At 50.6% G+C, this 135,787-nt stretch overlaps 4 protein-coding genes and 1 long non-coding RNA gene across 15 annotated transcripts in view; 2 read left to right on the plus strand and 3 right to left on the minus strand.

Moving 5' to 3' along the window:
- Positions 1–5,677, minus strand: part of ELOVL1 (ELOVL fatty acid elongase 1) — a 13,819-nt gene extending 8,142 nt beyond the window's left edge. Inside the window, exon 1 of one of the 2 annotated variants that reach the window (XM_027649300.1) lies at positions 5,621–5,677. The gene's annotated coding sequence lies outside the window, so the exon portion shown is untranslated. Of the gene's footprint in view, positions 1–4,703; positions 4,806–5,620 lie in introns of those variants that run through there. The other variant, XM_027649301.1, reaches the window with a different exon arrangement.
- Positions 4,811–6,829, plus strand: LOC113950037. Its single transcript, XR_003528639.1, has 2 exons — positions 4,811–5,025; positions 5,993–6,829. It is a non-coding gene; the product is annotated as an uncharacterized LOC113950037 (long non-coding RNA).
- A 10,801-nt stretch (positions 6,830–17,630) lies between these two features.
- On the minus strand, positions 17,631–27,903 carry MED8 (mediator complex subunit 8). Of its 2 annotated transcripts, none has more exons than XM_027649305.1 (7): positions 27,748–27,903; positions 24,484–24,602; positions 23,329–23,473; positions 22,820–22,960; positions 22,321–22,402; positions 21,077–21,325; positions 17,631–18,111 (listed from the first exon to the last, which is right to left on the minus strand). In XM_027649305.1, the coding sequence occupies exons 3-7, from the start codon at positions 23,329–23,331 to the stop codon at positions 18,047–18,049; spliced, it is 540 nt and encodes a 179-aa protein (XP_027505106.1). In that variant the 5' UTR covers positions 23,332–23,473; positions 24,484–24,602; positions 27,748–27,903; the 3' UTR covers positions 17,631–18,046. The 2 variants fall into 2 exon arrangements, with proteins under 2 accessions (XP_027505106.1, XP_027505105.1); XM_027649304.1 differs by lacking the exon at positions 27,748–27,903 and adding an exon at positions 27,421–27,499.
- On the plus strand, positions 27,439–79,065 carry SZT2 (SZT2, KICSTOR complex subunit). Of its 9 annotated transcripts, none has more exons than XM_027649291.1 (72): positions 27,439–27,542; positions 27,765–27,890; positions 28,043–28,216; positions 28,565–28,735; positions 30,204–30,335; positions 32,005–32,164; positions 32,624–32,730; positions 32,909–33,119; positions 34,158–34,328; positions 39,437–39,668; positions 40,303–40,432; positions 41,656–41,798; positions 42,423–42,575; positions 42,905–43,019; positions 45,548–45,753; positions 46,136–46,360; positions 46,763–46,841; positions 47,184–47,281; positions 47,467–47,635; positions 48,113–48,227; positions 48,561–48,674; positions 49,163–49,363; positions 49,485–49,597; positions 50,045–50,186; positions 50,712–50,870; positions 51,545–51,749; positions 51,966–52,078; positions 52,526–52,784; positions 54,130–54,295; positions 54,378–54,470; positions 54,649–54,730; positions 54,866–55,150; positions 55,496–55,634; positions 55,901–56,017; positions 56,123–56,186; positions 56,556–56,741; positions 56,812–57,153; positions 57,275–57,464; positions 57,867–57,941; positions 58,134–58,272; positions 58,493–58,613; positions 58,855–58,984; positions 59,100–59,252; positions 59,366–59,468; positions 59,842–59,959; positions 60,158–60,269; positions 60,700–60,818; positions 61,293–61,457; positions 62,069–62,153; positions 64,020–64,208; positions 64,331–64,528; positions 64,877–65,046; positions 65,232–65,398; positions 65,838–65,935; positions 66,532–66,664; positions 66,775–66,902; positions 67,195–67,325; positions 67,803–67,985; positions 68,424–68,694; positions 68,871–68,950; positions 69,295–69,420; positions 71,173–71,378; positions 71,500–71,593; positions 72,948–73,028; positions 73,424–73,498; positions 73,883–74,096; positions 74,359–74,542; positions 74,759–74,881; positions 75,142–75,643; positions 75,965–76,081; positions 76,180–76,248; positions 78,395–79,065. In XM_027649291.1, exons 1-72 carry the CDS (start codon positions 27,513–27,515, stop codon positions 78,536–78,538), a joined length of 10,920 nt encoding a protein of 3,639 aa, XP_027505092.1. In that variant the 5' UTR covers positions 27,439–27,512; the 3' UTR covers positions 78,539–79,065. The 9 variants fall into 9 exon arrangements, with proteins under 9 accessions (XP_027505092.1, XP_027505096.1, XP_027505100.1 ...); XM_027649295.1 differs by having other exon boundaries at positions 71,503–71,593; XM_027649299.1 differs by having other exon boundaries at positions 54,869–55,150; positions 71,503–71,593.
- Positions 79,066–79,645: 580 nt separating this feature from the next.
- On the minus strand, positions 79,646–82,416 carry HYI (hydroxypyruvate isomerase (putative)). Its single transcript, XM_027649303.1, has 8 exons — positions 82,218–82,416; positions 82,038–82,149; positions 80,982–81,096; positions 80,789–80,867; positions 80,560–80,609; positions 80,306–80,375; positions 79,977–80,111; positions 79,646–79,776 (listed from the first exon to the last, which is right to left on the minus strand). Exons 1-8 carry the CDS (start codon positions 82,411–82,413, stop codon positions 79,688–79,690), a joined length of 846 nt encoding a protein of 281 aa, XP_027505104.1. The 5' UTR covers positions 82,414–82,416; the 3' UTR covers positions 79,646–79,687.
- Between the last annotated feature and the right edge of the window lie 53,371 nt (positions 82,417–135,787).

The raw sequence follows: 135,787 nt of genomic DNA on the forward strand, positions 1-135,787 counted from the left end.
TGAAGTTTACAGGGAAGCACAAAAAACTTGTGAAGTTTACAGGGAAGCACAAAATTTGGATCTCTGTCTGCCTCTCTGTGCCCAGGTAAAAGGGAGGTGGCCTGTAACCAGGTAGTGCACACTTGCTTCACACACAGCATCTCAGGACACCAGCACAAGCACAAGCAGCAGAGAGCACTCAACAGGAGAGCTATATTCAAGTACACCTGCAGTACTCTAATGATTTCAGCCATTCCCTGAAGACTCAGTTAAGGTAGTGTTGTCCACACACACCTAAAGTCATGTTTTTCTCTCAAAAGAAGTCACAGCCTAAAGAGATGCCTGGCACCAACTCACAGGGCACAGAAGGCAAGTCTAGCAGGAGAGAAGAAGCTTCTGTGTTTCAAGTGCAGAAACCCATACCAACCAATTAGGCCAAAGCAGGAAAGCAGCTGTCCTCAGCTCTGAGGGCTTGGGACAGACTCTGATCAGAGTTTGAGAATAACCAGTTCCAGAACTCAGTCCACAACATAACTAGAAAGTCTGCACAGAAACTTCATGCTAGCACCACCAGATAAGTTTTCCTACTCAAATCACAGCCATTTGTCACTTCCTCTGGCCCACCTACTTCATGCTGAGTGCCGAAAGCCATGACTAACAGCCCAGTAGTGTGAGCTCTGAAGTCAATAGAGGAGGTCTGTGTTCAGAGAAGGGGATGAAAACTCTCAAACCCAGGATATGTAACAGCTCTTGCAAGAGCTGCCGTTGCAACTGCCACAGCAGTCACGCTGGCTGGGTGCTGCTCCTGGCACACTGGATCCAAGTGGCACAAAGTGACCTGCCTGAAGCTGAGCAGTTTCCCCATCTTCACCAAGTGTGTGTTAATACCCTATCACTATCTCACGCTGCAGTTGTAAACCCTGAGGCCTTTGGACAACATCCTACAAACAAATTAAGCTCTCCCCTTCCCATGCTTACTGGAAGCAGGGAAAGATTAACAGGCAAGCTCTGCAGAGCCTGAGCAGTCAGTGTGGCACCTCACAAGCTTTCAGGGAAAGGAAGACACCCATTGCATCAGGTACTGGTAATCTTGTACAAAAACCACAGCAGGTAATCAGACCTCAAGGTCCCATGAGAGCATGCATTACAGTAAAAGGTCTATATGCACAGTACAGTTTTTTCAGGGACAGCATCTCCTCAAGCTGTTAAGAATAGGCTTACTACTTATTACGTTCAATGCTGGTGGCTGCATATTCAGGGAGCTGATATCAGTAGAGATGACAGCAGGGAAAAAGCAGAGAAAAGGCAACATCAAGCAGAAAGTCTGACATAGCAAGGAGCAAAGGAGTAAAGAAACAAAGGGTGAGATACCTACACAAGTGGAAAATAAGGTATTTCCTTTCTGAGCTAACCATACTGATCTGTGTCCTCTCCCTCATGCAGCACCAGGTGAAGGGGGAAGAAGGTAGAGATGGCTGTGTTCCCTCTCTAAAATGGTGGCATCCAGCAGCCCCCCAGGGTGCAGAGAGAGCACACTCAGGAAGGACAGAACTAGGCAAGTGACAGAGCAGGGCAGGCAGGACTAGACTGAGCAAGGCCAACTTCTAACACCTGCATCTAAAAACAGGTCAAGCCTTCTAAAGCCCTCCAGCAAAGGAACAGAGTACCCCGATGTGAAGGTGGGACAGGCTGTACCACAGCACTCATCACTGGGTTTCATCATTATGCAAATGCCTCAATACAAGGCTTCACCTCTGTTCTCACAACAGTGGCTGTAATCATGACACAGAAATGATTACTGTGCTCTGCCCCTTTCAGGCTTGTGTGTTCATTAGACAGCCCCACCAAGACCAGATGGACATTAAAGTCTACAAAGCAAGATGCAGAAAGGAGAGACTCACAAAATCCCTCCAACAGCTTTATCTGGACTGCTTAAGAAGCCCAAGTGTGAACCCAGAGCCAGTTCTCAATGAGACAAGGGGTCACTGCCTGTCACTCACCATGACATGAGCTTTGGGCCCCTGTACCCTCCACACCAAGAAGGCAGTTCAGCCACACAATCACCTTCTAACAAGAGAACGGGATGTTTTCTGACAGTACAAGAGATGTTGGACTCCAGCACCTAGAGCCCAACAGCATAAGGCTTAGTAGAGACCACCTTTAAGAGGGTTCACAGCCATTTAAGCACAAGAAATGAAGCATGAGGTATGATGATCTCAATACAGGTATAGATGGACCTCTCAAAGTCAGGACTGTTGCTTCTACTGCTGGTCCTCTACAGACAGAAAAAGCCTCTTAGGATTAAGTAGAAACGGCATGAGTTGTAAATCTGTGTGTGTACAGAGCAAATCTATTAACAAACTATGAGAGCAAAGCTAGCTGATCTGACCCACAGGGTAAGAGCACTCCTTGCACAGCTGGAAAACTTGCTGCCAGTGACAGCTTACCACCCTGATCCATCCCACAGGGAAGAATCAACTAGAAATTAAAAACCCCATGAGAAACTAAGGGAAATCAAGAACCATCAGACCCAGTTACCACCTCCACCATCCTCAAGCCACTAAAGGCTCAGGTAGTGTGCAGACATAGGGCTGTGGCAGCCACAGTTTGTCATCTCTGAGCAACAGCAGCCCCACAACTCCTGCAGGGAAGAGTCCTGGCTCCTGGGGACCGTCTCCTCCCTGTAGGAACCCAAGCTGCCTCACCTGTTTGACTGGCAAGAACCAGACTTTCCAGCCCAAGTACTCCCACCATCTGTCCAACACAAAAGCACAGAAACACAGAGCATCTCTTGGGCCATCATAGGCACCACTCCCAGTGTCTCTCTCTCTCCTGGGAGCTTCTCCCTAAAGGAAGGATCTCAGGCTGAGTGTTGACTGTGCTGTAACCTCAGCAGAAAAGAGGAAAGCATTCACTCCTAAGCTTCAAGGACAGTGCCAAGCCAAGTATGCAGCAATGTACCTGCTTCTGACACCAGCTTCGGAAGTTCCTCAGGATGCAAAGCTTTTCTCCACCAGGAGCAAAAGGAGACACTATGCACCTTCAATAAGCTCACTTATTTTCACCTCTAACGTGTGGTGAGAGACAGCTCTAGGTCAGAGTGAGCTTTTACTCCCCCAGTTTTAACAGTACTTTCTCTCATATCACATTTCTGCCCCGAAGGACCACAGAATCCCCCCATCCAAAAGATTTTCAGGAAACAGAAATGAGAATAAAACACAGGGCAGGACTGCAAAGGCCCAGGCTGTGTGGGTGGCATGGCTTAATCCCCACAGCGAGATGCAGCAAGTAGATGCTGCAACAGCTGGCATCATTGCTGTTGCTCATAGGAACAGGCTGTTAGTAGCAGCTCACACCCATGAGCTAGAGGGGCTTCTTAGGAAAGAGATTAGACACAGCAGTGTCAGTCAAGCCTCAAGGGCTCAGCCAGCTGTTTGACTCTCTAAGCCATCCTCAAGAAGCTGCCTGGCAGGTCTAGTGGGAAGGTCAGCTCCATCCAGCTAGGAATCTGCCCTGGCTGCATTCTGGCAGAAGAGAAGGTGGTCAATTCGGGACAGCACAGCAGGAGAGATGCCCTGCTGCACAGGCAATCCTGGCCACCAAGAGGGGAATAGATGCTCAAAGGAAATGCACTAGCAGGTAAAGCACCCTGTGTTATCCCATGGTGCCCACTGAGCACAGGAGGGGGGATTCACCCCACTTCTTCCTGCCTTTAGGACTCCAGAACCGAGGTGGTCAGTCACAGGGAAAGCATCTAACAGCTCCCCACCAGGAAGCAGCCCAGGCACGGAGGCATAGATGTGACCCCCAAAGCTTCCCCTCCTGTTGCAATGCCTATTTATGCTGCCTCATTTAGTCTGTTATAAGATTAAAAAGAAGCAGCTTTTCCAACTGCCGCCTCGTTACAACAGAGGAACAGGCCCATGTAAGAGACCTATAGACTGTACTGCCAGCGGTTACTAAGCTTGAAGTTCTCCAGCAAGTGCAGCCCCTTGTGCATGGCCACACCAATGCGAGATGAGCCCGCGGCCAGGGGACTGCTGCCACCAGGAGGGTGACAGTGACCTCCTCCTCCTCTTGCCACCGCGTTCCAGAGCGAGGGCCAGCGGGAGGCCAAGCACCTACACGAGCCGGCACTCAAAGCTGACATTGTGTCGCAGCAGCGGGGGAGGCCTGGTACTGCCACCCTGCCCGGAGGAGGAGGGAAGAGCCATCTCAATGGTTACATTGATGCCGAGGGCCGTGCACAAGAAAGCTCCTCGGCCGCCGGGGGCTGCTCTCGCCCCGCTGCAGCGAAGCCCCAGCAGACCATAGCCCTCCTGGGCTGCCCGGTGCCCCCGCCGGGAGGGCCCCGCTGCCACCCCCGCGAGTGCCCCGGCACAGGCCCCGCCGGCCCCCCCGCCCGGGCGGCTCCCGGCCCGGCTCGGGTGTGGCGCGGCCGGGCCCGGAAGCGGGGCCGCGGCCCAGCGGGGCCTGCGCGGCCGGGAAGGGCCGCTACGGGCCCGGGGAGGCCCCGCGTGTGGGGAGGGGGCTCGGCCACCTTCCAGCGAGCCCCGCGGGCCGCTCCGCCGCCTGTGGGGCCGGCACAGCCCCGCCGAAGCGCCAACGCGGCGGTGCCGATCCCGTCCCTGAGAGGCCGCGCAGCCGCCGGTCCCTGAGCCGGGGAGCGGGAGAACCCCGGGCTCGGGCAACCGGCCGGACCCGGCACGGCCGCCGGCACAGACCTGCCGGAGCGGGGCCCGCTGTTTGTGCCCCGGCACAGAATAGCGCCGAGGGACGGTCGTTCTACCTGGCCGGCCGGGAAAGCATCCCAACCCCGCACAGAGCGGGCGGCCCTGCCCCAGGGAGAGCAGCCGACTGCGGTAAGGGAACTAACTGTACCCTTCCCTGGCACCACGGAGGGAGCGCTGGGGCAGCGGCATCAGGCTGTGAGCCAGGGAGCACTGCAGCTCCTCACAGCGTCAGGACCCAGCTACTTTAAAAAAAAAAAAAAAACACTTCAGCAACTCAGCTTGGACTCCACTTGACTCCCTCCTTCTGACACGGGTAGGTTCGCACACCTCTACACTGCCACAGGGATCCACATCGCCACTACGGGCACCCCCCTCGCCAGGAGGGTGACAGCCTCCGCTAGTGGCGGCCGCACCCAGCGTGGTCACCCCATGTCACAACAGCCACCCCACCCATCAGGCCACAGCCTCCCCCGCCGCGCTCCCCCACACCTGTGGTGAGGGGAAACCACCCACCTCCTCCCAGGACAGAGAGCATCCCAGCTGACAGGGACATGGACGCACACACAGCCTTCTCCAGCAGCCCGGTCAGCAGGTGCCAAGCCAGCACATAACCTCCCTGGGGCAGGGCCCACCTACCCTGGCAGCAGAGCTTCACCCCCAAAGCAGCTGAACCCCCCTAAGGCCTCCCCAGCACCCTTCCGCAAACAGCTCCAAAGTCCCCCCAGCACAGCACAACAGTCAGCCCAGACCCGCTAACCTGGGACACCTTCACCCAAACTGCCCCCTCTTAAACATCCCAAAGGACCGCTGGGGTAGCCCGGGCACCCCTGGCCCACCGCCACCGGACAAGGCTGGGCCCCGCGCCCTCCGTCCCACGTGCCCGCGGCCCGACACCCGCCCGCACTCACCGCCGGCCGCACCCCGCTCTGCCGCCGCCACGGCCGCCCCCACCATTAAACCGAGCGGCCCCGCCCCCCTCGCCGCTGCCCATTGGCCGAGGAGGGCAGAGCTCCGCCCCCGAAGCAGCCGCGACCAATCGGCGCGACCGCCGCGTCCCGCCCGGTCCGTGGCCACGCCCAGGCCGGCGGTGCCGGGGCCGCGCGGGCGCCGCCTGAGGGAGAGGGGGGGCGCCGCGGGAGAGTGAAGGGCGCAGGGAGGGGGAAAGGACGCGGTTTGGGCACGGGCAGGGTGGGGTGCGCAGGGCTGGCCTGGGGGCGGTGGTGACGGCGTGAGGGAGGCCAGTACGGGTCCATTAACAGGTGGCTCGTTTTCTGCCCCAGAGACACCTCAACAGCCATCCCGAGCGTTTGGAAACGCAGGACAGAAGTACACCTCGGAGACCCCGACTCCTACCCCGTGCTGTTTCTAGCACCGCTTCATCCTGCGATGTCTTCACAGCCACGCCAAGCTGCATCCTAAAAAGTGGCCGGGCCTTGGCTCGTGCTCGTCTGGTCTGAAGGCGTTTTTGGAACTCACTATTCTAATTGTTAGGAATCATCTTCTCATTTCCAGCTTAATTGGATGCACGGCTGGTTAATATCCATTTGCTCCTGTGCCAACGTTGTAATTTATCTCTCATAGCTCCTGCCGTGGTGTTTACACTACAGTGTATTTGGAGACGGCAATCATCTCCCTCTCGGCCATTACATGGAAGACTAAACAAGTTTTTCCAGCATTTTCCTGCTAGCCTGCCTGTCCCTGCACCTAATGCCATGGTAGCTCTTCTGCCTGGGCTGCTGCTCAAGGTTCCTCTCCTGAAAATGGGTGCCAAAGCCAGACTTTGTGCTCATCTAGTAAGAATTCCCCAACTGGATACAGCCAGGGTTGCTTTTGCCCTTCTCAGTCCCATTTTGCAGTGGCAGCTCAGTGTCACTCTGTGGCTGGTTACTCCTGTGATTTCTCATCTTCAGATGCTTGCAGCTCACAAAGTCCCCAAAATGCAGTAAAGAAGGTCTGGTGGCTTTCATGCCTTTTTTTTTTTTTTTTGGTGGTACCGCATTCCTTTACTTTCCCCTACACTGCTGATGCACTACAACATTCTGACTTCATCAGATTGCACCTAATATTTGTGCCAGTCAGTCCTTGAGGAAATCAATTTATAAAAACATCCACAAGTACCTCAGTAGTAACCTTCTGTGTGTCCTGATATGCTCCCTTCCCCAGGCTCTGCTTTCATCTTGACCTTAACCACTCCTTCCTACGTGAAATTCCTGTGCTTATTTCTGCCTCAGCATCTACCAAGGTTCCCAGTTGGTCCCAAGGTTCACAGCAGTTTCACTGGAGTCCATGCAGGACCTATAGCTTTATAGAGACATTAGGTTTTTTGTTTGATTGTTGGGGTTTTTTTTTCAACGGTTAGGTTAGTCAGACATAATAAACCTTATTTTATCCCCCATTTCCTGTCCAAGTGCCACGTTACTCTTTAACTGAATACTGTTAACATCAGACTGTCAGGGCTGAAGGTTTCTGGATCACTTTTTCTCCTTTGTTAAGTATAGGCATCAGTCTTGTTTGCTATTCTTCACTTCTTTTTCTTTTTTGTCTTCCTTTTATTTTGCACCATTACTCTATTTTTAGTTGATTTGTGGTCCAATTCAGTGGAAATCTTGCTATGTAGTTTGTCATGAAACTAGAGATCACCAGTGGATTCGTTCACACTCCCTAGCACTAGATTCTCTTCCACCTTGTATCTCAGATCTCATAGCTTTCTCCAAGCATTCCTTCTCTCCTCTGGATCCACCCTTGCTGGCAGGCTTGTCACACTCTAACAATGAGCCCCAAATTGCACAGCCCAGCCTCTTCCTGCTGTTGGAATAATTTTCCAGGTCACTCTCTTTCTTCTGCTCTGAATGCAATTTCTTTTTTCTCCTCTCTTGATCCTGGGCTCTACTTCCCTGTTGTGTCTGCTGTCTCCACCATTGTTCCTGTGTGGTATTTGCTCATTAGTCTTCCCTTGCTACTTCATCTTCTATTTCTCTCCTTAATTCTCCAACACATCAAATAGATTTTACCACTTTATTTCTCCTCTATCAGTTGGTTCTACTTTTCACACTCACTAGCTTCGATGGGTTACCTTTGTCTGCGTGTTGGCCTTTTTTTACTTCTCATGCTCAGCAGGTTTCTGCAGTTCCTCAGTGTTCCCCCTTCCCACCATATCCCTGGAGCTACAGCAGCCTGGGCAGGAGCTCCAGCTGGAGCCAGGACTCTGCTCTGCCAGAGCAGCCTGGCTGCAGGCAAGCGGATCCGGCACCTCCTGTTCGAGGGAGTGATGCAGGGTCCCCTCCTAACCCTTGGGGACAGGCCTCCAGCAAGGACCTGACTAATCTGCTGCATGTTGTAAATCCGGGTTTCTGCCTTCCAGCCTCTTTGGAAGCAGGGTAGCACAAGCACACATAGAAAGGAAAATCCCTCAAAAGTAAGGGAGGTGAGGGAGACAAGGCCAGAGTGACATGACCTGTTGTCCACAGCCAGATGTTCCCAAAGTGTCTGGAGAGAGATTTTTATAAATGGATAATCTTCTTCTTCCGTCTTGAATCCTGCCCGTGTGACCTGAAATCTGGGAGAGAAGCTGTTTGCAGCCAGCCAAGCATGTCACCCTGACTGGTGATCATCTCCAGAGCAGAGATGATCCTGTCACACACCCGCACAAGGGTGTCCTGCCTGCACCAGCCACTCCTGCAGCAGACAAAGCCCTACAGGTCATTGACTCTTCACCTGCAGTTCAGGAGACAACCTGGCTGTTGTGCTCCTGGTCCCAGCAGCCTGGGCTGCACCAGGCTTCAGTTTGGGAGAGCTAAAGTTCCTTCCTCCACTTCTTATCCTGGAGAACAACACACCATTTCCATTGTAGCTTTAGTGAGGGCCCTGCTGATCCTTCTTGGCATGGAGATCCGATCAGATGGAGCTGGCTGTGGGTCTTTGTGTTCCTCTCCATTGTTCCCTCCACCAGTCCCTGTCTTTTGTTTTCTCCTTGCTCCTTGCAGAGCCAGGTGCACCTCTCTTTCCCCTTGTCTCTCTGCCTTGGTGCAAAAAGCAGGCATGTGTTAATGTAACTTGCTGAAGGCACAATGACTGAAGCCATCATCAGTGCGGAGGATTATCAGACTATCAGATGGGAAGGGAACTTCTGTAGGAACTAAGCAATGGAAAAGGAGTGAAGTTCAATGAGAGGTTATGACCTTAGAGATTAGTAATGATGATTTCTTCTGCATGTAATGAGATGTAATGAGTTTCTCAGTACTGCAGCTTTTCTGGTGCCAGTCTTGAGGACTGGCTTAGGTTCACCATGCAGCTGAATAGGGAAAATAGGGAGTCTCAGCCCCCTCAGGGGTTTAAGTTTCTCAGTTTTCTTGCAGAGATAAAAATTCTTAAAATCCTGGCTTGCTGGGGAACTAAAATACCTTTTTGATCACATCTGGTTTATATTCTCTTATTCACTGAATTTATAACTATGAATTTATTACTTTTAAATACTGATAATCTGAATGGTGAGAGTTTTATGTGGCAATACATTAACATTATGCAACTTGAAAAATCTAAAATATAATGAAAAGACAAAATGAATTCAGTGAAATGAAAAACAGGTACACTTGGCCCTGTAATTTTTCAGTAATGTATTTGACATACATAGTTAGTAAATTTACCTAGCTTATTACACTTGGGGAGTGAAAAGATGATTCCCAGATCCTCCTGTCCTTTTCTTTTTAATAATGAAAACCCAGTGATTTTGCATATGATCAGATAAAACCACTGAATGTAAATTGGCTCTCTAATGTTGTTTAACCCTTCTCCCTTTCCCTGAGTTTGGACCCTAAAGCACTATCAACCACACCTCATTGCTGCACACCTCTGTGACTGCATGACAAAAATTGACAGGTTGATTACCCTGGGAATCGCAAATCATCCAAGAAATGCTCCTACACCACCTCTATCTATACTGAGAGGATGAAACAAGGCTTTCATGACCACTAGAAGTGGAGATCGATGACACCACTCGGAACCTGAAGGACCATTAAATGCCATAATGTCACTTTGTGATTTCAATAAATGGAGGTGGGCAGGTAGGTCATGCCCGAGCATGCATTGCTCAGGCTGATGTGCTGCCTCCTTCCATGGTTGATATCAAGTTTAAGTGACTCATCTTGGGCAAAATTTTATGTGTTATATATGCTGATTACATCATACCTGCAGCAAAGGCCAATTACCCCGTCATTGTTGCCCTCTTCCCCTTAAAGCCAAAAGAAATACCTTCATTCCTGGGATTCACGGTTCCTACAAGCCCCTCAAGCTACCAACAAACAACTCACAACATTTCTGTAGCCAGCAGGCATGACGTGACCCTGCTGAAGCCCGTGCTGTAACATGATGCTGTAGTTTCACACTAAAACAGCACCTGGAAAAAGGTATTCTGGTGGATGAAAGGGGATGTTGGAAGCATCACCCGGAAGCTTGCAGGCACTGTGGTGGTGCCCTGGGAGCTTTGATGGCAGACTTTCACCCCGGTGTGTTTAATTGCTGGACTTTGCCTGCCAGCTGGGGTGGGCAGCACACATGACTGCAGTTTCCTGCCGGGACCTTTGTCGGCTGCATAACAGCCTCTCCAGGGTGAGAGCCCTGGCACCCACCTCCGCAGCCTGGCAACATCACTCCAGCAGTACAGGACCCCCTGCCACCTCCACAGACATGCCAGGAGTCTTGGCCCATTCTGAACCTGTTAAAGCATCCTTATTTTTTCCCGTGGCCTGCAGGATAACCTTATGGAATAATGGTGCTTGTTTCAAATCCACCAAATTATGGGGAGGGTGGGGGGGAAAGAAGTAGAGCCACGGTTGGAGCAAGGTGCCCAAGGATACCAAAAGCCTGGAGAAGCCCATTCTTCAATGTCTCTGCAAGGCAGGAGGCACAGCAGGGCCAGCTCAAGGCCCAGAGCGGACTGGTAGGAGGCTGGAAAGGGTCAGGAGGTTTGGGGGCTTCAGCACATGCAGCACAACAGCAGTCCTTGGTTACTAGTGCAAGAACTGGCAACTGTTCACATGCAGTGTGTCGTGGCAGAAGACCTGGGAGTTCTAGTAGCTCTGTTTCTGGTAGGGACCTGAAAACTGCCCTTTCTCTGTGAGCTTTTAAGGCTGTCTCATGGACACATGCTCCTGAAGAGAGAAAATGCAGGTGAGGAGAAAGGCCCTGCTCTTGCTCATCCCCCGAATGCCCTTTCCATCTGAAGTGATCATCTCTGGGAACTCGTCCCAGACTGCATGGAGCCCAAGAGAGCATCTTGGCAAAGCCGGGTGACTTCTCCACCCTTGGCAGGCAGTTGGGATTACAGTCAGAGTTGGTGACATGACACCCACATATCACGCTCCACAATTGTGTCCCAGGGCTGCCTTCCTAACGTGGTACAGCAGTGCCATGCAGCTCCATGGAGCACACAAAGCCGGAAGAAAAACCCTTCCCAAATGCTCCAGGCTGAGCTGGACACTTTCCTGGGAAGACTTTGCCTTGACCTGAAGTGGCCAGGGAGTCCCAGGCAGAGGCTGCCCAGGTCCCAGGTGCTGCCCCCTCGGCCATGGGGCAGTGGGGCTAAGCCGGTGCTGGCATGAGCACGCTGCTGGTCACTCTGAGGGACTAAGCCACAGAAAGGACATTGTCAGAGTGGAGGATTGTTCTGGGGGAACAGGCTGCACAAAGAGGAATTGTTTTGCTGTGAAATGAGGCCGTGTTTAGCTCCAGCCGAGGCTGGGCTTTGCCTGCCTGTCTGGGCTGCAGGCTGGTGGGGGACACTGTCCTCCCTGGCCTGCCTGGCATCTTCTCTGCTTCTAAGGTTGTCCACTGGCACAGTCAGCAGCAGAGTACATGCCCTGAGACCCATTGTGGTTTGGGAGAAAAAAGAAGTTGAGGGATAAGAGAACTCATGGCATGTCTGCCATGGCTTTCTGCACCTGCCTGGCATGCCCAAGGGACACAGGGGAAGGGGAGAGCAGCAGGGGGGCAGCTCCCACAGTGGGGGGCTGCACTGTTTCTCCTAGGGACAGATAAACAGGAGGGAAACAGAGGTATGCAGTAAACTGATCCAAGATAATGGGCAGACAACATAGCAGCCTCTTTTCTGGAAATACCTCTCCAAAAAGTATCATTGATGGTGAACACCACAAGCCTTCTTGGATGCATGTGTGGGGACAAGCATCTTGCACTTGAGCTCCAGCAAGACACAGCAGGGAGCACAGGACAGGAAGAAGCAAAGCAGGGGGAGCTGCATGCTCAAAATGTGGGTTGGAGCTTTCCTATTAACTCCTAGTGGTTTTACTCCCTATGTGAGTGAACACAAAGAGTTAAGAGCAATGGTGGACGCACCCACAGAGGCTTTCTGTGAGTCATTCCTGGCTCGGCAGTTGCTGTGGGGTTTCCACAGTCCAGGGCTGCAGGTCCTGCTGGCCCGGCTCCTCCTGCCTACAGCCCTGTGCTGCCCAGCTCCCTGCCCTGCCCGTGCTCTGCCGTGGGGGGATGCACATGGTGTGTGCCCTCTGACAGCCCCATGCAATCAAATCTGGTGCATTCCGCTGACTGGAGCAAAACAGGCTGTGCTATGATGATGATGGCTGTGGCTGTTTCTACCACTGTGATGCCCATGGGAACCTAAATATACAAAAACGAGACAGCCAAAATGATGGCTCTTCGGCCCCACTTATGTAGAATGTGTTTCTCAGGGGGGATACAAGTCGGTGTGTTAGCTACTGCCATGAACTCTTTAGTCAGTGCTTTGAAGCCCTGCCATGGTGCTGCAGCAGAGCAGGAGACAAGAGGCATCTCTCCCGTGAACATCCACTGCACGTTTCAAAGCCAAGTTCCTGCAGGAGCAGCACACCTCCATGCTGCGTGCCAGGGTGGGCAGAGCCCAGGACTGGCACATGACAGTGGGAGACAGACATGACCCACCAAGGCCACCTGGCAATAGGTATAGAAGGGGGTGGTCTGGGTGCAAAAGAGGAACATCTGGGAAATCCTGCAACTTCAAAATAACACCCACAGACAGCAGTGATGCTCCTTTGGCCGAAAGCACGGCCAGCAAATGAAAAACATAATGCAAAAATACCCTGGGGCAGAGTCTTTTCTCAGAGGAAAGGAGCTGCCATGCCGAGGGGGACCTTAGCACCACTGCTAATTCAGTGCAGAAACTGCTTGGACATGACAGGAGCAAAGGGAGAAGCCTCACAGCAAGCAGGTAAATCAGTGACAGAATCTGAGCAGCAGTGACAAGATTGCTGCTGCAGGAACCACAGCTCTTGATCCCCTGACCTTGGAAAATATGTGTCTCAGTCAGAAAAATGCATGCAGTAATTTTCTTTCTTTACAAAATGCACACTAAAAAATAATAATAATAAAAAAAAGACACAGGCTTCTCCTTCAGAGGAGCCAGCCAGCACACTTTGCATTACTCTGATGTCAGGGTTACCCCGAGGAAATTGCAGAAGGTTTTCATTAATTTCTAAGTGCGGGTTTCCTGGATCCAGCCAGAGCGCTGCAGTATCATAAGGACAATAAATAAACTGTGGAGTCACATCAGCTTGAACTATTTTTATGGCGTGTATTACAAATACACCCAAACATCCCATTTCTCCAGCATGTATTTTTTACCACCACAGTGTCTGTGTGAGGTACAAAGTGGTAACATTTTCTTTTTAAGACAGATGAAGATTTATGGCACTCCGGTGGAAGGAGGAACTCCATGGGATTTTTCCAAAGCACCTGTGTATTCATTTGTAGGTGCCAGCTGTCACATAGATATGCTCTGCCTCTCCTGAGGCCACCAGGCTCATTTGGGGAGCCCGAGGGAAAGCAGAGAGCCTGACTGGGGGGCTGCTTCCACCACCAGGCCGTTTTCCTTCAGTTTGTGCCTTTGACTTTCAAGCAGTTTCTGAGTTTTTCAGTGGCCAGTTAAAACCCACCTTTTGCTGCTGTTTCCACATATTTGTCTCTCCTCTGTCAGCTGCAGGTGAAGCTGCTTTGGGAGCAATTCAGATGCAAAATTTGGCTTAACACCCTTTGGCAGCACACACCCCATTTATGTAGCTTCTTAGCATCAAAAAGTCCTCAGGCTCTCTCAACCAAACCACCACAAGCCTTCTCCTTTGGTCCCAGATGTTTCTGTCAGAGATCTCATCCTAGCAGGAAGATGGAAACCAGCCCTGCAGCCCAAGCTGCAACCTGCCTTAGCTGTGTTATGGAGAGTGGAGAACTGCAGAGGGTTCCCTAATTCTCCTGTCCCCCCCATCTCTTTGGTTGCTTCCCTCACACCTCCTGTACTTCCCCTCCACTGGAAAGGCTTAATGACACCCACTTAAAAGATCTGTAGGTTAAAAAAAAACAAACAAAAGTGTTGTGTTTTGCTTGTTCAAACAAAAGAAGACACCTGTGTGTACATCTCCACTTGGAGACGGGACAAGAGAACAAACAAGCAGCAGGTGTTTGTCGTGCTGATCAGTGGATGCAGAGAGATGCAGGGAAGTGGTGGCAACAGGCTGAGCTTCACAGCTTCCAGAGACAAACTGGCCCAGGGCAGCAGCAGGATAGGCTGTGGGCACCACCCAGCATGGCTGGATGTGTGATACAGGCTGGGAACGGTGGGCCTGTGGGTAGCTGGGCAGGAAGGAAAGGCAATAAATATCTCTCTCCTGCATTTGGGAGGAAGCCAGATGAAGCATTCCTGTCACGAGGGTGAAATGCCTTCCACTCTAACAGTAACTCAGGAGGATGTTAAACAACAGTTGCATAAGGTAAACATTGAAAACTCAGCAGTCTGGGTATCCCACATCTCAAAAATAAAATTTTAAAAAAAAAATCTGTTTTTAAAAATCCAAGCTATTAATGATGACATTCAGTAAGACAAGGGAGCCTGGAAAAGCTCCAGAGAACAAGCAAGCTGATATTATGCCAGCATTTAAAAAAAGTAAACAGGATGGCCTTGTAAACAGGTGTGTCTATGCGACAGACATCACATGCAAAATAATGACCAAGAAATATGTGATCATGTTGATAAAGATTTAAAGCAGAGAAATATAAATATCAATCATCAGGGATTACAGACAATAAGCCTTCAGACTAACATGATAATTTTTTTGGCACTGTATGTTCTTAAATATCGGAGAGCAACCTGGCTGGTACAGAGCCATGTGAGATCAAGGAACAAGCTCATGGGTGACCTGGCCAAGTGTGAGGCAGCAGAGGAGATGCTCCCCATGGAGCTGTACAGAAATGTGTTTGTAGCAGGGAGTGCTAAATAGTGTAAAGCTGATGACCTGGAGGGAAATGAAATCATGATGAGCACAGCCTGTTGTCCTGGGAGCACTTGGGATCCCTGGGGCAGTGGGCCCATGCAGTGAAAGATGCCCATTGTCTGCACTAGAGCCCAACTGGTACTGAGGAGGGCCTTGGGGGCCAGAACAAACCAGTGTCCATCTCCATCACACTCCTGCACCCAAGCTGGGGCCCAGACAGCCCAGCAACGCCTGCTGTGCTGGGACTGAGCCTCCTCCTTGCCAAAATTATCCTACTTGGAAGAGAGGATAATTTTATCTTATCTTATCCAAAAGGAATTGGCTAAGGCAAGGGAAAAGAAAGACCCTGAGGGCTCAGTGCAGCAGCACATCCCATGCTCACAGGATGAGAGTGCTTCCCCATGGCCTGCTTGGCCCCTGCCACAGGGGGACACAGCCCCAGCCTCTGCCCTGACCAGCAGGGCTGTGCTTTTATTCTGACACAGTGCACCGGGAATGCTGAACCCCTGTTGGACTTGCAGACCACAGTGACAAGCAATGGACCATGAATTCCACTGTGAGTTTACTGGTAAAAGGCTTGTTCCTTTTCCCTGTTCAAACATTCAAACACTGGCAGCAACCGGCTAAGAGGTTGAAGTCGCTCTACATTTGAGACTCCCATTCCCACAATCAGAATAGTGTGTCCTAGTCCAGCGTCCCTAAGGACACAGATGCATAAGGAGATTTGGATGTGAGTCAAGAAGTGGAAAATGGAAAATATGCCTTAAAGCAAAAGGGACTTTCATCAGTTCAGGATGAAAGTTTCCTGATCATTAAAAAGGATCAGGAAGGCTTGATCATAATATCCGACTCCTCTCTCTGGGACCAACAGCTCAGGGGCTCACTCCCTGGCTGAGAAGATCCACTCACTGGAAGGGAATTAAAGAAATGCAGCCTCAATCTAAGGTGCAACAAGAAAAATAGTTTTTAGAACGACCTACCAACCACTGTAGCTGAGACACATCAGTTCAAGATCAACTGTTTTCCTAACAACAGTGCTCTAATTTTCTCGAGAATGAATTCACGGCAGCCTGTGTCACGCAGGAAGTTACACTGGCGAGCCCAGCCAGCCTCCCCGGCTTTATAATCTACGGAAAAAAACCCTGCCTGTGTTTCCCTTCCTCCCGTCCAAGTGTGTGAAAGGTCTGGCCAGCCCCACTGGAGGCGTTTTCGGGAGAGCCAGGTTAGTGTGGGCAGCAGGCAGCTGTGCCGTGCCTGTGTCCCACACTGCCCGAATCACCCCGGCAGCCGCTGGCCCTGGTGCTCCTGCACTGGGGCATTTTAGCTTTATAAGGAAGCCAGTCTGGAGGGACGAAGGGAAGCAGCATCCTAGAGCTGAGGCTCCACAAATGACGAGTACCAGGGATCTGACACACAATATTCTGCCTTCCTTTCCAACCACAGCAGGGATGTGAGACAGAGCAGGGCACAGGCATTCACATGGTGCTCAGCCCATCATGGGGAACGGCCCTGCAGGCTCTCACTCCCTGGCCCTCAGGCTCCATTTTTTTGCACAAACCCATCACACTGGAACCAGTAATGCGCCTCCTCTGCCCTCACCCTGCAGTCCGTGTCTCCCGAGAGAGCCGGGACCTCCATGTTGTTTAGGAGCAAGAAAGCAATCCCATCAGTCTGGCTGGGATGGTGCCACTGCACACTCCACTGGGCTCATTCCTAGCGGAGCAGCTTTGCCATTTTATAAGCTGTTTGTGTTTCCAGCTCAACTTTCTACTTCCCAGCACTTTTCAAGGGCCAGCACATCCAAACGGGTAGATAACTGCCCTAGTCACAGCTTTGTGGAAGGTTTTGTTTTGGGAGAAGGGCTCACAGCCTCCACAAATAAGCTGGATCTGATTAGTTCAGAGGCAAGCGGTGCAGGACCAGCTGCAGGCTCTATCTGCTGAGTGGAGATTTCCTCATCTGAAGATTGCTGACAGATGCTATTGAGTAAAACACAGTGCTGGCTTTCACCACAAGTCAAAAAGGAAGTCCAGGCAAGTGAAGCAAGAGGCATGACAGTTTTCCTTTAGGATAGTGCTGCATGTACTGATGTGCTCCATGGGCATGCGCCCCCACCTTTAATCTCAGAGGAATCTCTCACTGGCCAGATTATATGTTACAGCTCAAGGGCACAAAGCAAAGATGGCTTCACAATGCCCAGTTCTAAAGAGAAATGACCAATCCAGAAGTACCAGAGTCCTGAGCAGATTGAAATACGCCTCTGAAGTGATAAATCGATCCCGAAGTAGCTAGGAAACTTTATAGGAAACATAGAAGCAGACAAGCATGGAAATGAAATCAGAGCTAGCTGGGATTTGCTGCAGTATTAGAATACAGAAGCTCTGTGCTTCTGTTCCTGAAGTACTGCTTTCTTGCTGTGGGCCTTGTAATAGTCTTTCCCAGTATTTTGCTTTCTGGGGAATAGTCAGAATTGGTTTTCAATGCACAAGATGTTTGCTGCTCATGTTTGTATCCTGCTGACTCACTCTACAACACCTCTTTACCCATAAACCTGCAGCTCCAACACTCAGCCTCCAACATTTTCAGTGTATTTTAGACCGGAGATGCTCTGTGCTTCCCTAAAGGGAAATGAGAGTTCCTGAGAGATGGATACCAGTGTCTCACAGTGTGCATAACGAGGTCTTTATTCAACAAGAGGGAGTAAAGAAAGAACATACTGAGTGACCAAGCAGAAACAAGGAGGAGAGTGCTCCATGCAGTCTTCAGGTTCTGTATCAGGAAAGGGTAGTTATCCTCCAGGCCAGACCTGGAGAAGATGGGATCAATACCATAACCAAAGTCCTCTGCTCTGGCTGAACAGAGAAGTAGTTGTGTCCAGGAGACGTGGCCACCAGCAGCTCCACACAAGCCACCCAGCAATAAACAAAACCCAGGGAAGGGCCTTTAACCCCTATCTCCCTGGATATGGTATGTGGCTATGTAAAGGCACTAGTCCTAGAAGGAATCCAAGTGGGGTGGCTGCAGCAGTAACAACGCTGCTGTTCCCTGGGTCTGGTTCATCTCAGCTCACCTCTGGTATGGATGCATTGAGGCAGATTTGATGTTTGTTTTTATGCCACTTGGCATTTTTCCTAAAGAGAGGAAAAAAAAAGAAAAAGCAGTGCAAAATCAGCATATGGGAGAACATTTGCTCAGGAGCATGCAAGAGTCACAACAACCCCATCTGGGCTCTTCTTGTTCCACCCCAGGCTTATCTGCTACAGCATCTTCCAGCTTCTGATCTAACACAATCAATCTCTTCTACAAACTGGCATCTTTCCCCATTGAGAAATCTTCTTGACAACTCCTGTGTCCCTCTGTTATCCCCTCACATTCTATCCTTGTTCCACCCTAAGGAAGTTTTTCTCTTTGTCAGGAGGCTCCTACATCACTGCTGGATTTAGTTTCACAGAAGTTGCTGGCAGCAGCACTCACAGAAGAACCCAGACTGATCTCCACTTCCATTTCAGAGAGGCAAACACAGAGCCTGTATCCCCTTACACGCAGCATTATTTACAGTCAGGGTGTATATTTAAATTACTAAGTCTCTCTGAGATCTCTTCATTTCTTGTAACCACATCCACCTCTTGGGCATTATTACTCTTCACTGATACCAATCACACATGGGAGCATGTTCAAAGCTTACTAGCAGCCTACAGTGAGTGTACAGTGCTAGACAAAACTGAAATGTCTGAAAAATAAACAGTGATTAAAGAGCAGCTCAGAGGGATATTCAAAGAACACTCCTTCACTGTCTTCAAATTAAAACAGGAAAAAAAAGGACAACTTCTGGAAGTTAAAACTGTAGTGCAGCAGGACAAGAAAAGATTTGATAAGTAAATGCCTAAAAGAATAAAGATTATTATACTTTCTCAAACATATCCAAAGTGCTAGCAATAAATGGGCAGGCAACTGATACATCACTTCAGTGCTAACAAGCAGTACACAAATAGACATTACTCCAAAAGCAAGTGAACAGGACTGCATGGTTCACCTGCATCTGGGACACTGTGAGCAATTCAGGTGTTCCCAGTCTTGGAAACAAAGAGAAAAAGTGCAGGTCAGAGTGACAAGGATGGTCCAAGTTATAATTTTCACAGCAAGTCATATTAAAGAGAATAGGACTCATAAGCTAGGGGGGGAAAAATTAAAAATGGACAAAGGGAGGAGACAAAACAGATTTCCAAAACATGAAAACTAGTACAGAGAAGGTAAGTGAGGAATCATTGTTTGCCATTCCTCACAACATGGGTAGAAAGGAAACATGCAAGAAAATTATCAAGAAAAAGATTTAAACATAAAAAGGATTATTTTAAAAGTAAAACATGCAATAGAGCTGTGGGACTTATTGCTATATGTGTTGTAGAAGTCAAAACTGTAATTCAAACAGGAACTGCAGAAATTAATGGCTGCTGTACCCACCGGTACCAAAAAAACTGGCTTAATATCCCTAAAAATGACTGTTGTCAAGATATACTGTTTTCTTGTATTCTTTCAGCTTCAGCTATGGGCATAATCAAAAGCAGAACAGTGAGACTGACCTTTGGTAAAATCCACTATAGCTGCTCTTATCAAAAGGGACCTTACCCCTAACACAGGCTGGACAGGAGCTCTTGTTACCAGGGCTCTGCTGCTACAGAAGGGACTGTCTTACCATCCTGGATACAGTGTTTATGGGGTCTTTGTTTTCAAATCACAATGGAAATTAATTTCTCTTACCTAAATACATATTTAACTCAGGATTAATATTGTTGCTCAAGTTCATTTCTGAACAACAGTCATTACACAGGCAAGAAAACACCAATTAGGATATCCGATATCCTGAATTGCAATTAACGCTATGACAGCACAGGGTTAGGCCTGTATGTCCCCCAGGCCAAACCCATTCCTGACAGCAGAGGACTTTTAAGGAGGAATAGCAGAACAGGGCAAGCCTGCAGTGACACCCCTGCAGAATACCCCAGTACCCCCTCTGCTGCTAACATACTGTGGCTCAGGGTCATGGAATCGGAGTTGATATCTTCAAGATTAGCTGCTGACTGATTCTTCATCCAGAAATTTACGTGCTTACTTATTTTTCCATCTCATATAAACACTACCTATCACACTAGGCAATGTGCTCTACAGTCTAATTATTTCATATTCAGAAAAGTATCTCACTTTTGTTCCAAGTCTTATGAGCCTGTATTTTCATTGGTGCACTTTCACCAATCCTTCTGTATCCTGGGAGACAGTGAACAATCATTCCTCATTCACCTGCTGTATACAATTTGGGATTTTATAGGCTTCCTTCTCCTTAGCCCGAAGCTATGGCCAATAGCAGAGAAGGTATCAGAACCACCCATAATATTGCAGGTGTGGGTGCCCAATGGATTTACAGAATGGCCTGAAGATACCATGTGTTCCTCTTCCAGTAATTGCAAACATTTGGTTTGCATTTCTGCCCCAACTGAACAACCAATTGATGTCTTTAGAGAACTCATATCATGGAGGTATTTCACAAATACAAGTAACTAGGTTAGAGTCCAGGTGCTGGATATGTACAGTCCAATTTGTACACCCATGTATTTCACTTTATGTTTCATACAAATGTAACCTACTGCTACAAAGCAAAGCCCCTTGGTATGGGAAATCCTTCTGACTTTCTACAGACAACTTTGGGGTTTTTTCTTACCTTAAATAACTCATTGCCACCAAACTTCACCACTTCATTGCCTACCCACAACGTAAATTTGACAGGAAATTCCCCAGCATAGATCCCTGCAAAACTACTCTGTGACCTCCCTCCATATTGATCCCTATGTTCACTAAGTCTCTTATTAAAATAGTATTGCAGTGGGAGTTAAGAAGCTGAAGCTGGTTGGCTGGGATCCATTTCAACCTCAGCTAATTTTAAGCAGGTATTGCTCCACTGTTGTAACCTGACTCATGTTAAGGCTAGAAAGGAAACTCATACTTAGTTACACCTCAGAGGTGACTGGGGAAGAATCTCTACATCTGCATTTGTCTCTCTTGCTCCATGGATTTCAACTGATCTCAGATAAGCAACTACTTTACCTGGCTGTCCTGCTGGTGTCATCTGTACTCCTGCCAGCATTGGCTGCTGCTGAGCTGGTGCCCCTGTCATTGGGACCTGCTGGATGCCAGAAGCCCCTGCAATGATGGCACCAGCTCCTGGTTGGCCTGACTGGACAGATGCCCCTGAGCCTGGGGGTCTCCGGTTTGACAGCCCTTTCCCAAAGGCCACAGCTGCTACCAGTGCATTGGTATCTGCAGGGTTGAAAGTCTGCTTGTTCTGTCGTAAACCTGCAGAAAAAAAAGTTGTTATTTTCAGAAGTTACTTTTAGACTTAGCAATCAAAGTCTAAGGAGTAGCATAGCTGGTCCTGAATTTACTTTTTAGCTACTTTGGTTCATGTAATAGAGATGAGTTTTCTTACAAGCTCTCCTACAGGAGTCTCAGCAGGGTCAAAGAAGCTGCAAAATCCAGGGACAAGGGTGATCCACTGACAGCAGAGCATAATCTGCTCAGGGAAGGAGGACAGAGGGAGCTAACTCCTCCATGCCCATGAGAAGTTCCCACTAAAGGCTCCATGCTCAATCCTATGGCAGTTAACAAGCACTGTGTTTTAGATAAACAATACCAACATCCCTTTTGAAGGCTCATGAGCAGCATGGTGTCTGCAAGTTTTTCTGCCACACATGTGCCCAGTTATACTGTTAATCTCAGCAACTGTACAGAACCTGTGCTTGGGTCCTTGCTTACACTATGTGTGTGTCAAAGATAACAATAAAAACAATGCCACTGCCTTTAAGAGTTGTGCACAGCACTCCTGGGAACAGTGAACACAACCAGAAAAGGCTGGCCATGACTCTGACGCACCCATCATCTAGAGGGCATCACACAAGAGCCTGCCAACAATGTAGTCTCCTTCAGAACACAGCTAGGGGGTTTCCCATTCACTGGCACTGCATTTTCACATCTCTTTTTATTAATTAAAGTTGATTGGGAGGTTTTCTTGGCAAATACTTACCACCTCCTCAAAGAGGGATATGGAAAAGGGTTGGGATGACCTTCCTGCCATGCACAGGTCAGGCAAGCAGGATACATGGCACCCACAGGATCCCTTCTCAAATTAGTGGGCTCCAGGACAGCCAATCTTGCATCTTCTGGAATGCTTTTGTTTATGCTGCTCAACCTCAATTCCCATACTTCAGCCTGTCTCTTATACCTATTTTGCCTCTACTCTCTGAAGCCTGCTGCTTGAACCCCTGCACTCCACTTCCACCTCAGTGACATACCTCCACTTTCAGATTCACGCTCCTCCTTACTGATTTTCTCCAGCAGATTTGAGCACATTTTGTTCAGACTTTGGATCTGTTTCTGCAAAATGAAAACCATCAGATACTGCCAGGATATCTCCAACTCAGCACAAATCAGCAAGGACAATGAACAAGCTTTCTCTTCCCAGGGTCTGTGTAACCAACTGTAAGAATTTTGGTAGCCGAGCCTAGGGAGCCCAGTGCTAAAGCACACAGGGCACTATGGGGGGGGATGGGATGGCCTCCACTTCTCTGACTGGTCTGATGGTACCTCCTGTGTACAGTCAGAGAGCTGGATACCCTGGTGAAACTGTGGGGGAAACCAAACCTCAGCTAGGGTCAGCTGGAGAAATCTTAGACAGGAAAGGACAGAGCAAAAGAAAAATACTTTCAGATGGAAGGGTGAAGGAAGCAGAGTTAAAGGGCATTGTGCGCCCTAGGGATAAGAGGCAGAAGTATCAAGCTGTTCTTTACCTACCTGTGCTGCATCAGGGCTAATTCGAGCTGCATCAGTGATCAGCTGCTTCTCCTGCTCCTCCACCTCAGGGTCGGGCTTAGTTCGGAGATGGTCAGGCACCACCTCATGGCTGAACACGGGCACACGCCCCTCCGTCTGCCGCTGCAATGTTGGACAAGCCTCACTCAGAGCCTCTGCCTCCAGCCCAGGGCACAGGCCATGGTGCTGGAACAAGGCCAGCATGCTGTGCAGAAACCTTGATCTGGGGAGCATTAGGAAGTTTTAACAACTTGTCTAGGAATTTGCATTGTGCCTGTTTAGTCAGAGCAACATATTCATGAATAGAACACTTCCTGTAAAGTGCATCCAGTGCACGTGAGGTGAAAATCCCTCAGCAAAGCAGCTCCCAGACAGAACTACTTGTTGCTTTTTCTTTCTCTACACCCAGGGCTGAGGAATGCCCAGCACAAGGAGTGGCAGGCTGGAGCAGACACACAAGCACTTTCTGATAATCAAGGGACACGTCTTACCATGATCTCCTCATCGCGGTCTGGAGACAGCACTAAGGGGATGATAACCTGGTTTCGCAGTAGTGGGGTCTTCTCATGCTTTAGCACTTTATTCAAGGTGTTCAGCTGCCCCGAGAGCAATGCAAAGCTGTCCAGAACTGATGGCCTGGGAAAGCAAATAAAGAAGATAAAACATGGAAAGGTATGCCACAGGTGGCTTTTCTCTCTTCTTCGTTCAAATGGCTGAGAAGTGAGGAAGTAACACTATTACTCCTCAAATCAGTCTACTCCAGACAGTGAGCAGTAAAACCCAGGGCTGAATATGCAAATGTGGACAAACCCCAACCCCTATTGCAAACATCTCAAATGCTGCAAATAGTTCAGGGATTACAAGCAGTACCATTGGAAGTGTCAGTTGTTTGGGATTTCAGTTACATACACAGGAGCAATTCTCTCCTTACCACTAACTCTCCCAGTGCAATTCTAGAGCAAGGTCTGAGAAATAATTTAACCCCTAGGCAGTACAGCCAGGATAGACAATATTTATGGCTTGGCTATCCACACTAAGCAATAATGAAGCAAAGTAACTGATAATCTTGTCCCTTTCAGCTTGTTCTCACAGGGGGATTCACCACCTCTCCTGCCTTCTGCAACATTAACTACAAATGTTAACGGCCTCTGAAGCTTTCTACACTGGCAGACACTGTCTAAGATACTGGATAGTTTATGAAGTTGCAGCTATAACATCTTTATGCTCCACCAGGAAGAGAGTGCCATCTTGCAAGTCTCTCAAACTGTGTGGTGAAGCAGAACTAGCAAAACACAAAAGCTCAGTTTATATCAGAGCCAGAAAAAGCCAGAGAAGGTCAAGAAATGCAGAAAGAACCATTGCTCATTTTACAGTGCATGTGGATCTCTAAGATATTTCATCTGAGAACTTCCAGTCACTGCAGATGACTTTATTACTCTACAGCATGAGACCAATGGATTTCAGCTGGTTTTCTGGTGGAAGATGGGTAGTGGTTCCTCCACTACCACGGGTAGTCGTCCTTTTCAAATATGAAAAGTAAATTTAAACCTACTGACAGTAGGTTTCTAACAGTTTCTGACTAATCCTTTGAGCCAAGTCTGAACAGCTTCAGTGACCAAGGGCCCCAGCTCCAAGAGACACCTTACCAGGTGAGTCGGTCATACTCGTTCTCCAGCTTGTAGATAAAACTGACCAAAGAGTTCTTCAGGTCGGCCACCTGACTGATGAGCGCCTCCAGGGTCAGCTCCAGCTGCTTCTCCTCTCTCTAAATTAAGGCAAGAAAGACAAAGGATGAGGACAAAGCTTAACATCCTCCCAAGGCATTGTGAATCCACACCCATGCGTCCATAATCCAGTTGGTCCTACAGCCAGCCTCCTTTTCAGAGGAAGCAAACAGAGATTCCAGAAATAAAAATCCTATGGTTTCACATTGACCCCTTGCCCTTGGGACACTTAGGCAATAGACTTGTGCCTCAGACAAAAGCTTGGCCAGCTGTGCTCTTTAAGATCTAGATGAGCGTAGTGAAGACATCATCACTTACATCTGCTTTTTACCACATCAGGCAAAGTCATCAAAGTTAGCTCACGCCACCTTTGTGAGCCATTTAAGCCAACTCAGCTCAAAGTAGATTAGCATTCTCTCAGCCTTTTCTGACAGCAGCTGTGGGCACAGCGATGTCTTCATCCAAAACAGCCTTTGCAAAATGAGTACCAGGTCCACGGCCTAAAGACTCCAGTTTGTGCTCTTTACCTCATTTACTTTCTTTCTGCCCAAGTGCCACCTCCAGCTGCCAAAGAAACTGTCAGCTGCTACTGTATTTGTGCCTTACTGGCTACGGGAGGCCCTGCTGTGACACGGAAGGTCTCATACCCACACACAAACCTCACCTCCTGCCTTTTGCTTGGATTACATTGTTTAAATAATCTTTTCCACTGATAACCCCATCCGGGTGAGGGAGGACGTTGACAGATAAAGTGTCAAGACGGGAGATCTGATGTCAAAGACACCAAGGTATGTCCTTGGCTCTTGCAAAAACTCCCTAAAATCCTATCTACTCTAACTTACTCATACTACAGTATTGCTCAAAATATAATTAAAGTCCCAGCCCTAATGAACTGCTCATGTAAGTTGAGAACTGTACAAAAATAATCCATGAGGAGGGTGGGACAAAGCAATCAAATAATAGAAAGGGAATACCGATTGGGAAAGCAGATAGAGTGACTCAGGCTGCTGGCACGCTTGCTATTGGGTCTGTTGTTGCACTGCTTAAATACACTGGACCAGTGTAAGCTTCACAGGAGAGGTTATCAGGCATCTTCCATGTTCATGAGAACACAATATCATTCTATTTTATTTATATTCTGACAAGTCACTAATCATTGACAGGACTTCATTTTAACCACCTTAGAATAACAGCTGAGTCGACCTTGTTAAAATTTGATCCCCCGTCCGTGGAGCAGGTTCATGGAAGGGATTGCTGCTGGCTGTCCCACCTGGAGACAAAGGTACCCTCCTCCATCTTGTGATGGGACTAGTCAGTTCCTGTCCAATTAAGAAATGAGCCTACAACTGTTTGTGTGCACTGTGTTTGTGCAAGAAGATTAACTACTGCCTGTATTACAAGCTGGGCAGGTAGCCAGTGTTTTACTACAGGGGTGCCAGGCATATGCAGCCACGACAATTCCTCTGGCCCGCTGCCTGTGCTTATCCAAGAAGCCCTCAAGATGAATGAAATCCCACTGCACATGGCCTGCTCCAAGCCTCCTTCTTTCCCAGGCTCTTCCCAAAGCCATAAGGAGCTGGAAGCAGATGTAAGCAGCACAAAGCATGCATACAATAAGACTGATCAGTGATTCTAAGGAATGCCATACCTCTCTGCTGTGCCTGCCTCTCGTGCCTCTCACTTTAAGGAGTTTGTTAGCAATGCTAAATTGCCCAGAGATAGTAAAGATAGGGCTTATTGGAGGGGTTGTTGCAGCACCTGCTGATAGGGAGTAACTGAAAGGTAAAGGTGAAATTCAGAGTAGGTAAATGTAAGCAATGCATTCGGCAAAACAAAGGGGGAAAAAATCATGACTGGCAAAACAAAGGGAACACCCCCGCCCCACCCGGACTTTCTGTACACAAAGACATTCTCTGAGCTGATAATGTTGTTACTCATCAACAAGATCTCGGGATTATCTGAGGATAACTCGTGAAAACATCTGCCCAAGGCTCAGACGGCAGTCAAGGAAGTGACCATAGGTTTTATTAGGAAAGCAACAGAAAGCTAAGCATCCTTATGTGACCGCATAAATGCATGCCTCATTTGCATCTCGAATATTACGAGGCACTCTTGTCCCTCCAGCTGAAAAGGGATAGTGTAGGAATATGTACTAATAAAGGCAACAAGCATGATCAAGGTTATTCATAGTTCTATAAATACACCAATTAAAAACAGTAGAGACTGGTACACTCAAGGAGAGAAAATGTAAAAAACCCCTATAGATAAGGAATTGCGGGACAATCCATTTTAACTTTCTTTTCCGGCAGGACAATCAGGAGACTTGCACGAAGCCAGCAGGCAGAGGTTTCAAACTAAAGGAGATAGATCTTTACAACCTGTTAACCTGTCATTAACCTCCGCAACTCTTGCACATTACGGATGCTACAAATTCACAGCATTTCAAAAAAAAAAAAAAGTAACCAGGTCCTCCTCCCGTTGATGAAATCTCATTCGAGGCTATTCAACACAAGGGATGCGCCAGCCACAGTCTACACGGAATGACACCCAGCAGCGTGTTTTGCTCCCATGACTTCATTTGGGCACCGGTGGCAAAGCCAGGCTGCTGGCAAAGCCAGCCTGCTGGGGCAGGGGGGCCTTCGGTCTGAGGGCTCTCACCCAGGGCTGCCGCAGGGGCTGAGAAGGGCCGGTGCGCTCAGACAGCCGCACTCACCGCCACCCACCCCACAGCCGCGCAGCAACAAGGGAGAGGCCGCTGCACGGGGGAGCACCGTGAGCTCGGCCTCCCGCCCGGGCTGCCCCGGCCGCGGCTGTGCCCGGTCCCTGCAGAGCCCCCCGGGCCCGCTCCCCAGCCCTCACCTGCATGGCGGCGCTGGCGGCGGCGATGGCGGCGCTGGCACCGCCCCGGTGTCCCGGGAGAGCGGCGCTTCCGGGGGCGGGGCCGCGCCGACATGGCGGGGGCCGAGCGGCCCGACGGGGAGGTGGGAGCGGGCCGGGCTGGGCTCGGCGGGGAACGGGGCGGCGGGGCTGGGCTCGGCCGGGAGCAGGCCGGGGAGCAGGGGCTCGGCGAGGGCCGGGGGCGGCGCGGGGCCCGGGGCCGCGGTGGGGAGCAGCGGGGCTGCCCCGGTGCGGGGCCGCAGCAGCCCGGGGTGAACGGCGCTGGCCGGGGGCTCCTGCGGGGCTGACCTGTGATCCCGCCGCAGGTGGAAGAGGCAGGACACGTGTTCCTCCTGATGAAGAAGGACTACCGCATCTCCCGCAACGTGCGCCTCGCCTGGGTGCTCAGCCGCCTGCACCAGGTCATCCGGGCCGTGCCCGAGCCCGAGCTGGTGAGTCGGTGTCCGGGGCTGGAGGGGTCGCTGCGGCTGGTGCTGCGCCACCCGGCAGCGCCTGGACCCTGCAGAGCATCCGAACCCGGCTCCTTTCTCTGATTCTTCCTGTGACGAGGATTGTTCCTTCTCTCATTTGCTTGTTCTGGCAGGTGAAGTCGGAGAATGAGCTTGATGTTCTCAGCATCCTGCCTAACGGGTGGCAGCCGGACGAGCCCGTCCAGCCCAGGCCCTATCTCCTCGTGCCCTCCACACGGGTCACCTTCCTCGCCCGCCAGTACCGATTTGTGATCGAGCTTGATCTGAGCCCTTCCACGGGGATTGTGGTAAGTGCAGGAACTGCCTCTCTGGGATGTTCTGCATTAAAAGGCTGGACCCGTTTCTATTTGCTGAGAAGACTTTTTGCTCTCAGTGTCAGTCTCAACTTTTGCAAAAGTCTTGCTTTTCCCAGGAGGCAGCTGGGAAAGCTGTGCTCCTGACTAAGCAGCTTAATGGCAGGTCCTGTTTCTCCACTGGATGCTCATCGTGTGATTTTTGTTTATGGCAGCTGTTGCTTTAATCCAGCTACCGTTGCAAAAGGATGTTTGCTGTTGGCTCTGTGGGGTGGGACAACCAGCAATGAGATTGAAGGTCCTAGAAGATGAAAAAGCTGTTCCCTTTCTCTGTTTTTGCAGGATGACTCAACGGGGGAGATAATTTTTGATGAAGTGTTTCATGCCCTTTCCCGATGCTTGGTGGGATTGTTAAGACCCTTTCGTATCCCTGGTTCAGACATTATCTACCAGCCAGAGATCTTTGTCACTATCCAGGCATATTCCTCCATCATTGGCCTGCAGTCCCACCAGGTGAGGTTCAGCCTGTCCCTGGGCTTGGCTCAGCTCTCTGTGCCAGGGTCCTGTGAGGGCAGAGGAAAACAGGGCAGCTGGGTTCTGTGATCTGTGATGCTGCAGCCTTGTCTCACTAGAACATGGCCTGGGTGGTGCAGAAGTGTGTGTGAGCAACTTCTCCTTTCTGGACAGAAGGCAGAGGTTTCTCTGGAGAATGCTGCCCACAGGCGTGACCTTAGAATTAGGCCTCAGGGGATATTTGCCTCATGCTGAAAGTGTGCTTGTTGATGTTGTTTTGTTGTTGTTTTTAGTTTCTGTTGATTAATTCTTTTTCCAGTTACAATTAGCTTGAAGCATCCAGGCAGAGCCCATGTGCCCAAAAGCTTGACTGCCTGCTCCAGCTGTATAGCAGTGGTTAATTCAAAAATAATTGCCCCTTCCTACAAACCTTGTTCTCTTTGTGTTGCTATGAATATGCTGGTGCTTGCTGGAGGGAGCAGCCAGCCCCAGTGTTGAGGTTATCAGTGAGATTTTACTTGTGTTGGGGCGGGTCTGTTTAACAAATTCAAGTCTGGTTTATGGTGCCAGTGTGATTTTTGAAGTTCATCCTTGATCTCTTTCACCTTACTGTATTTTCACATTACTTACACATTTCTGATGGTGTGTTTCATTCTTTTGCTAATACCAGAGAAAGTGGGGGATAACAGGAGGAACCTCTTAGTCTCTGTGTGTTCCCTCCCTCTCCCTGCCCTGCCCAAGCCTTCTGCCAGGGTCTCTGTAGGGCCTGAGGAGCGTGGCCCTCACTTTGGTCCATTCTTAGGTTCTACCAGATTAAGCGTAGCAGGAACTTCTCCATTTGCCAGTGGTATTTTGCGTGTCATCTTCTCCAGCAATCTTGCAGACACCATCCTGCTGTGCCTCAGTATCTCCCCTATTAACACTATATTGGGCTACATCTGTAAACACAGGTGTCATGCCTGTCAACTTGGGGAGTTTCTGTGGTGGCAGGCTCACTCTGTCACATCACTCAGCCTCTTCTGTAATGTCCAGTCTAATTTTTTCTTTTCTTTACTTCCTTTTGGAAGATAATTGGATCAGTCCATAGGTGAGCTAGATTAGAACAAACAGGCCTTCCTTAGAAACATCAGACCAACGTTAATGGCTTCTAGCAAGGATCCCACATCACTTTCTCCTGACAGCTGCTTATCTTGGAAGAATGCAAATGAAGTAAAAATTTCTTACCCCAGAAGATTTCCCAAAGTGCAGTGTGAGCATCTGCTGCAGAGTGAACTGCAGATACCACGAGACACCACTGCTCAGGGGCAGTTGGCTCTGAGCAGGAGCAGAGAGAAGTGGCCTGTGTTGTACCTGTTCTTTGTCAGGGATGTGTCTGAATTTCACCATAGGGAGCTGTGTTCCTGAGTACCATTTTGTGGGGTGCTATAAAACCTTAACCTGATGATTGATGTGTGTGTCCTTGGGCCAGGTGCTGTTCCAGGGCTGTCAGCTGGATGAGACGAAGCGTGAGGCCTTTCTGCACCAAGTTTACACACAGCTTTGTGCCTTTGAGAACAAAGTGGCAGAGATGCTCCAGCAACAGTATGAACCCAAACCTCAGGTAAGGAGGGCAGAGGTAGTTGGGGTCTCTTGGCTCCCTTGAGATCTGTGCTCTGAGGCCCCTCTGAGGTGAGGTGGCAAGAGGAACAGCAGGGTAGGTCTGCAGAAGGAACAGCTGAGGAGGTGGTAAGATAATGTTGTGGGATGCACTAACGAGACCTTAACTCTGAGGAAAGCAGAACCAGTAAGTGTTTAGAAGGACTGATGAGAATGATTACTTTCCCTAAGATTTTTGTACAGTAAAACAGCTTGACTTGTCTGACATCATGGGACAAATGGTAGGATGTGCTTTCTCTCTGAAGAAGATTGTGAGAGAGGTGATTATGCCCATATTATTAATCTGTAAATAGCTGTGAATATGCCCTTAACCCTTGTTACATTTCATGAATGAAAATACTTCCTTGTTATGATGAGGAGTGACCATTACAGTTCCATATCTGGAGTGCTCCGAATCTCATATTCCAGCTGAAATTTATGTGTTTGATTACTAAGACTGTCAGTCCTGGAACAGAAGGAAGATTGGAGGAAGTAAATACCTGGTCTAGTGAGTCCAGATGGTGTTTTTGCAGTGCTTTGTATGCATTCCTGCTTGAATGCAGTATTTCTCTCATGGTGAACTACCCTATAACTTCTTCCATGCAAATGGGGGAAAGAGACGCTCTTGCAGGCCAGAGGGACTGGTGAGTCCTGCCACAGGCTGTGGGGTGTAGGTGGGAGGCCCCAGGGGAAGGGCAGGGACTGAAACTTTTTTAACTTTTGAAGTTGTATTAGCTGTATCATTGTTAAGGAGTGTCTGAATTTAAGGCATCTGGCAAATTAAAGCGATGGATAGATTTTTTTTGTTCACAGCCACAGATTGCTCCCATTTGTGCATAACAAAAGTTTCCTTAGTCCCAGTTTTCTTTTCCCAGCTCCAGTCATCTGCAGCTTTGCAGGGGAGGGTCTTGCCCATTCTCTGTCTTAGCAGTAAAAATGAAGCAATATTTTATTACAGGTTTGAAGTGCCAGGGCCTTCTGGGGATGAGGGGACTATGAACACAGGTTTCTCACTGGTGTAATTATACAAATTTCAGGCTTTGCCTGGGGGATATTTTTCATAGAAGGTGGAGAAGTCTACTTATATTTGTTTGTATCAGGACTGTATAATAAGTGCTGTTTGAGCAGAGGTAAATGCATAGGCACTAGACTTGTCCTTATGAGGCTCCTTGCTCCCTCTGCTGCAGTGAGATACAGCTGTCTCTGCTTCTCCAGTCTTTCTGGGCTGAAAAGAGTAGATTAAGTAGGTGCTGAATAGCTACAGCTTCTACTAAATGACAAGGGGAATAAATTGGTATTCACCATCTCTTTTATTGGGAACTGCTTTGCTCTAATTGACCCCAAAGTGTCTCATATTTCCTCTCCTGTGAGAAATCAGCTTAGAATAAAGCTCTGAGCATGCTGTCCCCTTCCTCTCCCCTCAAGCAGCCTTGTCCAGCTGTTCTAACAGGCCCAAGTGACCAGGATTTTGAGAGCACCTGGAAGTTAAAGCTACTAGTGGAATCTGTTGAGATGCTCCAGGGTTGTGGTGCCATGGGACTGCCAGACTGAAGGGTGTTTGGAAGAGTGAGAACCAGAGCTAGGCTGAAATCAGCCCCATGGGGCCTTGTGGTTTTTTTTTTTAACTTTTCCAGATGGATTTGTCACCCCTGAGCCAAGAGGGCCCTAGTGAGGGGCAGGAGTCATCCGGGAGGAAGCCCAGCGTGTCTGTTGTCACTGCTGATGTTGGCCTGGTCAGCATGGTCCGGCAAGGAATCCTGGCACTGCAGCTGCTGCCCTCCAACTCCAGTGCAGGTTGGCTGCATCCTCAGGGTTAAGGTTTGCCTGGTTGTTTGCAAAGGGTTGTGTTCCTCCTGCCTTAGGCTGAGGTTAATTTTATAAGGGCTGGTACCTGGACCCTTCTGTTGGGGATGAAATTTCAACATTAGCTTTTACTCTCCACGCTGTGGGCAAACTGTGGTGGTGGGAATGGGGAGGACAACACTGTGCCACGTGCTGTGTGTCAGCATTGGGGAGTTTGTGAGGAAGTACAGCTGTGACTGTTGCTCAGGACAACCCGGGATGTGCAGAGCTGAGTGCTTTGCTGTACCTAGTCAAGGTGTTTGCCAGCTCTATAATGCCTTGGAAGCTTTAAACCATGCTCAGGATTTTCCTTCTACTTTTGCCCTGCCTAAAACTCTCTCTGGTGGATATAATGGGAGATTGATAGCTGCTTGAGATGGAAGATGCTCTAAGATGCTGCCTTATTTACAGGTATAATAATAATTACGGATGGTGTGACCAGTGTCCCTGATGTGGCTGTGTGCGAGACTTTACTCAACCAGCTGCGCAGTGGCACAGTGGCCTGTTCCTTTGTGCAGGTATGTCTGGTACCTGGCAGTGTGGGGCAGAGGGGGAGGCAGATAGATTGGTGGTGGTGGCATTCACTTCCAGAGGGGAAGAGGGGCCTTCTCTGCCTGTTTGAGTCCCTTACCAGCCCTCTGCCTTGTCCTCAGCACTGCTGCACTCTCTCAGGTGTCTTCTTTTTCCATCCTGCAGGTGGGCGGTGTCTACTCGTATGATTGCAGCTTTGGCCACGTTCCCAATGTGGAACTGATGAAATTCATTGCCATGGCCACTTTTGGTGCTTACCTCTCCACGTGCCCTGAGCTGGATCCCCTGAGCCTGGATCTGAATGTGTATCACAAGGCATTCCTGCTATACTCCTTCCTGCGTACTGGGGAGTCTCTGAATCCTGAATATTACTGTGGTGAGGAACGTGCATGTCCTCCTTCCAGCAGCTGGATGTCTTACAGCACCTCTTTGGGGTGACTCCCCCAGGCTTGCTTATGCTGATACTCTCCCTTGTCCCCTCTGGGCAGTGCCTTCTGAAGGCTCTGGGCACAGTTGGTCACACAGCCTCATCTGTGACTCCCCTCCTGGTTCCAGGGATTGGGAGGACCACCGTTCCCCTTTCTGTGGTCTTGGCTCAGCAATCTGCAGTTAGGCTCACTGTGTTGGAACTTGGAGGGGGGTCAGAAGCTCTTGCCTGCCCTTCCTTGAACACTGGTTAGCTCTCAGGTGGGAACATTCTGGAGAGCTTGTCCTAGATGGGCTTGCAGACATCAGTTGGGATTGAAAAACCAGGCCCCTGAGAACCATCCCAAATGCCTCTCTTGGTTTTTCTTATTTTGTGACTGTTACTGACTGGGAGTGTGCCAGGACAGATTAGTTTAATTACCAGTAAAACATGGAAACACCCTTTCATGCCCTGGTGCTATGCTGGTGCCATCTGCACCTTCTGTAACTTGGCAGCAGAAGCCGCACACAGTGGCAAGTTTGAAGAGAGCTGGCCTGGGACTTGGAAATGCTGAATTTTAAGAAGATCAGCTGTTAAGGGTTTAAGCTCAAGACTTCCACATCCTGATACCTTTTAGAAAGCACCTGGGAATTCAGGTTTTCCAGGGAAACTGGTAAAGCCCAAAAGCTGTGCAACTGTTGCAGCAGCTGCGCGGTTTCTGCCTGTCTAGGTGAGACATGTAACTCCAGTGTGTGCCTTGTCCAAAAGCTGTCCCAGAGGAACCAGGGCCTGACACCCCACCTTGCCCCTCTCCCAGGCCTCTTGGCCACACTCGTGAACCTGTTTGCTGCGTTGCAGGGTCAGGAGTGGGTGTGAGTGGTGCATGAAGGATGTACTGCTCTTCAGGCCAGCAAGGCGAGTGTTCCTGGCAGCTTTTATAAAACACTTCAGGAGGCACGTTGCCGTGGGGAGCTGCTCCCTCACAAGCCCCATCTCTGCCATTTGCAGTGTCCCAGCACAGGCTGTTCAACGAGCATCTGGTGTCTGCAAGCAGCAACCCCGCGCTGGCGATGCGGAGGAAGAAGCACACGGAGAAGGAGGTGCACGCCGACCTCGTGAGCGTGGTGTCGGTCCGGCTGCGCGAGGGCTACAGCATCCGGGAGGTCAACATCACAAAAGGTGACTCTGCTGCCTTGGGAGCTGGAGGCTTGGATAGGACTCTCTTCTCAGCTGCTTTAGAGGGTAGCACAGGGTCTGCCACTTCAGCAGAGTGGCTGATATTGTGGAGGAAGGAGCTGTTTTCTCCAGACTCTGTTTTCGTGATGCGAGGCTGCCCGGTATTGCTGTGCAGTTATGCACCTGCCAGGCTCATCCTCTGTGGCTGTAAGTGCCAGGGGAGGGACAGACAGTGATGCTCTCTGTCTTGGAAATGATTCCCCACAATTGCAGAGAAACTAATGACAGAACTTGGGTTTGCAGGGTTTTCTGGGAGTTCATCTGTATTTCTCCTTTTTTTCATCCCTTTCTAGTCCTTTGCTAGATGCACTCCAAAATGCTGACATGAAGTTGAGCACTTTGGTGCAACAGACTTAATGTCTCCAAACTACAGCCTTCCAAAGGAAGAAATTCCAAAGGATGTTGTTAGGTGAAAATGTCAGGCCAGTCAGGACCATGACCAACTCAAGAAGACCATAAAACCTTCCAGTGATCCTGTTCTCTTATCTGACTCGCTAGAGATTATGGCACCTGGAGTGTGAGAACTAGCAGCTGACTAGGAACCTTGAGGGGTTTTTGAGTATCCTAAGCAGTGCCAGTAAATCCTACCTAATTTTCCATCACCACCTGTGACTAGTGGTAGTACTTTGACTGAAGGGGAGATGAAAAAATCCAAATGTAAGCTTATTAGTACAGAGAATGTTTTGTATCAGGGAGTCCATGTCTGTGATATAACTCCAAAGTCATTCCAAACTGTTTTCTATGAATTTAAGGCTGTGGTCAGCCTTAAAACCAAGTAAATACCTTATGCCACTGCTCTGCTTGGAAGATTGTCCCAGGGCTTTATTGCTCTTTCTCTAGCTTCCTTTCTAAACTCCCTGAGACCAAATTAGACCTGTGTGAGTTTATTGTCTTTAATTAAGTTTATCCTCCTTCTCTGGCTTACACAAACATATTTAAGAATGATGTCTTCGTCCATGTAACCTCCCTTTTGGCAGGTTAAGCAAGTCCATGTTTCACCTTTCTTTCGTAAGGGCAGGCTTTCTGTTTGTTTATTGAGGTTAATAGCACTCATTTTTTTTCCCTTCAGTTGTTCTCTTTTCAGTTTGGTCTCATACTTCTCAAAACAGTTGATAAGAGTGTTGTAAATGTGGTTTTATCGGTGCCTTGTTCAGCAATGCTAAATAATTCCCTGCTTCTGAAGTAAAATACCCGATGTGATGGACTGGGAGTCACGTGAGCTTTCTCCATGATTGCATTGTGGTGTTATCACAGAAATCCTTGAATCTCTCGTGCACCTTTTCTTCCAGCTGATGAGTCCTTGGGATTCTTTTATTGCGTATTGTTTGTTTAATTGTCCTTAAATGTGCCATCCTTCACGTGATAGTACTCTGAAGTTCATCTCACTCAGTTCCCCTCGCTGTTCCTCTGTGATGACTGGGAATTGCAGTTCTTTTGCCTTGATGTGTCTTACAAACTGAGTAGATTTAAATCAGCTCTTTTTTGGCGGGGGGGGGGGGGGGGGGGTTGTAAAAAACAGATTAGATGGGATTATTTCTAAAGTTGGTCTTCCAGGAATGTCCCTAATTTCTTGTTTCTGGAGTTTTCTGTTAAAAGTAAATATCTGCTAAATTCTCTCGAATGAGACAGTTGTTCTAGTAATGTCTGCAGATTTCACTAGCATAGGTGTGGCATGAGATACTTCCCTTAAATCCAGGCAGATTAGATCCATTGCACTCTCCTTGTCCAGGAATGTCTATGAAACAGTGTGACAAGTCAGTTCCTGTCCACACTCAATGTCTTTTATCCTTCTTTGCACCAGTTCACTTACAGCTGGAACATCACTGGATAAAGAGCCTTTCTCTTTAATCTGGCAGCAGTGGTGAAGTGCTCTTGGTGACTGTGTAGTCCTACGTGGAAATGCTGGAAGAGCATTCACCAGGTGTGAACTATTCGAAATGCAGTCAGACAAGTTCATGGATCCTTTTGCACAAAGGTGTAGCTACAACCTCTGGCTCAGGATATGGTAAAGCAGCAAATTCCTGTATTCTACAGGTATCAGAAATATCAGCACATGTTCACTATGCCTCCTGCACTTTCTTCTGGGTATCTTCCTGCTATCTTTTATCCTCTGGAAGGCTAAATGGATTGACCTTCTGTTTTTACAAGAGCAGAAGAGCAGCTGCGCTGGATCAGTTACTTTCTGTGGTGAATTGCTTCGGGCAGGTGCACAGGGAGGAGTAAGAATAGGATAAACATACGTGATAATCTCTATTCTCCCTTCCTTTTTTCCTTCCCTTTGAGCGCTCTCTAGCTCTTTGTAGCTCAGGGGCTCCTTGAGCCAGAAATACTTTCTGTGTATTTTTTAGGAGGAATTTAAAAATGAAATGTCAGAGGTATCAAAAATACAGTGCCTTTTTCTATGCAGCCTTCAGAATAGTAGCAGATAATGTTACTTGCGCTTTGGAAAGGCTAAATGCTCTGGGGAGTTTCTGGCTGTGATCAGAAAAATTGTTGAACAGTAGAACGATCAAGCACTGCCTTTGCTAAGGAAAAGCACGTTTTTAATCATGGCTTTCTGGGTCATTCTACAGAGAAGTGTGTAACAAAGAACAGTTAATTAACCTGGATTGCCAAAACTTGCAAACTAAAGGTTAAGGAGCCAGCTGGCTGTGAAGCAAGAGGAAAGAGTGCAGTTGTCGACTTTGACACTGTTGCTTTTCTCCTTCACTTTACCAAAAGCAAAATAGAATAAATAGCTAGCTTTGTGCTCAGAGTTGCCTAGGGAGGTTTTTTGTGATATTTATAAGTGCTCTGGTTACCCTCACTGTTTAATTTTTAGATATTTAGGTATTTAGGAGGCAACTATGGTTAGTTAGGAATGCAGAAATGCTTGTGAAAGGGGGAGGATTGGAAAATATGGAAGGGAGAGAATCTGTGGGGTTATGGTGTGTAATGGAGCCCAGATCTCTTCCTTTTTCTTTCTGGGACAGTGTCAGGGAATTTCCCTCTTAAACAAAAACAAGAAAAAAATTCTCACTGACTCTTTTGTGTTGCTGTATGTTGAGCAGAGCCTGGAGGACAGTTTTCAAAACATCATCTTCCTCTGTGAATCAGTCCAGCCCCAAAAGTGGCTGGGCACTAGCTGGCCCGGAAGAGTGGCTGTTCTCAGTGTCAGGAATAGGGAAAACAAAGTGAGCTTTCTGAAAAAAAACAGAGCTGGACTTTATGAAGGAAGTTAAAGTAGCAAAAAGTTTTTATTAACAATAAAGTCAAGAACCAATAGATTGCTCTGCAGTAAAAAAAAGCTAAATATTCATCTGGGTATTACTTCAAACTAAGTAAATATTTTGCCTGTGTTTTTAGTTTTGCTTGTGTGGTATTGTAGGAGAGAAGCCAGGATGACTAATGGAAACAGAGGTGAAAGTTGGAAATATTTTCATTAATGATCTAAGCAAAAAATGTAGGAATTTGCTTATCATGTTTGCTGTTGATGAAGCGGAAAGGATTTGTTATGAGAACCAAAATATTGTGCGGAAAGCAGTGGATGAGCCCTAAAGCAATAAAAGCAAGGTGACAGTATGAAATGGAAAGAGATGAATTTATAAATTCTTGTTTAGCCTGTCTGATGAACTAAACACTCTTCATAGGAAACAAGAGGTGGTACAACCCCAGAAAATGCATTTATAGTAATGCAAAGCACCCATTGTGGAAAATATTGGTGACCTTAAATAAAAACCTAGTAGTCTCTCAGATGAAGTACAGGTGAAATATAGTATTCACTTCTGATCATCTTTGTTCAGGAAAAATGAGTTCTTGAGGTGCAGGAAGGTCTGGGACTGTTAAGGGGAATGGATGTTCTATCATACCCAGCTGACACTGGATAAGGATTTCTTAGTGCATGCTTCCTGTCAGTGTTATGGAAAGGAAGCTTCTCAAAATAAAGATAATTTAATCTAAAGAACAACTGAGCATGAATTTGGCATGTACTCTGGATGATTTCTTCTACACATTGAGAGGGGAAGAGTATTCTGAGGGAGCCTCCCAGCAGGGGCCATGGGAACAAAAAGCTGGCTTTAAGGTGGAGTGCAGTCAGCCTGTGAAGGGGATGGCATGATGTGCCTTCGACAGCAGCAAATGCAACTCTGCAGGAAACAGAGCATCCAGGCTGATGATCTGTTCGGATGGTTTCCAGCACATCCAATCACTTACCACACAAATGCTGCAAGTCTGGCAAACTACAGAGCAGGCTGGACATCAGAATGGATGATTGAGCAGTCGAAATCGCAGCGTGGTCATGTGTTTCCCTGGGATATTTCAGTACAAATACACCTGCACAGTCAGCAGGAGTGTGACAGTTCTCTGCTCTTTTGGCTCAGCAAGGCTTGGTGTGTCAGGTGTTTGTGTTAATCTTGATAGAGATGCAATGGCCCGCTTAAAGGAAAAGGTAAAATGTACAGTTTGAAGAATGGGTGAATATTCGTTCTCAATATCTTAACTTTGGGAGGAGAAGGTAAACATGGTGAGAAGCTGTGATGCTTGAAGTTCTAGATTGCATGAAATATGATCTATGCAGGATGAACAGAGGTTATTTCAAGAATTGAGCCTCACCTTCCAGGTTGTTCATGATTTGTGCCCATTATGTCCAAATATCCATGTTTCTGCAGTGGGATAGATTAACTTTGCACAGTGCAGATGAGAAAATTGATAGCTTAACAGATTGCTCATCAGTGCAAAGCAACAGTTTTCTTGGAAACAAAGATGAAGCTGTGAAGAAGAGCCCATTGCAAATGTCAGCACCTCCTGTGAGTTTGTTTCCTTCTCTAGTGTAGATATAGTACATGTACATTTAAAGAACTGAGAGCTCTTCACCAAATACTACTGTGCAAGCAAAGCCTCTCTTCATTGCAGAGGAAAGAGAGTGACTTAGTGAAAGCAAACAGTTGTTAGATTACTTTGTTCCCCTCGTAGTGATCAAATGATCCCATAGTACTCAGGAATCCCTGGTCAGAGGTAAAAGCTCAGATGTGTATTCAACAAGCAGCTGAACTTACTCTTCTGCTCCCATGCAGGTGGGTCTCAGCTGGAGGTCAAGCTAGTGCTGCTTTGGAAGCATAACATGAGGATTGAGTACTTGGCTGTAACTCCCTGGCCCCTGGACCCTTCGAAGCGCAGCACGTGGGTGGAGGTGACGATGGAGGGGAGCTATGACATTCTGCATGACATCAGCTGCACCATGAGGAAGCCCATCACCAGCCTGTACCGCACTACAGTCATCCGGCGCTTCTGGAACACCTTGCAGAGGTGAGCTGCACTGTCCCCAGCAGTTTCCAGTGTAACTAATTCCTTCCTTGGCATGCTAAGACATGGTTTATGCGGGTGGCCATCCCAACCCAAGGTCCAAAAGGAATGTGCTCTGAGGAAGAGGCATGACTGGCAACAAGCCGGAAAAGACTGGGACTGGTCTGTGACCTGGTTTGTAAGAATGGTTCGTGGTGATGGTATTGCTGCTCCTGAATCTGGATCCTGTGTTGCAAACCTTACCTCTGACTGCCATCCCATGGAGGTCATGTGTTCTTACAGCACAGCCTTGCAGCTGTGCTTCATGGTCACACTGGGAGCAAACGTGTCTAGGGCTGAAGGGCCATTGGGTTATAACCGTTTCCTGGCCAGGGTGACCATTACTCCCTACTGTTCGGCAGATTCCTTTTCTAGCACTTCATTTCCAACTCTGATCATCCTCCTTATATATTAGGCTGTTACACTGGAACCCCTTTAACACATTCATGGCATTGAATCCCAACATTGCCTGAGAAAGCTCCGTTGGTGTGGATGGGCTCCCGGTCACAGGGGGTGCTGTGTGTGCAGGCCCTGGGCTGGCTGGGGCAGCAAGGGGGAGAGCGTGGGCTTTTGGGGCTAACTGCCTCTTCTTTTTCAGCATCAACCAGACAGATCAGATGTTGGTTCATCTGCAGTCTTTTGACACAGTCCCAGAACACTTCACCATTCCCGAGAGCACCAAGAATGGCGTGCCCCTCTTCTACATCCCCCCAGGCTCCACCACTCCGGTATGTTCCCTCTCTCTCCCGTTTAATGTGGGATAGGTTGTCCCACATGCCTGTTCTTGCATTTAGGCTTCATTTCTTGCTCGTCTTGTCTTCATCTTGTCCTGCTCCGTAAGTGAGTTCAGGTGTAGTGCAGAGAACATCCCATGCCATACATTTTCCCCTCTGAGACATCACCCTACATCTTCATTGCTGCAGCTACACCTCTAAGCCCAACAGCAAGTCTCCCAAGTGTGCTCTGAAGGCTTCTCCTGCAGTGATGTGATGTGTGAGACTGATGGGGAGGCTGACACACTTACTTTTGCTGTGTTTTTTCAGTGGATTCCTCATAGGTTTGGAGTTGCTGCTGGCAGTCTTGTGTGCTGGTTGTGTAGCTCAGTACTGTCAGATGAAGATACAGGATGTGCTGAATAGTTGTTTAATAGGCTCATTGCTCTGAGCACTCACGTGGAAGGTACAAGAGAGATACTTGTCATCTGCACAGCAGAAACTAAACAAAATATGAGCTAATGGTTTCCACTGCAAAATTCAAATCCATTGAAGCTCACTGAGCAGAAGTGCCAGCATATTATCTGTTCCCTGCTAGCAGTGTCCTTGGCATTGATAGAAGAGGACTAGCAGAAAAGCTAGGGGAGCTTTAATTTAAGAGAACTATCCCTTTAATGTTATTGTTTAAGCCCTTCTTTAGTTTTGCCAAATACACTTTCCCTCTGTAGGGTTATGTATCCCACAGTATATCTGGAGCCTCCCTTCTTATGGCTAACCACCACTATTTCTGTGTCAGCAGAGCTGCTATAGTTGGTGGAATCAGTGTTACCATACAAATATATTAGAGTTGCCCAATGCCACCCATTCTGGCACCCTATTTGCATGAGTACTCTCAGTTGAGTAATCTCAGTGTTTAATTGCTTTGCTGACACAAACCATGTATCCCCCTCTCGATCAGAAAGCTCACCATTACATATGCCATCTTTTTCACAGTTGATTTACTTGATGCTAAGTAGTCAAATTCCTAATTAACTTGACATTTCACGAGCCTAATTTATTTTTGCTTACATTGAACTGCCTATTTCAATGTGAACACACTTATTCTGCTCAGAGGAAGTCACCCAGAGCCAGGGATGCGGCCTTCTAGGCCTACACAGCTGAGCTGCTAGAGAAATTCCTGCTCCCTCTGGGTGGAACCAGACACTTCCCTGCTGAATATTGTCCTGTCACTTTCTCAGGTGCTGTCCCTGCAGCACAGTGGGTCTGACTCGAGCCATTCCCAGTTTGCCTCCTACTGGAAGCCTATCCTTTCCATGGATGCCAACTTCTGGCAGAGGTGGCTGCACATGCATCGTATAGTCGTCCTTCTGGAGCATGACACGTATGTAATGGGCAGGGCTGAGCTCATGTGCACTGTGTGGGCCAGCCTGGGAAAGCAGGTGTCCAGTTCAGCCCAGTGGTGGAGTTGTAGCTGCTCTGTGGGTACCTGAGGCCAAGGGAAGGGCCTCACTATTGGGTGGATGGTGAAGGCTTGTTTATCTGGGAGGTATGGTGGGTTTGGGAAGTCATCTTGTTTGAGAATGGAGCCTGTTCTCAGGAGGATAAATTGTTTCTCAAGTACCTCTTGGGTGTGGATTTCCTGATTGCAGGCCGGGGTGTGGGACCATCCATTTGGGAGTTTTTGTTTGCTGCTGGAAAACATCTTTCCCAAAAACATTGCTTTCCTGAGGGAGGTCCTAGTTGCAGAGTTACGTGAATAATAGCGATATATTGAATGGAGTGAGATAGGATACAACAAGGGATGTGCTCTCTGCAAGGTGGAGATCCCTGTGGCTCAGGGAGTGTGCACAATTAGGGGAGATGCCTGTGCACTGGCTGCTGTGGAGGAATAAGGTTGTTGTGCCAGTCGGAGGGTGAGTTGCAGTGGATGTAGCAAAGCCTCTGTGGGTCCTGAGGGAAGAAGAGAAACTGTAGTCCTGAAATGACCTTCTGCCCCACCCTGCAGGCCTGTGCCTAAGCACCTGCACACGCCAGGCAACAACGGCCGCTACAGCACCATCCAGTGCCGCATCTCCCACTCGGCGCTCACGTCCCTGCTGCGGGACTGGAGCAGCTTCGTGCTGGTGGAGGGCTATTCCTACGTCAAGCTGATACACGGGTGAGTGGCTCTGAGGCGATGCCGTGTGGCCAGAGCGAAGATCTGGTTAGACCAGTGTGTGGTGATGGGCCTGAAGCAGATGTCTAGAGGAGAGGATAAGAGCTAGACAAGTGGGTGTGAAATCCTGCGATTTCTGGACTGATGCAGTTGTGTTCCAGGCACAGCCCAGAGGGAGAGAGAAGCCAGCTGGGGGGTTTCTGCCTGCTAGAACTGATACTGCGAAGTCATGTGGGCTGTTGAGCTCTGTGGACCAGGCCTGTACTTGGTCTGGCACAACAGAGCAGCAAGATCCATACTATTTCAGCCTTGTCTTAATCCCTCTTCCCTAGCTCTGAGGATCTTACACCTTCCTCGTTTTATGTGGTACGGATCATCTCCAAAGCTCCCTGCATGGTTCTCCGGCTGGGGTTCCCCATTGGCACACCTGCACAGGCCAGGAACAAGGTGAGAGCTGGCTGTCTGCTTCGTGGGGTAGGAGCAGAGCACGAGAATTTCTGCATGTGGGAATTGTGGGTAGATCAGAGGCGTCATTGTGGGCAGCTACCCTGTAATAAGTAACTACTATGTTAAGGCTTAGATGAGTGTGAACCTTCTGTAACAGAAAGGGTCAGTTTGGGCAAACTTTCTGTGTTAAGTCTGTGGAAGATCTAAACCCAAAGACTCGAAGATCAATAGAATAGCTGGTCACATGAATGTTTTTCCCATTGCTTATTTCAACCGTGGGGCTCAAAATGACTCAAAGGTTATCTTGCCCATCCTTGTGACAAAAGCACAATCAATACCATCTGTTAGGAACTTGTCTGACTCATCAGTAAAGACCTCTGTGATGAATGTACTACATGTTCCTTGGGCTATCTGTTCCAGTAATGGTGAATTGCTTATGTATACTTTTATCAGGTAGGGAGGAGTTAAGACTTAAAATGCAAACAATACCCTACTTGAGCAGTACAGGGAGAGAAAAAAAATACCCAGGAAATGTTTTCAGGAGGTAAAAGTCTGCTTTTAATAACCTTTTTGTATCAAAAGAAATGGTCTGCCTTAGTCAGATTCAGAAGGTGGGGTTATTGTGTGGACTGTTTCTCCAGGTCTAATGGCTGAGACAAGTCTAAGTATTCTTAAGTAAAACGTAAGTATGAGAAAGATGGCCTGCTATTAAACTATGTGAAGTTTTTATTATAAACAAGAGGTTTATCATTAAACCTATATCTTTTATCTTCATGAAAGAGATCTTTGGTTTTTCTAACTTAGCTTTAGTGTTAGAGATTAGTCTGAGAAGCTGACAAACATGGGAAGGACCATCTCTGAGATAATGAACCCACTAAATGTTGTAGCATTCTAGAGGATCTGCCCTCTCATGTCTTTAGGGGATCCAAGTTTTGGGCAGTGGTTGCTGGGCCAACATGTGGGCTGCTAATGCCAAGTGACAGGTTTTAATGTAGGAGTTCCTTCTGGCAGGTGTAAGTTAATATCTATTTCACGAAGAAAGTGTGAGATGGGCACCATACCCTGCAGCTGTGGGCAAGCTCCAGATCATTGTGGTAGAAGCTGTATGTAAATCATAAATTGTATCATACATAATCCTTTTTGGGTTTTTTTTTGCCTGCCGTAAGGCTGATCATCTACCCAGTGTGGAGGATGGCAGTAGAACTTAGCCTGCATTGTTTAAGGGAAAGCAGTTTTTGTGCTGAGCTATTCAAGTTTCCAATGTAGAAGGGAAGGAAAGCACCTGGTACAGTCTGACTTTCAGAAAGCTTTTGGTGAGACTTCATATAGGGCACAACTGTTAGAAGGAATGAGGTGTCAAAAAACAGAAAGTGTCTCGGGGGACAAAGGAAGTAAGTTGTAAAAGTGCTCTGTTGTCATCACAGCGGAAGCTGTTTGTGGTTTTTCCAATCTTTTTTTTTCTGGTCAAAGGTTAGGGAACTCATTTGTAGAAAGGTAGCAGAGAAAATGTGCAGGTGGTGCAAAACTATTTCAACCTTGTGCTTGGGTGGCACCTAAGCAGCACAATGGTGGCCGGAAGCCAGTACTGATAACTGCAGAATAGTGCACCTTGGATTTGAGAGCTTAAACACCATCAGTGATCCTGTGATGTCAATATGAAACCATGAAGGGGACCCAAGTGTCAGCACAGTATGGAAAAGAATTCTGTTCAACGTTTGGATTTGGGGACACCCCTTTCCTCGCAAAAGACATAGTAATGATGGGGAAAGTTACTGAAATAATTAGTGTTGAGGAAGGAGATGAGGAGCTGCTGTTCTTCGTTTGCCTACAATGGTGATAGAAATTGAAACAAGTTGAACAAATATTGTGAAAAGAAGCCTAACCATGGAAATTTCAAAGAAAACACTGGGCTATTGTGAGAATCAGGTGCTGGTGTGGGTAGAACCATATTCAGAGCTGCTAAAAGCTAAAAAGAGTAATCAGGAAGTCATTGTGAAAATATATTGAACAAAATTAACCTAAAAAATAACGTAAGCTCCTGAAACCTTTTACCATAGGGGTTTGACACATGAATGTGATCGTGGGGGAATACATAAGACAGAGCCAGACTGTTTCCCACAGCTGATACGGACTAGTTTACATTTACTGTAGGCTGTTGAGGAAGAGAGAAGAATGAGAGTGGGTGCTCGGACTGCTTCTGTGGAGGAGCTGGCATGCAATTAATTTGTTTTTCATCTGAGTTTTGAAAGGCAATTTCTTCAGCATTGAAATCATCTTTGGGGTTTTTTTGACCTTTCTTCTGCTTTTAAATATACTTGTAGTTGTTAAAATATGGACCAAAAAAGCCTTGTGTCATCTTGATCTTGCTAGCGCCTCAGAACTAAAATGACCTTTAACTCCTGCTGTCCTGTATATTCAAGGATTGTTCTATTCTTTTTAGTCAGGCTCTTGTTCTGGATGCTTATTTTGAGTAGCTTATGTCTCCAGACAAAGTTGGTCACATTTACCTTTTGCTTTTGCCATGACAGATAGTGGAAGAGTTACGGGACCGAATCTTGCAGCTGCGCTTTCCCCACAGGGTCCAGAGCAAAGAGGCAACTCCAAAAGCAAAGAGGAAAATGTTTGGCAGTAGTTCTCCCTCCAAGTCTCCACCTGTGGCTGGGGCCCAGTCAGCCCTCTCGGACAGACCCTGCCTTGTTGTGCTGCACAAACCGCTGGAGAAACTGCTTATCAGGTAGTGATGGGGATCCAGGCTGTCAGCACAGTCTTCTTGCACTGGGAAGTGGGAAAGGGGAGGGTCTGTGGATGGTGCTGCCAGTTTTAGGGTGAGAGTGCTGTGAAGTTGGTGCTTGTTGTGGTGGGTTTGTGTTGTGTGGCTGTGACTTGCAGCAGGGGTTATTGCTGGACTGGCTGATTTGTTACTCCTCATTAAATGTGACGTAGAAGTAAATTTAGTTACTGCTGTCTGAGCAGGATCCTGTGCTGGGCCAGCCATGTTCTGCTGCTGGAGTGCTCTGTCCTGGGCCCAGCAAGTGGATCTAGACAGCTCTGGCCCTGAGTAGAAAAAAAAAAAGGATTTTTTCCATCTCAGCATAATACACTTCTGCCCTCTCCAGGTATGAGAAGCTGCCTTCTGACTATCGAGCCCCCTTCATTCTCAACCTGGAGCACCCCCCAGTGTCTGGCCCACTCACTATGGTGGCCAATCGTACTGCCTCTTCCACCCTGGCCTCACTGTCCCGGTACTTCTACCACCAGCGTTGGATCTGGAGTGTCCAGTCAGGGCTGGCACCGGCTGTGCCCATCACTGCTGTGGCCCAGCTGCTTTCCACACTCACAGAGTAAGTTGCACACCTGAACAGGAGTCCTTTCTCCAGCTAGTCCAGGGGATGCAGGTAAAGCAAGTTGGATCTGAGGCCTTATTATAGAGAACCCCTTTGCAGAGTGTTTGGTCCTGAACATGGCTTCTAGAGCTACCTGGGTCAATGCTTTACCCAACTGCAGTTGAGGAAAACGAAAGTCCTGGAAAACATGCAAAGGGGCACGAGGGGTTACTGTGTCTGGAATATGCTGATCTTCACACGGGCTGTCCTGTGTGGTGTCTCATCTCCTCATTCCCTGTGTGTAGCTCTCTGTCTTGGGAAGAAGGGTGTTATGGGGTGAAGGGTACAGTCAGTCTTGTATTTAAAGCTTGCAGTATGGGTGGAGAAGTCCTCCGGCTCTGACTGCCTCTCTGTTGCAAGGGTTCGTCTGTCAGAGGGTTTCCACTTTGCATCCAGCGGGGATGGAATTATCAACATGGTGCTGGAGTTGCCCATACAGGTGAGCATGGGTGCTGTGGACACAGTCCTTCATTGCTGGTTCTGGGGTGGATTCACCTTCCTGTGACAGGATTTATCACCTGCTTTTAGCACACACCCTTAACATGTATAGGGATAGAGTAAAGCAGATTGTGGGTTGGGCATTTTCCTGTCTTCATCTGCAGTTAAAGAGCTGCTCTGCTGGTAGGGATGTGCTGTGCTGGAGGAATTATTGGGGCTGGGACAGGCTCCCTCTCTCCACCAGTGCTGGTGGAGCTGGATGATGGGCCTGTGTTGTCTTAGGGGGTACTGGGTAGGTTGATCTGTTACTGGTGGCCAGGCTCATGCAGTGTCTCCCCTCCAGATTGATGGCTCCAGTGAGAGCAGCAGTGACAGGGAGAAGCACACCTGTGTCGTCCAATACATTCTCTTCCCACCCCACTCCACCTCCACCAAAGACAGGTGAGGCTGTTCTGCTCCCAGGGAGGGTTGGCAGTGGAGTCATGGCTCCAGACTTGCCTTTATCTAGTACAGATAACTAGTTGTCATGGACTGATCACCAGTTAGCTGGGGCTTTGCCTGCAAACCTGCAGTGGGCTGCTGGCTCTGTGCCATCTCACAGGACTTGCCTTTTGTCTTTCCTCCAGCTTTTCCACAGATGATGACAATGATACAGAGGTAGAGGCCATTGAGGTGGACACAGAACTGAACCTGGTCACTGAGTGCTGGGTAGAGCCACAGAGTGGCCATGTCCACAGTACTGCTGAGAACTGGAAGCACCTCCATGGCTTGCCCTACCAGAAAATTCCTAAAGCGGTGAGTCCCTGAAAGGGGAGGGGCATGGGCTCTTTTGTGGAGGGAGGAGGGTTCATTGTAAGTGCACCACAGCACTGCAGGTGAATGTTGAGGGCCAGAAGAGATGGGAGTGCTGTTCACAGAAGAGCTTGACATTTCTAAAAGAGGAATGAACCACTGGACATAAAAAGTTTCTGTATTGCAAGGCAGTGGATGCAATGCTGTTTTGGGATAGCTGGAAAAATACAAATTATTTTGTGAAGAGGGGAACAAGCTGGACCAGAGCAGGGACTGCAGGCAGTCCTGCTAACATTCCTCCTGAGCAAGGTGAAAACAGGCTAAAGGACTGGTGGAGAAGGAGGGAGCAATGAGTGAGAATAGGGCAAGTCAAGGGGCAGGATTATGGGTGTTTCCTCTCCTTGCTTTTAGACTGTTTTCTCCTGCATTTGGGGGTAATAATTCTGCTGCATACAGCTGAGCCTTGACTGCTTATTGCAGCTCTATCCCCGGGACCTTGCGTGCATTGCCACCATGCTGACCTTCGAGTACATCAGCCAGTTGTGCCAGAACAAGGAGTGGGTCTGCCCTCCTTCAGACACCAAAGCTGCTGAAGGTGAGTCCAACATCCATGTCCTAGCAAGTTCCATGGAGCAAAGATAGCAAGGCCCTGAATGTCTCAGGGCCTGTAGAGGTTTCTGGAAGGTGGAACAGGTATTTTGACAGCTTTTTAGACTGTGATGGCAGTGGGTCACTTTGTTGCACTTGTGCTAATCTGGCAGAGAAATGGTTTCATTCTGGGAAGGACAAAAGCACTGAGGCTTTCTGCCTAGGCTGGAGAGGTGATGAGGTGACCCTACTTCAGCAGAGCTTGGTCCAGATGACCTTCCCTGGGAGGCAGGGATATGTTGTGCCCGCAGGCATGTTACATTCCCACTTGTTGTTGCAGATCCAGACATGGGGCCTGGTTTTCGAGTGCATGAGATCCCATTCCAGTTCAACCTCATGAAGCTGTTGCCCAGGTGCCAGCAGGTTGAAATGTTCTTCCTAATGCTGACAAAAGGTAGGTGTCTCTTCACCTGCTGCCTCCCCTTGTCCTCCCTCTGTGGCTGTGGGCACCCTGCTCCATGTGCTTGTCTCTCTGGGCAGTAGGTGGGAGCACTGCCATGGCTCTTTCAGTAGCTCAGTGCTGTTTTTCCTGACTCTGCAGCCCCAGGGCTGCCCACTGTATTGCTGTATTTCATGGGTGATAATTTGGAGGAGTTGCTTTTGAAAACATTAAACCTAGACAGTTGCTCTGTGGTGGTAGTTTCTTGTCTGTACCCCCAGCATCTCCAGAATATTTGTAGTAGCAGGGTGAGTCAGTGCAGGGTAACTAATGATGCTGAAACTCCAGGGCCTCCTCAACACCCTCCAAGTCAGCCTTGCAGAAATGCTGGTGGAAACTCCTGTTTGGAAGTGTTGCTTTGCAAAGGGCTGTCTCCCAGGGTCCTGGGCAGGTGGTGCCTGTGGAGATGCTGTCTCTGAAGCTGCCGTGGTTCTGTTTTGGAGCAGAGAATGAGGAGGTGACCAAGGACTCTTCGTTTGTGCCCAATGAAATGCTACTAAACCTCTTCCATGGCTGCCTGCAGCATGACCTCAGTGACCGGGAGATCCCCATGGCTGATGCTGATCATGTGGCTTTCATGGAGCAGGTTCTGCAACGGGATCGTGATGGCCATCAACCCCCCTTCACGCTCCCAGTGATTAGAGGTAAGGACCAGGGGTGTGACAGCAGTGACACCAGGAGCTGTGAGGTGTTTCAGGAGCCTTGCTTTCAAATCTCATCCTCAGCTGGTGTATCTCAGGTTGGTTTCTCTGTGCTCCATTTCAGAAGAAACCCTGAAAGCTTCCGGGACCCTGGAGCAGCAGGATGCTTCTGCATCCTATCATCTTGTTGGCAGCAATGGCACCAGGGATATGACTGGCTCCACAAGTACTCTGCAGGTACTGCTGTGCTGCTGTCCTTCTCCTGAGCCCCTTCAGAATGCAAGGCAGCAGCTGTTAAAGAGTAGGAGAGTTAGAAGGGCTGAGAAAGATTGAAAGGTGACTGGTTTTCCCAACGTTTGGCAGCAGTGGCTGAAGTCAAGCAGGAATCTGGAAGGTGTGTGGATAGTTACACTCACCATTGGCCTAGCCTGTTACAGCTGTGCCTGTTACTGATGCTGTGCCACACATTGCTCAGAAACTGTGGGCAGTCACTGCCTGGAGGTCAGAACCAACCCCAGCAAGGCTGGCTAAGATATCTTAATTGTGCTGTTCTTCCTGGAGCCAGGCTGCTCCTGGAATGTGCAGGGCTGACCTTTCAGCACTGTGCCAGCCAGCGCTCATGGAAGAACTTGCTCTGTGTAATTGCTGTGTGCTGAGTTTATCCAACTTCTGCTCTTCCCTCAGAGCCTTGGCAACACAGAGCTGCCTGAGGATGACGTGACGCTGAGTGACACGACGGGGCCCTTTCCCCCTCAGTGGCGATGTTATGCCAAGCTGGTCAACCCACAGCATGTGTTCCTGACCTTCTTGCCAGCCACCTTTTCAGGTGAGGCAGCCTGTTGTGGGGAGCAAGAGGAGGCAACAGTGCCAAGCACCTCCTCAGGAAAACTGCAAAAACAGAATCAACTCTTGTAGGATGCAGAGAAAACTGAACAGTGGAGTTCAGATCCAGTCTTTTTGCACCATATGGCCAGGAATAGAATAATGCCAAGTGCTGAATGTCCTGCTCTTCTCTCCTTGGACAGGGTGCTGCCCTCATAAGGTTTTTGGGTGGTGTTGAGTTGTTTGCTGGCTGCAACCATTGGATTGGTTTTCCAAGGGGGTTGTTAATGAATGGAGTAAGGAGACTGCTAATGGCATGGTCAGAGAGAGTCCCTGCTTCTGGATGTTGGCACTGGTCTAGCTTCCCCTGAGCCACTGGTGAAGGCTGCTAGGCTCTAGTGGAAGTAGTCTGTGAAGCTGCTTCTATACACAGAGAGGTAGCAGGGACATCTGCTGTCTTGGGAATGTAGATTGAGGGGTTAAGCTGTTCTCACTGGACAGAGGGTGATTTTATTTTGTTTTCTTCCAGATGTACAGAAGCTGATGGCTTGTGGGTTGGACAAACCTCCAAAAGATGAGAGTCGATCTGGAGAGGATCCCCTGGGACCTGTCTGTGCAGAGAGAGTCAGGGCTGAAGAAGGGGATGCTGCAATGCCATTGCCTACCCTCAGCATAACACCAGCCCATGGTACCAACAGCACCTTGCTAAACTATTAGTAACCTTGCTATTCTTGAACATACTGTTGAGCAGATAGAGGTAGGAGGAATCTGTCAGCTCTTGACTGTCCTGTCAGCTCCTTCCTGGCAGTCAGAAGAGTCAGGACAAGGGGCACAGTGATGTTCATGGGGGGAGGAAGGAGTGTAATGTGAGTTGAGTGCCTATGGCCCAAGGTTGGTTCCCAGTGGGCAAGGAGGTGGAAGTAGATAGAAGCTACTAGGAAAGGCAGTACTGGGCTGCACTGGAAAGTCAGTGACTCTCATGTCACGATCCAGACCGGCACTGTCAGCAGCACATTGTCTTAGGGAGAAGGGCACAGGTCTGAGTTTTGTATGGGATTTTATTGCACAGCCCCTTATGCAAGTCAGCCAGGCCTGCAATGGGGATAGAGGGTTGTGCTGCTGCAGGAGGTAGTGGTGGTGATGGTGAACAGTTATGACTGTGAAGAAGGGGATCAGAGTGGCCAAAGCACTGGGTTGAGTGTCTGGGTGCTGGGTGAAGGAGAAGGGCCCCTGAGGTTTGAGTGGTGAGAAGCTTGAAAAACCAATACCTTCCTGTAGGTGCTTCTGTGAGGGCTGTGACGCCTCAGACCAGGAGCAAGGAGCCCATCAAACGCCCTTATCCGAGGACTGTTTCTTTTGCAGAAGGGAGCCGTGAACCTGGAGAGCAGAGTGGCCCCTCACGGAGAGATGTGCATATCTCCTTCTGTCGCCAGAGCTCGCAGTCTGAGCTGGGCGAGTGCCGCCGGTTTCGCTGCCCCATTTACATCTACAGCTGCTCTTTGGAGCTCTTACGAGAGCAGCTTGTCAGCCCCCGGGCACACCGTCCTCCTCGGGACATCTTTTTCAGGTAATACCAACTATACTTGATTCCTGGACAAGAAACAGGAGTTTTCCTTGACAAGAGGCTGGCTCTAGCCCTGCCTTGTTCTCTTGGCTTGGCCTCTCTGCCTTGTAGCAGCCACTACCTGTGCATGCCCTCAGGCCCTGCTTTGCTGGTGTTGGAGCTATTTGTAGTCTAAAACGTGCTTCGTTGGCACTAGAGGATGTGGTTTGTCTTTTCCAGGTCCCAGTCTCTGGAACGTCCTCCAACTGCTGCTTGGCTGGACCACAAGCACAAGGAGTTGGTGAGTTACTGCACACTGCTGCAGGAGCACTCCCACCAGTGCTATGTGAAAGGTGAGCAGTGGTGCAATGGGACCTGAGGCAGGGTTGGGGTTGGGGCTGGACCCCGGATCTTCTTTTAAGAAAACAACGTCTCATTTTCCTTGTGATCTTACACCGAGCAAAGGGAGGAGTTGTGGGACTGATGTCCCACCAGGAGGGATTTAAAGATGCCTCTGTGCATTCCCTATGGACCTTGCAGAGGCTGTTCCCAAACCTATGGAGTACTGTAATGGGAGATCCCTTCTTTGATGCTTTCCTCTCACCTTCAGGGTGACAGATCCCCTGGGCACTCTGGCATCACCCAAGCCCAGACTAACACGTAGCATTAGGTGCCCTGGCTGACTCCTGTCTTCCAGCACCTGCACTGACTCCACTCTGTGCTGGGACTTGGTGAAGATCCGTATATGGCTGTTGCCTGACTCCCATTGCCTCACATCAAGCACCGTGTTTGACCTGTAGGGCTGTTCAAGAGCCTTCAGCAGTCACACAGCATCAGTTCCCAGGACCTGCTTACTGCCATGGACTACTGTGAGGAGCTGCTCCAAGAGATTGATATCACCAACTTCCTGCTGACGGTGTGCAGCCATGTCCGCTCATTCCGAGAGAGCCACCAGCATTTCCATGCACACTCCAAGACAGCCAGCTTCCAAGTGGGCAGCATAGAGCAAGAAGAGGAACAGAGCTCTAGGGAACGAGGTGTCTTGGTCTCTGAGTCAAGGTAAGGGCACAGTTCTGTTCTTAGCATTGGGCCAGGACAGATCTTTCTTCAAGCATCTTTTAACACCTGCTAGAAGGAATGCTGTAGGGCAGAGTCTAACAGAGCCACATGGAAGAGCAGATATTTCCAGTGAGATACTCCACTAGGACGTCCTATTTTTTATAATCTCTGGTGATGTCCATCCTTTCACTTTCTCTTATGATCCAGGCTCATACTGTCCCATCTGGCCCGAGCTGGAGGGCAGTTTGTCTGCAAGTAAGTCTTAGACTTGTTTCTGGAGAAATTATGCATTTCCTATTGCTTGACTCATTTGAGTTTGATGTTGACTCTGATGAAAATGACAGCTTTGTTATCTTTTTCTAATTAATAGTGTCACTATTTTTAATTTAAAAAATGCACAAGAGAAATACCAAGGCAGAATTGAAATATACTTGATGATAAACTTCTGCCTTTCTATTCATTGTGGTATTTATGAGGTATGTATCACCTCTGGAAACTTAAGGAGGGAAAAAAGTGTCTTAGTGTCTGTCAAAGAAACACTTTGGCCCTTTGTCCTCTGCACATTTCCTTTATGTGCATTCACTAGCATTTGTTGGGAATCCCCAATCCTATTTCTTCTTATACTGTACATGGTTTTGAAGAACATTCAGTGTTTGAAAAGTCAGATGACTTCTTCAAATGCTACTTTCCCTAAGAAAAACTGTGAGAACTTTTTTTTGTGTGTCAGATACTACAAATCACCTATCCCAATGCAGGTTATATAAACTTTACTGAAGGATGTACAGCCTGTGATGTGTTGCACCCAGATCTGCCATCCTTACCACTAATTTGGCTACCTGGGGAGTGCTTTGACCAGTTGACATCCCACTCCTTAGATTGCTTTTTATGAGTTTAAGGGACTGATTCTGCCATGAAGCTGCTGAGTGACAATAGGCCTGAACTTTGTGCTCCTCTCTGTGCTGCCAAGACACTGGGTGCTGGCACAGTGGTACTTGCTGTAAGGTGCCCTGGACTGGGTGTTGGTAATTCAGATTGCTGCAGGCCTGTCCCTGTACTCAGCCATGTGTCTCTGTTTCCCAGGGAGGGTGTGTAGTGTGGTGTACAGACATGGCAGTGGGATCAGCATGGTTAAGCTACCTCAGACCTGGCTTCAGACAGCCTGAACCCTCATCTGGGCATGTGGGTGGCAGGTTTTCTGGGGCTGTGGGACTGGGTGGTGAGTCACATCATGTTAACACAGGTGAGGTTTGGGTATCTGTGAGGTGGATGCTTGCAGGATAGAGAACACATACAGCAAGTCTGGTTTCTCAGTTTGGCCTGTCTGACCTGTCCACAATCCTGTCAGTGTGGAAATGGAGGACTACAGTGAGCAGGACTCCCATAATGTTGCAAGCCCCACGGAGGAGCCAAAGAGCAGTGTGGGCACCAGCTGCTGTTCAGAGTTTCCCCTCTCACTGCTGGAAATTGGACAGCCCTGCCAGGCACACCCAGACTTGCATAAAATTATCCAGGTGAGGAATGTGCAAGCTTGACCTGGCTCCAGCAGAACGGTGGAGTAGGATGTCTGCTTCACACTTGGGATTTCTCTTTTAGGAAAAATTCCTGGAAATTGGAAGTTTACATTTCAAGCCAGTGCCATCAAATCCTCACTATTTCTTCTATTGCCCACCATCAGCCAAGAAAGAGGTAGGCATGGTGCTGCCCTGGCAGGCACCTAGTCCTTGTGGAGTAGCTTTGCTTGGTGTCAGTTCTGGATTTGAGGCTGGCAGATCCATGGGTAGACTTAGTCTGTGGGGTGCCCATCAACAGCCTGCTTCACTGCCTGGCATGGTTCTACTATCTGCCCTTTCTCTCTCTATCTCAGGAAGAGGCATCTCGGGATCAGGCAGACAGGAAAGGCAGTGAGGACATGGAGGGATCAGAGGCAGAACTGGCAGCTGAAGAAGGTAAAATTTGCTTACTCTGTCTTGGAGAAGAAAACGTCTGTAGTCTCGCTGTGGTGGTGCCTTTCAGAGCTAGGCTGTGTCTGGTGGGGTCTCTGGAGATGTGGACCTGGCTTGCTAACAGGGAACCTGTATCACCAGGAACTGTGTCTGGATGCTGCATTGCCACAGAGAGTGACCCAGAGCTGGAGGTGGAGTACCGTGAGAAGCTGGAGCACGAGTTCCCAGACACAGATTCCCTCTCGGACTCCAACACGGTGAACCAGGATGACGACTCCTTCAGCGTGCTGGGAGGGGACTCACTCAATGAGCAGGAGTTCCTGGAGCAGGAGATGCCCCCTCTCTTTGTGCACCTGACCTGCTCAGTGAAGCTGCGTAGCCAGCACAGCTCCATGCCCGTGCAGTCCCTGCCAACTTGTCTAGGTAAGAGCAATCCTTGGGGCTTCTTTCAGGTTCCTGCTGGGTGAGCAGCCCCTGGAACAAACATACTGTGTCCTAATCAACAGTCACTCTGAACCAACCCTCCCTGTGCAGAGCCCCAGGGGTCTGCCAGCATCAGACAAGGGCTTTTCCACCAGGTCTCACACTTGCTATGTGGGATTGGTGATGGAGGGTTGAAAGGATCATGGAAGATGGTGGTCTTTTGGAACCTGTCCGGGTGTGTGGGACAGCCACCTCTTGCAGTCTCTGTTCTTGCCAGCAGGCTGTGTATGTGTGTAAGCAGATATGTTTGTTGCTTGAGTCCCTTGGTCTGTGATCTCTCCTCAGGGGAAGTTCTGGGCTGCCTGGAAAGCTGCCAGGGCTTGAACACCATTGATCTGGGGGACCTCTGTGTGACCCTGGACATCTTTGTGCTGACACTGCCCCTGGAGATAGAAGTTGTGAACACAGACATTCTCCACAACAGGTAGGTGGAAAGAGGCCAAGTCACTCACCCACCCTCTGCCTTCCCTTCCCAGAAGGCCATTCTTGGCTCATTTCCATATGCTGAGACTCATGATTCTCCTCACAGAGCCTGCCACAGCCTTAAGAAAACTAAACTTTTTTCAAGATAGGCTCACCTTCTGTAGAGATCCCTTTTCCCCTCTCTAGAGCCAGTTTATCTAGTTCTGTGTCTGTTTATCCTCTCTAGCTCAAAAGCTGTTGCTCACCCTGCTCTCTCTCCTGTGACAGATGCACCTCAGAGAGCAGCGTGTCCTTCACACGCTCTCCAGGGCAGCCATCCTCTTTCCGCTCAGATGAGGATATCATGCACAACTTGGAACGGCTCCCGTCCACTGGAGATGAGAGGTATGGCACTGCAGGTCTGGTGAGCCCCTCACAGGTTCCCTTTGCTGCCTGTGGTGTCTGCATGAATCAGAGTGACTGGTTGATTCTTCATCTCCTCTCTCCTAGGCACCCCGCCCTTTCCAACCTCCCTGGAGTGCACAGGCAGGCTATAGAAGCTACTATGAATGAGGTAAGACAGACTTGCCTCCTTCTTGCTTCCAGCTGGAGCAATGTGGCCACAGCACACAGCTGCTGTTCCACACTTCCTAGCCTGCTACAAGCTGCAGCCTGTCAGCAGAACTGACTATTAGCCTGTCACACAGGCTGTTAGCCTTGTGCACCCCAAAAGTGTGGGATTACCTTGACGAAATTCTTACTGCAGTTGGGGTGGGACAAGCAGAACTCTCTTCTAAATGCCTTTTCTTAGGTATATTCAGGAGATGAGGGATGTGGGTGATGAGAGAGGCTACCTTCATCCTGTTGGGGCTTGTATGAGAATTGGGGCAGCCTTGCAGATGCAGGTCACCCAGGTCTTCCTCTGTGTCCTTGCTCTGCTCAGATTCGCTGGCTCCTGGACGATGAGATCGTGTCGGCGCTGCGACACTCACAGGTCATCAGCACCTCCATCCTGCACCGGGTGGCCACCCACATCTATAACTCCAAGGGCCGGCCCAGCTGCCACAGTGAGGTCGTGCTGCTCCAGTTTGTCTTTGGGCCTGAGCACTCTCTGGAGAAGTTCAAGGAGGTAAAGAGAAAGCCCTGAGGCAACGTCATACACCTTGCTGGCAGGATGCTTATTCTTCCCTGTATTGCAGGAGTTCAGAAGAATGGCTCTGCCAGGCTACATGCTTAATGCAGAGGGCAATGACTACCACTACATCTCCATCAGCCGCCTGCACTCCAGGAGGGCAGCTCCAGACCCTTCAGGGTCACCCTGCTTGCAGCAGCCAGCTGAAGGGCAGCCCAGGACAGCCCTGGGCCAGGCAGGCCAGGAGGGGAGCAGTGAAACAGAGGCAGAGGGCTCTGAACTGTTACACCACACAGGCTGTGTCCTCCCAGAAGAAGCCCGGGGTCTCTGGGAGTGGCCAGAGAGTGAGACACGCACTGTGCCAGACACAGGAAACCCTGCAGGTGGAGGCAGCCACACACAGAGTGAGGTGAGAAGCACTGGATGGTCTGTAGGTGGGAAGGTGTGGGACACTGGTAACAGAAGGTAGAAGGATGCAGGAGGGTGATGGGACTTTTTTTAGCGCCTGTTTTTCTGGTCATTTTATGCAGGTTCCGGGAGACATGCTGAGACTTGAACAAAGCAGAGCACCAGGCCATGACTCCCTGGAAGAGGCAGCTCCAGAGACAACCATACAGTCATTGCCATCCTCATCCTCTGAAAAGGGAAACAGTGAGAAATCACCATTGGTGACGCCATCTGCAGCAAGCCTGACTGACTCTGTGACACAGGGCAGGGAAGGTAGGAGCTGCAAACATGGGCAGGACGTACCTCAGCCTTAGAAACTTTTAAGGGAAGAGCCCAGTTCTGGCTGTGGCATACATAATGTGACTGCTACTCCTGTTCCAGTCCCTAAATACCAGAATTGGTACCCAGGATCGTTGGTCTCTTCCTTGCCAGAATGCTGGCAATTCACTGCTTAACAGCACCTGGGGTACTAGGCTGTGCTGCTGCACTGATATCCCTAATGACATGCAGTTCCTGGTGACTTCAGTGATGGCTGTGAGAGCCCCACTCCCCAGCACTGCCTCCCCATGGCCAGCACTGCCTGATTGTCCTGTGGTGTGATGTTTCTCTAGCACATGGAGTATGTGAAGGGGCTTAGCAAAGAATTCTGTGATCAAACCCCTGTTCTCCTTGCAGGCTCCAGCAAGCAGCGTCCCAGCCGTGTGCAGAGCCTCGTGTCAAGCCAGGGCAGCATGGACTCTGACCATCTGGGTGAGTCTGCTGGGCCAGGGGGGACCAACAGTGTGCAACCAGACACTGGTAGTGACACAGGAATGTGGGGGTATGGTGGGACTGTGCGCCTGGGCTGGGATGAGTCCTGAGGGCAGGGCTTGTGAGCAGCTGTGGTGCCCAAGGAGGAGGCTGGCTTGCCAGGCCTGGGACTGAAGTGAGGATACCTTGCAGGTTACGATGGGGGAAGCAGTGACTCAGAGTATGAGGAAGCGCTGATGAGTGACCAGGAGCCCAGGTGTCCCCTTATGCCGGATTTCTGGCTCATCATAAAAATCCACCAGGACCGAGTGGAGGTGTATTACCACACACGGTAAGGAGGGTCCCCTGTCTGACACTGCCTCTCTGTACTGTGGCCGCTCACTCATCTCTGGACAGGATATCCTCCCTGCCCAGTGTGAGTGGGAAGATGCAGGACTAGACTATGCAAGGGGAAAACTGCTACTCTTTCCCACTGTGTTCCTGCTCCCACCACACAGGAGTAGGCACTGTCCAGGTGCCCTGCTGACCCCATTCTCCCTTTCTTCATAAAGCAGCCTGAGTGTGGAGAAGGCAGCATCAGCAGAGTCAGAAGAGGAGCAGCCAGGAGAGTGCCAGAGTCTCAACCAAGTGGTGGTAAAGAAGATCAGTGAAATCTGCAGGGTTGTCAATCAGGTAACAAATCTGCAGAGGGCACAGACAGAGCTGCCAGTCATGAGATGGCTTAAATTAGGAGGGACCTCTACAAGTTGTCTGGTCTGGGCCCAACTCGGAGGAGGTCCTGGGGAGCCAGTTCAACTGGTGAAGCCCCAAGTTGGGAGTCAAAGGAAAAGGCACTCAGTCTGGCCCTAAGCCCTTCTTGCTGTCTTCTGCGACTGTGCAAGCAACAGAACCAATCCTTCCTCATCCTTTGCAGCGCTTGCTGCTGCAGGACCTGCATGACAGCCACATATGCAACTCATTACTGGTGGCAGAAAGTGAGGAGGACATCTGGAAGAGTGAAACGCCCTATACTTCATACAGGCAGCGCGTCATGCCCACAGATGGTATGAATATTCCCTTGGCCATGTCTCAGTGGCAGTGCTACTGCCTGCCTATAGGTGCCTAAGAAGATGTCAGCTTCCATGCTATGGCCCCAACTATGTCCTATGCTCTTTATAGATTACTCTGTAGAGGAGAGCTACCAGCCCCGGGACTACCTGGCTGCCACCATGCAGTTCATGCCAGGGCACTTTGCTTGTGACGTGGTGTGGAGCACACTCATCCACGTGCATTCACGCCTCAAGATGGGCCCCAACATGGGGGTCTCGCGAGGTACGTACAGCCCAGGTTCCCTCTCGTTTTGCATGTCAAGAGTCTGGCTTCTGGCTGGATTGGCACAGCAGAGAAGGGTATGTGGGAAAGCTAACGTCCCACGTTGCCCGCAGCTATCCAGGCACTTCGCTCGGTGCTCAACGCCTTCTCTGTGGTGAACAGGAAGAATATGTTTGTCTACCAGGAACGTGCCACTAAATCTGTTTTCTACCTCCGGTAAGAAGCCAGCATGACTTGTTGGCCTGACCCTGTCCTTCTGTGTGTGTTACACCAGACCGAGAGCTCCTTGGGGCAGAAAGTGTCTGCCCAGCCTCAGGGACCATGTTGTGACCCAAGCAGCAAATATCTCGTTTCTGATGAGTCAGTCACATCAAGCCAGGCCCTTCTTGCTCTCCCTGTGCTAAGTCATGACACTGAAGGGGAAAAGATGGTTTTTTTGAAGGAGCCAGAGAGCAGTTTTGCTGCTCCATATCCTAAGGACTAGTCTCCAGAAAGTGCACAGGGGAGAGCAAGGAAGATGCAGATCTTCTGTGGATGTATGATGCTGTTGTCTTTGGGAATGGAGGCTGACATGCCCTTCTGTATTCAGGCTGACTGAAACCACCAACAGTGGGAAGGTGTGGGAAGCAGAGAGCAGCCTTAGTCCAGCATCTCGCTCACTGGCACTGACACGCAGCCAGGAGCCCATTTACACTGAGGATCTAATGGTGAGTCTACTGCTCTCTGGGAGTGCATGAGGGTGCTCATGTTCAGTAGCTCCAGGAACCCAGATTATATGTACGATAAAACTTATATTGTAGATTTGTGGAGTGGGGCAGCAGTAGGTGGCTTCTGCCTGACCTTGCTGACAACCTGGGACAATGATGGATCTAGAATTCGTATGGAAACTGGTTTTGCTTCTCCAGGGTTCTCGTTCCTCTCTGGACACAGCCTCGTGCCGTAGTGTGGACTCTGCCCGCCCTGTGGGACAGATAGACAGGCACATCCAGCTGATGGTCCATGGTGTTGCCCCAGCAGGTATGTGTAACAGAACCTGGCAGCAGACGGGCTGTGCTGATGTAAAGCAGAGGAATAGAGCTCTGCTTCCTGTCCTCTTTGCTTGAAGAACAGAGGAAATATCTCTCTCCTGAACATGCTGCTCTTCCTTAGCCCAGAGCTGCTCTCTGTTCTGTGTGGGTGAAAATGAATGAAACCTCCTGCAGACTAGGTGGCTTATGCCAGCTTTCCCTATGCAGGAGTGCGTGTCTTTGCCTACAGCACCAGCAGTCTTTTATGGTCATGAACCAATAGAAAAAGATGTCTGAAGAAACTGATGGTGGGGAAAGTCATGTTCGCTGTGGGAAGAGAGTGTGAGGGTGGTACATCCTGAATAGGGAGGGAGGGATGTCTCTGGCCGTTCTTACTGGATGAGGTGAAAAAGCTGCTTGTACCTCTGCTTACTTGTCAGGGCCCGAGATCACAGACGAGCTGGTGAAGGTGCTGCGCAGGCGCCTGGATGAGGCCACCCTGGATATCATCACTGTGATGCTGGTGCGGAACTGCAAGCTGACCCCAGCAGATGTGGAGGTACCTCACTGCTTATCTGCTCTGTTCATCCCAGAGACCAGAACACTCTCCTACATTTTGACCTGTCTCAGCCTCTCCTGCCCCAGGGAAGACCAGGACAATTTGCTGCATCCTGTTCCCTGCTGCATCCTGTTCCCTGCTCCAGTGCTTGGTCAGGCTGGTGTTCACTGAGATATATACTGTGTGGGTGCCAGTGTAGGTGGGAGATCCCCTTTGCTGGGTTTGCAGTGTGGCAGGGCTTCCCTGTGAGTACCCCTGGAATGTCTGCCCACATCCTGTGCAGGGCCAAGAGTTGGACTTCAATGATCCTTGTGGATCCCTTCCAACTCAGGATGTTCTGTCTCAGGGCACTGTGTATGGGTTCTGCCCACCACACTCGCCCTTCACAGAGCCAGTTGGCATGATTTGTATCAGTATTAGAGCCCCAGGGCATCCTGCTAGTCCCAGCTGAGTTTTAAAACCTTCTGTGTGCAGTTTATCCAGCCCCCTGGGACACCACCCACAGAGGTCCTGCAGTTCACGCTGCCGCCCTCGGCCCTGCCTTGGCTGCACGCCGTGGCCTATTACCTGCGCCAGAACCTGCTCATCTTCCTGCACACCCCCAAGTACACAGACAGCAACGTGGAGCACCACTTCAAGGTGAGGAGGGCTGGGAGTTGGGACAGCAGTCTGCCCAGCCTCTACCTTTTGCCAGGGGCATTTGTTTTGGCAGCCCAGACACCATGTTCCCAGCTCTGTCATGTAGGGTTAGGGAGAACCTGGCACTAAATCTTGAAGCCTGGGGGAGTTTTACAGGACTGAGCACATCCTGATTAGCCTGGACAGGCCCTGCTTTCATACAAGCGATCACTTCCTGTGCAAAAAGCAGTAACCACAAAGCTCATGCCCACAGTCTCTCCCAGGAGCATGGGAAATCGCCTTTTAAAGCTGAACTTGGCTCCTTGGATGGTTCCCTCAGATCTAAGGACTGAAACATCAGGAATCATAAAAATTTGAGAGGAGGTACCTATTCTCAGCGTGGCCATAGCAAAGATAGAGGGTGAGGCCAGATGTATAGTGCCACATAACTCCACAGAGAGCTGTAAGGGGTTCCTTCAGCCCAACAGTGGCAAAGACTATGTTGGCAAGTGTTTCAAGTAGGTCTGGATTTGCTTGCTGCAGGTCTGGGGATGGCTGTGCACGTACATGGGCCTCTGCTTCCAGTTAAGGCAAGTTCCCTAATCTCTGTCAGTATTCCTCCTTGTTCTTAGCATTACTTCAACCACAATGGGAGCATCCCTGACCAGGATCTCTATCTGTACAACAAGCCGGGTGGCCAAGGCACTGGTGGAAAAGGTATTGTGCTCAACTCTTCTGAAACAGGGTGTGGGGCTGTGCCCTGGGGAGCTGCTTCCCATGCTGGAGAGTTACGAGTGACTGAGGAGGGCCAGTGCTGTGGTTGTGTGTTCCTCTGATGGCTGGAAGGCGTGTGAGGTGTGTGCCTGAGGGACTGCACACCTCTGCATGTGTGGTGGAACAAACTAAGGCCTCCCGCAGAGCAGCTTGCTAAACTTGACCTGCTGCTGCAGGAAGCAGCTCTAGGTTGCAGTAGCTGTGGGACAAGACACAATGACACCTCCATGTGGAGCACAGAGAATACATGGGGCTGGAGGGGACAGGGAGCAGGGACAGTCATTGCAGGAGCCTTGCTGCAGAGGGAAAGCAGGCAGCGTGTAACTGAACATGGGCTGTGTGGCGATGTTCTTGCTCTTTTCTCTGGAATGCTGGAAGAGGGATTGGATAGGACCCATCCTGCAGCAGGCTCTCATTCATTTTTTGCCCAGGCCACGTGTCTGTCACCTGGCCATTGTGTCTTGTGCCCCTCGTGCACTGTTTGAATGTTCTTCTGTTGTGTAGGTACCATGTCGGACCTTGTGCAGCACCTTTTTCCACTCTCCCACTTCCAAGGTAGCACCTGTGGCTCCAAGTTCTACTCTGGGTCCCTTTCCCATGCAACTCCCTGGCCCCTCTGGTCCCTGCTGTTCTTGTTTTCCTTGTGTTGTGGCTTCAGCTCTGACTCCTCCATGTGTTTGTGCGTGTGTGTCCATTTAGCTGAACCTCCTATTTCTTGCTGGCTGGATAAATGAGCAAACAGAACCTGCTGCCCTGAGATGGCAGCTCTGCCATTCCCAGCTACTGGAGGTCTGTGTGCTGCCCTGTTAGCTTGCAAGCAGTGACCTCCAAAGTACTGCATCATTTTTCCCACAGGTCCAAAGAGGCATCTCTTCCCTGAGGAAGACAAATCATGGTGTTTCAGCTGCCATGGCACCTGAGTGCTGGCTTAGTCAGTCAAGGGGCTTTGAAAGGGAGTGGGAACACCCAGGGTTACAGTGTGAGGTTTGGACCTCACAGCTGCTTCCATGTTGCTGCTTCCCTGGTGCCCTTGCCATTGAGCTGGGCCATGGGCAGTCAGCTCTTGTTTCTGCTCTTTCTCCTGTGTGGCCCAGGGCTCACAGCATGTGGGCTGTGGAGCAGGAACCACAGTGCTGGTCTGCATCTCTGAACTGTCCTGGTGTGTGTGTGTAGGGCTCAGCATAGAGAGGTGCCAGGCAGGGTCTGAATTTTTCTCTGCAGTGACTCCAGGCTGATACCAGACATCAGCCTGCCTTGTCCCCAGTCCTGCTGTTGGAGTGCATGGGGAAGCACCTGATCTTGTTCAGGTGTACAGTGAGGAGGGACCTGTGAGTGTTATCTGCAACAAGGTGTCATGTCTGCAGGGACTTGAGGTCCTTCACAGCCTGGAAAGGGCTGCTGAAGAGTATCTGGGCCCTGTACTCTGCCCCTTAAGAGAACAGGGAAGGTGAGCGCCATCCTGGATCAATCTGCATAAAGGTCCTCCTGGTGCAAATGGAGATACTTTCCTCTTGCATATGGGACTGGACAATCCAGGAGTCTCCTGCAGGACAAGGCAAAATCTGCTGTGATTCTTCAGGAGTGAGATTGTGTCAAATGCTGTGCTTCTTACCCTGGCTCCCCACAGGCACAGCCACCCTCTGCTTCCCTGGCTGCTTCCCCTCCTGTGGGCTCTGCCTGCCATGTGACACTGTGAAACTTCAGGGGACATGATGATCCCAGCTGTGGGGTGGCAAGGCTGTAGGCAGGCATTGTAGGGGTGTACTTGGTGCTGGACTGATGGAGGCTGTCTTGGGCCTTGCCCTGCAGGAATCGCGTGCATTGCACTGACATTTGTGGATGAGCATGGCAGCCCCACCTTGCTGCCCCATGGGGAGAGGCCTGACCCTCTGAAGCTGCTTTCCTCGTCACCCATCGTGGGCCTGCTGCAGGACACGGACTTTGAGAGCCTCACTGCAGTCAGCAGACACCAGCCAGGGGCTGACACCCTGCCTTCAGGTGGGCAGTGAAACAGGGCATCAGCTGCCCATCACCTGCTGCCTCCACATCCCCTGGGGCACCTAGGAGAGCTGGTGAAGGCAGGGTGGCAGAGCCATGCAGGACTTACACTTTCCCCACAGAACCCTGCGTGCTGGTGCGCCTGGATATCTGGGAGAAAGGCAACATCAGCCTGCTGCAGCTGTCAGAGAAGCTGCGTGGGGCCTTGCGTCACGCGCTCTGCGACGCCGTCATGGAGTTCCTTGTGCTGCCAGCCCCGCTCTGCGTGGAAGCCGCCTGCCCCCTGAGTCCTGCAGACCTGGAGGACCTGAGTTCTGCAGGTGAGAGCCCAGCCAGGATGGCCCTCTTGAGCCTCCAGCCAGCCTTGCTCCTCCTGCCTGGCCTGCAGAAGCTTGTCGGTGCTGGGGGGAATCAGGTGGGCAGGCCGGGAGGAAGGAAGCTGCTCTCCCCTCTGCAAACTGTACTGTGTGATGTCTTGGGGAAGAAGCATCATAAACATTAGTGTTGCAAGAGGTATAATCTGCTCCCCAAGACTGAATCCACTTTGCTGGATGTTACTGAGGGCTCTCTCCCTTCTCTCCAGCCAGGCTCTGGCCAGGCACAGTGGGGTACACCAGCAGCTTTGCAGTGGGAGGCTCTGTGGATTCTGATTTGCTTTGTCTCCACAGGAGGCCTAAGGAGGACCATGTCAGAGACCAAGGGCCTGGCCCTGGCCAGTGGTGGGGCTGGCAGGAGCTGTCCTCCACCCTTGCACTTCACTTCTACACCTTCACCCAGCTCTGGAGAGCCAGTGACACCCACGAGCAAGCTGGGACGCCGCAGCTTTTGGGACATGCTGGTAATGTTGTTGAGGGACCAGTTGGGAGCAGGGCCTGTAAGTCTTCAAGGTGTGTCAGGCCAGGAAAATGGAGATGAGTGATCTGGCTGGGGGCGGCAAGCCAGGCGGGCAGTGGGGACCTTGAGATCAGGGCACTGGCTGGACTGTGTATGTGCACAGCACTGACTTACCCCTTTCGCCCCTAGAGCAAAGCAGAGTCCTCAGAGCTGGGCAGCCCCAAGACTACTGATGACATTGTGCTGGAGAGGCCAGAAGAGGCTCGCACAAGGCGGCGGCACAAGACTGAGAATGTCAAGCAGCACCTAAGTCAAGATCGGGCCACAGCCACAGCTGAACTGGAACAGGCACAGAGGCAAGCACAGCCTGCAGGCTGGGCAGCCAGGATGTTGTTCCCCCATCTCCTGTACATCACTCCACAGCCAGACATCCTGCTGGCTCTGTGTGTCCCAGCCCTCTGGACCACACTCCTTTTACCTGTAGTTTCTCCCTCACACAGACACTTTAGGAGAGCTGCTTTCCACACACAAAGCTTCAGCCCTTTTTGCTGGAGTGCTTCTGGGAGCACAGCTGGTTCTTACTGCCAGAGATCCCTTCTCTGCACTGTGGGGCCCTGTGCAACCCCTGACACTCATATGGCTACTGACCAGGAGTGACCCAGCTCAAGGATTGTATCAACCCAAAAAGGAGGCTCCTAGGGCTCTGTTCTGGAGCTGGGAGGGGGCTGTTACACTTTATGCCTTCACTGCTGTTGACTGATCTGGTATAACTGTGCTTACCTTCTCTCTTCCCAGGCGCCGAACCTGCCAGCTGGAAGAAGGGGATGTAGGTACCATGCACCCGCTCTTCAATCAAACCTGCCAGCAGTGGATGGCATTCATGAACCACCTGGGTACGTGTCTCAGGCCCCAGCTCCTCCAGGTGGGCTGGGAATGGGCCTTTCTGCCCAGAGCTCTCAGGATAAGTCCTCATATGGCACCATCCATCTTCATCCCTTTCTGATACCTACCTGGTTACACACCCTGTCTGTCCCCAAGCCTCACCAGAGTCCCATGGGTCTCAAGGCCAGCATCAGTGTTAGAAAGCTGTGACGGGAGTCCTGGCATGTGTCAGTGCATCTAAACAAACCTGCTAAAGCCTACCCTGGTTGCTGCTTTCTGGCTGCCTTTCACTTTGGTGTTTGTACATCCTCTCACACTCCTGCTGATGGAACGCTCCTCTTCCTCTGATGAGGAGTAAGCTAGGGAACAAGGAATAAGTGTGGGAATAAAGCACAGTGCTCAGAGCATATAAAGAGTTTGATCAAGGGCCTACTTTTGGGCCAGAGCCTGAAACCAGGGGTTATTTCAGCCTTTGTCTTCTCCATGTAAGGTTCTTGTTCTCCAGCTCTGCCTGCCTCAGGACCTTAGCCTTCTCCACTGCTCATGTGGGCAGGACGTGGCTCTAGGGCAGCTTGACACCCAGTCCTACAGTACTTCTTCCATGCAGGGTGCCCATCGGTGCAGCAGTGCTCACTGGAGATGGTTTCCCGTTTCCTCCTGTCCTCCATCCTAGTGGAAGTGGTGAACCTGGTGACTGCCCTGGCGAGCGACACCACTGTCAAGGTGTTTGAGCAGATCTGGTGAGTTACGCGATGCACCGGTTGCTGTTTGGCACCAGCAAATGTTGATCAGCTGTGCCTCTGCTGCTATCGCTCTACTTGTCAGCCACCTTTGGGGCTCTTCTTTACAGCTACCATCGAGGCACTGCCTTCCTGCCCTATAAGCCTGGCCAGAGTGCCACCCCTCGCCCTGGCACCATCAGACACTTCATCCTGCTGGGACGCAACTTCCAGCAGTGGCGTTGCAGCACGGAACAGGGTGAGTGCCTGGCCGTGGTCCCCAGGACTGCGTGCTGGGGGCTCTTGGGGTGGGACATGTATGAACAGGGTTCCCCTCCTTGTTGGAACAGACTCTTTGTGCCCAGAGGTGGGCAGTGGATTGTCTGGTTTTGCCTCTTGAGGCTTTATTCTTAAATTTGCTTGTAACAGCTTATTTCAAGATGAATTGAGAATTACTGTGGCAAAACATCCTGTCATGCCACTTTAATGGCACGTGGAATGTAAGGGCCGGATGAACTGGTACTGAGGGTCGTAACTGTGGCTTCTTGCAGCTCACAAAGGGCTCCAGCGCTTTGAGGCCATGGAATTCAGCTCAGCAGAGAGGGGCTCTGATCCCAGCCTTGTTGGTCGAGACCTGGTGCCCCGGCAAAGGTTCCTCTTCATGGAGATCATTGACAAAAAGGTAGCAATGGTGCCTTTGTGATGTTGCTCCTGAAAGGCTGTTCCCAACTGGCCCAGGGAAGGAAGAGTGCCTTTGCAGGCAGCCAGCCTTCCCTAGGCAATAGTCCTCCAAAGGAGCTGTGCAGGATGTCTCTGTACCACAAGCGGAGCTGCAGGTTTCCTGCAGCACCCTGGGAAGTGCCAGGGACAGCAGCCCTCACTGTCTCTGACTTTAGCTGCTGTGCTGTGGGCTGTACCTGCCCTTTCCCTGCTCACATCAGGCTGGGCACTGGTGCTGCCAGTGCAAGTACCACCACCACTGCTGTGGCTGTTAACAGTAATTGAGCTGTTGCCACTCTCCTTGCCCCAGCATTGTCATCTGAAGCTGGCTGGAACTGCAGCAAGTTGCAGCACCCAGAACACCTGGGGCAGCCTGTGCCACCATGCAGGCCCTCTCTGAGCATGTCCTTTAGCCTTCCTTCCCCTCCTTTCTCTCCAGATGACACTCTACACCTATAACTGGTCCCCAGACCTGGGGGCCAACCTGAACTGCTCCCTGACTCGCCTGCTGCAGTGGCAGAATGCCCGGTCCCACATCGTGCACTGCCTGCTCAGCCAGAAGCTGGGACTCTTCCACCACCACTGCTTCATGGACACACCATGGCACGAGGACAGCAAGCAGGTAGGGCACCCCACTGGGCAGGATAGTCCTTTCTTCAGGACAGGCCTTGGCAGTTTGGGGGTCTGAGGGCGGTTGCAGGCACCTGTGTGCTTTTGTGTGCTGGTTGGCAGGGCATCCCCAGGCACTTGTATATCTCACTGTGACCATGTCCAGCCGGGCTGTTGCTGTCTACTCTTGGAGACAGAGGTGGAAAGGGAAGCCAGGTCCTGCTGCTGGCAGCACTTACTTGTGACTGAATTATTTAGGGTGAAGGAGGCTGGGGGATGGGCTTCCCAGTGCACCATGCTGGGCCTAGGCCTGCTCTTCTTGGGACTGGTAGTGGAGAAGATGTAACAGAGATGTCTGCAGATAGCCAAAATTGGGTTTACTCTGTTCTTGTGGTTTCTTGCTCTAAGGCTGGGAGTAAGGAGGCTTTCATGGCTGTGTCTGCTTGCTTAGGAGCCAAATCCTTTCCTGAACTCCACTTTGGAGGTGGATGCACTGATCCGGAGCCCGTGTCCTCCACCTAGCAAGGAGCAAGGCCGGTTGAGCAGCTCTGCCCGCAGCCTGCCATCTCTGCATTTCCATCCCGATGTGGTGCCCTTTGACGAAGCTCTGCGGGACGTTACCACCATCAAGCGCATACCCCACGGGCCTGATGTGGGACCTTTTGATCCAGTGGCTCAGCATGGGGCCCAGTTCCTGGAAATCAAGAGTATGGAGAGGAAAGGTAAAGCCTACGTAATCATCTTGCTTCTGGAAAAGGGGCTCAGAAAGAGCAGGAGTTTTGACGGGGAACAGTTCTCTGTGGGAATGGGTTCTGGATGGTTTAGGGTGGGAGTGAAGGAGAGTGGCAATACTTGTGGCTGTGGCTTGATGCTCTTGTGACTGCTTTCTTTCCTCCAGAACTGGAGAAACAGATGAAGATTGAGAATCTCTTTGTCACCTGGCAGCAGAGGTCGGCGCAGTCCAACATGCCTATCAGTGTGAGTGCAGCCTGGGCAGGGGATGGCTGGGCCTTCTTACAGCACACTGGGAGCACCAGCTTCCCTGTGGCAAAGGGGAGCACTGGAACTCTGAGCAGGGTGTTATGTTGGGGACGGTGGTTGGCAGTGGAGCAGTGCTCTCTCTCCTTGAACTTTTGGGGTTGTTGGGCCCTGACACACCACACTTGGGCATGGGACCTCACTGCCCAGCAGTGGAAAGGCTGTAAAGCAGGGAGTTCCCCCACTGGATCTCCATTTGGGCAGCAGTGCAGTGTTGTGGACAGCTTGTTCCCAGCCTTGATGAGGGGTGTGTGCTGTAACCGTGCTCCTGTTGTACTGTGCAGCTGGCAGACCTGGAGACCCTGAAGCAGTCCTCACGCCTGGTTCACTACTGTGCCACCCCTTTGCTCTTTGACCCAGCCTTCCGGCAGCAAATCCAGACAGACCAGCTGGGCAAGGTGGAGGGGAAGGTGAGTGTCAGCAAGCACCAGTGGGCTTGGGCGTTGTGCACTGGGACAAGGGATGGCTTTGCAACCTTTTCCCAAGACAGGGCTGCTCTGACCTCACCCCTGCATTACAGGATGAATTTGTACTCTGTAAGATGGAGGCTGAGAAAATCCTTGGGTCCTCAAAGCCTTTCTCCTGCAGCCACATCATCCCTGGGGAACCCTGATTTTCTTTTCTACCCAGGGAGTTCAGGAAGCCATCAGACAGCACTGTCTGATACTGATCTGTTGGGGAAGCAAAACTTCCGTCATGCATTCAACAGCCATACCTGGTAAACCTTTCCTGGACCCAGCAAATAGCTGGAACAGTTGAAAGCAAACCAGCTGAATCCTGAGCAGGTTGCAACCTGACAGACTCAAACTGGTGCAGATCCCACACCGGCTGTTCACGGACTATGTGTGTGTCAGAAGGGAAGAACATGCTGTTGTAATTTATCAAAATGTCAAAAGGATTCTGACAGGGTCTTTAAGCAGAGGTTGCTACAGAAATTGAGCACTCATGAGTGAAAGGGAAAGTATCATTGCAGAATGAAAACTTTGCTTTGTTTTTGGAACAGAGCAAAATGAAAATTGGTTATTGAATTTGAAGAGCCTGGCAGCAGGGGTTTCAAGGTGGTGTATTGGGTTCTGTGCCTCCAGATCATTTATTGGTACATATGAGATGCCCAGTTTTGCAGTGCAGTAGGGCTGTTCAAATTGGTCAGAACAGACAAAGACTGCAAGGAACTCAAGAGGTACCTGAGTAGCCTGTGAAATGAAAGCTATTGTGGGAGCTGGGACCTGGTTCCCAGTGAAACAGAGCACACTGGGGTGAGAAATTTGAACCCTCCTGTATTGTACACTCACTGCAGAGCCTGTACAGAGCAGACATCCCTGTATTGAAGCTATATTGTATCTTCTGACTTTGAAGTGGGTTTCTTCAATTTGTGAACAGTTGGATACAGCAGACACACTGGTTGGAATACATCAGAAAGGGGTGTTAGTATAATGGGTAATATTCTAATAAGTTTCTAAAATACTTGTGTAGTAATGTCTTCATCTGGACAGTGTGAGACCAAGCATCTTGTGGCAAATGCACTGAACTGGAGAGACTTGGAGAAGGTCAGAGAGTACCTGGAGAGATGCCAGGTAAAGGGACAGCTCTTGTGGTAGGTGGAATAGGTAGGCAGAAGGGCAGATGGAAACATATAACAAAGGCTTGAAGTAGAGAGATGAAGAAAAGAAACCTTAGTCTCTCACAGCACAATGAAGAGGAGTATTTAAGACATCCAGAGGAGAATTCAATATGTTTAAAAGGAAACACTAGTCCTTTTTGGTGCTACTGAACTCCTAGTAAATCTTGAGAAGTCAGCAGGATTCATAAGGGGATTGGACTCATACCATGGCAATAGGAGCTGAAGCTCTGTTGAGCTTCGCATGAAGCAGCTGTGAGCCACTAACACTTCTTGTGAAAGTTGTTCTCTGGGGACAGATGTGAATTTTCCCCTTCTGCCAGGTCACCTTTTCCTGCAGGCTGTTGCAGTGCTATTATGTCAGTCCATGGCTGGGTAAATCTTGGATCTTGCATTTTGGCACGTGCAGTGGCAGTGTTTGGGGAAACAGCTGTTAGTGCTCTCTGGCAGAGAGAGATCTGCCCTCTGCTCAACCAGGGCACATGGTGTCATCTTTTGGGGCCAGTCACAGCAGGTCTCCTTAGGAACTTATTTTCCCTTCCAGAAGCGCCACCGCTCCAATGACTCCACAGCTTCGGGGAGAGACCGGAGTCACAGCTGTGACTCGGCGGAGTCGCTGCCCTGCAAGGTGAAGGAGGAGCCTTGGCTGCAGGAGATGTGCAATGCCTTCTTGCAGCAATACATCCAGTACCTGCAGAGCATGGGCTTCATTCTGGTCCAGGTGCGGCCACCCTCACCTACCACTCGCAGGTCAGTGACATGCTGGGAACGCTGCTGTTGGAGAAGAGCCAACACACTGAGCTGTGCCCTGGTGTGACAGAACAGGAGATCTTGGCTCCCTGCTCAAGGCTGTCTCTGCTCTCATTTCCAGTAGCACGAGCCGGATCCGAGCTCTGGCAGCAATGGGTGTGGAGGGGAGAGGGTCCTTTTCCTACACAAAGCCAAAAACCGAGGGGAGCCCAAAGGTGAGTGTATGTTTGTTACAAGGGTTGGAACTAGGATGGAAGTCAGGCTGTGGAGTGGAGCAGTTCTCCTGGTTGACTTCTGAATCAGTTTCATGCAGAAAGGACGTGAGAGGGCAGAGAAAGCACTAAAGCCAAAAAAAAGTCTGTCTAGGCCAGCATCACCTTTAGGATATTGGGTCAGATGAGACCTTCTTGCCCTCCATGTGTCTTTCTGAGGTCTGAGAGAGCCTTCCTGAGTCTTGGTGGAACTAGGGCAAATCTCTCACCCCTCAAGTTGAGTGGGCTCGAAAGAAGAACAGGGTGACCTGGGGTCAGGACAGCTGCCTTTGGGTGGGATTCTGAAGGTTTACCTGTCAGAGAATCCTCAGCATCTATGGTTAAGGGCAACTCTGAGACAGAAGGATCTTTAGTTAAAGTGAGATGAACACTCAACTGGAAGAGAAGAAAAGCCTGGAATGGCTCTACTGTGACTCATGTCTAAAGAAGTGGCAATTTGGGAGGAACGGGTCAGAGCTCTACCAATTCTCAGCTAACCTGGAAAGGGATTGACTTTGCTGTCTTAATCAATACAACACCTACACACCAATCAAATAAAAGTGTTTGGAGCCAGTTTCAAAACTAAAAGGAGTGTTTCTTTGAGCAGCAGATAATGGTCATCATCAAAAGGTTTTGTGAACACCAAGAGCTTACATGAGTTCAGTGAACATGAGCTTACAAGACAGAATAGGCAAGTACCTGGAAGAGGAATCCATTGGAGTCTCTAGGAAGGCAGAAACCACCTGTGCCTCATTTGATCACCCAGGATGATGGGAGCACATAGCATTTACTCATCTTTTCTGATATTTTATTGGCACCTGCCTTTGGCTGATATTGGTGCAGGACTGTGGGTAACACCTTGCAGTTAAAATGAGGAGAGAGCAGTCTGCTGGAGCAACTTAAGACTGAATGAACTTGCTGGCAGCTAAACTCTGAGTCTAGACTAGATGTCTGTGACAGCTGCTGTGTCAGGCAGATGGGATGGTCTGGGGAGACCTCAGCAGGGAGTGAGGTTCTGTGGACAGCATCATTCCTTGGCTAACAGTGTCCTCAAACTGTAGAGACTATAGAGACACCCTGTCCTGAGCAAACAGGAGGTGATGGGGGCAGTATGCTTGGTGTGCTCTCTCAAAGGCTGTTTTATTAGGTTTGTTACGGTTCTTTTCACTGTCAGCTCTGGCATGTTTGCTCTCCTCTCTCCAGTGAGATTGCTCAATTGATGAGACTTCTCTATTTCCACGTCTGCCACAGAGTCTTGTGGCAGCCTCACACCCTGGTGTGCCAGAGAGCCTCTTCAGTTTTGTCCTTCTCTTCGCAGAGCACAAGCCCTGCTGTTGCCACCTACCATCTACAGAGAGCTCTTCCAGGTGGGATTGTGCTCATGGAGTTGGCTTTCCAGGTAAGAAAGAACAAGAAACAAAGTATGATCTCTGGGGGTTCAGGGACAGTCTTCAGAGGTGACAAAGGGAATGATGAGGAGTGCAGCAGGGATTCTTTGTTTCTTGTCCTGCTTCTTCCACGGTTCTGCAGGACTGTGGATTGGTTGAGGATGATTCTGCAGGGCTCAGAGCAGTAAAAGTTGCCTGGAGGAGGGGTAATGAAGGGCTCAGCACTAGTTACAGTGCTCTGTGCTCAGCCACACATTGGCTGGTCTGGCTTGGTTCAGACAGAAGGGGAGACAGAATGTGGGGTAAGACTATCTGGGACCCAGCCCAGAGGGTGAAGCGTGGGGATTGTGCTCCTTCCCTGGAGAATCCCAAGGTCTGCTCTGTGCTCACGTGCTCTCTCCTGCAGGGCTGTTACTTCTGTGTGAAGCAGTACGCGCTGGAGTGCTCACGGATCCCCATGGGCCAGTCTGTGAACTCTCAGGTAATGGCTCTGCCAGCACAGCTGGTGCTCCTCAGAGCCAGGAAATACTTTGGGGGAGGCAGTGCTCAGCTGAAAGGAGGCTGTGTGGCTTTCAGCTCAGGGCAGGGATGAACCTCAAGCCAAAAGGTAGGCAGTGCCGATTAGTTTGTGCTGCTGCTGGAGACCAGGAGTGGGGTCAGGTGTGGAAGGAGCCACCAAGCTGGATCCTGTGGGGCCAATCCTGCAGGTCTGCTATTTGCACTGTGCACTCAGCTTCTGGGCTGCGTCCTGCTCTGAGCTGGGGCAGCTGCACTGGCTCTGCAATGCCTTGTGGTCAGCAGGGCTTCGCAGGAGGATGTGAAGTGCCTGGTAACATTCCTGCCTTGACTCCCTGTTCCTCCACAGCTCTCTATGCTCTTCACAGAGGAGTGTGACAAGGTGCGGGACCTCATGCACGTGCATTCCTTCAGCTACGACTTCCACTTGCGTATAGTCCACCAGTATCTGCTGGGCTCCCACATGACCCTCCGCCAAGGCTACCATCTCACCAGCTTCCTGGAGGATTTCATTGCCCACCACCCCGATATCCCTAAATTTGGCCGTAACCACGTTTTCCAAGGTATGTAGTTCAACGTGATTAACCTGGGATTGATCGCCAGCCCATAACTTGGCAAAAGGTTTCCAAATAAACCTGACCCTTGGAGTATTCAGGGAGATGACAGGGTGAGGGTGACATGAGGGGCTAAGCTCCAGGGGAAGTCCTTGCTGCCTTGTTGTGGGAGGTGGGTTGCTCTGTCTCATGGGGTAGTTTGTAGGACACTGCTCTGCCCGGGTAAGAGGCACGGAGCATGTCCTGTGACAACAGTGTGTTTCTCCACTAGGCACGCTGGCCCTGCCCACCAACATGATCACTGCACACCAGCTGTACAACTACATCGCTGACCACGCCAACACCTACCACATGAAACCCCTGCGCATGGCCCGGCCGGCCACGGGCAGCGACAGCAAGAAGGGAACACCGGGCACAGAGCAGAACGAGTATGCACTGGTCTCTATTTGGAACAGGTGAGTGAGTCTGCTGCAGGTTCCTGGAGCTGCTGGAGATTGGTGGCAACCTGCCAGTCCTGGGGACACTCCCCCAAGGTGCATTTAATATTTCCCATAGCACTTCTGAGGAGTCCTGCTGTGTGGAATTCCCCATGCCCAGTAGTTCTGTTGTGACCAAGAGCTCTGGGGTAACAAAGTGAGGTTCCCTTCATCCTGATGTGCTTTTGCTCCCAGCTCGGGCTCCTACAAGGACTCTGAAGGTCTGCGTCATCATGATGACTTTGATGTGTCCCTCCTGGTGTGTCACAGTGCAGCACCATTTGAGGAGCAGAGTGAGGCAGAGAGACGCATGCTCCGGTGAGCACTGGGGGCCCAGGACACCAAAGCTTCCTGGCTGGGGAGGAGGGCTCTGGGAGGGACTGGTTCTGTCTGGGACAACACAGGCAGGGTTGTTGGTGTTGGGGGAGGATCGCTGTGTTGACCTGGGCAGAGTGGTGTCTGTCTTTGGGCAGAGAAGCACCCTTTCTGGCAGGGACAGAGAGGCCTGCGGTTCCTTTGCAGTGCAGCTGAGAGGGGAGCAGCCCTTCCCCAGGTCACAAGTGTCTCCTTGCTCTCAGTTTGCGTTTCTACGTCATCATGACCAGCCAGCGGGAGCTCTTTCCCCGGCTCACAGCCGACATGCGACGCTTCAAGAAGCTGCCGCGCTTGCAGCGGGAAGTGCTGGAGCCTGTGGTGGGCCGGGCAGCCTGGGAGGCAGCGGAGCCGGAGACAAGCCTGGGGCAGCAGCCTCCAGCAGAGCGGGAGCTGTGGCAGGACGTGGAGGACAGCAGCGAGTTCTACGCGGGGGGCACGCAAGTCAAACTGGGGCCAGGGCTCTTCTACACCTCGCCGCTCTTCCCCTTGCTGGCCTCTGAGGTGGCCTCAGCCCAGAAGCAGCTCAGCAGCATGGTGCAGCTGGCCAAGTGTCACTGCCGCAGGGACAATCTCTGGAAGCGCCTCTTCCTTCTGGAGCCTCTGGCGTCCGACAAGCTGAAGCTGGGCAAGCTCTCGCTGGTGGAGCTGGAGGAGCTGCTCGATGCCGTGCATGGGAAATCCATTGCGGATGTTGACCCCCAGCTGGTGAGCAGCAGGGATGGAGTCAGAGTGCACAGCAGCTGCTGTTCCGCTCGGGACGGAGTGGGGTGACAGGTGAAGGACCTGCAGGACATGTCTCTTCCTGCTTGGTGGGAAGGTAGAGGCAGGAACATAGCTCCTAGCTGGCAGGGGGAGGGGGAGACTGCATGGACCTGTCCATGGAGAGTGAATAGCCATCGGTCAGCATGGCTCAGTGGGCTGTGAGGGATGCATCTGATTCAGGGTCTGAAGGCTATAAGGTAGCATTATGTCTGCTGCTGCCATGGCTAGAGGGAGGCTGAAATCAGCCCTTTTCCGTGCCTGCAGGAATGCTTCCTCACCATGACAGTCTCCTGGTACCAGAGCCTCATCAAAGTGCTGTTGAGCCGCTTTCCCCAGAGCTGTCGGCACTTCCACAATGCTGAAACCGGCACCCAGTATCTGGTAGGACCCAGCCCGTCACCCACCTGCAGCCTCTCTCGCTGTGTCCCTGTCCTGGGGTCTCTGTCTCCTTTCTAACGTGTGCTCTACTCTCCTGACAGGTCGTGCTCAACCAGAAGTTCACAGACTGCTTCGTCCTTGTGTTTCTCGATTCTCATTCAGGAAAGACGGTAAGTACTTGGGAACAGAAGACCAGCTATGTTGGCTCAGGCCAACAATCTGTCTAGATTGATCCAGCAGTGGCTAAGGGCAGGTGTGCATGAGAACAAGAGCAGGTCAAGAACTTTGTAACACCTCCCTTAAATACTTTCCCAACATCTGAAAATCTGTAGCTCAGGCCCATCCTGAGCTAGAAGTGTCCTTTTCATTTATTTAATAGCCCTCCACAGCTTTCCTTTGGTTAATTTCTTGCATCCATGATTTCCCCTGGCTTTTGCAGCTCCACGAGGCAGTTGTAATCTAGGTGAACTCTTTGGCTTGTTTTTGAAGCTCCTACTGTTCTTTCCATGTGATGCCCTTTTGTTCTTGTATTAGAACACAGGGAGCACTTGATCCTCTTTTCCTTCACAGGATTGCTTTTGGATCATTCTCTCAGCTGTCTCTATTCAGGCTAAAGAGTCCTTCTGTTTTCAGTCCAAGCCAGATCACACTGGGTCTGGCTGGGAGGGGTCACCAGTGCTGTGGGCTGTTCGTACCTGGGCAGAAGGGAAGGGGACCTGCACTGTGAGGGTCCCAGTAAACCTGCAAGGACCTTTGCCTTCACTGGACTTGAGGGCAAAAATACTTCTCTTTCAGCTGTGCTCCCAGGCAGGGTGCAGGATGGGTCACAGGGAAGGCAGCTCCGTGTGAGAGCAGGGCATCTGCAGGAGCCTTCTGTCCACAGTGAGGCTTTTGCAGAGAATGCAGCATAACTGATCCCTTTGTAAATAAATCATGCTCCATCTCAAAAGCAGGTAGGGGAGACAGAAGAGGTGGTGCCTGCTGGAAGGCTTCTCTGTGCCTCCTGCCACCTAATGGTCATAGTATCACCTTGTGATCATTGATATCATACACCCAGACCCTCCATCCCCTCTCCTAGTGACTCCCATCTTGTAACAGAAATCCTTTGTGTTCCTCACACTGTATTGTGGCTCTCAAAACTCTCTCAGGCTTTTTTTTTTTTTTTTTTTGCATTATCCCAATCCTCTTTTGTCTTAGTGCCTCAAATTTTATCAGCACATTCCTCATCTTTGTACCAGACTCGTTAAAGTACAAGGCAACGTGAGTCCCAAAGCTTGTCCTGGAGGAACTCCATTTGTAACCTCTCTCCAGCCTGCTATTTCCCCTTTCAGCACTGCCATCCTCACCTTATAATTTCAGTTAATTCCTATCTTTTTAGCTTACCTAAATTTCCCATGTGGCACCACATCAAATCCTTCCTGAAGCTTAGATAAGATGTACCATGATTCCTTTGTCTAGAAATATTACCTTATCAAAGAGAAATTTAGCGTTAGCACATCACTTTGGTAACACTGAGCTGCATTTCCCTCACGGTTCTTTGTCTCCCAGCCTGCTCTGAAGCCTTGCACACTGTTGGAGTTGGGTTCACAAATCGCTTTCTTTTCCCTCTTAAATGATGGTGGTGCGTTTTCTGTTCTGTAGTTACCCAGCTCTTCTCATGGCTTTAGCAGTTTGTTAGGGACCCTGGCTACTAGATGCGCTGCATTTCAGCTCTGGGGAACATCCAGTTCCTGTGTCTTGCCTCCGTGATGCTGATCTGTGTGCACTGAGTCACTCACAGGCTTCTCCTGCTTCAGGTCCTGCAACCTCTTCTTCTGAACCGTGTTCCTTGCTTCCCTCTGCCATTGCCCTGCCTTGTCAGTGCAGTCACTAATCAGAATGGAGCAGGCAGCAGTTATTTTTAGGATTGCAGTTATTACGTTTAATCTCCTCCCCTTCCCCATTAGTTGCACTCCTACTCCTACTCTTTGCCTTAGAAGAAATTTCCCTCCAATTTCCCTGAAAGCCCCTTATTATGTGGAGTCAGTGGGTTCCCCTCCTCTCCTGAGGCTGCTGCTGGGGTTGGTATAACTGCAGATGCATGAGAGCAGGGACTGAGTGGGCAAGTGCTTGCACCTAATTTCCACCAAAAAAATTGGGAGGAGGCTCAAACATGCTCTGTCACAGGAGAAGGCATTAGCTTAGTGCCATTGGCATTTTGGGACTTCTCCCAGTATTTGCCTAAAACTGCCAAAAAAAGTGCTCACACACCTGGATCAGGGACTGCACAGTGCTTGTTTGAATCCTGTCCCCTGACCCTCTCCTCCCTCTCGGCAGAGCCTCACCGTGGTTTTCCGGGAGCCGTTCCCAGTGCAGCCCCAGAACAGCGAGAGTCCTCTGCCACAGCTTGTGTCAACATATCACCACCTGGAGTCAGTTATCAACACTGCCTGCTTCAACCTCTGGACGGGCCTGCTCTAGCACTGGCACCCATTTCCTTGGTGCAACACATGTGCCAGACCTCAGCACGACTGTGCCGCGGGTGGCGATGGGGAAGAGCAGGTCTGTGAGGGGACCTGTGCTTGGGCACTGCAGGCAGCGCTGCCAGTGGCACACATGGCTACTGAACTGAGGAGCCTGGTGGGCTGGTGTAGCCCTCACGTGCTGTTTTTGGTGGGTTTGATACTGAACGACCTTGAACTGAACCACAAGGGCCGCTGTGGCTTGGCTGAAACAGAGCAACTCTCAGGGACATGGCTTTGGTGTCTGCAGGTCAGTTCTGCCTGCTGGGGAGGCACGGAGGAGCACACACAGCATCTGGGCTTTGTGAGGAAAGACTCCTGGACTTCAGGGCTCCAGGCAGTGAGGCTGACTGCTTCTGGCCCTTTGTCTTTCTCGGGAGAGCACTGGATGGGACAGGAAAGGTGAACTGGACCATACGAAGGTTTTATGGAGGTGTACATTTAAGCCATTGGTGTATCTGTGAAATAAACTGAACCAGATCCCTGCTCAGTTGCTCTAGGCTAGGATGTGGAACGCCTCCTGTAGGGGATGCAGAGCAACCCTGGCTGGGTTTGCACCAGAGTTTCTTACTTGCTCCAGAGCAGGAGCAGCAGGGCAGTCAGCCCCCAGCCTGTTCCCTGGGTTCAGGCAGCCTTGGGAGGGTGCTGCTTGCTTCACTTGCTCCCCTACTGCAGTCAGTGCTGGGCACTGGCAACAGCCTTGAGAACTGCAGTGCCTAGAAGTCCAGAGCATTATTCCCACAACTCCAGGTGCCAGTTGGAGCTGGACTGAGAAAGCTCACACCCTTCCCAAGGATTGAATGCTCCCCTTAGTGGGGGAGACTGGAAACCTCTCCCTGGACACCCCTGCAGTCTCGAAGTGAAGGTTCTCTGTGTACCTGAAGTCACCTACAGCAGTGCTTGAGCCATCCCTAGATATGACATGCTACAGATGGCACTGGTGTAGATGGGAGTCCAACTGCTTGGACCCAGAAGGGCCTGGGGAAGGGAAATATGACATAGATGCTCCTAAAGCCACTCTAGGAATCATCCCACCTCAGTCCTAGAAAAGACACGTGCTCCTCTGTTAAGCCATTGCTTTGTCTTTTATTCCCATGGTTTTCTAGTTTTACTCGGCTGCCTTGCTGGTCCCACCATGCTGCAGCCCTCGGCTCTCCCAGTAGGAGCGCAGCCAGCCCAGACCTTCCAAGGTGTCTCCTGCAGTGACAGACAAGGTTTCCTACTGCACCTGGAGAAGCTGGAGCAGCTTCTGTTCAGGACAGAGCTCTCATTCCCAGGTAGGGACTCTGACACCCACTACCTGCCACCCCCCAGGATCTGCCTGTCTTTGCACAGTACCCAGCCAGCTGGTCCGTGCCTGGCCCTGACCTGGGGCTCAGACATGCAGGCCCACTCACCTTTGGGAGCATACTCGCACCCCACGTAGCCAGTGTAGCCAAGGGACTCCAGGAGCTCGAAAATGTAGGGGAAGTTCAACTCCCCAGGACTGTCGGGCTCGTGCCGCCCTGGCACCTGTGCAATCTGGATATGACCTGGAGAGGGAATGGGAGAGGCCCTGCCCAAGGCAGCCCCACCTGGAGCCACCTTTGGGCATGAGACAAGGGTGACCCAAGAGCAGCCCCACCCCCCCAGCCAGCCACAGCAGAGCCTGGGGCAGGAGGGCTCCATCTCAAAGCCACTCCTGCCCCATGGCCACAGAGGAGCTGGTCTGGGTGCAGGGCATTACCGATGAGTGGGAAGTATGTGTCCAGGTTGCGTGACAAATTGCCATCCATGATCTGGCAGTGAAAGAGGTCCTGGGAGGGAGAGAGGAAGACGGAGGATGCAGCTCTTCACCAATGAGCTTGTGCTACAGGCCCCATCTCTCTCTCCCTCTCCATGTCCTCAGGAGAGGATAACAAGCTTCAGCCCCTAGAACTCCCCTGTGGGCCTGTGCAAAATTCTCCTGGTGGACCGTGGAGATCTTCAGTGCTGACTCACCAGCTGCAGCTTCAGGTTGGGCCGTCCCACCTTCTCCAGGATGGCTGCAGCTAAGGGTGCAAGAAACAAGAGACCATTGCCCCCAGGGTGGAAGCTTCACGAAGCCCTGAGACTCCCTTTCATCAACTGAGCTCCCTCAGCATCTCTGGGCTGGTAAGGCAACCTCTTGCCTTTCAGATTTTGGGGATCCTTCTCTTCCTCTGAAGGAGTCTCTAGATATCTGCCTTACCTTGGTGTGGGGTGTTCAGGTAGTAGCGAGGGTCAGTGATGCGGTTGTTAATAGGCTCCACGAGTCCAATCATGTTTTCCTGTAACACAGTAATGTCACCCTATGGAGCACAACTTCCCTGTGCCAGGCTGCTGGGGTGTTCCTGGGTACCCTAAGAGCTGCATCCACAGAGCAGGACACATTTCCCACTTACCTGGGCCAGGAGGTCAGCAGCATATCTGAGATTCTCAATGAAGGTGGTTTCCATCTCACCTGCCACTGCAGCCCGGTCTGCACCCAGGGGAACCCGCCCAGCCATCACATGGATCCTACAGACACAGAGAGATCAGCCACTGGCAGCAGTACATGCTATTCTGCCTCAATACACAGAGGGCTGACTTTGAACCTTTTGCCTGACAAATCTCAGACCTTGATTCTTCCCTCTTTCACCAGCTGCTTCCAGCTCTTTCACCCCGAGGTTGGTTGGTTTTGTTCCTAGTGCTGCCCCAAGGCCAGCACAAGGGGCAGCTGGCATGCTGCCTCTGCCAGGGGCAGGCTGGACACGTGGTCTCACTGCTCGCTGGCTGTGAGCAGGGAGGGGACAGGGGCCCATGCTGGACTGCCCTGCTGTGAAGAGCTCAAGGGCCAGGCAAAAGCAAGGCTCTTCAGCCACTGCTGGGGGAAGGTGAACAGTTGAAAACAAAACCCTTTTCACTCTGCCTGTACAAGCAGGGGCCTGGACAGCCTCTGGCCTGCCCCGTCCTTGCCATCCACAGGGCTTTGGACTGAGTTTCAACAGGAAAGAATGATGCAAAGTAAAAGCAATAAAAGGGCCCCGTTGGTTTTCTGAAGGGAAGTGTGCCAGGCTAATTGCATCTCTTACGGTGTCTCTGCTGCCTCCAGGCAGCGTGGCCTCAATAAAGCAACTGTTGTGGTGTCCTGGGGGCAACGACTGGTGTAAGTGGGGAGGAAAAAGGGAGGACTATCCTAGGGACTGTTGTGCGGAGGTGGGGAAGGGAAGGGTCAAGACGAGTGCCTGGCAGCTCCCGGAGAGGACACTGAGGCCGCGGCCCCGCACACGGGGGTCTGAACCGCGCCGGCTCCCGCCCGATGCAGCCGAGCAGGAGACGCTGCCCGGGAGAGGCTCCGTGACCCGGCGGCTGGAGGCGCCGCGGGGCAAAGGGCGAGCCCCGCTCGGGCGACGAGCTGGAGCAGGAGGGCGGCACAGGAACCCCCCGGCGGCCGGAGCGGGGTCCCGGCCGGCACCTACCTGTGGCAGCCCACCGCCCTGGCGTACTGCACGGCCGCCGCCAGGCCCTCCCGGAACGCGGCCTCCCGCCCGGGCACGGCCGCCAGCCCCAGCTCGCCCGCCTCCGGGTCCCCTGGGAGAGAACGGCGGGGTCAGCGGAGGATCTTCGCCGCCCCGCGCACCCGGGGGACGCGGCCGTACCGGGGGGCGTGTTGAGGAGGGCGATCCGCACCCCCGCCCGCTCCGCCGCCGCCCGCAGCGCCTGGGCCGGGCAGCCCGCCGGCCACGCCGCCTCCACCGCCCTGAACCCGGCGGCCGCCGCCGCTTCCAGCCGCGCCGGCAGCGCCGGGAGCTCCGGGAACAGCCACGAGAGGTTGGCGGAGAAGCGCAGCGCCATGGCGGGCCGGGGGCGGGCGGCGGGCGGGCCGGAGCGGTGCTCCCGCCTCCCGCCCGGGCAGCCCCGGCCCGGCTGCGGGGAGCGGCCCCGTCAGCGGGGCAGGGCCGGGCTCAGCCGCTCCCCTGCAGCTCTCGGCCCCAGCGCCCTGCCCTCCGGCCCGTGCCCGCGGGTGAGCGGCCCCGCACTGCCTGTGACACGCGTGGGGGTCCTGCTCTCGCCGGAGGGGCTGCGGGACGGGGGCGGGCGGGGGGCACAGCGCGGCCCGCGCCCGCTCCGGGAGAGGTGTTTTTGCCAAGTGTTGGCCCGACACACGCAGAGCGCCCTCTTAATTGGTTTCCTGGGGAGCTTGTCTCTGACAGTGTCTCATTATGCAAGAAACGCTCTCTCCTTTGTCCCATGCTCTGCATATTTTACCATAAAATGTTCATCTCCACTCCTGCAGAGCTGTGGCTCCGGTGTGCGGGAGTCTGACCCCGGCGGTGCCTGTACTCATCCCCGTGTTCCCACTCCCCATCCCGGTGCTCCGTGTGCCTCCAGGCGCATTCGCAGGCGGCACGGGTGGAGTGTGTGCCGGGTCCAGCCCATGCCCAGGGGCTGTGCCGTGGCTGGCAGAACGGGTACCATGAGCCCTGGACATTTTGCAGCCCCTTGTACTCACCCTGCTCGTGGGGACTCCAGCCTGCCTGCCCTGCATGGTCCGGCTCCTCTGCGACTGCTGCAGGAGCCCTCTGCAGCCCCATGAATTCCCAGTGTTTGGAGTGCTCTCTTTGGGAGAGCGTGACTGGGCAGAGGCCAGCCACAGCAACAGGTTTTTGGTGGGAGGTCAGGGCAGTACCAGCCAAGAGGAAAGCAGTGATGAAGTTACCCACTACAGTCTCAACTCAATTAAAGCTATTGATTAATCAATTAGAAAAGGCTTGGCTCAACTTCTGAGTAATAATCCAAACTATCCATCGCAGGGAGTGGCATCCATGTCCCTAACACGTGTGTCCCCAGTGCATGTCCCCAGGACACAGACTTCTGCCTGCAGCCACCATGCCAGGGGAGCACTGCACCTTATAGGTGTCCTGCAGGTTCCCTCTGTGGTACATGGGGGTTGTCATCCTCTTCAATCCTTCCCAGGAGGTGCCTGAGTGCAGATGGGTGGGTGGCAGAGCTGTGCAGGCACGGGGAGCCCCAGAATGAGAGTTGGCACCTGCCTGGCCTGGAGCTGCAGCTTCACTGGATCCTTACACCTCAGAAAGGTGCTTGCTGAGGCCACGCACTGCTCTGGCCCTGGCAGTCCTGGCCACATCTCCAGCTGCAGCCCAGGCACCTGGCAGGGTCAAAGCCCAGGATTCGGTGGGTGGAGCAGGAAAGCTTTGCTGAGGGGGGTGCCAGTGAATGAACACAAGGCTGAGCCCCATCATGTGGGTGACCCCGGCAGCCAGATGGGAATGTGGGGAGTCCTCACGAAAACCTGCCCTGCTGATGGCAGGTGAAGCTGCTGGGCCCCGTGCTGAAGCATTAATGGCATCTTTATATCCCTGGTAATATATTGCATTGATTTTCTCTTGTTATAACCGTGGTTCCTGCATTGCAGGACGGTGTTTTGTCACTTTACCTTGACAGGACGCAGTGGATTTACTCCCTGCTGTTGCACTTGCAGCTCTGGGGCCTGTGCCTGGCACCCACTGTTTGGGGAGCTGGCACAATGAGCGTGGGGTCAGACGGGCACCCGTGTCCGCCAGGGAGATGAGGAGGGGGCCGAGCTGGTGTGGGAAGGCAGCTCAGTACCAAGCATCCCCGCTGCTGCAGGAGTTTTATTGGCCCAGAGAAAGCATAGCTCCTGCTCATTTTATTATCGAGCTGACATTTTGTTGCAGACCCAGCTCTGGCCTCTGTGATAGCCAGGGTGGGGAGGTGGTGGGTGCTCCAGCCACCCAGCACGGTGCCTTGGGGTGCCACGCAGTGCCAACAGCAGCAGCTGAGCCAACCCCCCCCCCAGAGCCCACTGAAGTGGGGGCACCAGTCCTCCCTGTACCATAAATCCCTCAGCACATCATGCTGCAGGGAAGGTTTTATCTCTCTCCTTTATGAAACATGTTTTAATTTAAGTTGACATTTCTGTATTTTAACTACCTGTCCCAGGCTCCCAAGTGGCTCAGCTGGAACCTCAGGGGGCCATGAGGAATGAGGTGCCGTGGGCTGGGGTGGCTGTGTGGCAACATCCTACTGACACTTGTTACTCCTGTCCTTCCTGGGCACCCCCAAACCTGCCCCATCCCTCTGCACCCTGTGGTTGTGCGAGGCAATCCAGGGCTGGGGCTGGGAGGGAGCACTCCAGGCATCCCTTCCTCGCAAGCTTTATTTTCGTCTTAAAGCACTCCAATATTTTGCAACCTGGTTTGGGTTTGGGCTTTTATAGGGAGTAAATTCTAGCCTCTTTTTGTGTAGAAGAAGGCTGGGAAAAATAATCCACATGTGACCCAGCATCTTGCAGAGGCAGCTGCTTGTATTAAATCTCTTGATTTTTCACCAAAGACAGTCTTCCTTAAACCCATCCCCTCGGGATGCTTAGGGACCAAGAGATGAAAAGCGTCTCCAGCAGGATCCAGCACCAACCCAGCCATGCCTCCCCACCCGTGTCCCCCCAGCCAGTGTGTCCCCTCAATGGCCATGCCCCCAACCCCATCACCCCCAGCCCCCGCTGGGGGTCCCTCCCAGCTCCCCTGTGTTGGGGCAGGCTTTGCTGAGCGATGTGACCCAGCCAGCTGCACCTATATCCCAGCTCTCCTTGCCCAGAATCCCACCTGAATTTCTTGGACCTCCCTGTTTCCACCGCCCTGGGCACCAGTGAGGGTTTGGCTCAAGAGCCTGTCACGAAAGGGAGGCACCAGCCCTGGTGCCATCTGGGGACTTCTTGGTGGGATCGTCACTCTGTCAGGTCCTTCTCCACTTACCATGGTCCGTGCATACTGTGCAGAGTTAATTTGTTAATTAGTGTCTTTCTGCTGCTGAGCCACCTGTTTTGCTGCTGTTGAAGTCTGCTGTGCCCTTCTCAGCCACCTTTGCTGCTCAGGCACCTCAATGGAGGAGGTGACTTACACCTCCCAAAATGAAGGAGCTGCCTGGACTGCTAATAATGGGGTGCAGCAGGGCTGTGCCACAGCTGGGCCTTGCCCTGGTGCTGTAGAGTTCTCCTCTCCTGATGGGACTCCCTTTCTCCTCCTCTCTCTCCTCTTGTTCCTCATCCTCCTCTTCTTCATCTTTGTCTTCTTTCTATTTCTTCTTCCTTCTCCACTTCTTCTCCTCTGTCCCTCCATCCCCTCCATATCTCATCCCCTCCATCTCCCAACCCTCTCTCCATTCTGTCTCTCCATCTCCTCCATTTTTCTGGTTCCAGGCACTGCACAGCACATGGGAGATGCAGGGGAAGATGGCAGTCCCTCCCATAGCTGTGATGAGAGATGCCTTAAGGAGCTTGTTGCCCCTCTCAGACCTTGCTTTCTTACAGCCTCCGAAATCACTTGTGTAAAAGAAAATCTATACACCATGTTATGGAAAACAAATGCTCAACCTTTGACAATTTATGGCTGTTCTTCACTAGGGAGGATCTAACTGGGTGGGAATGTGATATAAATCCCAGCAGAGTCAAAATGAGGACTGAGCACCCCCGTGTCCCTGCCGCTCCCAGCACGGGTGGGCCCTCCATTGGCCAGCCAGGATTTTCTTGTTATTCCAAGATTTCACAGGAAATTAATGAGGAGGCCAAATTCTCCTCTAGTTCTTGGAGGAGGCCAGAGCGGGCGGTGCCTGGGCCCGCTGAGCTGGCAGATGTTGTTTAACATTCCCGGCAGTAATTAATAGATGGTTTCATCACTCTTGTACGATTCAAGCTTGTCGTCCTGCTTCTCTCCAAATACAGAGCAGAAATATTTGTTAAACGTGGCTGGTGTTTTTGCCTGATCATTAGTGCCCGAGTGGCTCCAGCCGCTCCAGGATTTATCGCTGTGCCAGAATTTCTTTTGGCCTCATGATGCTGTCACCATCCCTCCCTCTGCTGCCAGCCCCTCCTGTCGAGAGGCTCCCTTTATCACTTTCTTTGTGATTTATGTCCTGCTGGTTACCCCCTCTCCTTTACACCATGCTTATGGATTCCTCCCTTTTCCATTCATTACACTGCAGCAGGATGGGCTTTGGCGAAATCGTCTCCCTGACCAGGGGCCCCCTGTGGAATTCGACCCAGCAAGGGTCTGCAGGGATCACTCCCACCACCCAGCACCCAGGGTGGGATGCAGGGGAAGGGTTCCCCTGGGGATGCTTCACCCCACAGTGTCTGGGTGGGCTGGTGAGGCCGCTCCAAGCAGTGACGTGTCTGGGGACACAGCCTGGGCTGGGCATGGTGGTATCACAAGTGGTGGCTTGGGGAGCAGGAGCAGAGCTGCCTTGAGGGAAGTGGCAGCCCATTAGCCAGCATCACCAGCACCCAAGGGAATCACTGCAGAGACAAATTAACTGGAACCTCCCAGCTCGTCATTAGTTATTAAGAGTATGTATTAGTTATTAGTTAATAATAGTTATTAGTTATTAATAGGAGCCTCCCAGTTCGTGGTTCACTCACAAGCAAAAGCAAGCAGGTTTCACCCGAGAGTGCCCTGCTCATGGCAATGGCCTGACAGTCCCCATGCCCAGAGTGAGGACATGGTGGGGACACAGGGAACTCGGCAGGGCCCCAGTAGCCAACCTGTTGGGGGAGAGCAGAGCTCAGGGAGGGAAGAGAATGCTCCCACTGCTGCCCATCTGGCTGAGCCGGGTTGGGTTCAGCTGCCCCCTTCCTGGAGGTGCAGGGATCCCATGCAGCCCTGCATCTCCAGGGCACAGCCAGTCCGTGGCTCCCACCCCCTTCCACAGCCCCACAGGGGGCTCAGTGACCAGACCCAGCTCTGCCAGCCCTGGCACACTCCAACCCTGTGCCTCATGCTGTGGGGTGCAGGAGCTGGCCCATGTGGCCCCCCTCCCCAGCATGGTCCACTGCAGCCCGGTCACCGTGTTAAGCCATCTCTTAATTAATCAGGCTGATTGTAATGTGTTTTTAGGGCATTAAAATTCAATTGTGGAATTCTCCACTGGCTGGGCTCGCAATGAATACAGAAGTTTGCCTAATTAGAGCTGACATGCAGCCGGCGGGAGAACCAGACAAACGGCCCCACCAGGGCTGCCTGCCTCGGGCCCCTTGCCTGGCCCCCAGCACACCCACCGCTGCCGCTGCGGGGACCAGCGCCGGCCACCCCTGCCGTGGACACCCAGCCGTGGGCATAAGGAGGGCAGCGATGCTGGCCCTGGTATCCTTGGGGACAGCCCCTGCCATGTGCCTGTGCCAAACCCCTGGCCGGGCACCAGCCAAGAGCGTAAGAGATGCTTCCTTATCGGCAGCATCAGGTCTTCGCTGTCATTACCACGGCAATTATCATCTCATTTGGAGTCTTCAGCTGCCATAATCTGTCTCTTGCACTGATTTATTCCGCTGCAGGTCTCTTCCCCAGCCGTGCAAGAGGGGAAGAGTCATCAATAAGGAGGCAACGAGCTCCATCTCCCGGGAAAGCCTTTCTCCGGCCGGAGCAGAGCAGAAGTTACCCCGTGGCTGGAGCATCCTCCCGGAGCAGGCAGGGCTGTCCACATGCAGCGCATGGCCAGGGCCAAACCGAAACTGCCACCTCCCGGCACCAATCCGGAGCTGCTTCACCCAAACCTGATGCGTGTTTATTATTTCAGCTGCTGTTGGCACCAGCACACACGGGGCTGAAATGGCCATGCACACAGGTGGGCTGGGAAGCAGAAGAAGGTATTCAGCCTCCGGGGACAGACAGAGGGATGCTGCAGCTTCTTTGTCTTTCTCCCGCTCCCAGATCAGGCTGTTGGTTGGTGTTTGTTGTCTCTCTGGTTGCTCCAATCAGTATATCCTGTCTCTGCCAGCCACCAAGAGCTTCGCTGAGACTTTTCTCACCTGCATTTGCCGACTGCCAACTCACACTCGCTGCTCCCAGCAGCCCTAGGGACAGTGCCAGCAGAGCCTCCCAGGCACCACAAACTGCCCAGAGAACAGGTAGAGTGAGGGGACAAGGTTGACAGGAAAGGGCCAGGTCACTGCCAGCCCTGAGTGGGCTCATGCTGTGGAATCACCCAGAGGCCACTGCCTGTGGTCACCACAGCTCCCTGGGCCAGGGTATCTCTCCTGCCTAGCTCTGGCATGGCTGTGCCAGCAAATCCCTGTTCCCCCGCCTGGTCCTCTACCTACCCCTCCATCCTTGCCAGGAGGGAGCCGTGCTGGCCAAGTGCAGGGCAGGCTGGGGCTGTGCTGTGGGGCTCCAAGATGGTGCATCCCTTGGGAAGGGCCTTGCAGTGGCAGGTGATTCAGTGGGAGCCATCTGCTCACACTGGCTGGCCCCACTGCCCAGATCTCTCTGGGCATCACCCTGGAGCAGGATGAGGGTCTCCTGGCTACCATGAACAGACAGCCCAGCCCTCTCCATACACTTAGTCTGTAGCAGGGTGCCTGGGGCAAATGTGGGGTCAGCAGGAAAAGGGGAAACCACTGGGTCTTGGCATGGGTAGGAAGCCACTGCCCAAGCTCCCACACCATGGCTGAGTCCAGCACAGTGGATTGGGGCAGGCAAGGTGGCAGTGATGCCATCGTTCCTCATAGCTCCATCCCCGTCTGGTGACTCGGCTCCCATCCCACTGCTGCACCCACCACAGCTCAACCTGCCTAATGGAATCCACTTACATGCAAAATCCCCAGAAAAAAGCAGTAATTAATGAAGTCCCTTTCATTACCGTTATGCAAATGCGATTAATTTCAGCTGTTATGAATATGCAAATATTACAATTATGATCTAATTGCCAATGTGTGTAGGGGAGCGGGCAGAATATCAAGTCTCAGACCAGGCCCCAGGAGCTTTGGGGTGTGGAGCTGCTCCAGGATGTTGCAGACAGGAAGGGGAAACCCAGCTGAAAGGGCTCTGCCTGCTCCTGTGGGCTCAGCAGAAGTGTGTGTATGGGGCACACGCAGTAGGGACACGTCAGCCACCACCTGCCCGTGCCATGGGTCCCGTATGGGCCTCCTTTACCCACCCACAAATGCTCTGGGGGAAACTCTGGACTGCATTGTGACCCCTAACTGCTGTGCCAGGTAAGCCTGCACCAGAACTGGGGCTGAAGGGCTCCCCAACAACGCTGTCCCCTCACCCCCAGTCCTGTTCAGCCTTATAAGACATTCACACTGGGCTGCAGGCAGGAGGAGGAGAAGGAGGAGGAGGAAGAGTAGAAGCAGGAGGAGGAGGAAGGTTACCAGGCAACGCAGTCCTGCAGGGCTGGAGGGCAATGAGGCAAATGGCAGCGGGAGGCAGAGACCTGCCTTGACCCTGCTCCCTCCCAGCTGAGGCGATGGTGGCCCCATGCCGGCACACTCTGCCGCCGCTTTTAGCAAGCCCCAGCTGTGTGTCACCGCTCCTGCTGCACTCTCAGGATGGAGCCATTGTCACCCTTGCTGCAAGGGGATCCTGTCCTCTGAGCCAGCTGGGCCCCCAGCCCTTCACCCACCATCGTGTGGGCGGTTCGGCGTGCCCCACCGCTGGGGATGCTCTGGGCTCCTGCTAGGGCTGGGGGCACCGGTGCTCTGGCAGGGATGCGGCAGGCAGGTTGGGCTGTGGGGATGCCCTGCGTGGGGCCACGGGGATGCTGTGTTTGGGACTATAGGGATGCCCTGCGTGGGGCCACGGGGTTGCTGTGTTTGGAACTACAGCGATGCCCTGCGTGGGTCCCGCTCCCGCCAGAAGGCAGGCAGCAGTCAGGGGCCGGGGCCGTGCAGCCGGCAGCCAGCAGGCTGTGCTCCTGCTCCCCACAGCACTCGGATGTCACCCGGGGAAAGGCCACCATGAGGGCACAGCCCGACCGCCGCCTCTCACCCCAGGGCAGCCCGGCCCGACCGGCGGCAGCCGCTGCTCAGGGGCAGTGCCGAGCCGGTCCCAGCTGTGCTTGCACCTGGAAAAAGCACCTTCCTCGAGGCAGAGCAGCCCACACCTGCCCCAGCGCCTCCCAGCCCCGTCCTGCCATCCCTGCCTCGGCAAGCGCCCCACCCCATCGCTCACCCCCGGAGAGCAGAAGAGGGGTCCCTGCTCACCCCGGGTCAAGGCTGCTGGCCACTGGCCGTGATCCGTGCAGGGGCTTTGCTTGCCTCAGAGGAGAGATGTGCTGGCAGTCTGGGGAGACCTTCTTGCCTTGGGTCCCTCTGTCCCAATAGCTCTCATCCTGCCACCCCCAGCCCTCTGCTGCCAGCTTTGAGGCTCCTGTCCCACTGGTGCAGGGGGAGCCCAGGCTGCCACACCAGGAAATGTGGCAAAGAGTGGGGCAGTAAGGGTACTGCCAGCCCCCAAGGAACCCCAGCACCTGCTTCCATAGCCCCAGCAAATCCATCTCCACAGCCCAGAGAGCCTGATGGCCCTGCTCTGGAGCTGGAGGGGCTTTTCTTTACCCACCACCATGAGCCTGTTTTTCACAGTGGCAGGGACTGGCTGGAATACACATCTTGTGCCTCCAATGTGGGGACAGAATGAGACTCCTCCACCGCTCACACTAATTTTAGCACCATGCACCTTACTGGGGGACTTCTCACTCACAGGGAGGAGAAACCAAGCAAGGCAGCAGGTAGCAGTGTGCCTGGTGGCTGGTGGGGGCAGGCAGCTGCCATGCCTGCACTCAGCAGCACAGCCTGGGCTTGTCCCTAGTCCCAGATCCCCAAATCTCTCTGGCCTCTTCTCATGGGGCTCACCTACAAAGAGGAGGAGAAAGAGGAGGTGGAGAGGCTCCTCAGAGCTGCTGCTCGGTTTCCAAGGCGATGAGACATAATGGCTGTTCATCCCGGCAGGGTCATCCCTCTGCACTGGAGCCCTGGAAGAAGGGGCTGGGGAGCAGCTGCAGCCCCTGGCTCTGGCATCCCAGCTCCTCTCCCCGTTGGGACCTGCTGAGCACCCACAACCCCATCCCCACTGGGGCCAGCCCTGCTCCGTGCAGGTCAGTGCAGGCCAGGCACTCCCCAGGGGCACAGTTCGCCTCACACAAGCTGTTCCCCGTCAGTCACCATCAGTACCACGGAGGGAGCAGAATATTTGATTCCTCCACACGCCTGCTACCATGTCCTGCAGATGCTGGTGGGGTGCCTGACCAGGGGTCACCCCCCCCGAGGTTTTAATCCAAGAGAAACACCATTGCACAGTGTTTCTCCCCCATCTCTCCAGGGTGGTGTGGGCGCCCATGGGTGCTGTCACCACGGTGTCCAGTGGCCCTCTGGTGACTTGCAGCAGGTGCTGGTGCTCCATGCCCTGGGGTATGGCGAAGGTACACAGGTTCAACTACGCTCCCTGCGACACCCCTTGTGTTTTCCCAACTAATTGAATTCAGAGAGATTTCTTCCCAGCAGTGCCAATCGATGACCCCTGTGTTATCAGCCCCCCCCAGGCCCTCGGGATGGATATGGGCGAGGGGAAAAATTGAATTTGCAGCCATTTTCATTGGGATTTAATTGGGCAGTCTCACCTCGTTGCCTTAATCCCGGGTGCTGACGTGCACAGCCGAGACAGCAGCTCCCATTATTTATCACTTTTCAAATATTTGCCTCTTTGCAGTTGTGGGAAATCGATGCTCTTGCCTGTGGCATGCCGGGAGCGACCTGGCCGGGCGGACGGGCGACCGGGATCCATCAGCCACTGCCATTGCTATCGACAGGGCGATTGGGGTTTAAGAGGCACTTTGATAGCAGAACCGGCACACATTAAGTGCTCGTCATCAGGGGATGATCATGACTTATTACGGCTAATTCTCCCCGCGCAGAGGCAGGGCTGCAGGGCTCTTCCTCGCTAATCACCGCGCGGCTCCGTGCCGAGGCGCCGGCGTGAGGCTCCCGCCGTGAGGCTCCCGCCGTGCTCCCTGGGGACAGGGTGCTGTGTCACCCCCTGTGCTCCTGGTTTGGCCCTCAGTGCCTTCGGGGGTCCTTGTCCCCAGGGTAATGGGTGCTGCTTGAGGACTGGCGGTTTTCTCTGCCCCCTCACTGCACATCCAGCCTGAGGCAGGCTGAGTCTTTGCTGGGCTCCTGCCAGCCCAGATGGGATGCTGTAGGGGCTGCAAAGCTCCTGTTGCAGCCACAGCTGCAGGTGCCTGCAGAGGGGCCAGATGCCTGTGCTATCCCTCTCCCCTCTTACTGAGCATCCCCAGGCCCCAGTGTGGGCTGCAGATCCCCTATCATGCACCATCACCCCCCTCAAGCCATCAGCAACCGGGTCCCTGGGGGTCTCAGCTGGACAGGACCAGCATCTGTGAGAATGGTAGCACTTGCCAGGGTAACCCTGTACAGCTGCTGTGCAGCCCAGGGATGGGGACAGCTGGGCTACAGGGTGTCCACCTTTCCTGCAGGCTGGAGTGTAGGGAAAGATGTCTTTCTGAGCTCATTGCAAGTGGCCCTCAGTGCTGGTGCTCATGGTCATGACAGCTTGGCTGTGGCCACAATGTTTGCCTCCCTGGGTCCCTCCTCCCCGGGATGCTTCAAGATCCCTGTGCAAACCTGGGCAGCTTCCAGTTCCCTGGCAGAGCTACTGTGGGGCAGCCCGTGAGCCCAACACCAACGTGGGCTCTTGCTGTGAAACCAGCCAGATTAGTGTCATCCAGCCCTGTCACTTGGAAGGTGTCCAGTAATGAGCAGCCGGAGAGAGAGGGATCCTCAGTGGCAGCAAACAGACGCTGCTGTCACTGCACAGTGGCTCTGGCACACCAGGGCTGCCAGCTCAGCGCTAGGAGTGCGATCCTGGAGACATTTCCCAATGCAAGGGATGGGAGCAGCAGGTAATCCTGTCCTATCCCCTCTGGTGGGAAGGGAGTCCCAGCCTGCAGCAGCACTGGGGCAGGCGGGGGATGCTCCTGGACTGCACAGAGGTCCCCCAGACACAATGCAGAGGACAACGGTCTTGGGAGATTGGCTTTGCTGGCTTGGGGTGGGCACATGCAGGGAGAAGGGCACGTGGAGCTGGGAATGGCTCCATGCCTGGCTCCTGTGGTCTTGCTAGCATCCACCCATCCATCCATCCATCCATTCATCCATTCATCCATCCATCCACCCATCCATCCATCCATTCCTCCCTCCCTCCCTCCCTGTGTCCCTCCCTTGGCTCTCTCTCCAGCCTGGCTTGAGCTCATGTCCTGGACTGTCCCATCCTGGGCCCACACTGGGGCTGGCTGCTCTGGCAGTGAGGACCCTGCTTCTAATTTCCAGCCTAAATTCATTCATGGCCAGTTCAAACCCATCATCCTTGTGCCAGTGCTGTGCTCCAGCCTGGCAGTGCTGTGCCCTCCTGGTTGCTCATCCTCACAGTGTGCTCAGAGAGAGAGAGAGCCCAAGCCCTCCAAGTCCTGGGGGATGCAAGTCTCCATGGGGACATCCTCAGATGAACAGATGGATCTTTGTCAGAAGGCCTGAGCCCATTTCCCCTCCTCAGCTCCTTGTCCTGTGCCCCCAGCCAGGTTGTGTGCCCTGCTGCCTGCTCTGGGGTTGGAGGTGTCCATTCCTGTTCCCAGAGCCACCCCAGGTGTGGGTGTGACCGGCTTCATCTGCTTGTCCTCATTGCAGTGGGGGCTCCCTGCCCTCAGCCCCACAGGTCGTCCTTAACAAGGCACCCAATGAAAGAAAGCGGTCAAGCCAGGCCAGTGAGGCTGGTGACATGCTGCTGACCCCTGGCTCACATGGCCTCAGTGACACTGCCACCAGTGCCTCCAGCAGGGTTCCCCTGGGCAATGCTGCTCATCCAGTGTGAGGAGCCAATGCCATGCCAGGATGCTCTGGAAAGGGTGCAGGGGCCAGCTTCCCTTGCTGCTGCTGCCACGTGGGAACCGCTTTCTAGAGATGAAAGATTCAGTGGAGGCTGAGCTGGGGTCTGGGGCTTTGCAGGATGGAAACTGGTTTCCATGTCAAGCGCTGGGTTTGGCTTTTTTAGCAGCCTGTTTATGGGAACGGAACCGCCCCAGCGTGAATTATTCATGGCCCCTCGCAAGCTCATTCTCAAAATATCAATTTCTCCCAGTCATGTCAAGCAGCACTTAAGCTTAAAAGCCTTGTTAAAATGAACCACTGGCCCAGTGAGCCGGGGAGGGGACGGGAGCAGCCAGGAGCAGAGCTCTGCAGGGGGGTCCTGCCCTTGGCCCCTGCACCCACCTTTCAGGTCCTGGGGCCATGGGGCAGGAATCGCAGGGGGCAATCTGGCATGGGTTGGAGGGTTCACATGGGGACATCAGGCATCAACCCAGAGGGGAGCAAGGAAGGTGACTGCAGTGTCTGGGGACTACCTCAGGCTGCCTTCCAAGCAAGCGGCTTCCCAGGTGGAGGGGACACGCAGGTCTCCCTGCTCTGGGCATCACGGCAGCACTTACAGAGACACACGAGGAATTAATCAGGTGGAGGAGCAGGGACAAGTGCGGGCATTAGCAGAGGGAGCCGCAGGAGTGGGTGGGAGGGAGGGAGGGAGCTGCTGCAGCACAAACCTAACCAGCTGCGGCCGCAGATGCCACAGTGATGCTCTTTTCCTTTCAGGCTGCAGCTGGGACACTGGGACCCCTGTGCATTCACATGAACCCTGCTCAGCAAGTCACCCTCCCTGGCTGGGGACCATCAGTGCCAAACCCTCTGCTCGCCTGCTGACCTGGGGAGGAGGGCAGGGCAGGCAAGGTGAGGGCATCTCCGGCTACCCCAGCAGGGCAGCCCTAAGAGGCAGCAGGGACCCTGCAGGCAACAGCTGGGCTGGAGCAGCACTGCTGGTAATTACTAATTAAAATGCAGATGCTCCCCAAACTGCAACTTTTAGTTCCTCTAGCAACTGCTAAATCAAAACCAATGAGGCAGGAAAACACCAAGCGATGCAGTGGGGGCCACCATGCCAGTGCTGGTGTCAGTGTAGGCAGGGGATGACGGTCCTGCCCTGGCACACTCCAACCTGACCCCACAGCTTTGTATGTCATTTCCAGCCTCGCTGTTGGGGACACAGCTGGTGGGTGCCCCATGATAGACAGGGGGCTGAGCCTGTGGGGGCCAGCAGGCATGCCTTCCTCTTGCTTCGCCCTGTGCAGTTCCCTGCAGCCCATGGGCAAGGCTGGATTTAGTCCTTGCCATGCCCACTCTGAGCCACCACCTGCTGCAGGTTTCCTCAGCCCCACAAATCTCTGCCAGGCCAGCACAGCCTGCCTTTGCCCTGCATTCACAGTGGTGTCAGGGGAGTGGAGAGCCCATGGCCAGACTGGATATCCCGAAGCAGGGACGGGGGCTAGTTTTCCATGGGAACTTCCTCTCCTACATCTGAGGGCAATTGCTTGCAGGAAGGCAAAAAACCCAAACAAATAGAAAACTCACAGGTTAATGTGCCCTGCCCAGAGAACTGTGTTAAAACTTGTTTCAGGAAGGAGGACACACAATTTCTCCTTAACCTGCCACCTAAAAATGCCCCAAGTGTCACCCCTCGCATTGCAGCTTACTCTGCTGTCCTTGTCCTGGCACCTCAGGCTGTGATGCTGCAGCAAACCGTCTTCTTCCTCACTATCATTTATTAAGTCTTCCTCACACCAGCAAAGTTTTTTGCAACCTCACACTGCCTGTTGCTGCAAAGAGTAAATAGTTTTGGTCCCCAGGGCTTCTCCTTGGCACAGCCCTTTCCCTAATGCTTCCCCATTAACAAGACCAGTTAGGGAATCTGTCCACGAGCAGGTTTTTAATCCATCTACTGTGTCCTCTTAATTCCTCATATAACAAGGTTTTAATCAAAATGTCATGTGGCAATAAGAGGAAACTGAAGAGAAATCCATGGTGCTCTGATGGTGCTGCTGTCCGTGACTGCCAGGCTCTGCTCCTGCCCAAGGAGGCTGTGGGTCTGAGGTGGGATACACAGCAGGTGTATCCTGGCTCTTTGACATGACCACAGAAGAACCCTCTGCCATTCTGCTGAGCTCAGCATCTCCCCACTTGGTCTTTGCTTTTCACACCATCCCTTTTTCTTTGCCATCCTGGTCCAGGGGGAAGTGGCTCTGCCTCCAGCACATATTTTGGGCATGGCTCCATTTTCTTCTCTTTTGTCTAAATTAATGGCTGAAGGACTCATCAACAAGACACCTCTGCAATGGGGTGATCTACCTGCACCCATAGACCTGTCTCTGCTGCACCTGTGAGGTCCTTGCCACATTCCCTCCTGCTGCAGGGCTGCCCACTGGCATCAACAGCACCAAAGCAAGTGCCAGAGGGGCTGCCCAGGTGCCCTGGGTGGGAGGATGTCAGCATGTGACAGTGTGATCATTTCCATGGCAACAGTATGTGACAGCGAAAGCACCGGCTGCTGCTCCACGGTGTCGGTGCCGGCGCTGGAGATCGGGTCAGCCCTCAGTGTGTTCCTCCCGGAGGGAACAGCACGGCGTGGGAACCTTCTGCCAATGGTGGGATGCAAAGGGTTGCCATGAGCCCAAGTAAACCCACAGCTGGTCCCTGACCAGCTCTGTGAGCGTGGGGCAGAGCTGTGCCCACAGCTGGCTCGGTGGAGGCGTGTGCGGAGCCAGGGATGTTTCCCCTGGGCCCCCTTGCCCCACAGGGAGGGCAGAAGCCACTCAGGATCGTGGCAACACAGTGGGTGCCACAGGTCTGCTACCAGCATGCCTTCCTGGAAGGCACAGGGCAAGGCAGCAACCCCATGTGCCCTGCATCCTTCCCCAAAATGAATGCACCTACATCCAACACTGAGCACAGCATCCCTGCTCCGAGCAGAGCCAGGAGGAGCCAACCCTATGCCCTGGTGAGGGCCTGTCAGCCCTCACTCCACCCAGTCTGGCAGTGCCACAGCCCACGCTGTGCCCAAGGTGAGCACTCATGAGGCAGGGGCTGGCACCAAGCGTGGCAGGGGCTTCATGGCCATCTGGGAACAGGACAGGCAGAGAGGGATGGGGGGCAGGTGACTGGCACGTGAATGCTCAGCCTTGCTTCCGTCCCCAGCACGCCTGTTGCTCAGAGAGACCTGCCAGGGAGACTGGAGTGGCCACTTAATCTCCCCGTGTAAGTTTAATTAATGGGCTGCAGCACTCATTCTGTGCTGCTGCCTTAATTGGTACAAGCTGCAAACGCTGTGGAGCCTGGAAAAAAACATTTGGAAATGAAAAATATATTAAGCAGGAAAGATCAATGGTTCTTAATGAAGCTGATTCGGGGCTCCCTGTCGTCGAGGGGCCAGGGCCTGGGAGGCACAGCTGCTGCCCAGGTTCCATGGCCCAGGCACCTGCCCTGGGTGGTGAAACCAGCAGCCCCACTCCTGTCCATAGGAGAGTGGTCTGGGCTGTACCTTCTCTGTGTGAGGCTATGGGACTCTTCCCTTACATTTCTGGGGACTGCTTGAGCTCTCCTTGCTACAGCTGGAAAAGCCAGCCCTGCTCAGCTGGAGCCCCCTCCCATCCCTACACAGCTGAAAAGACACCCCCAAGCACAGCTGAAAAATCACCTCTTCACATCAGCAGCATCTGGAACAGCTGTAAAAACCACCAAGGGCACAGCTGGAAGAGTGGCCCTGGCACGGCTGGAAGGATAACCCCAGCACGGCTGGCCCACGTGGGGCTGCCCCAAGAGCATGTTCAGCCCCAGGGGCCTGGAGTGGGGTTGCTGAGGGCTGTGGGCAGCACTGGTAGTGTTTCGTTGTGGTGGTTTAATTCGAGTTTCTCTCTTAGCATGGGGCAGGGGCGTGGCTGGGCTGATCTGCCTGAGGGGGCCAGGGGGGCTGAAGGCTGTAATTGCCTCAGCTGTGCACAGAACATTAGCTGCGCTTCCCAGATATTTACACAGGGGAAAACAAAGTCATAACTCACCAAATAAATAATCTCCCAGGCACAGCGCTCAGGGAGCAGGTGCCCCCTGCACTTGCACAGCCGCCCCAGCACAGAGCATCCCCTGCCATCCCCTGGGGAGTGGCAGGACCTCTTGGGCCACACACTGAGGGGCAGAGGTCACCCAGTGAGCTGGGGGTGTCATGGGTGCTGGGATGCAGCATTACAGTCCTCTCCACTGAGGACAGAGGAGTAAGAGATCAGTGACGGGATGTAGGCAGCTACATGCTCCATCTCTTGTGCAGATTAGGACAGCTCCTGGTCCCCTCTCGAAACAGTGAGGTCAAGGGAGTCCTGCAGGTGTTCCACATGCCCAAGAGCACCCATTGCTCAGAGTGAGACCTATAAATCTCCCTGAGCCCCACGTGGGAGCAGGATGCCACATGGGAAATGGAGAACTCAGCACTGGCCTGTTTCACACAATACATTTCATTTAATATTTGGCATTTCACTTCATCTACTTGACAGCCGGCTAACAAATTAGCACGGCATGGTATCAATAGCTCCAGACTGTGTAGATTAAAATCTGTTTAACCAATAGATCTGAAGAATAAAATAGTGAATGAGAGCAGCATGGCTGTAAGGGCTGGTACTCTGCTGGGGCTTCTGCACAGCTGGGAGCAGAGCAAACTGTGTTCAGGTGACATCCAAGGAGGCTCAGCCACCAGGTGACCAAGTGGGAGGACCCTGTGGCTCCCAGTGCTGGCAGGAGCAAGGAGGACGCCAGCATAGCTTGGTCCAGCTGCAAGCAGGGAGTGTGTGGGGATAAGCAGCCCCTCCCTGCCCCTTGGCTGCCCAGCTCATCCTGCAGTGGGCTCGGGTCTGCAGGGACCACTTTGATTTCCTGATGCTAAATCCCAGCCCCACTAATGTGATTGCTAGCAGCATGTGGCCCCTAATGGGGAAAGTACCCTGCAGCCTGCCTGACTGCCTGGTACAAATTGCAAATCTTGTTACGGGGTTGTGTCCAGATTTTCAATGCGATAATCGCTCCCCTGCTCAATTACACCTCTGGCTCAGTGTCCTGATGGTCCCCAAGAAAGGGTTAAGCAGCTGCACTCTGCTGGGGGGCAGAGATGAAGAGGACAGCTGGGAACCCCTATACAATGGCCCTGGGCCCCCAGAGCTGCCCTTTGGTGGCAGTGGCCTCATGCAATCCCGGGTGATGCCTGACCAGGGGTGAGTATATGCCAGCCATGCTGCCCCATACATGGCCCCTGCCCCATGGGTCTGGCTCCTGGTGCTAATCTCAGGGCTGGGCAGCAGCAGATGAAACTCAGCTCCGCATTAGTTTCCCTCCTGCCAGGCTCGAGAAAGGCCATTCTGCTCCTGGTCAGCCATGCGTGGGCTGCTCCTCCCGGCATCTAGTTAGAAAGAGGGAGAAAAAAACCGGATAAATAATGTAAAACATGAAATCCTTTGCACCTCTTTAATGCACTTTCAAGGCCCGGCGTGCCCATTAACTAATGAACCACATCAAACACACTCTTGCCTCGCATCTCACCCTCCTCTCTTGTTTGGCTGTACTGGCCTCTCCTGTCTTGCTGTCCCTGATGTCCCAACCCTTCCCAGGTCCCCTGGCATGTCACCAACAACCCTTTCCCAGCTTACCTGGACAGACAGTCCGAGTGCAGCACTGGGGTGCCCATGGGCTTCCCATGACATTCCCCTGCTGTGGGGTCTGTCCCTCGCTGCTCCTATTGTCACTGGAATTTCTGGTGAGTGCTGTAGTGGAGGGGTGGTGGGACTGTCACGTTTCAGTTGACATTACACATTCATTACTCAGTATCTTTTGAGCATGTTATGGAATTGAGACCACATAAGTACAGGGATCATTTTCCTTCTCCCACCTCCAAAACGCAGTCGCCCCGCAACAGGGTGTAATAGCTGTTTAGCAAAACACAGGGATGTTACTCAGCAGGAAGAGAAGGATCCCACTTCCCCAAGAGGTGATGGATGCGTAAGTGTAAATTACTCGGATCGAGTATTTAACTGCAAAAGTGGTGGGCTGGGGCATGGGGGTCGTGCTCAGCTCCCCCCCCCCCCCGTGGGTACATGCTGCTCTCAGCTCTGTCACCCCTCCCCAGCCTTCTCGTCCCTTGGGAGCCACCCCTGCTCCCAAGGGATGCACAACCACGTCACCACCCTACCCTGCTCCCCACCCTACCCTGCTCCCGGTGTCCCAGCCTCCACAGGCCCCCTGCCTCCATTGCAGGCAGGGCAGAAGGAGCAGGCAGGGCTGCTGCCTAAGGGCAGCCCCGGGCACAAGCCCGCTGCCTGCAGTGTCACAGGAGAAGTGGGGTTTGGTCCAAACAAAGGGGTGTTTTCGGAGGGCTGAAATTAAAAACACAAACCCTAATTTAAAATTATATTAGGCTATCAATTACTCCCCGAGCGTCCAAGGGCTCTGCTGCCAGCATCAAATTGCCAGCTGTGATAAATGGTTATATTGGAATTTCATAAGGTCTGAATTATTTGCAGATAGGAAATTTTCATAGATTAATTAAAATTTTGTATCAAGCTGAAGTGGCTTGCAGCAGTCACCTTCACTGCTGGCCCAAGGCAGGGTCGCGACTCTCCTGAAACATGTCCCCAGGTTGTCCCCACGTACTGTTATGACAGATATGTCCGTGCTGGTGCCATGGGAGCATCATGAAGAAAAATCCTTTGTGTTTGGCAAATTGGTAGAGACAAATATCAAAACCTGAGTGGCTGGATGATTGCAACATGTTTGGCTTGAGCCAGGACTATCCAGCATTCATTTCTTATATTAGAGTTCTTCTAATACTTCAGTAAAGAATGGGTAGAAGAAAAACCACTCAACAGTTTATTCAGATTTTCAAAAGGCCTTTCTACAAGATCCAGCACAGGAGGTTACTATAGAAATTAAGTTGTCGTGGAGCGAGAGGCAAAGTATTGCCATGGATCAAAGGCTCACCAAGAGAGACAAAGCAGAGGAGGAATAAACGGGCAGTTGTCATCCCAGCACAGGGCAGCTGCGGAGGCCTGCAGGCTCTGCCGTGGCTCTGTGCTGCTCAACATATTCATGGGGTGTCTGGGGAGAAGGAGCAGTGTTTTGAGAGACATGACATTGGAGATGTATGAGGGTTTGGAAGGCTGTCGGATGTGGGAGGTGTGGTGCGAGCACACAGGTCACGGTGGTGCCACTGGGCCACACTGCAGTGAGCATCCCTGGGGGCCAGCACAGCCCCGTGGCCCAGCAAACTACCACAGTGCTGAGAGCCCAAGGGGACACAGCTGGGGGTTGAGGAGGGGAATGGATGCTCCAGAAGTGGGGAACTGAGGGCAGGGCTGTTAGGCAGCTGGGCAGACCACCCTTCATGTCTCTGCCTCTCAGTCCACACTGTGACACTGTGGTTATCCCAGTGGGGACATGGTTTGGGGTAGAGCCAGCCCTGCTGGGCTCTGTGTTCTCTGGGCTACAGGAGTTTCTGCCTTTCCCACAGCCACCTCTGACTCTGCATCCCTGGAAAGTTCCCTCCTTGCTCTGGCAGCACTACCCAGCCCTATTTGCTGCTCTGCTGTCATTAGTCCCAGCAAGAGTCCTGTGGCTCCCTCCCTCCCTCCCTCTGTCTGGCAATGACCAGCCGAGACCAGGGCTGGCATCCTAGCCCTGTCCCTGCTGTGGTCCCCATGGCCACTGCTCTGGTGGGAGTTTGGGTGACCCGTGGGGCTGTGGGGCTCCTGCAGGTCCTGTGTGGGTCTGGCACTCGCTGCCTTGCCAGCCAAGTCATGCCGGTACTTGTTGGATGCCCCAAGCACAGGCAGCAGCAGCAGCCCCCTTCTCCAAGCTCCTGAGCTGCTAACAGGACACGCTCCCAGGACTAGTAATGTCCTGGGGAGATGGTCCAGGTTCAGTTTAGTGAGCAGACAGGCTGGCAATGCCATACTGCCTTGCAGTGCTGTCCTGTCCCTGGAGTCACCCTCTGCCCCACCAGTGCCCGGGGTGGGAGAGGCTCAGCAACCAGAGCTGCTGTCTGTGCCCAGCTCTGGAGCAGAGCCACAGGCCCCCAGGCTCAGGGCCCACCTCTGTCAGCCCACAGCACAACAGCAAGTGGGGTGCATCCATGGATGCCATAACCCCTTGCTCCTCCATGGGATTATTTTACACATGTGGCTCCCAGGTGCAAGGAGGGAAGGGGATTTACACCCTGACAGGCAAAGCCAAGCAAGCAAGAACATGATGGGTGACTCTGAGTCACACGCGCCCCCGGATCCTGTCCAGAGAGGTGCATGCACAGGAGGAGAGGTGGGGTGTGCTCCGGAGAGCACCCAGCCCACCTGCCCCATGCAGACAGAAAGTCAATGGGGCTTTGGCACACAGGTGCCCCAACCTATCTCCCGTCCCCACCAGCAACCCTGGCAGTCAAGGAGGGTGCAGGGCCAGCACTGGCGCCGAGCTCCCCACTTCTCCCCCACCAACAAGAACCTGTTCAGCAGGAAAGGGGCCCCATGGTGCCTATGTGCAGATAAGAGAGGGAATGTAAACACCCTCCCAGCTCCGGCATCTCAGCTATCTGAAGTAGCAAATGCCTCCAGAGCAAATTCCTCCCACTCTGCCTCCTACATCAACTGTGGGGGCCTCTTGCCCGATCTGCAGGGACATGTCCACCTCTTGCTGTCCTGCAGCCCCCCCTTTTCATTCACCCCACGTGTCTGTTTGCCTCCTTCCCCTCTGCCTGACTCTTCCCTGGTTCCCTGGGAGCCTCCTGGGTCAGCCCATGATGTCACCTCACTCATCCAGGAGCCCCATTAAGGGTGGTGGTCATCCCCCTCCTGTTCTGGCAGCCTCAACCTTCAGTTCAGACAGGTTTTGCCAGATGAAAAATGTCTGACATGCAACCCTGCCAGTGGTCAAGGAGCATTTCTCACTGATTTCAGCATTTCTCACCAATTTTGGCACCTGGAGAACAGGTATGCTGAGGCAGGAGAGGCCTTGGAAGGGGTTCAGAGGCTTTTAGGGCACCCCAGTACAGGGCACCTGCCTGGTGCTTTGGCTTGTGTCAGACCATAAAACTCTCCTTCCCCCTCTGAAATTAGTAAAGGCAGCTGCCTTTCACCCACTTTTTGCCTTGTGTGGGCTGGGGAGAGGGGGCATGCCTTGGGATCATGACTGGGTGCTGTGGCAGGGATGGATGCAGGCAGGGACAGACACAGGCAGGGATGCCCTCAGCGGGCTGCAAACCAGCAACACCAGGAGAAGCAAAATGCACCTGGGAACATTTCCTGGCAGAGTCCCTGTAAGGTGGAGAGGAGAGGGCACCCGAGGGGATGTTGGGCCACAGAAGCCAAGAGTGCTCGAGCTCACATCACAGCATCCCAAAATGCTGCATCTGCAGCGAGAGGCTCCCAGACAACCTGTTGATATGGCAACCCTGCACGGGAGAGTGCCTCTGCATCGCCCTGCACCCAGCATCCCCCTGCACCCAGCATCCCCCGGAGCCCTGCAGTGTCCCCAGCCAACATGATCCCCAGAGGTCACAGCTGGGCTACAAAACTGGTATTGAGGGGGTGAAATACAGTCAGATGATGCAAAATGCTACACACGGTGGAAAAACACCTTCCAGCATTCACTCAGGGCAGGGTTTTCAGTTGCCATTCAGATAAGAAACCCCATGTCCCTGTGGGCTCAACAAGGAACGGGATGGATGGATGGATGCTGGAAAAAGAAGAGAAACCACTCCAGAAGTGGGTGCTAGTGCAGCAGTGCCATGGCCTGAGCAGTGCAATCTGTGGCTGCCCTGGCTCAGCAAGAGAGACCAAGCACTATCCAGCTGAGGTGATGAGCTGTGACCAAATTTTGCTTGAGAAGAAATTCAGTAGCCCTGTTTTGGCCCTTTTTCTGTGTGTGACAGTGCTGGCAGTGCCCACTGGCTTCACCCAGCCCCATTTGGCTGCTTTCCCATCCACACTCTTCCACGTATCCACCATTGGAATCAGTTATGGTGGCAAACATTGCTGTGCACTTTGGACATCAGTTCATAGGTTGCCATCAATTCGTAGGTTGCCATCACCAGTGCTGGAGGGGTCTGGGTTCTCAGGTGTGGGGAGACATCCCGGTGGCACCACCAGTGGCCTTTGGGGCTGCCTTTGGAAAAGGTGGGAGTCACTGGTGGTGGCAGACTCTGGCTCTTTAAAATCAAACTGTGCTTAAAATTAAATCTCTTCGTTGATGACTGAAGTTTGATGGATGAAAGGCATTTCTCCTCATTTCCAAGGAGGAAATGGTGGCAGCTCTGCCACTGGTCTCCTTACCCTCACCAGGTGCCAGCCCCAAACATGGTGATGCCCAAGCTGCCCTCAGGGATACACAGAGCACCCTCACTGTGACCTCTGGGAAAGGTGAGCACAAACTGCGAGCAAGGAATTGCTCTAAGATGTAATTAAACCAGATAAGGAGCAATTCCTCACTGCACAGAGCTGCGGTGGGCTGCTTTAGAGTGTGATCAGATCCACCTCAAGAACCGCTGAGCCTTTAATCCTACCTGTTAATCCCCTACTTGAACCTTTCTCTTCGTTTTCCAGGGACTTTGGTGCCTCATCACAGCAGGGTGGTGTCTTCAGAGGGACCTCCTGAAGTTTGGTGCCATTTTTCTAAGGGCCAGAACCAGTTTTAACACGGCTGTAGAGGTTTCCCTCTGGCACAGGGGGACGGGGCTCTGTGCCCGAGCCCCAGCACAGCCCCAGCGTCCACAGCAACGCTTGAGCTGCTGCCAAATGGCTTTCCCTCCCAGTGGGCTTGTTTCCTGCCTCACTGTGACTTGCTGTGCCCAGCGTTACACACAACCTCAGGCATGTTCTGGCAGCTTGGGAGCACTGAAGGAGCCACACGGATGCATCCCCCAGGAGTGGGTCTGCAAAGCCAGCACATGCAGTCAGTGCCGTGCAGCACATCATGGCCCTGGCACAGGGACCACTGGCCCACGCCAGAGGGCTTCTCCTTGGTGGAAAAATGAGTTTGGATGAAAGGTAGGATGGCTCCTAGCCAGCATGGTTGGTTGGTGGACCCCAGCTTGGTTTACCCTTGCCCTCCTGCAGACACTGGGGGACTGCAGAGAGGGTGGCTCTCCTCAAGAGCCATCCCAGAGGCGAAGCTGTGATCCTGCTCAGAGCTGGGAGGCAGGATATGGGGAGGAATTCAGGCAGGGGGGCCCCGGGCACAGCCCATGGGAGGGGATGGCACCACAGGGATGACCTTCAGGAGCAATGGCAGGATCAGCTGCCAGCCCTGCTGTGGGAGGGAGAGCGAGGAGGCCATTAGGAGTGTCAGATGTCTGCGATGCCATTACACGTGGGATGCCTGTCTCCACACCTGGTTAATTATTAATGGGGTCCGTGTTGCTGCTGAGGGGGACACAGCCAGGCTGACCCAGCCCCGTCCCTCTGTGCGGTGACTGCTGCCTGAAATGATTCTCCAACCCAAGCACGGCCTTTCCTGCAGCAGCCCCCACTGCCTGTGCCACTGCAGCAAGGCAGCCCTTGGAGCAGGGAATCCCACATCCCACGGAATCGCTGTGCCACCAGCCAGGGACAAACACACGTTCACAATAACGCCTCTCTTTTCTCCCCTGCAGACTTGTGCCTTTTTTCTCTTCTTCTCTCCTCCTGGCTTTGCCATATGCAACAAGGAGTAAATAAAGAACACTGATGCAAAAAAAAAAAAAAGAGGATCAAGGGAAAGGCTGGGAATCCTTTTTCCCTTCGATCTCACTCTCACTGGCCCCAGGCCTCTGGGGTTCCCTGAATTCGTGGTTTACAGGGCTATGGGTCTGCCTGCTCTGCACCCTTGACCCTGCATCTGAGAGGGACCAGAGGTAGCTAGGAAAGCACCATCAAGCCCAGCTGGTGTGACAGCAAGGGGATGAAGGCCATGAAGGGGACTAGAGGAGGGGGGTAACTTGGAGAAGCACAAGGGGTGGATTGCATTCCAAAAAGCACATTCAAAGCACTGTTTGAGTGTTTAACAGCATTTCCCCCAACAAGTCTCGTACAAGCCCCAGTCCGACTTTCAGCTGCAGTGAGTGGCTGGTGGGAAAAGAATAAAAGATTTCTGAATTTCAATAAAACTCCCCTTATCTCATCCTTCTCCATCAGGGCTACTACTCATTCTCTGCCGTCCAGCCTCAGTGATTTATTTATATGGTAATGACCTCTTCAGCCCAGGGTCAGATGGGGAATTCCACTGGTGCCAGGCTGCTGGCTTGGCCTTGAGGCAGTGGGCAAGGACTGGAGATTTGCCCCAGCCCCCCTGCCAGCAGCAAGGCTCAGCAGGGAACCGGGTTGGTTGGCGCAGGTGAAGGCACAGAGAGAGCCCTGGCAATGGGCTGTGGGGTGCCCCAAGGCCACCCAGCACACCGGGGTGTGTGGGATGCATGGTGGCACGAGCCTCCCCGCGGTACCGCTGGAGCTTGGCACTGAGCGCTGCTTCTTCCCTGCTCGTGCCAGATGGTGACTGGTGCAGAAAGGCAGAAATGTTTAGTAGATATTTCTGTTCTGTATTTGGAATGAAGCAGGAGGATATATTCATCTCCAGATGATACTGTGGATGGAATATAAATCCTGCCATCTGTAACAATGGGGGATGTGAGGCATGATCTCCTCGAATTCAGCATTTGCAGATCACCCGGACAGCTGATGCTCAAGAGTCTAGAAGGAACTAGCTCAAGCCAACACCACGGTTTAGCAGATCTTAGAAAAATGATCAAATTCCAAAAGACTAGAGTAATGTCAGTGTAATTCCAGTGCTCAGAAAAATTTAAAGGCACAGCCCAGAGACCTGCACATCAACCAGGTGATTCATGTCTTTTTGTGGGGTCCTTTTTTGGACAGCCTTATAGGTCTGATTGATAAAGGCAAATGTGCCATTATGGCAAATGTGGATTTCCTCAAACCATTTTGCCTATTTCTACATGACATTTGGATTAAAAAAAAAAATCCATGCTACAGAAGAAATTATCACCCCATACACTAGATGGACTGAAACCTGTCTCAGACTGATCTCACCATGTGGTGGTTACTGGGGAAACTTCAGAGGATGGAGGTGTCCTCAGTGGGTTCCCTTGGAGAATCTGTTCCTGTTACAATAGTATGTTTTTATCCTGTGGTCAACCTGACCATAGAAAAGCTGTGATGGTGAAATCTGCAACTACATGCAATCCAGCTAAATTTTAATATGGGTGCATGCAAGCAAAGGAATCTGGAAACAAAAACTGCAGCCTGTATCTCCAGGATGAAGCTTGGAAACCTGTGACAGAAGGTGGCACAGGAATGACTGCAGGTTACTGACTCTACATGAGTTCTCATTTCAACAGCATGCTGAAAGCAGCTAACATCTTTCTTGAATATATAATGTAAGAATACAAACAAAAGCAGGGGAGCACCTCACCTGTGTTCACATTACTGTTGAAATGATTACTAGGGAAGTTATTGCCAACTTCAGTGTCCAGAATTAAAAAGGTCACCAAAGTTCAGCAAAGGAAAGCCATATGTACTACCCAGGCATCAGAAAACAAGCTCTTGCGCAAGAGTGGAATGGTACAAACTACTCAGCTTGCTGGAAAGAAGATTGAGGGATGCTCCAACCTCAGCCAGAAGCGTTACTGACAGTTCAGCAGTCTCTGTCTTACAGAGGAGCAACAAGATCTGAAGGCTGAAGCAGCAGTTAGAAAAACTGAGCCTGGAAAGGAGATGCAAGATGCCAGCAGGAGGGCAGGAGATGCTGGCTGAGCTAAGGAGAAGGCAGCACTTTTGGCAATTTCACAACTAATTCCTGTATGTGAGAAATGAGGTAAATCCAGATTCTAGGGAGGCTCCGAAGCCCTGTTGTGCACAACCCCTTCTGTACCCAGGCGCACTTCAACCACCCCGTGGACACCAGGACTGCCTGTGCTGGCCTCAAGATGTTCATGGCCTGAATGCCACAGGGGACAGGAGGTGGCTCAGGACTCATTTTGTTTCCCTCTCTCCCTCCTTTCCCAGTATGTTGAGTCCAGGTCAGCAGGGCTGGGCAGCTGCTCAGCACACTGGGGTCGGACACCCTGCAGAAGGATCGAGGATGTGGAGCCCTTGCCGGTGGCTCTGCTCCATGTCCTCCAGGCTATATCCTGACAGTGCTGGGGAAATGCAGCAGTGTCACCCAACAGGTACCTGCCCTGTTGTTAAGCTGAGCCTTAAGCCTGTAGCAGCACACCTTGTGTGCACCCCTACCCAAGCACCTCTCCAAGCATCCTGCTCCTCTCTGGGAGATGGAAGTGTCCCATTTGGTGAAAAAATACTGCAGATAAAAAGCAATGTTTTTTACTTAGTGCTTTTGGCTTTTTTTTTTTTTTTTTTTTTTTTAATTAAGAAAATATATCTGCTTCTTTGAAATAAAAAGTTTGGAAATTTGGTGTGTTATTTCCCTTGCCTCTTCTCCCATCTCTTCCCATTAGTTGTTCCTGCTCTGGAGTGGAGCAGAAGGATGGTGGGTGGGGACTGCCTTATGACTTTTCCTTTTCTAGCTGGAACGGGGCCAAACTTCCTCAACTTTGGAAAAGTGACAAGAGAGAAAAAAAGAAATACTAATTCTGGTGATCTGGAATGGCAGAATAAGAAAAACAGGGGCTTGGGGAGGGTTGGGTTTTTTTCCTAAAAAAGAGAAAGAGAGTGGGTAAAGTAAAATCCATAAACACACAGGTGGAGAGAATGTGACGAGAATGAGGGAGTGTGTGCAGAGGTGTCAGATTTTGAAAACTGAAACAAATTAAGGAAAAGCTTTCACTGGAACCAAGCAGAACAGAAATAAGATTTGTCATGAAGTTGCTTTTCCATTTGTCTCTGCTTGGGCAACAGCTAGAGCCCCGTCAGGGGCACAGCCACATCCCCTCAGGGGATGAGCTCATCCCCTTTGCCAGGATCATCTCCTGTAGAGCCCCTGCACCAGGCAGCCCTCAGAAAGAAGAGGGTCCAAGCGGTCTGGAGGACGTGTTTCCCCCCCTTAGGTCTCTATGTGAGGGTTTCTGAGTCTTCACAGGCAAGAAAACGAGTCTGTGGTAAGATTTGGAAACTTAGAGAGAGAATTAGAGAGGGAATAAGCAAAATATGTCAGAGCTGTCTCTGCATTGAGGCTGGAAACCAAGGGAATAGTCAGGAGGAATGAGAGGTTCTCATGCATGAAGTCAGTTGTGATTTAACTGGCATTGCAGAGGCCTGGTGGGAGGGTATGTGACTGAAATACCGGTGGGAGATGGTGCAGAGGAACCACAGGGAGTAGCACTGGACTGCCAGCCCCCCCAGCAGGCATGCTGGAGAGGGGGAATTAGCAACATCCACCACTGCAGCCATGGAGCCCTTTTACACCAGGATGGAGCAGCCTTGGTGCCGATCAGGGAGCACATGGGAGGCTCTGACGTTGTTTAGAAGAAAAGCTCATTTTTATTCATAATTAATTGCAATGCAGATTAGTGGATGCACATGTGACGGCTCAAACCTTAAAGCTCAAACATAGGACTGCTGAAAACTTAGTGACTCATTAATAACAGACAGACTTGTATGGAGAGGATCATTAAGTAAATGAGTTACAGAGGGCTGTGAGAAACTGCCATAAACTGAACCTCAGCCAGAGGCTCTTGGGGTGAAATTCAGCCCGGGCAGCAGGTCGGCTGCTGGGCTGTATGTGGCTCTTGCCTAAAGATGGGGGGATGAAAAGGCTGGCAGGCACCAGCAGGGCTCTAAATCCCTCTCTGCAGAATAAGCAGCTATTTATGCTGCATCGTTTCCAAAACAAAAAGCTAAAAACGAAGAAAAGAAAGGAGGAATAAGACATTTTCTGACAGGCGGGAGTCCCTGTTTGCTAAGTTTTGTTGGAAATGCACGGCAAAAATAATTTCATATTTAGTCCAATATGCCATAAATGAAGCAGAAAATTATTCTCTTTGGTAGTGGCAGAGTCATGCCAGGATGCTTTCTGGCAGAGAGGGCAGAGACAAGACTGCACGTGCAGTGAATGTCAGCAGAGCAAACCCCTCTACAGGGGCAAACACATTCAAGTGAGTGGTCAAATTTTCCAGGGGAAAAAATGAGAAATGGGTGTGCAGCCATCAGAAGTTGGCAATATTGCCAAGCACTAAAACCCATACTTCCATCCACCCAAAATACCATATATTTGGTGTTATTTGCCTTCCAGCTTCTGAGAAGTCAGTTGTGTCATGTTTTAACACCCTTCTCTAAAACTTTGTGGGATATTAACTTATTTCCCTCCCCTACAAGACAAAATAAATTGGCCAGAACTGGGGAATAGATGGACTTACGGAAGTATCCTTGAAACAGGAGCCCTGGGCAGTGCTGCACTGAGCCAGCCTTGCCCTAAGGCACAGGGGAGGGCATGGGGTGACAGGAATGGGGCAGTGGGCATTGGGCAATGGATGTGGGGTGTTGGGCACAGGCCGATGGACTGAAGATCCTCCTGGATGAGAGGCACCTCTCTGGCAGCAGGCACCTCTCTTGGGACTGAGAAAAGGCACAAACCACTTTGGAAATCACCATTTGAGAGCAATACAGGGCATTATAGTAATGGGAATTAATCAAGAGCCTATAACAAAGTCTGCTTCACATTTAGGATATAAAAAAGAATAATAACACACAACACTCTTTGTCTTTAAACAAGCACCAGGTAATGCATTTCTAACTATTCTATCCAGATGCACCACTTGAGAACCTCTCCTAATTGTGAACTTGAAAATATTTTGGTTGTAAATGCCACAGGATGACATATAGGGAGATATTCACCCTGTGCCACTCCACACTCTTTGTGACAGTTGAGTCCCATTTTAGTTTAAAAGCTGGTGCACAGAATGTCATTTACATTAAAAAAAAATCATCTGCAAAGGAGAAACATTTGCTATAATAGGCTCAACCCAGGAGGATTCTCAGATATCTAGCTGGGCTGAGACTGTCTGGAAAGGGAATACCACATTAAACTCTGAAGATTGGTTACTTCAATGATCTCTCCAAACCAGGAAAAAAACAAACAAACAAACAACCACCCTCACTTTTAAAGGGTAAAGCAAAAGTGCAACATCATATGGAAAATCTGGGAGCTGTTGAAAGAAGAAAAAATTTCAGATGGAGCTGATTCTGTATCTGTCACTGCAAAGGCAGCTTAAGGAAGGAGATGCTTTGGTTTACATTATTTAAATGCAGCTGCAACATGTGAATGTTGTTCTGTGAAACCACTGTATGACAGGCAGGCTCCCAGCAAAAGGGGAAAAAATCACTGTGAAATGAAGGGCATTTGCTTCAGCAAATAAACTGTGAAGAGACAAGTATAAATCTAACTTCAACAAGATCTTTAATATGCTATTTGGATGTTGTAAGGGTATGAGAATGCCCTTTGATATTAGTCCTGCTTCTGAGATATCTCACACAGTAATTGCCTGCATCTTTAAGGTACAATGTACTGAAGCTATGGTGATTGCTATTTTAAATTGGGCAATGGTTCTAAAAAAGCAGAACCGAAGAGCCAGGCAAGAACTGGAGAGAGCAGACAAGACACTTCAGAATGAACTTTAAAAGGTCAAAATTTGGTCTGGCAGAATTACCTGCACTGTCTCTGAGCTGAGCTATGATGGTTTTGTTGCCAATTTAGATAAAATAGAAGCAATAATTAGAATGTCTAGCCTCTAGGATATAAAGCGGATCTGCTGAGATTTATGAAAACAATATACTATTTGGCAATATCTATTCCTAAATCTATGGCCAGTATTTCCTCAGGAGAGAAGTGCTGCAGTCTGAAATTGCCTGGCGTTGGGCAGGCTGAGGCCGTGGTGAGGGAGAGCCTCTCACTGCAGGGTCCTGCCAAACGCCTGCCTGCCCCAGGGCAGCGGGCAGGGACCTAGAAAGCCAGCCCTGGCCTTGCCCTGTGACAGCCAGGCAGGCATTTGGCATGGCAGTGGATCACCAGCGGAGCTTCTGTGGGGTCGTGTCCACCGGGACAGGTGAGCCACGCACACATTTCCCTACAAAAGGAGGGTAGCAAGCTCCACAGCAGGCTCCTGGCCCCTCCAAAACCTGTGCTGCCCAGGATGTCAGTCTCCTGAGAATGCCAAGCATGGCTAAACACAAACGCACCAAGGGTCTGGCACAGAGGGAAGAGGCTTTGCAGAGCCCTGTCCTGCCAGCTCCACTGCAGCAAAAAGGTTTAAAATAGGCTGCAGACTATTCTTTCCTTAGGAAACCCTTCAATTGCTTAAATCCAAGAGGGACAGCAATGCCATGGGTCCTGGGGAAGAGCCTGCTCTCGTTCTGTGGGAGTGTGGGACCTGGACTAGTCTTTTCCCTTCAGCCTCTATAACCACACCAATATACAATTGCTGTTGTCAGCATCTAAATTTGGGCTACCAAGTGCCATAAGGAAGCATGTCACACGTAGGGGTTCACTTAAAATGCTCAGCCTCAGGGGGTGCTAAGCACTGAGTCTTTCCCACAGCAAAACACGACAGGCAAGTGTCTCAAACAGCTCTGGAGTCCTGACGTGCATATACTGGATGTATGCACATGTCAGATGCCCTGCTGCCTTTGTGTTCCAATGCTCAGCGTCTTGTGGAATCCTGCCCATGGTGAACAAAAGGAAATGGCTATTTCAAGCTCCAGGTTGAGTATCCTTTCCTTGTGTCCTGCAGTCACTTCGCTCTGTGGTAGGTTGAAGCCACCCAGAGTTTTCACCACCACTTTGCTGATGAGTGGTAGCAAAGGGAGATGGTCAGCCCCACACCTCCCAAAGGCAGAGAGGCATCACGAGGGCTCGGCAATGACTTGTCTGCTTCCCAGGTCTTCCCTAGAGATGCTGCTGCGCTTTCATCAGTCTACTCACTAGACAGAGCCAGTGGGTTGGTGCCAGGGCCTCTGTCCTGTCTCTGTGCAGTTGTAAGTGGCTGATAGATGGCTCTGTCACTGGTGGGCAATGACAACCAGGAGCAGGGAAAATTGCGGTGTGCAGTTGTGCGGGGAGAATTGCGGTGTGAGCGGCCGGGTGCTGAGCACAGCCATTCAGAGATAATCCGCAGGTATAAAATGGCAGACAAGCTAGGAAAGCATATAAAACGGCATCAAAATTACAGGAGATAGTTAGAAAACAAGAAATGAGAAAACAGTCCATATATGTGGGCAGAGCCATGACCTACTCATTTAATCTATCAAGTGTATGAATACACCAGGTCCACAAGAAGGCAAGTAAGTGCCAAAATGATGTACACCTGTAACACTGTATGCTTGAACTGTATATTTTAAACATCCTCCATGTGGACAGCTTTGCCCTAGTCACACTGTGATGTTTGTATACTAATGTTTTTATTCAAAAACAAGAACAGAAGCACAGAGGAATTAAGGAATAAATCCAAGTCCTCCAGCAACTGAAGGCTGAGTTGGGCTGACTCCAGGGTGGTCTGGGATGGAGAGAACTGCTCTCACATATCATCAGTAATGATAATGAAGAAATCGGGGATTCTTCTGCAGGAAGCAGAGAATTTATGAGGGAGCAGCTGGAGAGGCCAAGAGCAGAGGATAAACATGGAGATGGTAAAAGAGTATCTGACAAAAGTCAACCTACATATTGTAAATCTGCAGGTCCAGACACAGTGCACCTGAAAATTTTAAAAGAAACCTCTGAAGACAATCTTGAAAAATAATCTTCCCTTCATCACAGGAATTATCTGGGTCCTGGGAGAGGCCAGTGTGTATTCCACAACAAAAAAAAGGTTGAGAAAACAGGGCCAGAATCTGCCGCCTGCCTGACTGCAGTTCTCTGGCAGGAGAGTTTCAAACTTGTTTTTTGTCTCATCTCTCCATCTCCTTCTTTCCTGCTTCTCCTTGTTGCTGACTTACCGAGCCTTCATCCTCTGCCCAGGGCTCCACAGCGCTGCCAGGAGCTTGGAGGTGAGGCAGCCTGCCTGCAGGGCTCACCTCTCACCTGCATACACAACCTTCCCTCGGTCCTTCCCTGTGTGGCAGGAGTGGGAATGTTTGCACTCTACCTTTGCTTTTGCACATGGAGACTTTTCTTCCAAAATCCAAAGGGAACTGGATGCCAGTGGGGAGCGAAAGCTAACTCTGCATCATATTTTCAAAGTCCGGCAGCTCACATAACCTACAGCCTTTTTAAGTGCAATCCCTGGAAAATAAGAATTTCAATAACCTCCATTCTCAGGTAACCTGCTGAGCAGCCACACATCTCTCTCTCACCAGGAAGCAGATGTTCTGCTCTTCTCCCCAGCTCTTTCTCGTTTGGGAAAGGACTAAGATGTGAGAGAGCTGGTGTGATTTGGGGAGCAAAAGCGGGGGAAGCAGTGGTATGAAGTTTCCTGAGCACGGGGAATCTGCCCTTCACCCAGCTCCTCCTGGTGCACAGCTCACCCCAGGGATGAATCACAGAGCTTGCGAGCCGAGCACACTTAACTGTGGTAATGAGGAAGGTGATGTGGGAGGCACCTGGAGCAGTACAAGCAGCCTGTGGTTTCGGGACCTCTACAGTAATTGGAGCTGCTTTGCAGTCAGTTGCTGCACAGGACCCAACCACCTGCTCCCTTCAGCCCAGAGGGACATCCAGACATCCAGCAGGAGTGGAGGTGGGAACTGCACTGCCTCAAACCCAGTCCAGCCCTATGTCTTACAACTAATTTTCTTCCCTTTTTGAACTGACTGCCCTCATTATACAGCCTGCTTCATCATCCCCTCTGTGGCCAGTCCTCTCAGAGTTGTTCTTGTAGTGCTATAACTGAGTTAGTCTTCTTAAGGACTGAATGAAAACTCTACAGATTTAAAGAATTTGGTGTGGGCTAGAAATTGGTTGATGAGTCATAGACTCAGATAGTAACCACAAAAATGAAACTTCAAAATTGGGAACAAGTTCAGTGACGTTACCACCAGAGACAGGACCGGCACTTGCATTTAAAGTTTCATTAAACAGAGAATGAGGTAACACCATTCATATCAGCATCACCAGTGGGCACCCAGCACGGCCTGGGGTGCATCCAAATCTGCCTGGGAACATTACAACCACAGGCTGAATGTAACAAGACCCGGCACTGATACACAGGAGTCTGGAACTTCATAGTGAGAGAAGTGTGGTGGGTTGACCCTTACTGGACACCAGGTGCCCACCAAAGCTACTCCATCAGTCCCCTCTTCAGGTGGACAGAGGAGAGGAAATAGAACAAAAAACTCGTAGGTTGAGGTCTGGGCAGGGAGAGATCACTCACCAATTACCTTCTTGAGAAAAAGACTCGACCTGGGGAAATTAGCCTAATTTGCTAACAATCAAATCAGAGCAGGATAATGAGAAAAAAAGCTAAATCTTAAAACTCCTTTCCTTCACCCATCCCTGCTTCTACGGCTTAACTGTACTCCTGATTTCTTCTTCTTCCTCCTCTGCAGTTGCATAGGGGGACAGGGAATGGGGACGGTGGTCAATTCATCACATGTCTCTGATGCTCCTTCTTCTGCAGAGAGAGGACTCCTCACACTCTTCCCTGCTCCAGTGTGGATTCCCCATCTGGTCTCAAGTCCTGCCAGCAAACCTGCTCCAGCATGGGTTCCTCTCTTCACAGGTCCACAGGTCCTGCCTGGAGCCTGCTCCAGCACAGGCTTCCCATGGGAATATAGTCTCCTTCAGGCATGCCCCTGCTCCAGCGTGGAGTCCTCCATGGGCTGCTGCACTGTGGGCCTCCATGGGCTGCAGGGGTACAGCCTGCCTCACCATGGGCTTCACCTTGGGCTCCAGGGAAATCTCTGCTCTGGCACCTGGAGCACCTCCTCCCCTCCTTCAGTTCTCTTGGTGTTTGCACAGCTGTTTTTGTCACATACTCTCATTCCTCTCTCCAGCTGCAGCTGCCGGGGTGTTTTTCCCCCTTCTTATATCTTATCTCAGAGGTGCTACCACTGTCTCAGATGGGCTTAGCCTTGGCCAGTGCTGGGTCCATCCTGGACCTGCCTGGCATTGGCTCTGTCGGACATGGGTAAGTGCCTGGGAGCTTCTCACAGGAGTCACCCCTGTAGCTCCCCACTACCCAAACCTTGCCATGAAAACCCAATCAAGGAACAGCTCAGGTACCTGGAAAGCATTGAGATCAAGGGTAAGGGTGAGAGCCAGGCTAACACCACATAATCTTGCAGTTTAACAGCCCTGAACAGAGCTGATGCTGTTCAGCATGGAGGGTTGGGAAGAGGGCCATACAGTAGCTGCCACTCAAGTGCCTGCTCCGGCGTCACACCCCAGCAATGCCAGCAGCTCTGCCAATGTGGTCCCTCACCCTATCCTTTTGTTCCTGCCAGCTGTGCACCAGCCCTGGGGATGGAGAGATGGACCCCTCTTGCACGGGGCTCTTCTCTCCTGCCTCCCCATAGGGAGAAGGACCCACGTGGCAGAGGTGTGGGCAGCATTTCACAGTGTGTGTCCACTTGCCTGAATGCAGGCTGCTCTGAGTTTAAAATATAAAAAGTGTCTCTCCATTTTGAGAATCATAGGTAATAGGAATGATGCCAGGATTAAGGCATATGGTTATGAAAGACTGAAGGAACCAAGGTTTTATAAATTAGCAGTGTGAAGAGTCAGAGGGGATGTAGTCTTGCTCTATAAATACCTTCAAGGTAACAATATAAATGAAGGAAGGGAATTAGTTCACAGTCTCAGAAGATGGCAGGACAAAGAGCCTGAAGTTAAGGAGGAGAAGCTGAGGCTGGATGTAAAATCCTCTTGGCAGTGAGTATTCCCAGGCAGGGCACTCAGCTCCTTGTGGCATATGAGGCTGGAGTGATGCAGCAGCGAGATGGTGGCAAGGAGCAGTTCACGAGCCTGCTCCTCACCCACTGCTAATGGCTGGCGGATAAAAGTAGGAAAGAAGTTTGAAGCTCTGGCTCACCAACAAAATAACACCTGGCAGAGCAGAGATACAATGAGAGTTGGAGGGTTGGTGTGTTTGCTGTGTCAAGAAGCTGTGTTGGTGGCCCTGGAGCGGGGACTGTCTCCTGTCCCGTGCTGAGACAGTGGCACAGGGCTGCAGGGTCCCAGTGGGACATGCAAGTTGGGTTAGTGTCTCGTTTGCAGAGCAGCCACTCCTGGGGAGCTGCCAGGGTGGGTTGGCCACACAGGTACCTCCCCACTCCATCTGGGGCAGAAGGCAGAAGTGAGACTCCAGCAAGACCTGTGAGCATTGCCAGCTGTCCCCATGACTGTGTCAGAGCAGCTTCTTGGAGGGTTGAGTCCTATGACCACTTCCATAAATCCAGAGCATATTCTGGTTAGGAGGTAGGTGAGGACAAATCCGGTATCCAGTGCTGCCACACAGTGGTGAAGAGGCATTTCAGGAGGCAACGTCTGCAAAACCACCCCATGGAGCATTTTTGCTTGGAGCCCGAGACAGCCCTGGGGTGGCCTCAGGGGACAGCTGGGCAGGTGCTGGCAAGAGCTTGCACACACAGGCCCAATTTGAAGCTCTTTGGTGGCCAACTCAACTCTTCCCCAGTGGACATGATTCCCTGCAAGCTGCTCCCAAAGGCATGCTTTCCTTTCCGCCATTGTATTGGGTGTCCCTCATTGCAGTTATATCACCGTGTTATTATCAATTTTTTTCCCATTTGATTTCAACCCAGAATTCCTGTTTATATCCTTACATCATCCAACCCAAACAGAATCCCATGTGGGCTCCACAGACTTCACAGACTCACAGCTCGACAGTTTGTCCTGCTTTGGCAACGATCCTAAAAACTGACACTGTACCAACAGAGCAGGTTCATAAAGTAGGCTTTTAAATGCTGATGCTCAAATAGGTGCAGAAAGGAACCAAAATAGGTGCAGAAAGGAGCCAAGGGAGACTCATGAGGTATCCAGGTGCCCAACACACACCTCCTTGCAAGGCTCAGAGCCCTCCAGCAGAAACACTGACCTGGCAGAGATTTACCTTAAAAACATGATCTCTTGACCAGGCTGAATACTTTGAGATGCTGAATAGGGACAAGTCAAACCCAGGACTCCATTTCCCCACGGTCTGAACAACTCACCCTTGTCTTTCCAGGGTGTAGATCACTGACTGTGGGTAGCTCCTGCTTGTACTGCAGAGGTTCATGACCTTTTTGCATTAATTTTTCTTCACTGGTGTGTACAGCACCCCCAGCTTTGGGATGATCTGTGTGCACACAGTGTGCTATTAACACCCCATTGCAGATCATTACTGTAGAAGTTAATTAATACTTTGCCTAAGTACTAAGCCTGTGGCAACCTGCTGGAAGCTCCATGTGATCTGCAGGCCGTAGTTTACTGCTGCTCATCATCCACCCCGCTGGCATCCCGCTTCCCCCGTTCCCCAATTAACTTTTGAGGTATGACAATAGCTGAGATTTAGTTGACTCCATCGTCCAGTGGCTATGAAATTTGACCAAAAGGAATAATTATAGTAAAGCAAATAATGAAGTTTTATATAAAATGCATTAACAAAGTAAGCTTTATATAATATAGCAATGTAGACATTATTATATATAACAACAAAGAGGTCACACCACAGCCAAGCATGGAGGCAACGGGATCTCCTGGCTAGCACTTGGGTGCTCTCTTTCTACATACCAGAGCTTCCCTGGCTCTTTTGGCCCCAAACCACACTGGCACTTCTGCAAGTGCTTCCCCACCAAGACCCACGAGTCTCTCTGAGAGTCACTGCTTCCAAGTCCTCATTCCTTATTTGTAGGCATCTTTATTTGTTTTCAGATAAACAATTACTTGTGCTGAAACAGATATTGTTTACCCTCTCCCATGTCATACACTGCAGCCTGGCTTGCTCAGTAAATGTTTCCTTGCTGTTCATCACCTGTGACGCCTGGAAGGGTGGCTGTGGGGTGGCAGCCGCCGCTCCTGGCAGGCAGCACCAGCAGTTCATGCCAGTTGGAAGGACCTTCTTCCCCAAAGCAGGAAACTGGCAGCACGAGTGCTCACTTTCCTCCTTCACCACCCACCTACCCCTGGCAGGCTGGCAAACACCGTTTGCTGGGTTTCCTCACTTTGTTGCAGGCGCACACGTTTCTCAAGACATCTTTGAAGGAGTCTTTGAAGCAGAGGGTGAGTAGTGAGGTGACACACTCCGAAGATGATACAAGATTATTCAAGTTACTGAAATGAAGCTAAGCGCAACCAAAGCTGATTGCAGAGAGTGGAGATTGATCTCATAATATTGAGTCAGTGAGTTTTAAAATTAAATTCAGTGTTTGTAGCTACAAAATAATAAACAGGGAAAAAGTAAACTTTACATATAAAATCATGGGCCCTAAATGAGCTGTTAGTACGGTGAAAGGGGTTGTGGAGTCACTGCAGATGGCCCCCTGGAAGCAACACTTCCCCACTCAGCACCAGCCTATAAAGTAAGTTTAAGATTATTAACTATTTAAAAAAGAGTGGAGAGCAAAGCAGATGAAATCACTATTATTCTCTAAATCTACCTTACAGAAAAATCCACCTTACAACCGTGTCTTGAATACAACACCCAGAACTGATTCCTTCTTTTCTCTTCTTCTTCCTTTCCTCCCTACTTCAAGATCATGCCAACATCCTGGGAGAGATACCAAAACCTATGCTATCAGCAGAGGCACCAGACATTTGGAAAAGAAAGGTTGAACAGTGAAGTGACAAAATTTGTTGACAGTAGTTATTCAAGGTTAAAGGACAAGAATTTACAAGAAGGAGATTAGAAAGATCTTAAAGTTCAGAATGACTGCACAATAAAATGTCACTAAAACCAATCTAGATATCTGCAAAATGCTGTAATGAGAATACCCAAATCTAATTTCAGGTACATGTGCTGGTCTGTGAGTTGATTTACTCCACAGAGAAAAGATTTTGAGGTTATCACATAGAAATGCCTGGAAATGTCATCCCAGTGTTCAGCAGAGATCAGAATAACAACAGAATAACTGAGAAAGGAATACAGACCAAACCACTAAACAGCATCAGGTCATAGCACTGCCGATGCCAGGTGCAACTCTGGTTCCACGTTGGGAAAAGCAGAGAACAGAGCTGGAAAAGAGGGGAGCACAGTACTGAGGGTATTTCAAAACCCCAAATACACAGGGATACAGGAATGGCTGACCTGAACTGACACAGCTGTGGTGAATGTTTAGAAGGTCCTTTATGGCCCAGAAAAGCTGAACTGTGATTTACTCTCCAGTGCCTCTTTCAATACAATAGATTGGGGCACAAGCCAAGCACCCGGATGGAGGTTCAACACCAAGCAGAGGAGATGCCCCTTCACAGGAGAAGGAAACAAGATGAGGAACTTTTCTGCCAGAGGATGCTGAGCATGATGAAGGGTCACAGCATTCAAGAAGCAACTGAGAATAATAATGCTCATCTTTTCTGGTTTAGGAAAAGCCTGAGTTGTGAATGATGGGAGGAGGGAGAATAGACCAGGAAGGTATGTACTGCTGTTGTGCCCTGCTTGGTCTCCTCAAAATTTTGGTGTGATTCCCCATAACTTTTTTGAGGCCTCTAAGGGCAACAAGTCATGGAACAAAGCCTGTGCAGGCAATGATTATGGTCATGCATTCCATAAAAGACAGACCTGAGGAGATGCCATAGAAGTCTATAAAATCAAAAATGATGGAGGGAAAGTGATCCAAAATAAACTACTAATTCTTTTTCACTACACAGGCACTGGCAAGCTCCCAGCTGAAATGGGTCACAGGTGTAAAACAACAAAAGGAAGCACTTTTCTGCACAAGATAGATAGATATATAGATAGATATATAGATAAATACATATATATAAAACTGTGGAATTCATTGCCACAAGATATGAGACACAATCCTGTAGCTGCAAATTTTCTTTTAGAAACTGAAAAGTGCCAATGTGTTACAGCTCTAGCTAATTCCTCCCTGACCCGAGTGGCTGAATACACGTTCTTAGGTTTCTATAAACTCTGTAATGTTCTGCATATGTATTATAAAAAGTATTAAGTGTAAGCCTATGGTTTCTGGTATATTCTTAGCCTTTGTTGGAGAATGCAAATACTATTTTAGGGCCTACTGTGAAGAAGGCATGTTGCCAAGACAAGCCTTTGGTGCAGACTGTCTTCTTTCATCTAGTACCAGGGCTTTCTGCAGTTCAGTACTTCCACAGTTCCTGTGCCATCAACAAACTAATGATTAACAATTTATATTTTCCGTTTTCTTCCCTGCTAAAACTTTCAAAATGTGCATGGCCAGGAACCGATTGCTTTGGGCTCTTTAAGTCACATCTCCTCCTGTGAGCGTTCCTCACTTGCCACTGCAGTGCCAAATGCATGTCAGAACTGTTGAGGAGCCACCCTCTGACTCGTTTAATCTTTAGCATGTTCGCTTGCATGTTTCTAATTTATTAAGGAGAATGTTTGGTATTAGGCAATTAGAAGTCTAGCTGTAGATGGTATTAATAGACTATTACTTTTTTAAATTGAACTTGTCAGCCATTCAAAAATATAGCAAATTAGCTTGGTATTTTCCATAAATTCAGTGGGGGTGAGTTATATTTGCCAGTTTTAATTCTTCAGCAAAGAGCTGTATCAGTCATTTAATTCTTTTGCTGTGGCTAGTTGTCAAGATGAAGGGCCTACAACTGTGTACCTTCTTAAACACTCAAATTCTATTAGTTTTTTAACAGATCCTGAACTTTTCTTAGTTCTAAAACCTCTTGAAAACCAACAGTAATAATCTGGACAGCTTCCTAGATGGTCCTAAAAAATCTTTGATGCAAATTATCTAAGCTACTGATTTAAAAATGGTGCTGTGCATTGCCTTCCATGATCAACGAGAGTTAATTATGTCCCACCATCACTTAACATGACAATGTTATCCATCTTTTCCTCTGAAGACAGAGGATGATGTTTTATAAAAAATTGTGCTTTTACAATTTCATCACTTCTAGTAATAGACCAATATTACTGTTAGGATTGTTTTCATTCCAAATACACTTACCAAAAAAAAGGTTTTAAAAATTAATTATCTTAGGCACAGTTTTATAGTTTCATCCTGACTGATTCTCTTTTTAAATAATGATGAAGATTAGTCAGGATTTCATGTTCTTCTGTGCTGATTCTTAAACTTGTTTGGCTTGAGATTATGTTCCGGCAATGAAAAATACTGCTAAAAGCAACTTAAATGATAATTTGAAATAAATATGAAATGGAAGAAAGGATGCAAATGGGTCAATACTGGCAAAAGCTTTCTCTCACTTCTGACCACAGCTTCGCTTTTCAATTCCTCTCTCAAATTCTCCCTACCTGATTAAAAACTGTACATACAGATTAGTAAACTCATCAGTTAGTTCTGTAAATTGCTTTGGGGAAGGGTGAATTTGCTCACATGGAGGCCACGCAGAAGGGATAAAAGTGCACATTGAAATGCATCCACACAGGAGCTCAGCAGTGGGATGGAGGCAGATGGCCGAGGCTGGGAGGTGCTGGAAGAGGTGGAGATGGACTGTGGCTCTCTGAGGAGGAGGGAGCTGGGTACCACCCACCCACCCCAAATATCCCAAAAATGCAGTGCCACCCTTCACAATATGGCAAAAGAAAGAATAGCTATTGTCACTGAAATACATCTCACATAGCACTCACGCCCTTTAAGTGCTCGTAAGTACCTTTACCAAAATTCTGCTGGACGTTGACTCCTGACTCAGATGACACTTTTAAGCCTTTCAGCAAATCCATGTTGCCATTTTGCATTCTGCCTGGGCATAAAAAAACCACTGACGTGTCATAGAGCTTTCCATCATAAATTTTGGAGAGGCATAACAAATTGTATTAGAAGGAATTATCTTGGTCAGTTTAAATTAGGAAACACTATTTTTCTTAATAATGATGACCTAAAGATTTTTAAATTTCATGTAATTTAAGTGTTCAAGAAATTGAGTTTATTAGCCTCTATATAATATTAATGATAGGTTTGGTTTTCCTTTCACTTAAGTTAGTACATTAAATAACAATGACATTTATAATTCTGAAGATGGTCTTAGAAATACCGTCTATGAAATTAGTAGAAATTTTGCTATTGACTTCGACAGGCCCAAGGTTTTACCCCCAGCAATTAGAAATCATTCTACTGTATAACTTGGCTCCCCGAAGGTCTGCAGAGCTCAGCATAATTATAACAGATTGTGTAATCAGACTGGCAGGACATGCAACCTGCAAGAGGAACTACGTCTACCAGCCTTTTAAAAAAAAATTCTAAATAAGATATTTCCCAAAAGGAAGGGTAAATTTAAATGAATGCATTTTCATTATAAACGCCTAAAATACAAGCTAATGATCAGCATGAGTTACAAGAAGAGATTCAACAAAACATCATGTTTGAAAATATTTACATGTTCTATTTCATCTCTAATGAGGGAGAAGATGATTTGCAGTTAATGCTGCCAGGCCATTCTCTAATATGACTGGAGTATTCTCTCTGCAAAGAGGGAAATATGAGAGAGAGGGTGGGGGAGAGAGAGACAGAGACCAAGAGCAAGCCCTGTGAGTATAGGACGGAGTCGGTCTTAAATTAGAATTTCCTTCAGCTTTGGGAGTACATCAGACAACCAGCATTAGTTAGAAAGATATTGCCAAGGTCACTGGGCCCTCGGCTCGCTGCCCTTCCCCCTTTTGACTGTTTGCAAACTCGTTAGGATTCTTAATATTCACTTGCCTTCCTACAAAGTGCTCTTATTTTAAACCAAACACAGAACCCAGCCCCCGGTGTTTCTCTCACTCCTGCAGCACCTCCGTTCCCACCCCGGACCGTGCAGCTGAGCCCTCCACAAGCTGGGGGTATGATGCCTGCACTCAGCACCGAGCACAGACTCCAAACCTGGTTTTCAAGGCACAACCCCAGCAGGCTGGAATAGCTGTGCATTTGATGGAATTCAGAAGCAACGCCAAAAAAAACCCCAAAAAACCCCACGAGCCCATGTGCACGCACACCAGGGGGTGGTGAGAAGAGGTTTGGGGAGGGGAGGGAAGCAGATGGGACATTTAATTCAGGGAACAAACTAATTTAAATCTTTCAAGGAGTTTGTTATTATTTCTAGAGTGTTAAGAATGCATTTTTTCCCCTGCATATAAAATGCAACATCCCTGCTCAGAAAAGCTCCAAGAAAAAAGCCCCGCAATCTAGAATGCAGAGAAAAAGAAATACAGCATGTTTTAATGATATCCTTTAAGAATACTATTATTTATATATTTCACAGATTAAAATAAATAATCATAAATGTGCAGTTGGCATAGGTCTCTTGGGTAAAGGCAAAAAGAGGCAGATATATAAAATGGGTTTACATGCCAGGGTGATTGTAATGGCTCCTTCTGTCAGGTAAACACATAATTAGGATGTTTTCAAATAAATGTATTATGCACATGATTGAAGCCAATCCAGGCTGCAGTATAAATATTATGCCTTTTCTTTTTTTTAAGTTGTATAATTACATATCTACCCATGGAGCTTCTTGCCTGATAGGCATCTATTTATGCAACACCACACTGTGGCTCTTCCACAGGTGCTGAAGCAGATACTTGCTGAACATGCAGCCCGGCTGATTTTTAAAGTGCAATATCTCAGCTTTCTCTCAAAATACCAATTCTGCCTCAACTCCTTTTTGCCTAATTGCTTCTTAGATTTATTGTTTAATTAAAACCATTCTCGGGTTATACAAACAACAAATCCCACTAATGTGTGCTTTTTTTTTCACATACAAATTATTTTCCAAGGGATTATTCATCTTCAGCTTGGGAAAGGATTCCATCCTCCTTGGCTGGGCTGTCACTGCCAAGCGCAGCCTCGTGGTCAAAGCTGTAAGTTGAAGTTTATGATGGCAGCGTGACAAAGCTGTGTCTGTGGAGTCAAAGTGGCAATACTGAACACCATTTGAAAGACTGATGCAGTCTTTAAGCCCATGCAATAAAAACTCTTCTTTACTTTATAGCATTTTCATACGGAGTCTCACAGTGTGTCTGGTCATGCACTAGGGAAACATAAATAAGATTAGTGATGAGTTGGATGAAGAAGCACCCCAAGAAGCCTCTGAGGGACATCACCTTCATGGCATTCCTTTCCTCAGAGCCCTCCTCACCTGCCAGGGTCCTGTGGGAAGGCACAGCATGGGGACAAACTATGGCACTGCTCACACAGCCTGAAGTGTTGTATGAACTCCTCAACAACAAACCAACATTTCTAGACATCTAATCCCAGCGAGATGCTGCCTTCAGAGCTGAGGTTTGAGCTCCAACCCCTGTTTGCCTAGTTTGGACAATTTGGAAACGTCTGCTAAAGTCCCTGCACCTGGAGAAAGTTCTAACTAGACTCCCAAGTTTCAGCAGCACAACTGCCTCTCAGAAAAAAAAAAAAAAGGTGTTCAGATATAAACTTGCATTTGGATGTTTTTATAGGAGGAACAGTGGATAAAATGAAAAGTTTTTCTGCAAGGAGCATCTGCTGCAGTTCCTGGAACAAGAACCCAGCTCTTATGAGGATTCTGGCTGTCTCCAGCCTTTCAATATTAAAGGGCTCTCTAGAATATTAGAGCTGCATAATAAAAGCTAATAAAGATGAAACTGGACAAATTCAAACTAGAAACTAGAATGCGCATTTTTAACCATGACAGAGTTAAACAGGTTCCAAAGGGATGTAATAGATTGCCTGAAGCCTGAGCCCACTGAAGGCATGGCAGTGGTGCCAGCAGTTGGACTCACAGGTGGAATGCAGGATGCCTTGGAGAGGGCAGCTGGGCTTCAGGAAGCTCTGTGCTGGAGCAGGAGGCTGGAGAGGGAGATGGGATGGTGGGAGATGCTACAAGCAGCAGGCTGGAGATGTAATGCAACCACCTGGAGGGAGGTTTCTTGGGGCAGAGCCGCCAAATTCTGTATCCCTGTGGCCACCTCCTATTTCTTTCTCCATCCTCAACTCACGTCCTACAGCCCAGCCTCTCCCAGGTGCTGTAGGTGTCCCCTTTTCCCCTATAGCCTTCGTGCTCATCTTCCAGTAGCTTCCTCTCCCTCCTGTTCCCCGCCAGCATCTTAATGCCTCCAGCCTGCTGTGGAGGGGAAGCCTCAGGCTCGGCATCCTGCTGGGGATTTGGAATAGAGACTCAGACAGGAAACAGGAGGAGAAGAAGGTGTTTGTTGCCAGGGTTGGGCTGGGGGGATTGCAACTGTTGCTACCGTGAGGGGCTGCCTCCTGCTCAGAGAGGGGGAAAAAACAGCGGGTGGAGCTGAATCGCTCTCTGGCGCAGAGGTTCCCTCTCCTTTTATCTCTTGGATGCAAGGTGTGAAAAGATCAAGTACACCCCTGGTTTACCCCAGTGCAGGCTGTGTTGTACCCCAATGGTAATGCAAAGCAGCCTCCTGAATTTACAGCTGCTCTACACGACAAGCACAGAACACAGCAACCAAAGCACGCAGCACCTTCGGCCCTACAGATGGAAGTATTGATAGAGGTTTTAACCTAGAGAAACCTTTTAAAATCAAAGTAGGCACAAAGCAATACCCTTTGCATTAGGCTGTAATTTTACATATAATTTAGGCTGCAGAAAGAAGTGTCAGTTGTCCAACAGTAAAAGCATAAAGGAGTTCTGGTGCGGAAAGTATCCCTGCCTTTCCCCTACCATGGATCCTCAGCCCAGTCTTTCACCTTGTGCTGCTGCCAGCATATGCAAGGCTGCAAGGGGAAACACATCAAGTTAAAACTTTCTTTTCTTTTTCTTTTTTTTTTTCAGGTTAGTTTTAATCCCGAATTGCACTCTGATTTGGTTCATACTGCAGTCGCTTCTGTCAGTGTAATGGAAAATGTGGTATCAGGTGAGAGTAAGATGAAGGGGATGCTTCTTTTGGTGGCAGCACCAGCTTTTTCTGGATTCAACTGTTTGTGAAGGTCAGGAGTCTCTGGCCATGCACGGAGGTGCCGCTCACAAGGAAAATGGGGAAAAGCTCATCCCAGTGGCAGCTCTGATCTGTCCCTGATCCCTGGGGATGGCAGCAGTAGGTGGGAAGAAGACATGGAAGAGAATGGGCTCATCTTCCTCCCAGTTGCCTGAAGCAAATCCATACCTGACCACAGCATCTGAAGCTGGCTTGTCTCCTCTTCTTTGCAGTTTCATTTTTATGAGTTTCGATTGCTCTAAATCAATCCCTGTGACGGTATATGATGCTACAGTGCACCACAGGAATGCCTAAGGGAACTTATTTGTACAACCTTTTTACAGATCATTTTGTATCTTATGTAAGTGAAATTTTGAGTGGCAGTTCTATTTCATGATCACCAAAATGAATTGTTTGAGAATTTAAGGTTCTTTACCTGCTTTTTAAAAATCACCTGGTTCATTACACCTCTCCTGAACTCGGTTGTTCCTTTGCTTTTCCACTCAGAAGCGGCAGGAGGATAGTGAGTGCAGAAACTGAGTCCGTCATTTAAACCAAATATAAATCTGATAATCACACTGTTTTCTTTCAGTGTCTTTTCTAAAGTAGAGTTCTTCCAGTAAACCCACCTTCAGGAAACTAGCTTCCAGCTAATAGGTCATGGAATGAAAAGCAGAAAAAAAATCATATAAGACTATAATTTTCCTGGGTTTGTGAATATTTTGTACCTTGAAGAACATCAACAAAGATTTTTGGGAAACAGAGCTGTTCATATCAGTCCAGCCCAGACATTCATGTCCTGCCAGGACCAGGAGTTGTTGATGTAGAGGAATGTGCAAAAGTTGACAGGATGTTCTCAGCATGTTCTGTTCGACCTCTAACAGTTAAAGACTGACTTGCACCCAAAAACAGAAGACAGAAAACTGCAGGATGGTTTTAACCATTAAACACAATGCCAAATATTCTTGGCATCAGAGGAATGTAGTGCAGAGAAAACATAAAAATTGTGAAAATCTTCAACATAGCAGCAGGGTACATTGAAGGGATGAAAGAATGAAAATTGCATGTGATGCCCCCAGCCTCTCGGTCACAGGAAAACCTCACAGACTGAAACTTTACCCAAACAAAACAAAGACTACAGCACAGCATGCATAGCCCTCCTTCCTGGGAGAGAATGGGGAGAGAGAACAAATCACCCAGGCCTGACATTACTCACATCACTTCATGCATGACTGAAAGGTGCTCAGATACTACAGCCATGAGCCCAGGCCAAGAACCTATTTAAAGAAAATTAGGCATGTGACATGCTAAAGCTGTTAAAAAGACTTGCAGATGGAAAAATGTGGGGTAGAGAAATAAAACTCTGGGTGAGTTCAGTACCTCTGTTTTGAAGTTTAACTCTTCAGCAGTCTGAGCAACAAGAGCAGGGAGGTACAGAGTGGAGGGCCAGTGCCCAGGGCAGTCACTCAGCCCTGCAAGTGCTCAGTTTGAGAGCGCTTTTGGGGCTGTATGTGTGTGTCTGTGTGTCTGTGTCTGTGTGTCTGCATGTGTGCAGGATGGAATAGGGCTGGAAAGAGAGGTAAGACATACATAAGCTCAGAGAGCTGCTGGGATGAAGGTCAGCAAATGGGAACAGGCAGGTGAGGTTTGGTTTAAAGGCAGGATGGGGAGGAAGTCTTGCAGCTTTCTGTAGGGGCCAGGGTTCAGATAAGAGACAGTCAGGAATGCCCAGCCAGACCATTTCATTTTCTGAACATGCCTAAACCTTTAGTTTTGGAGATATGCCATCTCAAGGTGCTTTTAAAAACAAACCCAGACACCACTGTGTAATATTTGCAGAGTGACTATTGGAGTTGGCTTCTTCCCCACTTTGACAGCACAGTTCCACAAAACAGCACTGCAGAAACCATTTATTCCTACATTTTAACAAAGTCTCTACCATGTTTATAGCCTGTTCCTCACTCACTTTATTGCTATTACTTAAACTTGCAGAGAGTCGTCTTCGAGGTTGGGACACATTTTCCACATCTATTACTCTGAACACCTTAATGGGAACAGTGCTTAGAAACACCACTGGTATTATCACCACTAAAGCAATTGTATGCTGACAGGCTGCACCTTTCTCCTAGAATCATGATGGAAAGGTTAGTTAAATTTAGACAATATTTATTCCCTGAAATTCCAACTATCTTTAATAGGAAAAGCTATAACCTCCCTGATGCAAAAAACAGCCCTTGCACCTGATGTCTGAAGCCTGCACCTGTTTTTCCAACAGAGGTGACCCCTGAAACAAGAAAGCCATTCTATATAAACAGTGAGTTAAGTGACTTTCCCCATGTCTCCTCAAATAACACCCAAATATCTTTTCTTGTCAAAATCTTGCACTTGTCCCACAGTATACACAGTAAATCTTGACAACGAGTGACTTATTTGAAGGCTGAAGCCCAAAGCAAGAGGTGCTGGTGCCGAAATAAGTTTAACCAGTCACCAGCCTCTAAAATATTAAGCTATAAAATACAAATCTATTTTTACAAAAACACTGTTAAATGACCTGTCAAGACAGCTGATCCCTGCCGAGTTTTTTTTCTTTGGAGTTGCAGAAGGAACAAATTGAAGGAAAAAAAAAGTCATTAGGGGATCATTTTGGCCTACTTCTATATAATACCTGACTGTTCTGCAACAGGGCAGCAAAATTCTGGGAAGCATTTAAGTCCTGCTCAACCTTATGAGATTAAGCATCATATTCTAACCTCTTCCCAGGTGTGAGTCCTGCCCTGTGAGCACTGTGAGGATTAGTCCTGCAGACCAGTGGAGGACTGATGTTCCAGGTTTGTACCTACCACTGCCGGTGTTCACCACACCACAGTCATACCCCACAGCACCACCACCTTCCCCGGCACGGTATCATTCTCATGCTGTTCACACAGACTGGCCACTGCAGCCTGGTCACTGCCCAGAGCTGGGATGCCGAGCTTCACATTGAGAAAACTCACTGTTGGCTGTAAGAGGAATAAGTACAAGTCAGCTGTGAAATTCTACCTCTGCCAAGTTCACGGCTGCCTCTCACACTCCAGGTCAGCTCTGGCACCTGTAATATTTCAACGAGGAGATCCCAGCTTTCACAAACACAGCTGGCAGGCCCCAAACCCCTCTTCTGTGCCCTTACTGTAGGAGACCGGAGCACACAAATGCTTCTGCTTGATTTCTTTGCAGAACTCAGCTACAGGGCAGAGCTATGGTAACTGTCCTGTGCCCGAGGACTCCTGAGTCCCCTCTGAGGCCACTCTTGCCATTCATACACAGAAGGCTGAGATTATGTGATATGGGGGTAGTACTTTATTCTTATCACTTTTTCAGGACTAGAGCTCTCAAACACTGAGGTAAGAATATGGGACTCCTCATTTATCGCACCTTGAAAATTTCAGATCTGATCTTCCAAGTTAAAAGGAAAATTTGGTATACAGCAATTGTATCAGCTCCTTTGGGAATATAAATGTCAATCCAATATATTTGTCCTGTTTGCCTGTCATCTCTTGCAGCAGAGCTGTGGTCAGGGTGATCCTTCTCCTGGTTATTCTTGCTGTATCTGCTCTCTGAATTGCCTTTTTATCTTAGGTGGCTGCTGTCAGTGGATGCTGCTGCACACAAAACTGAGAGCAGAATCCATCCTGCAGTCAGACCTGAAGTTGATGATACCGTCAAAGAAAAACACTACCTGTGCAACCCTATAAAATACTAAAAGTTGGTAAGAGGCAAGAGTTCTCTGAGGGAGCAGAAGCTGTTTGGGCAAAATAATTTTTGGTGCTGTGGAACGGTATTTTGGGATACTTGCCTTGCTTTAATGTGAAACATTAAGCCTATGACTTCATCTGCTACTTGGTTGTGAGATGAAAATTTTAGGTGGATTTTTATTGCAGAAAAAGGGTGTGGAAAAGTTTAGTCAGCATGAAAGTTTAACCTTGCTAGCAAGGTCTATAAACTTACTGCAAGGATAAGACAATGCCACTCCCTGTCTCAATGCTTTAATCAAAACCCACTCCTGTACACACGAGCTATATTAGTGCCATTATGCTTACAACCCAAACCTGAAGTTTCAAAAGAGAATTGTTTTTTTAAGGTCTCTGAACATAGTCTCCAGTATTTTCTTAACTGCTTTATGGCTTCTTTTAAAATGCTTTTGACTTCTTCTGAAAACCAAATATAAAAGTAGGTAGAACTAAAAATTAATAGGGGGGAAAAAAAAGGGATTGGGTTGAAATTACATTTCCAGAAGCTCCTGCTTTCAGTGGTGTGAAAGTGAGGAAGGGAGCTCTCAGCCCCCAGATGGATTTTCAGGCAAGGCTGAAATCAGACAAGAGCTTTGATCCAATATCAGGAATCCCTTCTCTACAGTTGTTAGGAAAAGACAAAAATCAAGTCTACAAGCCCAGTCACTCTGCAAACCTGGGCCAGGCTGGTATTGCTGCCGCTGACTGACTTGGATCTCAGTGCAAATCTGTCCCTTCCTTCCTGGGTTGCCTCGATCTGAAAGCTTGTGCTTTCAATTTTCTGCCCTGGGTTACTGTGCTCTGAAAGCTTGTGCTTTGCCTTTGCACAGGGCTATAAAAGCCTGTGGGCACTGACAGAGCTTTCAAAACTGTTTGAGTCAACCTGTCCTCTGGCACATGGCACCGGGGCCGGCGGCTGATCTCATTTCCTTGCTCTGCCACTGGCTCCTGTGCGACATTAGCTAAGTCAATTAGCTTCTGCTTGCATCTGTTTTTCACCTCTAAAAGGGGGACAGTAATAATTTCCTACCTCACTGAGATCCTGTGAAGATAAATACATTAGCTTAGGAAGTGCTCAAATACCGGTGTGATCAGTGCTCCTCTCCATCTCTTTGACAGCCTGTGGTCTGCCAAACCATGAAGGATTGGAGCTGAAGACCACCAGCCCAACTTTTGGACTGGCTGAGCACAGATGTCATCGCAATGAAAGCCAGAAAAACACAGTTTCTCAGGGACCTGACAAGAACGGAAAGAAATGGAGGAGAAGCAAACTCTGGCAGGAAACACAGAGGGGAGCAGAGACCACTCCAGCAGCAAGTTCACTGTATTCTGTATATTGTTTGCTTTAATTTACATGTACATGATGTATTTTAGTCTTTCCATTACATTCATTTAGGGTTAAAAAAGGACACCAAGCTGATATTTCTGGGACTTGAACACATGGAGACCATGCTGCAATGGTTAATTACTCATCTGCAACTCTTTTTCTGAACAAGTGGTTACATTTTGGAAGAGTGTTCCATAAGCCAATTGCCATTAGTACACCAGAGTCTGGCCCTTAGCAGAAGCAGGAGGTCATTTCAATTTTTGTCTTGGTCACCAGCGTGACCAAGGGTGACCAGGGTCTTCCTCTATTCCATTTTATTCAGTCAGGAGCAGAAAACTTTTCCCATTTAATAATGTCCAAAATCTATCTACACACCAGGAACAAATTGTCCAGTGGTTGTTGATTTTCATTTCTCTGCTTTTTTCCCCAGTGATCTTAGGTTTCTTGTGTGTGAGGAGCAGGAGGTAAACAAACTATGAAGATTATTACTCATGTTTACATGCATTGTAGGACCTCTAAGGCATCAGCCAAAAGGGGAGCTTCACTGTGCTAAACTCTATGCAGAGAGACAGTAAGAGAGAGCATGTATCCTGACCAGATCTGGTCAGCCAGCTGAGACAACCAAGACAGAAAGGGAAAGACACTTGTACCTACCTTACAGAAAGGTGGAACAGAAAACTTATGGGCCTTGGCCAAGAAGCAGAAGTAAATACCACTTTAGCATTGTGATTGCACTTTTATTACAACACGGACATTCATTTCTTCAAAAATACAAGCTGTAGTAAAGCAAAATTAGGGGGAAGTTGTTATCCTCCACCCAAAGATTTCTCAGTCCAGACAATCTAGCGCTATGGATGAAGAAACATCAGGGCTGTCTCTCCAAGGCTGCAGTTCCCTCAACTGAAGAACAGAAATGGGCGAAACAGATTGGGTTTTTTTTAATTATTATTTGGAGCAAAACAGAGTATTCTAATAATCCTGTCTTACAAAGGAAATGAAAGAGTCTTGGGGCTAATATTGAAAAAATGGTGGGCAGTCGGAGTTATGGCCATATGGTCCTCAAGCTGTGCTGTCAAGCAGATCTACAAATGGAGATGTATTATCTTACAGGAGCATCAAGTTGAGCATTGCATCAGGCACTTGTGAATCAGACCAGGAGACCTGACAATACAACTGACAATTACTATAAAATCAGGTGAGAAACAGTCAGCAGCAAGAATACTCCCTCAAAAAAACCCCAAACCCAACAGCTGGAGAAAGGATGAGCTTCTGACAGGTTCTGCAGCCTACAGATTCCTTCCAGAGCACTTAGCAAGTTTAGCAATATCTGAAATGAGAAGGGAAGTTGTTCTGACAACTCTTAAAAAAATCAGCATCCGGATCTTTTGATTTTATACCAATTCATTAAAGGCAAGCCCCACTGTATCTATACACTAGCTGGCTATCAAGTGGCACACAGGACAAGGGTATGGGTGTGCATTTACTCTGAAGAGCTGCATCAAAGGGAAGGAAGAGCTACCAGGAGCAGTGACCTCCAAATCAGGTACTGCAAATACACACTGAGACTTTGCTTTCCAAAAGGCTTACCACTGAAGTGGCTGGGCAGGCTGGAGCCACGAGAGCTACCAAGATGACACAATGGGGTGCTGTTCGTACACTGGTGGATCGTTCTCGGGGCCTTAGGACTCAGAATACAGCTCTGGTGACAACATACGACTGTGTCCTGTGCTAAACAAGACTCTGAAGAAGATGCCTTTGCTTCGAGAAAAGGTGTCCCATGACTGTGAAGTCCTTAGACAGGTAAGGGGGTGATAAACCAGCCTCCCCATATTAAATGGAGTGCAAAGCTCCCGGGTCTATTGGGCTCCTGCTATTCCTAGCCTTCCAAGTTTTTATATCATGCAGGCATGGAGTGCATGGGGGAGTAACAGAGAATTTTGGGTGGTAGCTGTATAAGAAAATGCTTTGTTTCATGATTCAGATGATTAATGGCTTACGCCCATGGGACAATCATTTACCTGCAAGTCTTGGCTAGAAGCTTCAGGGCATCAAAAGTTTATGAGGCAGCTCTGTGTCAGTCACATGAATCCACATTTGTGAAGGTGTTTAGGAACCCACATCTTTAAGTGTCTAAAGAGATCTTAAAAATCTGTCCCATAGATAGGCCCAAAGTTTTCATTGTCTCCACTCAAAAGTTCTTAAACATCTGACAAGATTAGCAAAGGAGCAATAAGCCGCTCATCTTCCATTTTTCAAGAAAACTTCAAAAACCTGTTGCTTACACATAAAATGAACGGGGCTTTAGTTGACATGACCCACCTTTTGCCAACATGGATGCAATGTGAGCTGGGGCTCTGGTGGCTCTGTGAATCCCTTCTCTGGAGTAGGGATCTACCAGCTCTGGAGCTTCCTGAAGCAGATCCAAATTTCAACACAGAGAGTGGAGCCCATGGGCACTTTGGCAGTGTGGCGTGGCACTCGGCCAGCACCACTTACTCTAAGCTCTTTGGCCTCACTGTGTAACGCATGAAGGACTTTTGCAGCAATATTTGGATACCAAGCAGGAAGGAAAACACCCCCAGCACCAAAGGCTTTAGTGCCAGAGCTTCCTGCCATGTGGCAGGGGTGTGAGACTGGCTTCAGGTGCTCGGTTTAGGGCAGAGGCAAGCGACGCACAAGGAACTGGGCATCACATTCAGGAAGTCTGAAGAGCAGAGCTCCTAAGAGTGCTTGAGGCAACAATGCCTCTGGAAACTATTTGGCTCTTACCAACACCCTGGCTGAAGGAGATGAGATGACAATGGCAAAAAATCCTCAAAGGAACACAGTTAACATACACGAGGAGAGATCCTGGAGACTACAGAGGGGGGAAAAAATTAACATGCCGTGGGAAACGCAGAAGTGACCCCAGCACGGTGCACTGAGAAGAATGGCAGCAGGGCGAGACCGCCGAGCACCGCGGTGCGCTGACGCAACCCCAGCTCCCGGGAAGGGTCGGGCAAGAAGCCAAAGAGCACCAACACACCCGGTGCAGGTGACCGACTGACTTAACCCTTCCACTGCCTCAAAAGGCGGCAGAAAATCAATTCCCCTCGGTTTCTCCATTTCTCAGTCCAGCCCCGGGAAGGGCTGTACGGAGCAAGTGAGCAGCTGGAGGAGCAGCGCGCTGAGCGCCCGGGCTGGAACACCGCGAACAGCCCCGCCACGGCCGAGCCATCACGGCCCGCAACAGGTCCCGGCGCGGCGCTCGCCCGCCAGCACCGGGGACGGGGAGATCCGCGGGGAGACCCAGGGCTCTGCTCCGCCTCCCGACCGCCGCTCCTCGCACCCCCCGGGCCACCTGCGGCCTGATCCGGGGCTGAGAGCGGAGGGACCGGGCGCGGGCACGGGGCGCCGCTCCGAGCACGGCGGGGCCGCAGCCCCCTCCCGCGGCCGCCGGCACAGGCGGAGGGCGGCGGGGCCCCCCG

The sequence above is a fragment of the Corapipo altera genome, unplaced genomic scaffold (assembly GCF_003945725.1).
Source record: "Corapipo altera isolate COAL_440 unplaced genomic scaffold, ASM394572v1 112, whole genome shotgun sequence".
Classification (NCBI taxonomy): domain Eukaryota; kingdom Metazoa; phylum Chordata; class Aves; order Passeriformes; family Pipridae; genus Corapipo; species Corapipo altera.

What these genes read in the sequence shown, in the direction of transcription:
- HYI (XM_027649303.1), bottom strand. Translation starts at nt 82,413, where the DNA reads ATGGCGCTGCGCTTCTCCGCCAACCTCTCGTGGCTGTTCCCGGAGCTC. An exon ending in CTGCTGACCTCCTGGCCCAG is followed by an intron (nt 80,868 to 80,981) that starts GTAAGTGGGAAA and finishes ACTGTGTTACAG; the next exon opens with GAAAACATGATTGGACTCGT. An exon ending in GTGCGAGTATGCTCCCAAAG is followed by an intron (nt 79,777 to 79,976) that starts GTGAGTGGGCCT and finishes CTGTCACTGCAG; the next exon opens with GAGACACCTTGGAAGGTCTG.
- MED8 (XM_027649304.1), bottom strand. An exon ending in TTAGCCCTGATGCAGCACAG is followed by an intron (nt 22,403 to 22,819) that starts GTAGGTAAAGAA and finishes TTCATTTTGCAG; the next exon opens with AAACAGATCCAAAGTCTGAA. An exon ending in GACACCAGCAGGACAGCCAG is followed by an intron (nt 18,112 to 21,076) that starts GTAAAGTAGTTG and finishes TCCTCTCTTTAG; the next exon opens with GAAAAATGCCAAGTGGCATA.
- SZT2 (XM_027649291.1), top strand. Translation starts at nt 27,513, where the DNA reads ATGGCGGGGGCCGAGCGGCCCGACGGGGAG. An exon ending in AGTATGAACCCAAACCTCAG is followed by an intron (nt 30,336 to 32,004) that starts GTAAGGAGGGCA and finishes TAACTTTTCCAG; the next exon opens with ATGGATTTGTCACCCCTGAG. An exon ending in AGAACTGGCAGCTGAAGAAG is followed by an intron (nt 54,731 to 54,865) that starts GTAAAATTTGCT and finishes AACCTGTATCAC; the next exon opens with CAGGAACTGTGTCTGGATGC.